This window comes from Prionailurus bengalensis, chromosome A2 (genome assembly GCF_016509475.1).
Source record: "Prionailurus bengalensis isolate Pbe53 chromosome A2, Fcat_Pben_1.1_paternal_pri, whole genome shotgun sequence".
Lineage (NCBI taxonomy): Eukaryota > Metazoa > Chordata > Mammalia > Carnivora > Felidae > Prionailurus > Prionailurus bengalensis.
In genome coordinates this window covers 104,814,525-104,936,420 of record NC_057348.1, presented here as the reverse complement: position 1 = coordinate 104,936,420, position 121,896 = coordinate 104,814,525, and the positions used below count along the sequence as shown (strand labels likewise).

At 35.5% G+C, this 121,896-nt stretch overlaps 1 protein-coding gene across 1 annotated transcript; it reads left to right on the top strand.

Moving 5' to 3' along the window:
* Positions 1–18,859: 18,859 nt before the first annotated feature.
* Positions 18,860–96,181, top strand: VWDE (von Willebrand factor D and EGF domains). Its single transcript, XM_043588986.1, has 31 exons — positions 18,860–19,131; positions 28,230–28,414; positions 31,052–31,283; positions 40,782–40,847; positions 44,613–44,860; positions 45,417–45,506; positions 47,236–47,380; positions 49,968–50,185; positions 50,476–50,549; positions 51,976–52,246; positions 52,757–52,965; positions 53,413–54,374; positions 56,617–56,753; positions 60,330–60,485; positions 60,610–60,714; positions 62,540–62,654; positions 69,023–69,273; positions 70,345–70,564; positions 72,140–72,277; positions 76,183–76,323; positions 78,597–79,166; positions 80,542–80,637; positions 80,719–80,814; positions 81,812–81,907; positions 82,699–82,794; positions 84,039–84,134; positions 87,521–87,616; positions 87,721–87,816; positions 89,263–89,358; positions 91,653–91,756; positions 95,883–96,181. The coding sequence occupies exons 1-31, from the start codon at positions 19,065–19,067 to the stop codon at positions 95,895–95,897; spliced, it is 5,487 nt and encodes a 1,828-aa protein (XP_043444921.1). The 5' UTR covers positions 18,860–19,064; the 3' UTR covers positions 95,898–96,181.
* The last annotated feature ends 25,715 nt before the right edge of the window (positions 96,182–121,896 follow it).

Below are 121,896 nucleotides of genomic sequence, written 5' to 3'. Positions count from 1 at the left end.
GACACATATTTCTATGATTTCATCAGTTGCAGATTTTTTTTTTTTAGGTAGGTACATTTTCAAGTCAGAATAATACAGTGCATTCCAGAGGAGTTATTTGTGATTTCTAGGTTACTGTCTTAGAGGATTTTTTTTTACTTCTTCTTCCTTCCATTGGCATATAGCCAAAAATATTGACTGTATTATTGCTGATAAGTTACAAATACAAGCTATTATTTAAAAAGATGCCCTATTGTAATAATAGAGTGGAACAAATAATGTCCTATTCTGCCATCATTGAAAATGGTGGATTCCAAGTAAAGTGTATTTCATCTGTATCAGTGGACTTGAAAACATTTTATCTTTTTCAAAGTTGTTTATTATTTAAACTATCTTTTATCATTTTAGACATATTAAGGAAAGCAGATGTCTGTCTTTCTTTTCTAATTTTTGTAGCTGGTTTTATTTGTCATAGTCACTTACGTGGTAGTTCTGTTATTTTAACACACAGCTAATCTTTTACCCAGGAGAGAGGAAAATCTGTATTTAAGCCAGATTAAAAAATAACAATGTATTCTTTATTTTGTCCGAAAAAGAGAGAGAGAGAGAGAGAGAGAGAGAGAGAGAGAGAGAGAGACAGGAAGCAAGGAAGGAAGGAAGGGAAGGAAAGAAAAAAAAAGAAAAGAGAACGTTTTATCTCTAGGATAACCTATAAAGTAATAGTAAAAGAATATATAACTATAAACAAAGGAGATGTCATATTGAAAAATAACTTCATTATTCCAAAAGAAAGAAAAGGAGGGAAAAAAGGGACAACAAAGAGATGAGGAAAACCATAAAACAAATAGTAATTTGGGATATTTAAACAAAAAGATAAGAAATTTCATTCAGTGTAAATGACATAATACTTTAATTAAGCAAAGATTGTGAGAAACAACCCAAATTCCAGTCATCGGAAGAATTCTAATTAAGTTGTGGTTTATTCACACATGGATTTCTAATCTAATGAACTTCTGTCAATACATTGGTAAATCTCACCAATATGATGTTAAATGAGAGTAGCAAGACTGAAGAGAGTACGTCCTGAATGATTCCATTTGAATAAAATTCAAAACAGGCCAAAACTAACCTATATTTAGAGAAATCAGAATAGTACTTTATTTTGGCAGGGTAGTGATTGAGAGGAGGCATGAGGGAGGCTCCTGGGATATGATAATGTTTTACATTTGAAACTTAGTGGTAGTTACACGGGCATGTTTTATTTGTAAAAGTTTATCAAACTGTACATTTAAGATTTATACACTTTAATATATGTATAAATCAACAAAAATATGGAAATATAAATTAGTAGTCTAGGGTATTCTTTGTGAGTTGTTTTACCCACTTTGTCTATTTTCTCTCCGAAACCTCCTTTTTCCCTCATAGAGTATAAATGGAGTTGACTGCATATCCTGGACTAAATGAACTACCTACAAGGTGTAAATGAAGTACACTCAGAAAGGTAGTAATATTTTCCACCATAATAGCCTGAATTGTGTCAGTCTTTGTGTCCCCTGATGTTTAAAGTTTTAGTATTCAAAGAACAAATGAGAGAAGGAAAGAAAAAAATTGCCTCATATGTGGAAAATTGAAGGACAATACAAAAAAATTGAATATCAGTAATATTCCTATAGGTATTAAAATTGATAAGAAAAGACAACGCATTATAAAAAAGAGTTAACATTAAAGAAATAATAGATGAATAAATCTAAATGATGCATAAATATGAAAAGATGCTCATCTTCTCCATTGATTGAGAATGTACAAATTTAAGCAACAATGGGATATTATCATTAATTGATAATGTAAAAGTTAAAAAGTTGACAAAAGTTAAAAAGTATACTATCTGATGCTTCCATGAATGTGAAGAAGGGCAACTCTCATGCATTGTTTGAAGTACAAATTATTATTGCTTTCTGAGAAATTCACTGACAAAATGAGACAAAAATTGTAAATATACCCTTGAGTGAGCACTTCCTCATTTAAATATAAATTCCAGAGATATAAAAAGTCCACATTAAGTGTATCTGGAAGAGATTTTTATGGCAGCATTTTGGGTAGGGAGCATCAAAATGCTGAAATCAACTTGATTATTCATGGAAAGAGGAATGTTGAATATACTGTGATGTGTTCACCATGTGGCTATTAAAATTAGAGTTAGATCTATACATATGGACATGGAGGAATGCACAGCATATGTTTTCAGGAAGAACACAAGTTGCATAGCTGAAACAGCATAACCTCAGTTTGTAAAAACAAAACTAGTAACCCCCAAGCCTCCCTTGTGCCTATAAATGTGTGTGTATGTGTGTGTGTGTGTGTCTGTGTATGTGTGATTTTAAGTGTATGTGAGTATATAGAATGACATATAAAACATGGTAAAATTGGTTTACCTAAGAAAGAAAGCAAAGGTAAAATCTTGTGGAACTTTTGGTTGTGATTTTTTTTTAATTTTTAATGTTTATTTATTTTTGAGACAGAGGGAAAGACAGTGCAAGGGGAAAGGACCAGAGAGAAAGGGAGACAGAGAATCCGAAGCAGGCTCCAGGCTGTGACAAAAAATTTTCTTATTTGGGAAATAATAATTCTGAGGACTAGAAAAAATTTCTTTTAACCATGTAGGAAGATTTTTACAAAAACAGGTATTTTCAGTAAGCCTTGATAAACTGGAAAACCCAGATAAAATGTGAATGCCATATTATTTGATAACTTTAGTAATAAACAATTTTGGTTTTTAATGATTTCGTACTATAACATTTCATTTAATAAGCCACTTGCTACTTTAAGGTCATAGCTAAATAAATAATGTTTATTCCTATAAATTAGATCTAGGGAGAAATTGTGTTTGCATTAAAATAATTATATCAGCATGAAAAAAAGTCAACTTTTCACATCTAATGCTGTGTATCCTTGTTATACATTACCCACAGAATGTGATTTTTTTTAAAAAGAGGGATTTGAGCTGTCTGTACTGAACTTTTATTTTTCCTTAACCGTTGTGGGGAAAGACCATCACATGGTCTGGGTAAAACTAGCACAAAGTTTATATGAAAATGAAAAGGCTGGAAAATGTAGGACAATGAAATGTTGTAGGTAACCCTAGGTATCTTGACTATTTAAGACAGAAAAACTTCACTTCAAAGAGCTCCCACTTTAATAGATTGTCTTCTTTTCTCCTTGCTTACAATTTGCGGCAAATGTAAGTTTATACAGTTACTATTTTATATATAAAATAGACTTAAATTATATATATAAAATCTTAAATATAATTATAGTTATATGTATGTAATATATGTAAATATAATTTAAAAGTCGTTATATAATTAAGTCTTAGGGTAGACTTAATTTTTAGTTTAAAAATTATAAATTTAATCTTTGTGCTCAATTGTACCTAAAGCCCATTTACATCTTTTGTTTCCTTAGTTTTATGAGTAGAGTAGAGTATTATACCACCTATGGATAGAATAGAGTATTACACTTTTCCTTTAGGATACCCCAGTAAACTTCCAGTAGGCAGTGGAGCTGTGAATTCAGATGTAGGTTTGAAATAGATAAATTTTAGTTGGTCCTATTCAATTCGACAATGTTTTTATCATAAGTATTAAATACTAAGTTAGGCATTGGGATTTCAAAGGTGAATAATAAGGCTTTGCTCCTCAAGGAGCGTAGAGCTTAGTGGGTGGTGAGTTAAAACTCGAAACGGGTAAAGTCTCAATGCCACTAGATAAAAACAAATGTACTTCAGATTAGAACAGAGTTCAGTTTTACTGAACCAGGTGTCAAAGTGAGAAGCAAGAAGTATGAGGAGCTGAGGCTGAGGAGTTAGTTACACACAGTCCAGACCATGACGAATGCATACATTATAAATGAGCTAAGTCTTGGTCATGTTGGAGGCAGATTCTGATTATATGAAACCGAAGCTCAGGCAAAAAGTCAGGACTAGAGAAACACATTTGTAATTCAGTGCACAAGAAAAATAGATAAACCATGAGAATTGATGGATAATGCAAAAATACTACCAACACACAGAAAGTAAGAACAATGGGCCAAGGAAGGAAGTTAACAACATCATCAAATAAGAATCAGCATAGCAAGATACCTTTCAGGAAAGAGTTAGATAAAGAACAGGAGGGCACTTTGAGACTTTCTTGCTGTACTCTATTTTAGACTCTTGTAAAAAAATTTTGATAAAATATAAGGTTCCTGGGGCGCCTGGCTGGCTCAGTTGGAAGAGTTTGTGACTCTTGATCTCAGGGTTGTGAGTTCAAGCCCACATTGGGTGTAGAGATTACTTAAAAATAAAATCTAAAATAAAACCCCCCAAAACAAAAGGTTCCTTTCCAGAAAGTCTTCATGTAAAATTCAGCATACAAAATAGATCATACATTGTATTTTTTATGTATTTGATGATAATTTTCAAAAATTAATATGAAATAATGTACTATAATGGAACATGGAACATTCAATTAATATGAACTAATAGTACTTAATATAATAAATAAAAACTAACACTAGTTAATATAAGACATATAGTCAGCCTATGTATTAGTGCCTTTATGGAGTTCTGGGAGTTTTCTTTGGTAGTTAAAGGGGAAGACAGAGGTCTATTCAAATGCTTCATTTCATTGAAAATCTATAATTAAAGCCCTGTTCAATGATACTATTTATAATAAGTACCATGTTTCCTCAATATTTTTTTAATACTCTTGTAGAGTATTACATTCATTTGCTTGCTCATTTTGAACTGCAGTTTCCTCTTGCTCTGCATTAAACAGGTGTTGAATAGGAAGAGTGAAGCTGAGACATTCAGTATGTCATTTGTTACCTGCTAGATGGGTTCTCACGTATGACTTTGGTGTACTTGAATGTTCAATGTTATCTGTGTGGTGAACTGTAGTCTCATCCCATCTCTTTTTATTTTTTTTATTTATTTTTATTTATTTTTATGAAATTTATTGACAAATTGGTTTCCATACAACACCCAGTGCTCATCCCAAAAGGTGCCCTCCTCAATACCCATCACCCACCCTCTCCTCCCTCCCACCCCCCATCAACCCTCAGTTTGTTCTCAGTTTTTAACAGTCTCTTATGCTTTGGCTCTCTCCCATTCTAACCTCTTTTTTTTTTTTCCTTCCCCTCCCCCATGGGTTCCTGTTAAGTTTCTCAGGATCCACATAAGAGTGAAACCATATGGTATCTGTCTTTCTCTGTATGGCTTATTTCACTTAGCATCACACTCTCCAGTTCCATCCACGTTGCTACAAAAGGCCATATTTCATTTTTTCTCATTGCCACGTAATATTCCATTGTGTATATAAACCACAATTTCTTTATCCATTCATCAGTTGATGGACATTTAGGCTCTTTCCATAATTTGGCTATTGTTGAGAGTGCTGCTATGAACATTGGGGTACAAGTGGCCCTATGCATCAGTACTCCTGTATCCCTTGGATAAATTCCTAGCAGTGCTATTGCTGGGTCATAGGGTAGGTCTATTTTTAATTTTCTGAGGAACCTCCACACTGCTTTCCAGAGTGGCTGCACCAATTTGCATTCCCACCAACAGTGCAAGAGGGTTCCCGTTTCTCCACATCCTCTCCAGCATCTATAGTCTCCTGATTTGTTCATTTTGGCCACTCTGACTGGCGTGAGGTGATATCTGAGTGTGGTTTTGATTTGTATTTCCCTGATAAGGAGCGACGCTGAACATCTTTTCATGTGCCTGTTGGCCATCCGGATGTCTTCTTTAGAAAAGTGTCTATTCATGTTTTCTGCCCATTTCTTCACTGGGTTATTTGTTTTTCGGGTGTGGAGTTTGGTGAGCTCTTTATAGATTTTGGATACTAGCCCTTTGTCCAATATGTCATTTGAGAATATCTTTTCCCATTCCGTTGGTTGCCTTTTAGTTTTGTTGGTTGTTTCCTTTGCTGTGCAGAAGCTTTTTATCTTCATAAGGTCCCAGTAATTCACTTTTGCTTTTAATTCCCTTGCCTTTGGGGATGTGTCGAGTAAGAGATTGCTACGGCTGAGGTCAGAGAGGTCTTTTCCTGCTTTCTCCTCTAAGGTTTTGATGGTTTCCTGTCTCACATTCAGGTCCTTTATCCATTGAGTTTATTTTTGTGAATGGTGTGAGAAAGTGGTCTAGTTTCAACCTTCTGCATGTTGCTGTCCAGTTCTCCCAGCACCATTTGTTAAAGAGGCTGTCTTTTTTCCATTGGATGTTCTTTCCTGCTTTGTCAAAGATGAGTTGGCCATACGTTTGTGGGTCTAGTTCTGGGGTTTCTATTCTATTCCATTGGTCTATGTGTCTGTTTTTGTGCCAATCCCATCTCTTTTTAGAAAGATCCACATAAACCTATGGGTAGGTGTTTGTTTTATTGCAAAAGAATACATGATCATATATTTCTGATCTATGCAGTAAGTTCTGGAGAAATGTATCCTTTAGACCCAAGGGAAAAACAGGTATATTTCTGTTCATGCTTACCCAGTGAAGCTGATTAGATCTGTAGTTTCTCTTTTCTCACTGACTCACACTCAATTTTTTATTTCTATCTAGAATTTAGTAATAGCTCAGTTTATCAAGTGACTACTGTATACAGGGGTGGGGATAATGCTCTCCACTTACTATCCCATTTCGTCGTCACCACAGGCCTGTGAAGTACGCATTTATAAATATTATGTTAGAAATAGGCAAACTGAGGCACAATAGAATCCAGAGCTGGAATTGGGGAAAGTTCTGTCCAGTTACAAAATCCATGCTCTTAACTGCTGCAGGATTAGTTCAAACCTCTTCTCATAAAAAATAATGTGTTCTTGAACTATCATTTGGATCCTGAGGTCATAGGACTATATGCCAGACTTACTCAAGTCAAGAAGATTTATCTTTTTTTAATGTTTGTTTGTTTATTTATTTAGAGACTGAGAGTGAGTGAATTGGGAAGAGGCAGAGAGGAGGGAGGAGAGAGAGAGAGAGGGAGACAGAAAAAAAATCCCAAGCAGGCTCCATGCTGTCAGCACAGAGCCTGATGCAGAGCTCAGTGTCATGAACCGCGAGATCATGACCTGAGCTGAGATCAAGAGTCAGACACTCAACCAACTGAGCCGCCCAGGGGCCCCAAGTCATGAAGATTTCTGACTCTCCATTCTGTTATCTATACCCTCTTGAGTACAAATTGCTAACTGGCAGCTGACTCAAAAGCTGTTCTTTGTTGTGTCTAATTTTTAAAATTAAATGCAGGTCAAAAATTAAAATACTATAAATAACAAAAAGAAAAGAGTAAAAAGAAAATATTTTTAGTTTTTCTTAAAAAAACAAGCCATCTTGCAAAATAGGACCACATTCCCTCAGTGCAACAGCCGGTTGGGATCCGCTGCTCCCTTTAAATTGGTAATGCACTTTTGACTTCCTAATTCCTACCACTTTTCATTACCTTGCACTGAACAGAAGTCACCCATTTACATTTCGTTCACTGCCTGTGTCGACATCTGAGTATCTATCCTGCCCTTATGTCATGTTTTCCAAACTGCTCTCTGCATAGGTAGTGGGTAGGACTCCAGAACTCCCACACCTCCTTCAACCATAGTCATTGTCACAAGCAATTAACCTTGAATAAATTACTCTTCATCTTAAATAAGCTTAAAAACTATTTCCCCAAATATTTGAAATGTCCTACTTCTTGGTTCTCAAATTCTCTTATGTATTTAATATTATTTCTCCTTTGTTTTTAAGATTATTACTTCATAATATATTTATAAGTAATTCTGTATAATTACATAACACAAGTTCATGAGTAGAGTCACTCTCCATTCTTTTGAAGAATTTCCCTTATTAAAATTTTAGTATATTTAACTATCCAGAACACATTTTTAGGTTATTTTAGACGGCTGACTTTAAAAAATGTTGCTTCATATCCACAAAGAAGATCATAGTTTTATATACACTTAAATCATTTTTCATATATTCATGTGCAGTCTAGCTCTAATTAAACTCTCTAGAATTAGACATTCCAAGTGTTATATTTTAATTTAATTTATTGATTTGCCACTTACTTAAACTATAATTGAAATTTTACATGACTAGGTAGTCAGTAAAAAAAAAAAATCTGTATTCTGAATGGCCTCATGCTCAGAAAGTGTGGTTTGGAAGTGACTATACTGTAACTTAAAAAGAATAACAGATTCTTGAAAATATATTCAATTATTGAATATTTTCTAGGCCTAACAGGGCCTAGCGACAATGCCAGTTTGCAAAGATCACATACATAAATGAAGATTTTCTATTAAGTATTTGAAGGGGACAACTTAACTGAGAAGACAAAGCAAGTTTAGTGTGTATGTAGGTAGGTAGTCACGCATCTGAAGCCAGACCTCTCAACCTCTCAACAGGCTGCTCTGAGCACTGGAGCCCAGGTTTGAGCCTTATTCTGAATTTTCCTCATGAGCCTGCTGTATAATTTTGTCCACTAAGAATCTTGACCTTCCATTCCACATCAATACAATTAATAGTTTTGCTAGAACTAATTTAATTAGGCGTGTTTGTATTGCCTATGATGTCTCAGGCACTGAGCCAACCCTGGGGAAAACATCATGTCTCAAAAACAGTTTTACCTTCAAAGGACCTCCCAAACAGCTTTTCTGTAGCAGTGCTTAATTCTGGTGCCCCATCTTCAGTTTCTTGAGTGTTTTAGGGGCATTATAGTGAGCCTAGTGGTCAGAGTTCCATTTTCCATTTGTCAACATTTTGGCTATTTGGAGGAGTGTTTGTGCTCCTTTGTTTAGAAGGCAATGGGTCCTTAAAGTTGGTATTTCCAAGGTATCCTTTTGATTACTCACATTTCTGACAATGGCAGAGGTACAAGCCACCTTATCAGGGCAGATCTTTGTGCTGCCAGATTCCTGGGACCCAGACTAGAGTCTTTTTCTCAGCCTTTGAAATGATTTCAGGAGCATCCAGTTCCTCCATTAAATCCTTCCTTACTTAACAACATCACAGTGTCATTTGTTTCCAGACCTGCTACTTGATGGGCACAGCTTTATCACTCTTTTTAAGTGGCCCAGGTATTATTCATATCCGTTTCTGCTACAGTACCCAAGAAATCACAGCCAATGTAAGAATTTATTTAAATGAAAAATGTAATAAATAGTACTATTTTGATTTCTTAGGAATTTTTCATACAGCTAGATTATAAAACACAACTGTGCTGTTGGTTTGATACTTACTCTGTTCTATTGTTTCGAGTGATTATCATTACGAATAGGTCATGATAATTTATTTAAGCGAGCTGATCACTGTTTAAATAATTAGGTTTAAAGAGTACCATAAAAAGAGAATGTTCTGCCAAGGACTCCTGGGGGTCTTCTTGTTTTATATCCTGCTTCTAATGGTGAGCTATATACTTGATTTTAGGAAATGAAACACGAACATGGTGATTTGTTTTTTGAAACCTTTATTTAATTCAGATAATGTCCTCTATCATCTACAAAATCCTTTTATTACAGTGCTTTGGTGGTATATGCCTTTTTCATTACTGCCTGAAGTTGGAATTGCCATTCAATAAAAACAGCTTGTAGCTCTAAGAAATAACAAACAGGAAATTCAGTTCCCTGAAGCAAGACTGGGGATTTTCTTTGGTAGTTAAAGGGGAAGAAAGAGGTCTTTTCAAAGGCATTTATTTTATTGGAAGTCTCTCATTAAAACCATTGTTCAACATGACATAATTTACAAGAAGCCATATGTTCCCTCAACATGACAGTTCTTTTCAGTTTCCTTTTGTGGTGAAATATAGTCATGTGTCTGCTTATTTTGAGGTGTAGTCCCTTTCTCATCTAGATTAAGCATTACAACATTAAACATGAAACTGAGATACTTCATTTTTCACTGACACTTGACAGATAAGTTCCCCTGAACCACTTTGGTTGCACGTGAACTGTCAATGTTACATATGTGGAGGACTGGAGTCTCTTTCCATCCACCTTTGGGAACTTCCAAAAGCACTCACCTTGTTGTAGTTGCTTTCTTTATTAAAAACTAATGTAGCTAGGGGAGCCTGGGTGGCTCAGTCAGTTAAGTGTCCAAATTCGGTTCAGGTCATGATCTCGTGGTTCATAGGGTCAAGCCCTACATCCAGCTCTGTGCTGACAGCTCAGAGACTGGAACCTGCTTCAGAATCTGTGTCTCCCTCTCTCTCTTCCCCTCACCCACTCATGCTCTGTCTCTTTCTTTCTCAAAAATAAAAAAAAACATTAAAAACTTTTAATGCGAGAAGCTTTAAAAAAAAGAAAATTAACATAACTAAGCAATTCTGATTGTGTAATAATTTTTAGAGACATTTAGTCTATTGACTCAGAAAGATAAAAATGCGTATATGGGAATAGTTTCACTTAACCAATGAATTAGACCTATATTTTCACACTAACTCATCAAAAATTTCACTACCTTCTAAATTTTAATACTAGCACCGTTAATCAAGTGCTTCCTGTATGCCAGAAATGGGACTCCGTGCTTTGTACTCACTATCCCATTTAACCCTCACTATGACCCTGGGAAATATGCACTTATCCCTTTATGTTACAAATGAAGAATGAGATATCATAGGATCCAGAGCTGGGCTTTCTAGAACAAATCTGCCCAGCTGCAAAGTCTGCTCTTACCCACTACATGATCAGCCCAGTTCTCTTCCCAAATCACAAAGTGTTAGTGAAAAATGCATTTGGACACTGAAGTCAAAGAATATATGCCAGTTTTACCTGAGTCATGATTTCAGATCTTCCATATTCTTACCCATAAAATGAGAACCTTGATCCTGAGCAAAAAAAAATTTGACTTTTTAGAAAAAAGAGTTTATCCAGCAAAACAGATCCAAATTCTGTTAGTACAACAATCAGCTGGTGTTAGCAGCTGTTGCTTCTATAATCAATGCATACTTCATGCCCTACTCCTGCCTCCCCCACTTGTCTTGCACTGAACCACTGTCACGTATTTATCTCTCCTGCTCTGCCTCTGTGGAATTCTGGGTGTGTACCCAGACTTCAAGCCATGTTTCCCAAACTGTCCTTGGAGAGCTTCTGGGTAGGGCTTCAAGACTTCCATTCCATCTTTAATCAAAGCCTTTGATACATACTTTTTTTTTGACAAATTGTCTTAAAATAAGCTTAAAAATCATTGATCTTGATGACTTTTCCAGTTCTAAAATAGGTAACTTTTATTCAGATATAACTAGAATATCTTTTTTTTTTTTTTACTATTTTTATTAGTATAAAGTAAGAAAATATAGAAATTCTAAGGTAGGCTTAAAATGCTCCAAGAAAACAAAAAGCAAGATCATATATTTAAAAATTAAGGAAGAAAGAAATTCACTATGTGCAAGGTGAGTAGATAACAATACATACAATCTTCTAACTGTGAGCGATCTGTGAACTATCTGCAATCAGCTCAAATCTGATTGCAGTGTGTTTTGGGGGATAAAGTTTTACTGTAACACAGCCATACCCGACAATTTACGTATCACCTATGACTGTTCTCACTCTACAGTGATGGGAAAGTAGTGTCAACAGAGACCATATTGTCTGAAAATATTTACTATCTGTCCCTTTACAGAAAAAATGTGCCAAATCTAGGCAAAATCTGGGCAGCACCCGTAGAGCAGAGTGGTTCCAGGTCAATTGGGACTAAGTCATTACAAAAGTTTGCTAACATTAAGTGATGGCCAAGACAGTGTCCCTCTCCACTTAGATTTCATATTCCAATTGGTACATTTACTCCATCACAAAATACTGAATAGGATATTTCAGTAATCATGCTTATAAATAACCTAGAAATATACACAGAGTAGCTCTGTCAATTATTTAGTATTTGACAGGAATTATGCTAAATATTATATGTAAATATATACTTGCAATTTATTTAATATTTATACCATCACAGTGATAAACACAACAATATTATTTCCATTTTCCAGATAGTTTAAGTAACACGCTTAACGTCACATTTAAATCCAGGCATCACTGTAACAAAGTAGTCACAGGAGCATATGGTAGGAAAGGGACTCTTGCCCAACCTTCAAGCTCAGAAAAATTTACTAGAGGTTTTGTCTCGACTAAATTATAAAAATGTAGCATAGGAGCAAAATCGGATGGAGAGAGTGAGGATTTATGAAGGCCATAGGCAGTCTCTAAGTTCCCTGACAATTTCCTGTAATTTTATCTTCTTCAGGCTGCAGTGACTAGATGTGCTAAGGTAATGGGGTTGCATTGATAGACTACATGAGAAATGACAATATTAACAATAACAAGAGCCTCAGCCATTTGTAGAGCATGTTCAATACCCCTTATGTGCTAACATTCCTCATATATTGTTTGGTTTAATCCACAGAATAACTTTATTAGGCAAATACTCTTATTATTGAGTCCATTTTATAGATAAAGAAACAGAGGAAAAGATAAGTATCTTATCCAGACTTGCCTAGATGGGAATTGGCAAGACAGTTTTCCAAATGAGGCATTCTCATCCCAGAATCTGAGGTCTTCACCATGCCTCACCTTGTTCTGCCTTCTCAGTACAATGCACTAGCTCTCTGAGCAATGGAGTCCTGGTAGCTGACTTCTCATGTCGAGAATTTCAGTTCTCTAAAGGTGTGGACATGATGGGTTCAGAGAATTGGCAGTGACATGGAGATTTTCACTGGACAGACTTGTGATGCCAGGTCCCTTAAGCAGGGATCACTGGTCCAATCAGCTGCAACCAAGTCACCAAATGCAAAACATTAGGAAGTTGTGGGGCAAATGTAGCCGTCAGTTAGAAATTATTGGAGCCCTCTCTGTCTAGGAAGTCTTGGGGTTATGAGCCTCACTTCACAAATCAAGAAATACATTTTATGAGCTATCAAAAAACTTGCCCAAAGCCCTACAGCTTTTAAAGTATCAGATCGTGGGGCACCTGGGTGGCTCAGTCTGTTAAGTATCTGACTTTTGGTTTCAGCTCAGGTCATGATCTCACTGTTCGTGGGTTTGAGCCCCATGTCAGGCTCCATGCTCACAGTGCAGGGCCTGCTTCAGATTTTTCTCTCTCTCCCTCTCTTTTTGCCCCTCTCTCATGCTTTCTCTCTCTCTCTCTCTCAATAATAAATTTTAGAAAAATTAAAAAAAGAAAGTATCAGATCCCAATTTTGAATCAAATTTGGTCTAATATAATAACATTTGTTCTTTTTTCCCATGTCATGAGAATTCATATGTATGCATAAGATTTAATTTCCCAGTACCTAAAATGTCAGGAAATCCAGAAACTTAATTTTTTTCTTCTAACATTTTCAGCATTCTAATTGAAATTAAAATCTAAATTTCAGTCTAATTGAAATCTCAAAGGGTTGCTGATAAACAAATCACTCATGAAAAAAACTGCTAAAAATTTTAGAAATATTGGCAATATAAGAACCTGAGAACCTTTCGGAGATTGACTTCAAAACTTGTCATCCCAATTTTATATGAATAAATCTTTACGAGGTTTTACTTTACCCCATCTAATATCAAATAAAATGCTTTGACATTTTTTTAAGTAATTGGTTTTGTTTTTTAAATCATGACTTAAGGTATTATAACAATTTTACCAGTAAAGTTTCAAAACTAAGTTATGTAAAAAGCCAAGAGACTTAATTTTTTGATCAATCTCTGAGGGATTTTTATTTTGGAGAAAAACATATAAGCTGAGAACACACATGTGATTACAAATTTGCTTTCACTCTTAAAACAAGCTTGTCTGGAGAACAATATGGAAATTTCTTTAAAATGAAACATAGATTCATCATATGACCCAGCAATTCCATTCCTACAACTCCACCTAAAATAGTGAGCACATAGGTACCCACACAGACTTACACTCAAATGTTCATGGCAGCATTATTTGCAATGACCAAAAAGTGGAAACAACCCAAAATGTCAATTGATGGCTACCCAAAATAGACTGTATCCATACAATGGAATATCATTTGTCAATAAAAAGGAATAAAGTGCTGATAAAACTACAACAAAGATAATCTCAAAAAGTGAAAGAACCCAGTTACAAAAGTACACATATTCTCCATTTTTATAGAATGTCCCAAAAAAAGGCAAATGTATAGAAACAGAAAGGAGATTTGTTGTTGCTTAAAATTTGAGGTTTGAATGGAGAACAACCACAAGTTGAGATGAGGTCTATCTTTAGAGCTATGGAAATGTTCAGAAATTAGACTGTGGTGATGTTGTGCGGTTATGTTTTATACAGTAAAAACAGGTGAATATTATGTAAAGTACATCTCAATAGAGCTATGGTAAAAAAAATCATTTTGTATTTTATAAAATTCTGGCTTATTTCAGATTGGATTAGGGTCAGTGGGACAGTTGGGCAAAAACTAAATTTACTGACATTTATTAGATTTTGTTCATAAATCAAACTATCCATTTCCTAAATAATGAAATTCCTTCTCCAATATTATCAAATTTTTCCTCTGTAGTTACAGAATTTAATTACATGTTACAAGTTATAATTGTGAGGCTCAAAATGCTTCATGATTTAGAAAGGGATGGTAATCATAAATCATATAAACAAAAATAGAAATGTTACATAGCTTGCCCACCTGCTACAACGTTTTATTTAAGTCTTATAGAAGAATCTAAATAACATTCAAGTATAATCATGACGTTTACTAGGCAGACATTTCGGTTATAAAGGCATTTTATAATATATACTTCTGATCCAAACTATTACTTATGTATATGAATGGCTATTGAAAGGGATAATATACACCTTTTCCAACTCCCTTCAAAGGAACTTTAGTATTCCAATTTCATTTTGTAAATCACATTATGGAACATATTATGTTGAAACAAGTTAATTTCTTTATTAAAATAGCTATTCATAAAAGTTGCTTTCATTTCATAAAAATGAAAGAAATCTTTGAAAAGTAATTTCTCTGAATTCTGTTTTCTGATCAACAAGATAGGAAAACTGCTTAGCTGGTAAATCTTAAGCTACCATGTCTCAATTTATGTGGTTTTGCATGACTGATTGACGTGTAATCAATTTGTTAACCTCTGTGAGTTTATGTTCTGTAAACTTAATCACAGGTTAAGCCATTTCTACTCTACGGAACATTTCAAGAAATGTCCTTGGAGCTGGTAATGTTGAGATCTGTTTAAATAAAGGGCTTGCTTTCTGGCTGATGGGTGAAAGATTCATTCATTTTATTTAATTTTCCCTATTGTGGCAAAATATATATAACATAAAGTTGTCATTTTAACTATTTTTAAATATACAGTTCAGTAGCATAAGTACATTCACAGTATTGTGCAACAGGTATAACCGTCCATCTCTAGAAGTTTATCTTTCCAAATTGAAACTCTGTAATCATTAAATAATAACTCCCCATTGCCCCCGCCTCCGCCCCCAGCCCTTGGGAACCACCATTCTGTTTTCTGTCTCTATGAACTTCACTGCTCTGGGTACTTCACATATGTGGAATCATACAGTATTTATCCTTTTAACTGGTTTATTTCTCTTAGCATAATGTCTTCAGAGTTCATCCATGTTTATATTGTATCAGAATTTCTTTCCTTTTTAAAAGTGAATAATATTCCATTGTATTCATATTCCATACATTGCTTACCATTCATCCATCAGTGGATACTTGGATTTCATCCATGTTTTAGCTATTATGAGTAATGCTGCTTCAAATATAGACGTGAAAAGATTGATTTCTTATAACCAGCATTCATGCCAGGCAGTCAGCTCCCCTCTTCCAGCCTTTCCACCTTATTCCCTAGAGGCGTGCCATAATAAACATTATAAAATTCACAGTTAATGGATGTTCTCAATAAATTTTCTTTACTGTTTCAAGTCTCTAGTTCATTCCTCATTAAGAAAGGATTTGCTGTTGCTGGGAGCAAAATGTCTGTTCCATTTGGTGTGTCTGTTTGGGAGCAATAACTTCCTGAATATAAACTGAGAGCCAAAGCCAAGATACTAATTTATGAAGCTCAAGTATTGATTTGGAGATGCCATTATCTCCCCCTGATGCTATTTCCTGTTAACCCTCTCCCTGGCTAAATAGATAGATAGATAGATAGATAGATAGATAGATAGATAGATAGATAGATGTATCTGGGAAAGAGCCAGACTCTTTTATTTAGTAAAATACATACTGGCCAAGGAATTCATACGAGCTATAAATGTGTATTTTCAGTAAGTTTACTCCAAATTATCCTGTACACTGGTATAAGGTAACACTGAGAAACTATGCACCTTTATATAATAACAAGATATAAGAAAAAGTATAATGATGTGGTATTGCACCTTTGTTTTATTAACCATAAATTATAATGTACATTCATTTTAGTTACTCTGTGCCAGAATCTAAGTGCTTTCTCTTCAGACTCATCCTCCAGACCATTCCTCACACATATATACACTTTAGTTTCTTAAACTCTGTGGAGTAGGTATTATTATCATCATTCCCATTGTACAGAAAAATGAGGTTAAAAGAGGTTAAGTGTGATGTCCAAGTTACACAGCCAGTAAATAGGTAGCAGATCTAGGGTTACAATCCAGGTGTCCTGACCCTAAGGTTTGTGCACTTAATAGCTGTGTCTTTCTGCCCCCTCAATTTGGGGGGTTTTACCCAGACAAGCCCATCATCATTTTGCAAAAGAACCTGACAAGAGCAGAGTTATTTTCTTTAAAAAAAAAATCATCATTTGAAAGTTTCTGTTGGTGGGCTTTTTTCTTCATTCTGGTTATATTGTACTTATTAACCCTTGGCTTCATTTCATCTTTCCTCAGACATTCTGTATTATTTCTGTCTCTTGGTGATATCTATTGCATTTTACTAGCGCCATCGATATTTACAGTAAGGGTACCATATATCCATTGTTTTTTTTCTCCTTTTCAAAAATAAAGAAAAGTTAAAAATATTTGAATCTTATACCAATTTTGATGTACTTCGCCAGATACATATGAAAACATTATTTTTATTACTTTTTAGTTTTTTCCACAATCTTATAACTAATTTTTATTTGGTATATTTTTCCAGAACCACACCAGTTCAAGTAAATCCCATTGAGATTTGAAAAACAATTTAAGAGCACTTTTCTTCCCATTTTAATTCACAGACATCAAGGAAAATGGTTCTTTGTTAACAAGTCTATTGTAAACTCATCAAATAGTATTCATAAGTCAAAACCTGAAGGGAAAAATAGGACCCACTGTACTTTAAATTGTATAATCAGGGTTTGTTGGAAATTAGGTAAGTAATGTCCTCCAATAAAGTATAAAAGTTGATTGTATTTCTACACATATTGCTTGACAAAAATAAATTATAAAAAGCCTATTGTAATTAAATCTTGATTATAGCCTTTACTTTATTCCTGGTTATTTCACAAATAGTCTGAGACAGTTGATGTTTACTTTTCTGTTTCAGTTTTATTAGGGCTTTATAAGCTGAAGCAAAAAGACATACGTTAAAAGTATCTCAGGGTTTTCATTCTGCTCACCTTATTCTTCCATAATTAGGCCCAAAGATGAAAATCATCTGTCCAACCCCACCAAAAAGTTGTATTTCATTTTTGTTTTACATTGGATGCCTTCATTGCATGTAAAAGGGGGCTACACGTTGCATAACAAAGATCTTTTTTCTCCCAAAATGAGTTAATACTTACACTTTTGGAAACAAAGTTAAAAATTTTTAATTGTAATTTCTCTTTCAAATAAAAAAATATAAACTATTTTTAAAATAACTTCTTTATGCATTTGGACATCTTCTGCCTTTACCACCATGCCTCATCCAAGCCTCAGTCCTCCAGATCTATAGGTGGAACTGTGGCCTGAATCCTGGAGCCCATCAGGACCTTGGAACTACCTTCTGTTATCCAGTGTCTTCTTTCCTCTCAAATACCAGCTCTGAAGACAAAGTGCCAGGTGATAGATAAGGTTCTTGAGAGAAAGGAGACTTCCAAAGAAAACCTAGGAAAGTGAGGTTTCATTTAATGACATAGAAGGATGCAGAATCAGGGTGCCTGAGTATCTCAGTCATTTAAGTGTCCAGTTGATCTCAGCTGGGGTCTTGAGCTCAGCATTGTGAGTACTGCGTGTGGAGCCTACCTAAAAATATCAGTTGTTCCTTTTTTTAAAGGTGGGGGCCTGCTCCCTCTGCAGAACCAACCAGGCATGTGAAGATAACTTCACATTGGACACCATCCACAAGGCAACCTTGGGAATCATGGGACCATATGTTGACCATATCCTGAGTCACTGGGTCACCACTGAGCACCTGAAAAAAATTTGGGGATCACCAGCAATTACAATGGCTAACTCCACATGTTTGAAAGTCTCCATGTCCTCCCTCCCACTTCTCAAAACTGTCTTAAAAGCAGAGGAAGAGAGCTACCAGTGTTGTGCCATTAATCTCCACTCCCTCCTCCCATCCTTCATCAATGAGGCCTGAGGTGACAGGAGCAATTTCTGAGAAGCATATGCTCCTCTGGGGGCAAACCAGCACCCGCAATTGCGAGGTTAAGAATCCATCTACAGGGATAACCACGGGCACTGCCCCTTCCAACAGAACCTCACAAAGCTGCTTTTATTGGAGATCCATCTGAACAATTTCTAGGATTATCAGTTTTTCTTAAAGCGTTGTTAAGACAGTGAGACTCGAGGTACCAAGCTATATCCCGTGAGCTTGCCCTGGATGTACGACTGCCTTTGAGATCCAAGGTGGTGGGTGTACTACAGCCTGGACCCTGCAGGACCTGGTCTCCCCGGGAAAAGGTGGGCGTGGCTTTCCGATGGACGGGCGGGGCTTCTGTGGGAGGAGAGTCTCCGCCGAGGGGCTGCGCAGAAGACTCTCGCTTGTGTCCCAGGAAAGGACAGCTGATTCCCCCGAGCGGGGACATGCAGCGTCCCTGAAGACTGAGCAGGAACGGATTGAGAAAGTCCTGTGATAGGAGGGCTGAGGTGTCCGCAGCCTGCTTACACCCACGGCCCGGGCCCTGCGACGCCTGGGACCCCAAGTGCGGCGGCAGCGATGCTTGGCCGAGTCTGGGCTCTGGCGCTGGCGCTTATGCTCCTGGCCCCGGGACAAGGTTGGCGAGGTAGGGTTCAGGCGGAAGGGAGCGCTGGGGCGCCACTCGGACCTTAGGGAGAAGGGGGCTGACTTCCTGGATGACACTGGAGCGTCCTTGTGCATCCTATGGCCGCATCTGATACTTGACCCTCACCGACCTCTGCCCTGCCCTTCTGCCCTCTTTGGTCAGTTTGCAGCCCTTCGGCTCTGCGTGATTTCTTCGTGCTCAGGAGTTTGTCGCCTCCTCTTCTCCCGCTCTAGGACCCTCAGTCCTGTTAGTGTTCCTCGGTTCTGTTTCCTGCTGATATCCTGCTCTTTAAGGTCTCTAATTTACTCTAAGAAACTTTTGCTGGATTTGCCAGCATCCTAGTGGCAAGTGGAGCCGAATTACCCGCAAAGAGTTAAGTTCCAAACTGCTGGACATCTACTGCACTCCCACCCCACCGCTGGAAATAAGTAATTGATGAACATTTTATCTCTACAATAAATCAATACGTTAAGTTCTGTGTATGATATTTTAGTATATCTGTTACAATCCCTCTTGCTGCTGTAGAAGAGATCTCTACGAAGAAAATAGCACCACTCCTGCATCTTTAATCCATTAAAAAGAGGACAGTTTAGAATACAGGGAAGTTAAAACATTAGTTAGCTCTTCCTGATTGCTTTTTGTGGGCGGATAGTTGGGAATATTAAATGAAAGTGACTTATTATATTGTAAATTTCCTTATATGTTTTCAGAAATAAATCTGATCTGTGTATATCTGCCCCTTGAAAAAAAAATACATTTATAATTGCTTAGGGTATAATTTAGTCTTATCATCTTGTTGATCTCAATGTATGTTACTAAGGTGAATTTGCTTTGTAAAAAGAGGAGGTGGGAGAGAAAGCACTTTCCCATGTAAAATTTTAAAAAGAATATTAAAACCCAATATATTATTTCCTGAAATGATACTTTAACAAGGTGTCATTAGTCTGTACCTTCTTTCGTTTGCTTTCAGATTCACTAGATTTTCATGAAGAACTGTTAAACATAAAAAGCATTAAATATGCATTTATTATAGTTAGATAAAATATTTCCAGAAAAATGACTAATATTTATAGAGAGTATCTGCTTCAATGTTTGCCATACAGCACAAAACCCCTTGTTGCCTTTATATAATAGCTTTATAATTTCCCTACTGAGGGCAAATATTAACCCTTACCAAGTTCTAAGTTCATATGTTGGTAAAGTTGGTAAGTTTTTTATATCTAATAAAGATGGAAGGAGAGAGGAATAGAAAATATTATTTTTTTCAAACAGCTTTATTGAAATACAGTTTATTGTACCATATAAGTCACTCATTTACAGTGTGCAGCAGTTACTGCAGTATGCAGTGGTCTGTTTTTTAGTATATTCACAGATATGTGCAACCACTGCCGTCAGTTATAGGACATTTTTATCATCTGAAAAAGAAATACTGTACTCCAGCTTTCTGTCCCCTCTTCCCTCCATTACCGTCTCACCTTTGCAACCATAGGCAATCTCTGATTTACTTTCTGTTCTATGGATTTGCCTATTCTGGACATTTTAATAAGTGGAATCATATAGCAGCCTGCCTTTTGTGACTGACTGTTTTCACCTAGCTTTATGTTTTCAAGGTTCATTCATATTGTACTGTATTTAGTACTTCATCTCTTTTCATGGTGGAGTAATTTTCCACTCTAAGTATTTACATTGTACATTCATCAGTTGATGAACATTTGGGGTGTTTACACCTTTGGGCCACGTTTTTAAGTTTTTATTTATTTATTTTGTGGAGGGGAGCAGAGAGAGAGAGAGAGGGAGAGAGAGAATCCCAAGCAGGCTCTGCATCATCAGCATAGAGCCTGACTAGGGGGACTCAAACTCTCGAACTGTGAGATCGTGACCTGAGCCAAAATCGAGAGTCAGTGGCTTAACTGACTGAGCCACCTGGGCACCCCCACCTTTGGGCCATTATATGTAATGCTACTGTGAACATCCTGGTACAAGCTTTTGGGTGAACACCTGTTTTCATTTCTCTTAGGCATGGATATACCTAGAAGCATATTTATTACTGGAATTACTGGATCATGGAGTAATTCTGTTTAACCTTTTGAGGAACAGCTAGTTCCAAAGTGGCTGCATGTTTTATAGTCTCATAGAAGTGTGTGAGGGTTCTAATGCATCCACATCCCGGTTGACATTGAGATTTTGATTTTAGCCACCTTATTTCGTATGAAGTGACATTTATTTGTGGTTTGATTTGTGTTTTCCTGGTGGCTAATGATGGCAAGCATTTTTTCATGTGTTTATTGGTACCAGTATATCTTCTTTGAAGAAATACTACTCAGATGCTTTGCCGGTGAGTTGTATGAGTTACTTATGTATTATAAATATAATTATCTTACTAGATATGTGATTTGCAATTTTTCCCCATTCTCTGACTTGTCTTTTCACTTTCTTGATGATGTCTTTGAAGCATGGGAGTTTTTAATTTTAATGAAATCCAATTTATCTATCATTTCTTCTGTTGCTTGTTTTTTGTTGTTATTTCTTGGAATCTATTGCCAAATCTAAAGTCATGGAGATTTACCCCAATGTTTTTTCTAAGAGTTTTATAGGTTTATATCTTGTATTTTGGTCTTTGATTATACATTTTGAGTTAATTTTTATATATGGCACAACATAAGGGTCCAAGTTTATTATTTTACATGTGAATATCCAATTTTCCCAGCACCATTTGTTGAAAAAGACTGTTCTTTCCCATGAAATGACCTTAGCACCTAGGCTGAAAATCAGTTGAAAACCATAGATACATACATGGGTTTATTTCTGGACTCTCGATATTATTCACTGATCTGTGCTTATCCTTTTTTTTTTTAATGTTTATTTTTGAGAGAGAGAGAGTCAGAGCATGAGCAGGGGAGGAACAGAGAGAGAGGGAGACACAGAATCCGGTGCAGGCTCCAGGTTCTGAGCTGTCAGCACAGAGCCTGACGGGGCTTGAACCCACAGAACGTGAGGTCATGACCTGAGCTGAGGTCAGATGATCAATGGACTGGGCCACCCAGGCGCCTGATCTATATTTATCCTTATTCACCATGATGCTATTTTGATTGCTGATGTTTTGTAGTAAATTATAAAATAGGAAAATATAATTCCTCCTATTTTGTCTTTCTTTTTTAAGAAATGGTTTAGCTATTCTGGGTCCCTTGGAATTCCAAATGAATTTCTAATTAGTTTGCCAATTTCTACAAAGGAGTCACATGGTATTCTGATAGGGATTCTGATAGGATGAACCTTCTTGTTAATTTGCGGCAGATTGCAATCTTAACAACATTAAATCTTATGATCTAGGAATGTGGATGTATTTCCATTTACATAGATTTCTAATTTATTTCAACAATGTTTTGTGATATTTAAATTTACACTTTTTTATTAAATTTATCCCTAAGTAATTTGTTCTTTTGAAGCTATGTAAGTGAAATCATTATTTTAAAGTTTATTTATTTTGAGAGAATGAGAACATGCATGCACGTGAGAGGGGAAGGGACAGATAGAGAGGGAGAGAGAGAATTCCAAGCAGGCTCCACACTGTCAGCACAGAGCCCAAAGTGGGGCTCAATGTAGGGCTCAATCTCGCAAACTGTAAGATCATGACCTGAGCCAAAATCAGGAGTCAGATGCTTAACTGACTGAGCCACCCAGGCACCCTCAAATCATTTTTTAAATTGCATTTTCAGTCTATTCTTTGTACATGTGTAGGAGTATAATTAAATTTTGTATCTTGATTTTGTATCCTGAAATCTTTCTAAATGTGTTCATTATAATTTTTGTATGTGTGGGTTAGGAATTTTTACATAAAAAATCATGTCATATGTGAATAGAGATAGTTTTACTTCTTCTTTTTCAATCTGGATACCTTTTGTTTATTTATCTTTCCTAGTTGTCAGAGTTAGAACCTGAAATACCATGTTGAATAGAAGCAGTGAGAGCAGGCATTCCTGATCTTATGAGAAAGCATCCAGTATTTCTTCAAGTATGATGTAACCTGTAGGGTTTTTTGTAGATTCTCTTTATCAGGTGAAGAAGTTACATTCTACTCCTAGTCTTTTTATGTATGTGTGTATACACACACACACACACACACACACACACACACATAAAGAGTGTTAGATTTATCTCAAATGAGTTTTTCTGGATATTGAAAATCACTTATGGATTTTTATTTTTTTATTATATCAATATGGAATATTATGTTGATTAGTTTTTGGATGTTAAATCAACCTTGCACACCTGGTTGAAATTCCACTTGGTCATGGTTTATAATTCTTTGTCTAATTTCTAGATTCATGTTGCCAATATTTTGCTGGGGACATTTGCATCCATATTCAAAAGATACATAGGTCTGTAGTCTTCTTTTCTTGTGATACCTTTTTTCTGGTTTTGGTGTCAGTAATACTGGGCTCTAAAATGAGTCTGGAAATGTTCCATCCTTTTAATTTTTTTTAATTTTTTAAACTTTATTTATTATATATAAGAGATAGAGAGAGTGCAAGCAGGGGAGAGAGGCGGAGGGTGAGAGGGAGAGAGAGAGAGAGAGAGAGAGAGAGAGAGAGAGAATCCTAAGCAGGCTCCCCACTCAGCATGGAACAGGATTCGGGACTCGGTCCCACGACCCTGTGATCATGACTTGAGCCGAAATCAAGACTTGGATGCTCAACTGACTGAGCCACCCAGGTGCCCCTAGTATTCCATCCTTATATATTATTTAGAAGTGTTTCTGAAGAAATGGTTTATTCCTTAAATGTTTGGTAGAATGCAGCATTGATGCCATCTGCATCTGGTCTTTATTGTGTGTGTTGTGTTGTATTTTTTTTTTTTTACTCAGTATTTTACATGATACAAATCTATTTGGATTGCTTATTTCTCTTGAGTAAATTGTGGTGTTTGTGTCTTTTTAGGAACTTTCCAATCTCATCTAAGTTCCCTAATTTATTGACATATACCTGTCTGTAATAATATTCCTTAATAAGATCTGTAGTGCTGTCTCTTATTTCATTTCAGATTCTGGTAACTGAGTCTTTTTGTTCTCAGTCTAGTTAGAGATATGCCAGTTGTGTTGATTTTTTTCCAGAGAACCAGCTTTTGATATCATTGACTTTCTCCATTGTTTTTCTATTCTCAATTTCATTAATTTCCTCTCTAATCTTTAAAATTTCCTTCATTCTGCTTCCTTTAAATGTAGTATGCTCTTCTTTTTCCAGTGTTTTAAGGTACATGGTTAGTTTATTACATTGAGATGTTATTCTTATCTAATGTAAGGATATATGTCTATAAATTTCCCTCTAAGTACTACTTTGACAGCATCTCATAAATATACTGTATCTGTTTTAATCTTTTCAGTGTATTTTGTCATTTCCTTCTTAATTTCTTTTTTGAGTCATCAATTATCTGGGTTGTTTAATTTACACGTATTTGTAAGCTAATTAAATTTATTTTTGCTGTTTCACAATTTCATTCCATTATGGTCAGAGAACATATTTTGCGTGACTTATGTGGTTTTTTTTAATTTATTGAGGTTTATCTTGTGGTGTAGTTTATTGTCCATCCAGGACAATGTTCCATATGCACTTCAGAAGAACTTATATTTGCTGGTTTTGACAGGTATGTCCTATAGATGTCTTTTAGGTCAAGTTGGTTTATAGTACAGCTCTAGCTCTATTTCTTTGTTATCTTCTGCCCAGTTTTGTATTCATATTGAAAGCGGAATATTGAAGTCCCCAACTACTACTGTTGAAGTATGTATTTTTTCCCATTTCTATCAGGTTTAACTTGATATATTTTCATGCTCTCTTATTAGGGGTGTGTGTGTGTGTGTGTGTGTGTGTGTGTGTATTCGTAATTGAATATCTTCCACATGGATTGAACCTTTCATCATTACAAAATGCCCCTCCTTATTTCTGGTAATATTTTTAAAGATTTTTTTTGTCTGATATTAATACAGACAATCTAGTTTTCTTGTGGTTGCTGTTTGCATGATATTGCCCATACTTTTACTTTCAATCTATTTGTATTCTTTACAAGAAGCATTCAGTTTGCCTGTTGACATACAAAGCAGGGCAAGGTAAAGAGATTTAGCAAACTAGACACTCTCTGACCTTGTTTTTCAGCCTTTTATGTTGTTGCAGAACTCACAGTTCTATTTTGAGTATCAGAAGCTTTAGGGAAGCTAGCAGATTTTCAAAAATTTACAAATATTTGAAATTCCCATAGGGCAATATACCAAAGGTTTTTTAATTATAAACTCAAATATTATGAAGTCCCTGTTTTCAGGCATTAAGCCTATTCATCTCTTAAAAATACAGTGATTTATCTAGTTTCTTAACAAATTTTTTGTCTACCAATTATGAATCTTAAAGAATCCTGGCCATTGTGTTAAACTAGAAAACAATCTAGTACAGGTTACCTTTTATGTACAAATAAAACTAGAAAAGTTTTTTTATACTGTATCATTATGTATCCTTTATAACTTGACACATTCTCCTACAGTATTTGAAATCCAGGTATTATATCCTATTAAATCCTATTATATGCTGTCTCACTTATTTGAATCCTATTGGGATTCAAATAAATGGATATGTAAATTTAAGTGAATATTTTATATGTACTTTTTTATGAGGGAAAAGTTATGTTGGAAGTTTGCTAGAAAGCTTAGCACATCATTCACGTCATGAATAAGTGAGATGGGCTTGTAGAACTGTTAGTATTTGAGGAGCTGAGTCCCCACATTTCCAAATGAAAACCAAAACTATCCTTATAATTCTCACTTTGTTAATTGTGTACTGCATTCTAAAGTTAAGGCTGTCATGAGATTTTTAAGAGTGTGGCTTGTTCATTACTAATAAGATTTAAAAATTTTCTACAGAGACCGTGAACATTTTTAAAAAGACAAGTAGATTTTTTAGAAAAAACTGAAATGATCAATATAAAAAATATGGGCTGTTATTATTTATATGATTTAAGAATTTTCCTCTAAAATAAATATTAAATAAAAATAAATACAGGTCTAACAATTTCTGTGTAGATATTGTATAGTTCTTTGGTATTGCTGATGTTACACTGTGATTGTTACTGTATTTATTACATCTTCAGCTTTGGACTAGAAAACAGTTATTGAGAGTGTAAAATTAGAGAAAATGTGAGAGCTACAGAAGCACTTAGGAAGAAGAAATACCACACAGAATAAAGATGGACTTAGTGACTTTTTTGAACACAAAATTCTACTGCAGGAAAGAGAACAGAGAAAACATCTCAATAATTCATGCAAACCTCACTAGGAATCTCTTTTTAAATATTTCCTTAGTTTCTAACCAGGTACAGTGTTCTGGTATTGATAGGACCTTAGAGTTATTTCAAAATTAGATGAAATGATAGCACATCCTCTGAGTTCCATCCATACACATTTTATGAAATATTTATCCAGTGTTGACAGATTGAGATCATTAAAGTCAATAGAGCTTTTTGGATTACATTCTTCTTGGGAAATTTAAAACTGGTATAGCAAGAGATAAAAGGAAGAGGAAACTTTTGTGCTTATTCCTAAATTTTTTTACTCTAAAAATTCTTTAAGAACACTACATTTTGTGCAATTTAATTATAATATCTACAAACGACAAAATGAACAGCAAAAAATCATAATAAAAAATTGTATATGCTACATTTATGATATCTACTTGCAAATTAGTATTTCTAGTTTATGCCCTTAAGTTCAGAAATTGATTTTGATTGAAAAACACCTCTGTAACCTAAAATTATGTATATATGTTTGAAAGTTTTGTTCAGTTAGATAAATTTGTCCCACAGTGAGGTACCTTAGTAATGACTGGATTTTTCTTTCCCGTTTCAATTTCATGGATATTATCTTTATTATAGTGCTTTCCGTCAGTGTATGTAATAGCTAATATTTGGAGATTTTCTACCTACTGTGTCAACAAGAAACTCTGGTACCCAAATAAGGGCAGTTCTCTGCTCCCTATCATGCGAGAGTACAGGAAGCTCAAACAAGAGTCATATTTCTAGGACGTCTCTTCTTCTGACATCTGCTTCTCTCTTTTTTTTATTAAAAAAAATTAGCTTTTATTTATTTTTGAGACAGAGAGAGACAGAGCATGAACGGGGGAGTGTCAGAGAGAGAGGGAGACACAGAATCTGAAACAAGCTCCAGGCTCTGAGCTGTCAGCACAGAGTCCGACATGGGGCCCGAACTCACGGACCGCGAGATCACGACCTGAGCCAAAGTCGGCCGCTTAACCGACTGAGCCACCCAGGCGCCCTGCTTCTCTCTTCTTGATGGGAAGAGGAGCCTGATGTTCTGCCTCTGTGGGTTTCACAGAAGTATCTCCCAGGCCAAGTGCTGCTAAGACAACTTCCCCAAAAAACACAGAACTCTTCTTTTTCTGCTTCAAAACTGTACCCCTGAACCCCATTCCTTTTCCTGTGTTTGGTAGTAAAAAGGTATTCCAATACTTTATCTTAAAAAAAAAAAAAGAAAGAAAAAAGCTTGACAACTTTATATTCTTTCCTGTACTGAAGAATGCAGGAAGCTTCAGTAGGAGGGCATTTTGCAAAAATTAGATTAGCATTAAAAGCTTAATTTACTTTGTTGCCTTTCAGGACTTAGTAGAGATGGATATTGGGGGACCTATAGTTACTGGGAAGGAAAGCAGGTCATGGAGGGTCAGTAATGGCATTCAAACCTGGAAGGCCATCCTCAAGAGGAGGCTTATAGGGGCTGTAACTTCAGACGGAAAGAATGAAACAAAAACAAAAACAAAAACCTATGTCAACAGTGATAACAATATCGACTGTCCAAATTAAATGGAAATAAAAGTCTTGAAGCTCAAGTACCTCAAAAGCACATCCTACAGTTTGCTGACTGGATTATTGCCTTTATGAAAAGTGGGAGTCATCTTTGACTTACTAAGAGACCCTAACATTTCTGATGGTCCTTATGTGCAGTTGTGGATTATTTGTTTAATTTGGGGAAAGAATCAATTTTAATTGAGGACTAACCCATGTTAATGAAGGAAACGCGTACTTAAGATACTGTCTTTCCCTCCTAGCTCAGGAGTGCTCTCCTGGGGGGCACCAGATTCTTCAGAGCCCTTACCGAAGTGTGCATTTTGACTCATTGCAACTCCAGCATTCTCCCTTTCAAAACCTGGTGTGTGACCGTTCCCTGTCTCCCGGATGGTATCGGTTTCTCATCTTTGACAGACCTGCTGAGATGCCAACCAAATGTGTTGAGGTATTTCAACTCACTAAGAACTACATGTGCTTTTCCTTATGTATGTTTTCATGAGGGTCGAATCTTGTTACAACCAGTTTATTTCTCACTGTAAAATATTTTTTTGCTTGTGTATCAAGATTGAGTTAATCCAAAGAGGTATTTCCATGTTCCCTGTTCTCATGGTAATAGTAATAGCAATGGTTAATGTTATGCTCATGCAGTCCACCAAGGGTTTTTACCTACAATATCTTTATGTAGTTTTTACAATGGCTCTACAATGTAACCTGTCATCATTATTTCCATCATATAGCACAGGAAACATAGATTCTTAGGCGAAACACTCCTACTAGAGTTACCCAGCTACCCAAACACCCAAGTTTTGATCCCAGACCACCAGTCCCCGGAGCTCATGTCCTGAACCACACACAAGTAACCTGCTAACAGTAAAATAATGTGTATTCCAAGTACTTCATTTCTTGTCAGTCTTAAATAGAAGGTTCATTCCCCTTATTGTTACTCACCTTTTGTGAATTATGCGGAAACAGGAATTATTTTCCCTTTTAAACACACAATGTAAAAAAACTCAGTAAAAATATCCAAATTTTAACAATATTTAATTTTAAGTGGTGACATTGTGGCTATCTTATTTTTTCCTTTTTGTTTACTTGCTTGTCACTTTTGTGGCATTTTGTTTGTGATAAACAAAAAAATCAGAATTTAAAAGTAAAATTTGCAGAAATTACAGGAAATTCACTACATCCTTAAATATTTGCGTTCTTTTTCTTTGGCTGAACTAACTATAGTTGAATCTAGAACCTGACACAAATGTAAAGGTGAGATGATTCCGCTGGGTCTGTGCCCCCATGAGGAAGTGTTCTCTGCCCCCACTCTTTCATCTCCTACTTGAACCAAGGCTTTGCAGCATCGAACTGGAGAAGTGATCTTTTTTTTTTTTTAACTCTACAGGATAATACATGTCTGTGTAAATAAATGTCTATTATAATGTTTAAAGTAATTTATGTGCACTACAGAAAACTTAGAAAATAAGAGACATTTTATAGAGTAACATTCATGCATTCATCATCCACCCACACAGTCATACCTCCATTCACATTTTTCTGTCATTCCCTCTTTTCATATTGTTCTTTAAGGTTCATGCTACATGTTAAATTGCATAACATGCTTTTTTCAAGTACCGTTAAAGCATTAACATTTTTCTATGCTGTTGAATATTCTTTAAAATTAATTTTGAACATAATATTCTATCACTAGTGTATTTAGTAAGATTATTTTTATAAGTAAAATTAGTGGAGGTTAGTATCTTTTTGATACATATAATTGTTTTTAGAAAATATAATGCTAATATTTCATTTCAGTAGCAGTAGATAAAAGTACCTTTTCTAATAATATTTATTTGTTTTGAGAGAGAGGAGAGAGAAGGAGACCGCAGAGGAGGGGGAGAGAGAGAGGGAGAGAATCCCAAGCAGGCTCAGTGCTGTCAGTGCAAAGCCTGACATGGGGCTTAGTTTCATGAACTGCAAGATCATGAACTGAGCCAAAACCAAGAATCAAATGCTTGACCTACTGAGCCACCCAGGTGCCCTTGTGATCTTAGTTTTTAAGTGGGTAATAATATATCATTATTAAATAAGTATAATAATGTGACAATATAATCCTATTAAATAATATTTCCTATTAAATTCTTATTTGTCTTATATTTTTAAAATAATTATTTAAACACAATTATTTCCTTTTTTATTTTCCTTTATTCCTCTATTCCTCTATTTCCTTTATTCCTATATTCCTCTAAAGTCTTTTCCTTTATTATTTCTTTTGCTATTAAGCATGGGGATAATAATAATACTGAGTGCTATAATCTGGCTAATAATTACTGAGTCATTGCTATGTAGAAATTATGTTGTGTACATAATTATGTTTATAGCTCACCATAGTACAGTGTGGTACATTCTGCAATCCACCTAGAACAAAAGGAAAAGATGGATGTTGAGTTCCTGTCCCAAGGTCATGCATTTAGCAAGTGCCTGGGTCCTTCCCAAGTCATATATAGTTTCTTCTATTTTTCCTGGATTAGTTTTCTGTTTAATTCCATTTTCCATCTGGAAGCGATTTTGCTAATTGGCTTCAAGTGAGGCTTTAACTTCCTTTCTTTCCCCAAATCGCCAACCAGTTGTTTCATCACCAAATTGTGAACAGTCCTTTCCTTCTCCCCTGATTTTTGATACCTCTTGAACCATGCATTAACTTCTTACATATACTATATTTAGTAATTTCAGAAGAAATCTCCAAGGTGAGTTTATCTTTTTGCTCTGTATTAAGATAACTTCAGATTCACCTATCTTACCTTAAAATATATTGCTATGATAGTAAGTTATCTGATACTGAATTTCTCTTGTTCATAATACAAAAATAACACAGAATAAATTTAAATTGAGTAAGGTTATATTAATTATGAGCAATCTACCTTAAATTTAATATTCCATAAAGTTACTTTTATAGTACAGGTATAAGTTATTAGATTTTTTAAATGATAACTTAATATTTTAAAGGTGGTTCAGAAAAAAATGCAAAGTTGATTTATCTATCACATGTGAAAATAACTTGGATTTTCTACTTTTGTTTTCTCTATTGCAAAAGATGAATCACTGTGGAACACAGGCCCCCATCTGGCTATCCCTGAGAGATTCAGAGACACTGCCTTCACCTGGAGAGATCAAGCAACTGACAGCTTGTGCCACATGGCATTTTTTGTTTAACGCTACAAAAGACTGCTGTCTTTTTCAAATCCCAGTGTCTGTAAGAAACTGTGGAAAATTTTTTGTGTACTTACTACAGCCCACTCAAGGATGTATGGGATATTGTGCAGAAGGTAAGAAAACATGAGTAATATCCATGAACTACTAGTCACAGAACTGTGTGTGTTGCTCTGTTTGGGCCATTCTCTGGATAGGTTGTGTTGAGATAATACAAATCTCACTGAGTCTTGGTCTGCCACTACTGCTAGAGTGAAGCTAAATTTCTGGTTTAAATTGGCCAAATCTGTTTAGGATTTTTTACCAAGATCTTAAGTGAGCCAATATCAGCAATATTTGCTGATGTGAAAGTATCAAAGCAGATTTCTTGCCATTCCTCCCATTGAACATAATGATTGAGTTTGTTAAAACTTCTTTGGTTTCCTCATGCCCTTTCACCCTTTTTAATTAAAGGATGAGGATGGTGAGTGAAAGATGTCGTAGACTCTGGGTCTGGAGTTCTCTCTTGTCCAGCAAGAGAGCAGACGCAGGATTGAAATGCGAGAGAGGCTAATGTCGAGGAAGAGACGAGACACGAGTAAGGGTCCTTGCTCGTTTTTATTAGGATCAGAAGGCTTACAAGCTTGATGGACATGCACAAAGAGACCATGAAACCATGAACATTAACTCATGGGTGTGAGGGAAAGGGGCTTTTGAATATATGTGGCATTAGGGGTTTGGGTCAATACAAAACAAAGTCCTGGTGCCAGGCAGATGGTTGTTTACGGCAGGCATGAGTCTGTTTATCTTAGCTAGCCTAGGGAATAAGACAGAAAGAGCGTGCTACCATCAGGGTCAACAAGGCACCTTTCTTTTGCTAATTTGCTCCACTCTGGGCAACTTTGCCCTGCTGCCATCCATAGCCCTCTTTACCTGTTTACCTATTTTGGTCCTTCCTTCCTGTGAAAGCAGCTTTCTGCTATTGTACTATGTTGGGGGCTGCTTCCACCCTGAATACCTAATCTTGTTTACCTCATCTTGGATGTTTTCATCCTGAAATTTCCTATTCCTATACCTTTGTCATATACTGGGGGCCTTTTCCCTGTTTACCTAATCTTTGATGCTTTCATTCTGTGGCTTCCTATTACTTTATGCCTTGTTAACCCATGCGTGCAAGCTCAGGGAATTCCTAAGCTTATTCCACACAAAAAGATATCATGCAAATGTGTTTTAAGTTATTTCGTCTTTCATTCATTAATAGTGATTGAATGTTTATCCTTTGCCAGAAATTATTTTAGGCCTTAGGGTTATAGTAATGAACAAGACAAATGAGATATCTTCCTTCATGGAACTCACATTCTAGTGGAGTGCCTCAGACATAGAAAAATAAACTGGATATGACTCAAAGAATAAAATAAATATCCACGAGTCCCTACTACATCAAGACATGATTAGAGAAATAAATTGATGGAAGAAAGGAGACAACCCTTCCTTAAAGAAGAATTGCAAATATTTGTAGTTAGTATCCCACATAGAATATGGGGCCTAATTCCTTTCATTTTGATTGTGAGCAGTATTTAGTGACTTGTTCCCAAATAATAGTGTATAGAAAGGAAAATACAGTGATATTATAAGGGAGAAACGTAGTAGACACTGTATTAACCAAGTGATCAAGGTTAATATCATGAGTGATAATGTATGTTGATATCAGTTACCTGCTGATAACATGCAATAAGATGTACTTCTCCTTTGTGGTATTCTTCCCTAAAAGCCATAACCCCAGTATAATCATGAGAAAATTCATACAAATCCAAAGTGAGAAATATTATACAAAACACCTGTGAAAAATACTCTTCAAAAGTGTCAGAATCATGGAGAGTCATGAGAGAGTGAAAAAACTGTCACAGATTGGAAAAGATTAGGGAAACATGATGAATAATGCAATATGATGATATCCTGGATTGAATACTGGAACAGAAAAGAATGTTAGCAGAAACTGGTAAAATCCAAATAGACTTTTCAGTTTATTTAAGAATAGAGTCCTAACTGGGACACCTAGGTGGCTCAGTCGGTTAAGCATCCAACTCTTGATCTCAGCTCAGGTCATGATCACACGGTTGTGAGTTTGAGCCCCACATTGGGCTCTGTGCTGACAGCACAGCGCCTACTTAGGGTTCTCTCTCTCTCTCTCTCTCTCTCTCTCTCTACCTCTCTACCTCTCTCTCTCTCTCTCTCTCCCCTTGCCCCGCCAAAATAAATAAATTAAATAAACTTAAAAAAAAAAAAAGAATAGAGTCCTAAGATCAATTTCTTAGTTTTAACAAATGTATCATGGTTTTGTAATATGTTAACATTAGTGAAAGGGTATTATTACCAGGAAAGCTCCATATTATTTTTGCAACTTTTATGTGCATTTAAAATTACTTTTAAATAAAATGTTTATCACAAACTGAAAATAAAACAAAAAAATTGTTTTTGGAAGCAAAATGTGTTATAAATTAGAGAAAACTGGTCAGTGCAATAATGATTGACTGGCACAAGGATGCTGTCTCACCTAGAGTACCTGAAGAAGGTCTCTCTGACAGTTGATGAACTTGAGCTGAGCTCTGAATGAGGAGAATGAACCATCCATGAAGACGTATGGGGAAAGAGCATTCTAGGTAGAAAGAACAACAAATGCCAGTGTCCTTAGACAGGTATGAAGATGGCTGTTCAGTGAACTGAAGGAGGAACAACATGGCAGGAAGACTGAATGGATGAGACTTCAGAGATGAGATCAGAGAAGTAGGAAGGGGACAGAATCTGTAGGGTATGTTGACCGTGGTAAGAACTTAGATAGTCATAACTGCAGTTTAAAGCCTTAATGGGATTTAAAATAGGTGAATATGATCTATGTATTGTATTTAAAAAACTCCATTGAAGAGGCTGTGGAAAGACAGTGGTGGCTCAAAGGTTGGAGAAGGAGGAAATGGTTTAGACTAGTGGCAAAGAAAAGAGGTTATTGAGTTGGGATGTCTTTTGGAGGCAGAGCTCATGCATTAGATATGAGAGAAGGTGGAAAGAAAGGAACCAAGGACAAGGCCTAGGTTTTTTGCTTGAGCAGCTGAGATAGGAAAGCAACACATTAGTTGGGGAGAGAAAGGAATGGACAGTTCTGTTTTGGCTTGTTATCTAAGAGAGGACATGAGATATACAGACATAAAATGCACAGCAATTCATGAGCCTGCCACTGACCATGTTGTTGACTAAGGATGTTGGAGAAGAGGGTAGTTCCCATAATACACCATCATGGAGCTCACAATAGATAATTGAACTTAATGAGTTTTTTGGGTTTTTTTTCTCTGTGCTCAATTATGACTGTGAACTCTTTGAAGACAATATACCCTTTATATCAAGGTCTCATGACCTCATGCACAGTACCAAGTAAGGACACAACAAATGCACATTAATAGAAGTGTTTAATAGAACTAGTGACCCAACTCCTCAGATACAAGGAGCTCAAAATGGAAAGAAGCTACATAATGGTGATTTTTTACTTGGACTGCTTAGACAGGAATGAAGCTGATAATTGAGGGATTTATTCTTGGTTGGGGATGGAGAAAGTTTGCTGATATGTGACCAAATTATGGGAGGAAACCAATATCCCTCTACTATGTTATCTGGATTCCTCCATATGTAGGAGACTGAAAATGCTAGGAGATACTGTTCTGGATTAGTGCTCTTAAACTAGGCCAAACACTTGATTTAGCAAACAGTGACAATCGTGTTAGTAATAGCTATGAATATTTTCATCTTGAGGTTGTTAGATTATCCAAAAACAAAAAACAAAAAAAAAAAACTACAAATAATAGATATGGCAAAACAATGGCTAGGAATATACATGGAACCACAAATTGCAATGAGTGGTGTGAATGAGAAGATTAAAAGTCGCTGTAGGTGTGCCTGGGAGGCTCAGTGGGTTGAGTGTCCAATTCTTGGTCTTGACCCAGATCATGGTCCCACGACCATGGGATCAAGCCCCACATTGGGCTCTGTGCTGAGTGTGGATCCTGCTTGGGATTCTCTCTCTCTCTCTCTCTCTCTCTCTCTCTCTCTCTCTCTCTCTCTCTCTTCCCTCCCTCCCTCCCTCCCTCTCTCCCCTTCTGCTCCTCTCCCCCACTCATGTTTTCTCTCTCTAAGATGAAAATTAGAAAAAAAAGTTGCTGTAGATGAGAATACCAAAGGTGAAGGAGGGTGAAATTTATAATGAGGAACCACAGGAGAAAGCCTCTTCTGAGAAAAGGGCATTGACATTGAGAGTTTGAGGGTAAACAGTCCTGGGTGAGATAAAAAAATGTGGGGAACAACATCCCAGACAACAACAACAACAGCACGTAAAAGGCCTTAAGGCAGTAAGTGTGGTGTTGCTCCCAAGAGTGAAAGTAGCGCAGAGATGTTGGATCGCAAAGAGTGAGCAGAGTATTACAAGACATGGGTTGGAAAGGCAGCAGGGTCTGCTAGTTAGGGAACTCTTCATTTTATTCTGTGCTTTGAGAAGTCTTAAGAGAATTATCCTGAGAGCTTTAGCCAGTAAGTCTTCACATTTCTACACAGCTGCTAGCCAGCTAAACCTGGTTGATAGCAGTATGTTCAGGAAGGACAGCAACTGCTCAGTTAATAGAGCTAATGTTATCCATTAGGAAGGAGAGAATCCAGAGAAATGCATCTTGAGTGGCCAAGGTGAGAGATTTGAAAAATGTCTTTTTAGTATTTTTCAATATTCTTGTCATCAAAATAGTTAATTTTTACAAAATCTCTAATAATATTACCAAGTATTTGTGGAAAATTGCATAGGTATTTCAATGGGAAAAAAACCAACAACATATCTACATTATTTTTTAAGAAATATTGATTACTATTAAAAATGAAAACAGAACTTTTATACCACGGAACATCATAAAAGCAATCACTTAGACAAAAATATTGTTTAGAGGGGCGCCTGGGTGGCGCAGTCGGTTGAGCGTCCGACTTCAGCCAGGTCACGATCTCGTGGTCCGTGAGTTCGAGCCCCGCGTCAGGCTCTGGGCTGATGGCTCAGAGCCTGGAGCCTGTTTCCGATTCTGTGTCTCCCTCTCTCTCTGCCCCTCCCCCGTTCATGCTCTGTCTCTCTCTGTCCCAAAAATAAATAAAAAACGTTGAAAAAAATTTAAAAAAAAATATTGTTTACATTGAATTTAAAAACTCAATACATATAATTTGCATTTTTTGACATGCTGTTAATACTTAAAAAAATATGTCCTGTTAATGTCATTCCCGCCCATTCATTTTCTCAAGTTTGAATATTCAAAAGTATTTCTTTTATTCTTCATATTCATGTCCTCCTACTGGTTTTAAGTAAAGAGAATTTCTGGGAGAAGATTGTTATTTTTTACTTTTTGTATATAAGTTATTAATCGATATACACATGAATTATCTTCTCTGATGTGCCAATAAAAGCTTACCTTGAAATACTATTTAAACTTGAATTAGAATTCCTGGATAGCAAACAGAAATGAATCACATAATCCTCTTAAGTGTCTTTTTCTCTTGCTTACCAAGAATCTGAAGCAGATGTTCCGGGCTGATGATGACTTGGCCATTTACAATGTCAGGCTGAGGTCTCTGTGAGTCTCTAGGCTTTTTCTTCACAGTGATGAGATGAAGGTCCAGTTTTTGCTCTTTATGTACATTTTAGACAGGATAAAAGGGGAAGCCCAAAGGATAAAAAGAGAGCTTGTGCTAACTGGAACTTACCTCCCCTTAAGGAGCTTATTTGGAAGAAGTTTTATCACAACTACTTCAGAAGAATTCTTTGGCTTATCTCTGTCTTCAGAGGCAATCTGTGAAATCTCCTTTTTTACTTGGACATATTTCTGTCACCAGCTAATAGGCTATTGGATAAGCAACAATCCATCAGGTATATTTAGCTTAAAAATCATCAAAACAGGGGTGCCTGGGTGGCTCAGTTGGTTAAGCGTCCACCTTTGGCTCAGGTCATGATCTCACAGTTCATGAGTTCTTACAGCCCTGTGTTGGGCTCTGTGCTGACAGCTCGGAGCCTGGATCCTACATCAGATTCTGTGTGTGTGTGTGTCTTTCTCACTGCCCCTCCCCTGCTAATGCTCTGTGTGTGTCTCTCTCTCTGTCAAAAATAAACAAATATTTAAAAAAATTTTTGAACATTATCAAAACAGCACAAATTAAAGAAAATTGCCACCATTTTAATAATATATTCCTATGACTTTTGTTTTTTATAACTTACATATAATTTTCATACAATTTATATACAATTTCTATAAGGCAAAGAAAACAAGAAACGTTAATTCAAGATTATAATCAATGCCATTCAAGCAAAAAGATTTATATATGTTATTTACTGAGAAAAGTTCATTAGAAAATGTTTTTTCATATTTTCCATGTTTGTACTTAACAAGGTGGTTATTAGGTCCTTATGCTATACAAAGAGGCATCATATCAATTGGAAGTAGGCCATGAGAAGTTGAGGACATATACTATATACCCTACAGCACCCACTAAAATATGTGTGTGTATCTAATAGCCAATAAAATAGATAAGATACACAAAATACACCTTTTAGAGATACAGAAACAGGTGAAAAGTGCCAAAAGGACAAATAGAAAATAGCAACATGATAGATTTAAACCCTAGAATATCAATAATTATATTAAATATATGTGATCTAAACACCCCAATTGAAAGTCAGAAATTTTCAGATTGGATAATAAAAGCAACACCCAACTATAACTATAGGCTGCCCAGAGAAGCCCATGTTAAACATAAAGAAAAATGAGGTTATAAATATGAGGAAAGAAAAGGATTGACTTAGGTACCACAAATGACAAGAAATCTAGAGTGGCATTGTACATATCAGACAAAGTAAATTATTGAACAAAGAATATCACCTAGAAGACAAAGTGTCATTTCCTAAAGATAAAAGGATCAATTGAACAACAGGATAAAACGGTTCTAAATACTTATGTACCTAATAACAGAATTCAAAATACAGGAAGCAAAACTTACAGATCTTTAAGAAGAAATAGACAAATTTATGGTTCATGTTGGAGATTAACACTCATCAGTCAATAATTGAGCACATAGAAACAAAAACAAAAAAAATGGAGGAGAGTGGAAAGGTTCTATCAATCAACTTGATCTAAATGACATTTAGAGAAGATTCCACAGATGACAGAACAACCCACATTCTTTATAAGTGCACCATAAACATTTACCAAGATAGATTACATGCTAGGCCCTAGAGTAAGGAAATTAGAATATAAAAAAAAGTTTGATGTTAGTAAAAAAAAAAAAAACCCACTAAATATACTGTGAAAACAAGAGAGTTTACAGATCTGTGGGATCTGTAAGAAAAAAAAACAAACTCAGTTTATATGTTAAGAAACTAGAAGCAGCACAAATGAGACCCAAAGTAAGCAGAAAGGAAATAACGATCAGAGTGAAAATCAATGGAATAATACACAAAATGAAAAAAGTAAAGGCAGAAGTTTCCAATATCAGGAATAAGAGAGGTGATAAAATACAGACTCTCCAGATATTAAAAGAATTATAAGAATAAAGAATTATTATGAATAACTGCCAATACATTTGACAACTTAAATGAAGTAGACAAATTTCTTGAAATACACGGATACTAGAGCTCATTCAAAAGAAAAAATAATTTCAATGGCCCTATAATTGTTAAACAAATTGTATTTTTAGTTAAAATCCATTCCACAGATAAAATAAAACAAACAAGAACCCTGGCCCAGATGGTTTGGGAATTCTTCCAAATAATAAAGGAGGAAATAATACCAATTTTACATAACTTTTCCAGAAAAATGAATAGTAGGGACCTAAAAACTTCTGTAGAGCCAACAATACTCTCAAAGTAAAAGCAAGACACAGACATTCAAGAAAACTATATCCCTCATACATATAAATGCAGATGGTATGATCATCTATTTAGAAAATCCAGTGGAATCTACAAAATAGCTATTGGAGCTAGTAAGAAGTAATACTGAAAGAAAAAGATCAACATATAAAAATCATTTGTATTTCTTTACATATGTAATAACAGGAATTTTATCTAAAAATACTAATTATAGTACCAACTATATGAAATACTTAGGAATAAATATGGAAAAAGATGCACAAGACCTATAAAGTGAAAACAGTAAAACTTTGCTGAGAAAAATTGGAAAATTTAAAATAATGGAGAGATAAACCATGTTTATGGAACAAAGATCAATGTTAAGAAACCAATTCTCAAGGTAATTTATAGCTCTAAAACAGTCCTAATCAATATCTCAGCAAGCTTTTTTTTTTTTGGAGATTGACAAATTTTCCTAAAATTTATATGGAAATTCAAAATATCTGCAATACCCCAAACTACCTTGATCAGGAAAAGAGTTGGGCAATTTATAGTGACTTTCAGATTTATCCTAAAGTTAATCTGTAAAGTGTTATGTTTGCATCAAGATAGATCAGTGGATAAGAACAGAGCCCAGAAATAAATCAACACACATATAATCAACTGATTTTCAACACTAAATATAGTCAATTCTTTAGAAAAAGGACAGTAGTTTCAACAAATCGTTTATACACAAATTTTAAAAAATGAACTGTGATCAAAATGCGTATAAAAATATAACTCACAAAAGGGGTGCCTGTGTGGCTCAGTTGGTTAAGTGTCGGACTTCAGCTCAGGTTAGGATCTCACGGTTTGTGAGTTCAAGCCCTGTGTCAGGCTCTTTGCTAACAGCTCAGAGCCTGGAGCCTGCTTCTGATTCTCTGTCTCCTCCTCTCTCCCTGTCCCTCCCATGCTCATGCTCTGTCTCTGTCTCTCAATAATAAATAAACATTAAAAAAAAATTTAAAAAGGTATAACTCACAATGAATCATTAGTTTGAGTTACAAATAACAGAAAACAAGTTGAAATAATGTTTAAAAATCATGAACTCTAAGGATTTTAGGATGTGTCATTCAATCTGAGAAAGAGTTAAATAAGAAGGCCTCAGAAGATATGAGCATTAGAGCACCTCCCATGAGGTTAGCAACAAGAGTCTATACACATTCCTGTAGAACTTCATCATTGACTTGACTGTGCTCTCAAGTCCTTATCTCTCAGGTTAAATTCTAAATTCTTCCAAGAAGCAATCTGATGAGCCTGTCTTTGTTCGAGTAGTTACCTTTGTTCCAATGAACCTAGTTTGGCATTGGGTTATAGTTATTACCATGACAGCTGTCAACTCATTTCTGTAACCCTGCACATGATTATAGGGGAAACAAGTTCCACAGAAGTGGTTCAAACCAATTGTTGTATAAATTTATGTAAATTTTAGTTTCATTACTTAATAGTGTAGACTAAAATTTAGGAAACAAGACATGAAAGCTTTAGTTGTTTTAAAATATGATTCCAAATTATCTCTATTTGATCTCATCCTGAAAAGGGAAAATTTTATTATAAATAAAAATGAGAATAAGTAAGTCTTAGTCTATTGAAACATACTTCTCCAAGGAATTGTCATTTCAGATATTTATGTATGTATTTATATCTTTATGCTCAATTGAATAAATATATAAACCTTAACCTTTTGCAGCTATTTCTGATGCAAAATTACACCCATGTGACCCTGATGAAATTGAAATTAGTGGTGACTGTGTTCGTAAGTATCAAATTTTATTTTTTTAACAATTTATAAACTTACAATTTCAAAGTTGTTTTGTTTATTCATTTCTCTTGAGAGAGAGAGAGAGAGAGAGAGAGAGAGAGAGCGAGCGAGCATGAGCAGGGGGAGGGGCAGAGAGAAAGAGGGAGAGAGAGAATCCCAAGCAAGCTCCGTGCTGTCAGCCGAGAACCTGATTCAGGGCTCAGTCTCACAAACTGTGAGATCATGACCTGAGGTGAAATCAAGAGTTGGACACTTAACTGACTGAGCCACCCAGGTGCCCCCATTTCAATGGGTTTTTATGTTCTATAACTTACTTAGATGTTAGTTATGCTATTTGACTTCACCTCAGTCTCGTGACTATCAAAAATAAAAATCACTTTATCCTGCCTGTAAGGAATAGTCCTGGAATTAGCAAATATATGGAGTTGGGCATGTCATACCCTACAGATATTGGTAGAATTCTTATACGGGGAAATATTTGGCAGTATATCGCAACAATATTAAAAACGCACATATATTTGTCCTCAACAATTCCATTTTCAAAAGTCTAGCTTATAGAAATATTTAAAGAAGCATGTAAGTACTCTCTTTAAAACAGCATTTTTCTAATAATATGAAAAACTAAATTGCAAATATACAATAACTGCTGATGATTCAATATTTTTGGTGTACCCATGATAAAATATTCTATAAACAATATTAAAATTCAGCAATACATTCTTTGATATTAGTAAATATTAATAGCATACTGTAGTTAAGAAATCAAAATATGTAGCACAATCTCATTTTTATTTTCTGAAAGCGATTGCATTTGTACCAAATAACTCTTGAAAGATAAACACCAAAAATGTTAATGGTACTCGTAATTTTTCTCCTCCTTCAAATCTGTATTTTTTGTATTTTCTAAATTAAATTTTTAGAAGTTGTTTACACACTAAAAAAATCCTATGTCAGTATTTCTTAAAATAACTCTAAATAGATCGTCTAATAAATTTATGATATCTACTTAAAGGATGAGAAGATATTAAAATTATTATTGAAACCTTAGCGTTTTTGTGGGATATATTGGTCAAGTATATTGATGATGATATGAGAATATAATAAATGAATATGGGATTGTTGACATATAATTAACTAAGGTGTTTGATAAAATAAACCATAATGGCAAAAAACAAATCAGGATAGATTATATAATATTTAGATACCAGTTCTAAAAATTAATATGTTTTGCCTTTGAAAACTACCCTTATAATAATGCTCAAAATAAGGGGTGCCTGGGTGGCTCTGTCAGTTAAGGATTTGACTCTTGATTTTGGCTCAGATCATGATCTCACAGTTGGGAGGTCAAACCCCAACATGGGCTCTATGCTGGGCGTGGAAGCTGCTTAATAGTCTTCTTCCCCCTTGCTCTCTGCCCCTTCCTCACTTGCACTCTCTCTCAAAAAACAAAATAATAGCACTCAAAGTAAATCCCTCTGAGTTGTTTTTCTATGTTCTATTCCAATTGTAAATGGATTTTCCAGCTCCTTTTTCTACTGTTCTTTAAACAAGTTATTATTTTATCTGGAAGTCTCAGTTTAATTAAACACTGTGATTTAAGTTCTTAAGAGAACAAAACAATATCCCTAATAATAGTAATATTAAACATAAAGTATATTTGTTATACTTTATATATAACCTGCATAATAGGTTTGGATTATCTTTCTCATATACATATATTATAGTGAAATCGCTTTTCTTTTCTGAATAAGCAATAAATTTAAGCTATGTATATATGTTGTACAGAAGGCTTATGCAATTATTGGAAAAAAATGCTATACAAAATCATACACAATCTGGGGAGATAACCCTTGAATGGAAATATTGAATCAAAAGTCAACAGCTTCAGGATAAAGTAGAGAATATGTTAACATATCCAGCAACTGTTAATATCAGAATTTACAAAAAGGTACAAGCAGAAATAATTTATCTCTTGTTTTTGCAAACTTTTCTTTTAAATATATGTTGACAAAGTTTCTTTCATCTACATTGTTGTGAGCAATGATCTGTTTTTTCACCCAGATAGTTGATGCCATTTAAAATAGTGATTCAAAGTTTTAATTTTCATGAATTATTTTCTTTTCAGTTATCTGTCATCTCTTACTCTAAATAATCATTTCCATAGATAGTTCTTCCCTGTTTGGAAATAAGTTGAACTTCTTTTTCCTAATTTATGTAAGAGAAAATTTTCCCTCATATATAATTTTTTTAAAAACCAATGTACTAAAGAGTAGTCTATTATTTCTTTCAAATGTGAACATAATGATTTGACCTCATGTTTAAGATGTTTGGCAAGGTATTTGTTACTTAAATTAGGAGTGCCTGGGTGGCTCAGTTAATCATCCAACTCTTGATTTTGGCTCAGGTCATGGCCTCATAGTTTGTGAAATCAAGCCCCGAGTTAGGCTCTGTACTGACAACACGGACCCTGCTTGGTACTCTCTCTGCCCCTTCCCTGCTTGCGTGTTCTCTCTCTCTCTCTTTCTCTTTCTCTCTCTCTCAAAAAAAAAAAAACAAAAAACAAAAAACAAACAATATTTATTACTCAGATTAATTCGAAAAAAATTCATTTGCTACTCGGATTTTGTAATTGAATATCTAACAAAATAGCAAGTTAAAATATCTTAAAATACACAAGGTTATTTTTTCCCTTATATTTAGGTTAGAATCCCTCAGAGTTTTCAAAAATCTATGAGAGGACTAAAAAAATTACTTTTGCAACTATTGTAAAATGACCATGTATATCCTAAAAAAATTTGTACATTTTAGCACATGTTTTAAATCTTGTAAAATTTATCACTTAGATATTTTTCTCTTTTCTAAAACAAAGGAAATTTTAAAAACTCATTTAGAAACATTTTAGATCCCTAAATTTAATCTTACGAATGACCAGAGATGAAAATTGCAAAATCTTCCCAAGTTCCTAGAGAAAATTTCAAACATTTTTAACATCAGAAAAATGAAAAGAGTAAGACTGTTGTTTAACACCTGATGTATTTCACTCAACAGTTTAATCAGTCCCGTAATGAGCTGCTCTTTCAACCCAGAGTAATGATGGGTTGAGTTATAAGAGGAAAATAATAAGCCTTTTGAGTTTACATTATAATGACTTTTTTTTTTTAATGTTTATTTTTGAGAGAGAGAGAGGAAGCAGGGAAGGGGCAGAGAGAGACGAAGATAGAATCCGAAGCAGGCTCCAGGCTCTGAGCTGTCAGCACAGAGCCCAATGCAGGGCTGGGACTCACAAACCGCAAGATCATGACCTGAGCAGAACAAAGCTGGACATTCAACCGACTGAGCCACCCAGGCACCCCTATAAATGACTACTTTTTAAGCAAGAAATTATAATGTAAAAAACCTTAATTTTATTTCTTTGTTCAATCTTTTAGAAAGAGAAATCTTTCATAAATCACTTCGAAGGAGGTGAATTACTTTTATGCTCAAGAGCTAGACTTTTTTCAAGGGTAGACACACCCAAAGTACATTAATATAAGCTTGATGAGCTGATAAGTTTCTCTGCTATCAATATTTCTGTGATTATTGGGTCAAAAATAAAAATGTGCTGCTTTGCTGATTGCTAGATAATAGTTGTCTTTCTGAATGTATTTTACTTTTCTTAATATAAATCCCTGAGCCGCAGTCTCCATGAGCTTTCTGCTTGTCATTATCCATTCTTTAAGATGCCTGATTGATGACAGATTATGCATTTTTTCCCCTCAGGTCAGCGGTTTGTCTCAGTGCCACCACCGCCCCCAGGAAGGCCAGAAGTTGTGGTGGAGCTGATTGAATCCAGGCTTTTCTGTAGGTGTGCTTTTGATGTTTCCCCTACAAGCACTTCGGTGGGATTTCTCATAACTTGGTCTAGGCTTTCTTCTCAAGAAATCAAAGAGGAGCTGAAGCAAGAGACCACAGTTCAGGCATTCTCTCTTTTAGAGCTGGATGGAATAAATCTCAGACTCGGAGATAGGGTATGTTCACATTTTTTTTTCTTTTTGTGAATGTATTGATTTTAAAAAATGAGTTTTTTAACATATCCTAAAAATACCTTCATCCCCAGAATACCAAGCACTAATGTTTTTCTTTTTCTTTCTTCCTTGGCAATTGTGCCAACTCAAATGATATTGGATGAGTCAGTATCTTAATGACTACGTATGAATATCTGCTGTTACCATTTGCTGAATTATCAATGAACTCTTATAACTTGATGCCTCTTTCTGGTTTTAAAATGATATGTTTTTATTCTTGAAAAATATTTTTATTTTTTTAATGATGATGTCACTTATCCACTTTTAAATATATCTTAAATACAAAGTCTACAACACTTTGATTTATGTTGAGGTTTGAATAGGTAATATTTTTAAATTGTGGAATTCTTCTCGATTTTCAAGCAAGTTTTCAAATTGTTTAGCTTCTTATTATCTTTTATGCACAATCTACTATAAGTTAAGTACTTAATTACAATAGTTTACACATATTTTCTCCATAATTGCATTGCTAAATGATTATTCATAACTGTGTTCATAGATATTCTGTAGTGCTTCCATCTTTTTGTTGGAGAATCCACATGTACAAAGCTTAGCCATCGAAAGCCAAGAATTTTTTGCAGGCATTAAGGTATGTAGCCACGGAGATGGATCAGAAAGATTACTTCTCTATCACTGTGTTTTCTATACTGTGATCTGTGGATGCTGGTTCCAAGACCTCATCACAGACTGAACACTGAGATCCGAGAGTCTATATTTTTGAAAAATTACCCAAATAATTCTAATGCACAACACTGTTCGAGGGCCCGTTAATCAACTAAAATTGGAATATACTTGCATATTTTTTGAGAAATAGCTCAAATTAGAATAAAAGTGGGGCACTTGGGTAGCTCGTCAGTTAAATATCTGACTTTGGCTCAGGTCATGATCTTACACTTCATGAACTGGAGCCCCACATCGGGCTCTCCACTGACATTGTAGAGCCTGCTTAGAATTCTCTCTCCCTCTCTTTCTCTCTGTCCCTCCCGAATTTGTGCTCTTTCTCTCTCTCTGTCAAAATAATTAACTTAAAAAAATTAAAAATGAAAGCTTTATTCCCATAATTCATTCTATCACATGTCTAAAAGTTAGATTATTGATATTTAGTTAGCATGCAGGTCGGAAGACAAGTACCAGGTCAGGTACTGGAGCCTCTGACTAGAGTAAAATTGACCCAGAAATCTGGGCTCTATGAACTGTGAAGATGGAGGTAACTACACAAGGCAATGTCTGTGGTCACTGCTGGTATCATGGGAGGTCCAAGCACAGGATCTGCTGCTATTACAGCAGATGAGCAGTCATCCAGGGAATCCAGAAGTGGTGGAATGAATGGGGCAATATCATGAGGTCTAGGCAGACAGGCACTGTACACCCCCTGTGGTCTCAGCCACAGGACTGGAGTTTGACCTGGACTCATCTCTAGTTCAAGGACAAGATGAGACAATCAATAGATTGTGTGAATAGGACTCATAATAGATTGTGAGAGCCAAGACAAAAACTGGTCTGGAGAAAGTCCATTTATACACAGTAGGAACCAAGGAAGGAGTGAGAAGAGTAACCATGTTGTCAGAAGAGTATAATCACAGTAGGAGGAGAGAAGAGTTCATACCTCGGGGAGGCAGAACCTTTGGATCTCCATTGGTGAACACTCAGCAAAAAACATCCGGTTCATTGGTCAGCCCCCAGGGGATGTTTCTAATTAGGCTAGTAGGGAGCTAGCCAAGAATTCAGACGGAGTAAAAACTTCCTGCCTCAAAAAAGGATTGGCCCATGAACTGGGATGGGACCAGTCCTAGACTTCAGTAGTTAGTAATCCAACTAAGGAAGACAGCGGCTGCAACATAAGCTTGAGATATTTGAGGTGACAATGATATTTTGATTTATATATGCAAAAATACTTAGATTTCTAACTTATGTTAAGGGTGATATTAATCTCTCAGAATAAACACACTCATTTGTGAGTCAGTAAATGTTAACAAACAAATGAAAGAATATAGGCTTCTCTCTGTCTGTGCCCATTCCCCAGTGCCCATCCCAGAACCAGAATCATCAAGGCAGACTCCTACCAGACTGCCTACCATGTTGGGGAACCAAATTATCCCTCAGCTCAGGGCAGTACAGTGACTCCGTGTACTCTGCTATGTGCTAATGTTTTTAAAGATTTGGTTTTAATTGATCTTATTAAATTGAAATTTTCAGGGCTTAAGTTATTACTCCCAGCTTATTTAGCAAAATAGGAGCTGTTAAGAAGAATGCTCTTGTAAAATTTTATCTTAGGAATAAATTCTATTTTGATATGACTACATATTTTCTTATACCAGTTACACCCTGAATTAAGCACTATATCAGAAGATGGGAAAGAATATCGCCTGAAGATAGAGAGCACAGTACCTGTCATTTGTTCTGAATTCAGTGAGCTTGACCAGGAATGCAAAATCTCATTAAAACTGAAAACTGTTGATCAAGGTAATACACTAAATTCACTTAATTTTATTACTGGATTTCAAATAATAATTAATGCTTTTTTTTTCTTCTAGAAAAAGTCACTGGAGAGTATGCATATAATGAATTATGTTGTGTGTTTACACCAAATTATAGCTCAGCCATATTAATGATATGGGTCCATATTATTGACTGTCAAAACAGTCTATGTTGTAATTCACATTTATCCCTCCTGGGCTCATAGCATGTATTAAAAAAAAAAAAACAGTGATGAACAACTCCTCATCATCATCCTTTTCTTCCTCCTTTTCATTCTCGTCCTCCCACTCACTTTTTTTCTTTGCTTTGTTTTCAGAGATGGAGAGACAAACTGCTGTTTAAGATTTTCCAAATATCCCTAACTAGGGAGGTATGATATGTTATATTAACATAAATTCAAGCTTATGCAACATGGGTCTCCTAATACAGTCTTTATACTTCTCTCCTTAATGTAAGCTTGTGTTTGAGACCTTTTGTTATAAAATTCTATTTAAATTACAAATTACATAGATTGTGTGATGCATGGCTGCACATATGTCACTGTCACAGCCATATAGGGAGAGATGAAATTCTCCCAAAGGACACGATAGATTATGAGAGGACAAAGCATGGATGGCGGTGATTGGGTTTAGTTGAATTCTGTTTCTCCCCCTAAGACTCTGAGGTAGAAACCAAAGCACATAAGAGATAAATAAATTAGAATGTGACTTTTAAGAGAGATTCTGTTTACATACCTTTTCACCATAGGACATAAAATTTTATGTAATAAATACACCAAATACGATGTGTCTAGGTCTTCAGGTCTCTATTATACCTAATTAAATCAGAGAAGCAAAGGATAAAAATGTTTGAAGAGAGAGTCCCATGGGAATGATACACCCAGAAAAGAGATGGACGTACAAATAGAGAGAATCATTGGGAGATGCTGTCTCAAGACAGGTGACAGTAAACAGGCTTAGGTAATAAATGCCCAGCCACTCATTCAGATTTCAGGAGCATTGTGAGCAACACTGTGTTTTGAAATTCAGCACAGAAATATGCAATTAAACCCTCTCTCTCAGACTGTTTGACATAATTTTACTTCAAACTACGTGTGAAAAGTATATTTGGTAAATTTTACTACAGCTTATGGGGGAAAATAGGAAGAGGATGATGTTAATATGACCCTTTTCAAACTTGTGTCAGGCAGAGATTTTCTTCAGCTGCAAGTATACTTTAAACTATATTTGTGTGCTCTCAATTCTTGCAGCAAGAAAGGCATTTTTATAATAATACAAAAGCAATATATATCTACATTTTAGGAGTTTGCATGTCCCTGCTATTTGTCGGTTAAAAATAATTTCCCTTTTTTTCTGGAGGAGAATTTCTGGATTTCATTCTGGGTTTGCTTCATCTTATCTTTTTTAAGTGTATTTTCATTACATATCTACTTCCACAGAGCTCAAGTGGGTATCTCTTAGTGTATTTCCACAACTACTATGCTGCTTTTTCACAGGCTTACAGAGAGCAATACTTGGCCCTCATACCATGGACCAGGGGAAATGATGTCAGGGGTTATATACAAGCCAGATATATTCCACAGTGACTTTAGGGACTCAGCTAAAAATTTGGATGTTTCTGTTATTTTTTATGTGCATAATAACAGTATGCATTTCCATGGGAAAAAATGCATAAAGAGGAACTTTTTTTTCAGTAATTTTGAATCTAGTGCAGTGTCCTACATTAGACCAATATAATTTTACACCTGAAAATCATGTGTGGAAGAAAAGACGATACAAAGTTTTCAACAACAGCTACTTTTTTCTAGATCTCAGAAGGATTTTGTAATTACTAATGAGATATGATAGCAGACTTCCCTTGTTACCGGTTTTTGAAATAATCTATCCTTTTTGTTTACTTACACAAATTCCTGAAGTTCCTTTCTCTCTTCTGTTACTATTTTTTTTCTAAATTATTGTTTTCTGTCCTTTTTTCCATAGGAAAGGAAGCTTCTCAAGGTTCTGAATATATTGAGACATTTGGGAGATAAAAAGCAATAGAGAGTTTATTACTTGTGTGGAATTACTTAATTTATTTTAATTTTTCTATTTTTAAGTTGATGATCCAATAATCATCTGTACTAATAACCATTGCTATCACTCAACGATGGATAGAACATGAGTACAAACCCTATGAAATATTACAGATATATCTGGACCCAAGGCACAATTGTTAGGCAGAAAGACATCAAACTTTGCTTTTTGGTGGTGAAATTATGATTTTTTTGCACAAACCATAAATTTTATATATTGCTTTGAATTTTATGAAGGTGCATATGGATTTATAACCTTATTGAAAATAGTACTATGTATACATATATATGTAAGTTGATTAATTACTTATAAAAATCAAATAGAGTTCAATACCTTTAGACAAAATTTACACATTCAGACAAAATTACAACCATATTTTTTAAATAAGAGAAAATGAGAATAATATCTCGATTCAATTTTCCATGTTAATCAAGTTATTACATGCTTTTGTTGGTATATTTCCTTACAAAAATTCTCAATGTATTTTTTTCACAAAATAGGTACAGAACAGCTGGGTTTAAACTTGGCACTGTCTTCCTGTCACGTGGACCTTCACCAGACATCATCCTGTGCTAATGGATCCTGTAACCATGCTTTTGTGTCCTACACTGCTGTAACAGATTTTTCTCGAGACGGAGATAGAATCACAAACATTGTAGTGGAACCTATAGTTAATGAGGATTTCCTGTGGAACAGCTACATTCCAGACAGCATCCAGGTTGACAAATTTTTGTAATTTGAAGCTTTAAAAAAGCTTTATTGAAGCTTTAAATGATTGAAGCTTCACAATTGAAGCTTTAAAAAAGATATATTTATTTGAGCAATACATCTCATAAACGTTTCATTTCAAAAGTACTTAATAAGTTTTTTCCATTTTAAATGATTCAGTTTTCTATAACTATGATAAAAGCAATTATTTGAAAATTCATTGAGATTGCTAAGCTATTTATTGTATGTCACTAAATACAATTAATGATAATATTTACCAAAAATATCTTTGCTTTTAAGATCAAAGTAAAGGATGTCCCAACTGCTTACTGCTATTCATTTACTGACCCACATATAATTACATTTGATGGCAGGTAATTTCCTGAAAGTTTTTTTCTTTTAATAGTTTTTGCTTCTTTTGGAATTTGCTGTTGTTTTGTTTCTAGTCCTATTCACTGAAAGATTAGAAAGGAAGGCATGTATAGATAACACTGGCTTGTTTCAAAATACTGATTTATTTGTGTGAAATGTTTTTGCCTTAAACTTTAGCCTTTGGTAAATATACAGATTTGTAGTGAGTCTGTATTTGTAAAAATGAAGATTCTTACAAATATGAATAGTCATTTTAATATGATCATTCAGTTATTTTTAATAATGATTAAAATATTTGCTCTAGAGATATTTACTATATTGCATTTCTGCAAGATACTGAAATAATCTTTTTGGTTTAGGCAAGATGATTAAACTAACACATAATTATTTAAAAAGCTAAACACTTCTAAAAAACTAAACACTTCTAATTCATGACAATGATACTCAGGGGGGAAACTATTGTGGCTATCATAAATACCTAAATATCTGCTTCTAGAATGCAAATAAAATGGGCTAAATGGCCAAAAAGTAATCTAAGCTATATTGCTATTAATATCTGCCTATAAGGATTTAAACTCAGTTTATACTCTTCTGGGGAATATGTGATTTTAAGATGTCCCTAAGAAAATTTTAAGAACACCTCTTTGGTGAGTCAAAATTTTCTTCATGATATAAGGTAATTTATTCTTTTTAAGGTATTTTTCTTTTTAATTGTTTTTGGGGGAGGGTATTTATTTTTGAGAGAGAGAGACACACAGAGTGTGAATGTGGAGGGGCAGAGAGAGTGGAAGACACAGAATCTGAAGCGGGCTCCAGGCTCTGACCTGTCAGCACGGAGCCCAATGTGGGCCTCGAACTCATAAACGGTGCATTCAGACCTGAGCTGCAGTCAGACGCTTAACTGACTGAGCCACCGAGGCACCCTTCTTTTTAAGATATTTTTAATGTCATCATTGTCCGTAAAATTATTCAATATGAACAAATAGAGATAGAAATCCTCCATAGCAAGTGATACTCCAAAAGTTTGAACAAGTATTAAAAAGTTGTAGAAATTGATCCCACCTTCAAGAATCTTTTATGGTTATGATGAAAACTTAAAACTTTTAGTGGAAAAACCTCCAAGAATAGTGGGATTGATTTAATCAGCTATAATTCAACAAGATTAATTGTGCAAGGAGTGACAATCCCTGTTCTAAATGCTGGGAGTGTGGCAGGGCATAAAACAAACGTGCCCTCTCTCATGCAGCTTACTTCTATAAAGCAAAAGAGAGATATGCATGATTAATAAGTAAAATGCATAGTGTATCTGAGTAAACTTATAATAAGTAAGTAAACTTATAAATAAGTTTAACACACATTGTTTGTGCTTAAGTATTATTGTGGTATTTTATACCAATTCTTAATGCAGTTGATTTTTATTAATGCCAGGGTATATGACAATTTCAAGACTGGAACATTTGTGCTTTATAAGAGTATGTCACGTGATTTTGAAGTCCATGTACGCCAGTGGGACTGTGGAAGCCTTCACTATCCTGTGTCCTGTAACTGCGGGTTTGTTGCCAAAGAAGAAGGTGATATAGTTACTTTTGATATGTGCAGTGGCCAGCTACATGAATCACAGCCATATTTATCTGTAAAGAGCCAAGATGCAACCAGCAATATCAAGATAAGTGAATCTTACTTAGGAAGAAAAGTCACAGTATGTATGATTCTTCACGGTTGAAAGTATTTTTCCTTTTTTTTCCTACAGATTTTGGATTGATTTCTGAACTTGTTTTCATATCTATTAAATTAAGAGTTATCTTTTTTTTTTTTTGCATTAGGGTTTTTTTTCCCCCTAAATAAAGCTTTAGGGGAAGGATCTAAGAAGGAATAATACCTTTTTTCAATTTTCCATACACATTTAGACACAACATAATTAAGTCTTTGTCAAATCTAAGCAGCCTTATTTTAAGATTTCAATATGCTAACTTGGTAAGTTATTCCTAAAAAATATTTTTCACAGTGCCTAATAAATCATATATTAGGGATTAAATATATAGTTCAGAATAAATATTCAGGAATAGTTTTAGAATATAGAGTTTTCATTCTTGCATCAAGATATATTGAACATATATAAATAAATTCAACACACTGTTTTCTATTTAATGTATTTAATGTGTTATTTTATACCAACTCTTAATGCAGTTGATTTATTTCTGTATTGCAGATCTGGTTTTCTTCTGGAGCATTTATCCGTGCTGATCTTAGTGAGTGGGGCATGAGTTTAACAATCCGAGCCCCTAGCTTAGACTATAGAAACACTTTGGGACTTTGTGGCACCTTTGATGAAAACCCAGAAAATGATTTCCATAATAAAAATGGAGCCAAAATTAGTTCAACTTTTAATGATTGTGTTGCTTTTATTAATGAATGGAGGTAAGAAAGAAAATTATTTTCATTTGTTATTGTATTCATGTTAGAGTTTAAGTGAGGGTGACATGGGGGCGCCTGGGTGGCTCAGTCACTAAAGCATCTGATTTCATCTCAGGTCATGATCTCGCGTTTTGTGAGTTCTAGCCCCTCATTGGGCTCTGTGCTGACAGCTCGGAGCCTGGAGCCTGCTTTGGATTCTGTGTCTCCCCCTCTCTGTGCCCCTCCCATGCTCATGCTCTGTTTCTCTCTGTCTCTCAATAAGAAATAAACATTAAAAAATAAGTAAGTAAGTAAGTAAGTAAGTAAATAAATAAATAAATAAATAAATAAATAATGACACAGTATTCTGCGGGTTTTTGTTTTTGTTTTTGTTTGTTTGTTTTCAACACATTACTGAGAAAAAAATGTTCTTGTCCAAATTACTATTCTTTTCTCTTTTGCACTTGGAAGGATTTTGCCAGGGAAAAGCATGTTTGACACAATGCCAATTTCTCCGCCATCACCTGGAAAACAATCCTATTGTAGCTGCTCACTGGCTAATTCATTATATCCTTCTGATCACCTGGACAGTGTTTCTCAACCAGAGATTGTTTCAGGTTGCAGAGATCTCAAACAGGTCAAATTCTCTTTCCTGATACCAGAACTAGATGTCACCTCTGAATATATTAATTCAGAAGCTCTTACCAGAGGGATAAATGAGTATGCATTTGAAGAAAGTAATTTGAATTTCTTTCCTCAAGAAAAAAAGCACGTGAACCTAACCAAACTGGATTTAGATTTACAAACACATCCTGGAAATGAAAAACAAGAGACACCAAACACTTCGGACAATGGGAAACAGACCCAGGACCAGGGTAGCCGCAGCCAAGAGATGAGGTGGAATCCACAAAACAGATGGAAACGGCAAAACATAAATTATGAGTTTCTTCCTATGTTTGCTTTACGAAGTCTCAGCCAAAGTGACCTAGAAGAATTCACTTATTTCTTCCCTGAGGACCATTCTGAGGATGTCCACCAAGAGTTTGTCCCTACGTGGCCCACACCCTCTGGACTCACTGAATACAGCACCTTGGCACTGTGCCAGCAGACTCTTGGTAACTCCAGCATAGGAAGACACTGTCTTGCCTTTCTGGGCAAGAGCCTAGACAGCGCTATAGATATGTGCATTAAGGATGTTCTCCTAAAAGATGATCTTAGCTGGACAGAAGCAGCTGTGGCTCTTTTAGAAAATGAATGTGAAAGGAGAATTTTGGAAGAGGGGAAATACAACACAGAAGAATATGGCAAGTCAATTGAAGACGTTCTCTCAGTGCTAAAATGCCCCAATTTATGCAGTGGCAATGGGCAGTGTATGGAATGGGGATGTGTATGTTCCCCGGGCTTTAGTTCCTATGATTGCAGTGATTCCCATGGTGAGTAAGTACCCTCCAACTTTGATACTGTGTATGTTATTTGATTATGAAAACTTATTTGTTCTCTTTTACCTTCTGTATTTTGACAGGGTTCCTTCAGATCATGTTGGGAAAAGAATGTAAATTATATTAAGCAATACTATTAGTAATAATTCTTCCAAAGTGTCTCATCTTACTTATAGTGAAAGCTGGGGTACTGATAATAGCCTATAAAGCACAATATGTTCAGGCACACCATATATCTTCAAACTCATCCCCTACAACTAAAACCCTCACTTATTTTACTCCACCCACTTTGGTTTCTGTAACACTAGGTTCTCTTGACCTCAGGGCCTTTGCATACAGTTCATCCCTCTACTAGTAGAGAATCATTATTTCTCTAGAACTCACATTCAGTGTATTTTGAGTACTGTGTTTATAATATTTTACTAATTATACCAATTTGCTTAATATTTTCTCTAACCCATCTACGTGGCACAAACTATTTTGTATCTCAGTATATAAGAGAAAGAAATTTCTAAAAGTCAATTGGATTTCATTAGCTATTAAACCAGTAACTCCCGATTTTCCTTCTACCCCCACCATCCTGCCCTTTTCCATCTCAGTAAATGTAAACTTCACTCCTCTGATTGTTCATGTTAAAAACTTGTAGTCATTTTGGCTTCTCATTTTTTTTTCATGCCTCGTGTTTTAGTAGCAAATCCAGCTCTAGATGTGAAGAATTTCATCTCTTTCCCTGCAGTAACTTAGTCCAAGCTACTATTATATCTCACCTGCATTATTATAGATTCTCTCAAAGTTTATTTTGCATATAACAGCCAAAGAGATCCCTTTGAAATAATAGTGAGATCACAGAACTCTTGCTTAAATGCCTCTAATGGCTCTCTCTCTCTCCTTCCGAGTAAAATCCACATTCCCTACCATGGTCTAGAAGACCCTATGCAGTCTGAGCCTCCTCTCTCACTGAACTCACCTACCATTCTCTCCGTAGTTCACTGCTCCCTAGTGTGCTTAAGTGGTTGCTTTGCTGTTTGTCAAAGAGGCCAAGCCTGCTCCCACCTCAGGACCTTTGAATTTACTTTCCCTTTCACGGGAGCATTCTTCCAATTCATAGATTCCTGATCAACTTCCTTCTCTTCTCTGTTCAAATATCATATTATTTCAGACTTCTCCCAAAGTCTTTCAAAATAAAGTAGTTTTCTTCACACAATCACATAGTCTTTATCTCACTTAATATAGTTAGTGCATATGTTTTCTCCATAGTCTTGAAAACATTTGTGTGATACACTTTATTTTTCATTTTTTTTTGTCCTCCCATATTTGAATGTAAATTATATGAAGGCAGGAACTTGTTCTTTTTACATAGAGAAACCTAGTATTCAGTACCTAGAATAACATCTGGAAAAGTAGAAATTCTTCAGTAAACATTTGTTGAATATGAAAGAATAAACAAATGTTTTTTTTTAATTTCCATAAGCATTTTTAGTGTTCTGAGTATACAATTTATGATTTTATATTCTCCTGCTAGTAAAGTTATATTCACTTACATTTTGCCAGTACTTAGAGGACTCAGTTACTTTCATATGCTGCATTTATCTATTTTGACAACCAGATCTTGCTGGTACAGATGATGTGTGATCTTACCAAGACCAGAACCAAAGATATAACTATGTGAAAATCAGTTAACTCTGACTACTAGGAGATTTTTTTTCTCCTGTGATTGAAAGTACACTTAAGATTATCATGGCATGTAAGATAGCAATAATACATAAAAACATTAATAACATTTTCATTTTCATAAAATTTTTATAATTCTTCTGTTTAAATTAAGATTTTTAAAAAATATTAATACATTACATTGCTAATTACACTATTTTATTGCAGAAGTATTTTTCTATAACCCACCTCTATGGCACAAACCAAAATGGCAAAAACAATGGCCATTGTAGTAGTAATTTGCTAATACTTGTAAATAATTGGTATTAAACATTATTAAAACATCAATTAAATCTGTGTATTTGGGCACTGGTAGTATCTTTAATGCTGTTGTTATTGGCTTGATGGTAAGTGACACTTTTTTAAATACCAGGTTACTCTTAATATTTAATAGTTTAATTAAGGTACTTATATTTGGTTAGACTTCAAAATATTATTTTCCATATGCTTTTAATTTGGACCTTGCAAATAATTAGTTTATTTTTATGGATTTTTGTCCATTTTGTTTTATCATTTTTGTCCAAAGACAAGGCTCCTGAAATTATAGGACTTGGGAATGCTGGATTCTGTAATATTCGAAAATATAATTGTATGACAGTGAGAGTGTTTGGTCAAGGCTTCAAAGAATTACCTTCAACTAAATGTGAAGTTACTAAACTGCAGGTATGTTAATTGTAGTGTTGAAGAACAATTAAGTTTTTGAGTTATTCAGATTAATTTTTTCTTGGATTAATTTGGTCTATCAGTTAACAACATAATCCCAAAGGATGTCAAATCCACAGAGAGCTCAATAAGAATATGGTTACATTGCTTTACCTTAAGGTTTCTTTCCTATTCATTAACCATATTAAAATATTTTCTATAATTTTTATTGCAGTATTGGCTCATATTCCAGTCATAATAAGAAATTAATATTAAGCTTGATATGTAAGCTTCTGCATTTATTAAAATGTAAAACCACAACAAATAGAGATCATTTTTGCCCAAGACAAATCTGTATGACTTAGGGGATGTAGAAATATGAACAATTCCCTTTACCAAACAAAAAGTGAAGATTAATTGCGCTCATCCTTTATATTTCCCTTACTATGGATTTCAAAATAAAAATAGTGTTTTTCTTTCTTCGGGCTACAAACGACAGACGTAATCACTCAGTTTGAACATTGGTATATCAAGCTATATCTTATTTTGATGATTATTTATCATCAATCATTGGTCTTCCTTTTCTTTATTCAAGTGGATTTTTGTTTTAAGGAAATCCCTTTGAAAATACTGGGGTAAGCTGAAAACTTAAAACAGAAAATCACATTTTAGCATTATACGTTTTCTCTAAATTGCTAAAGCTAAATGTGATCCTGGGATTGAGAATTGAGTAGAGCTTTTCTAAATGAGCCATGAAATATTTTAATCCCAATGAAAAAATAAGACACACAATGGAAAATGGAATATATGCATAATTTTATTCACTTCAGTATTCCTCAAGAGACTAGACATTATACTGTTTGTGGCAGAATAAATCAAATGACATCACAGTACAATTAAGTTATTTGCCAAAAAGTTTTATAGGTTTGTATTCTCTTGGAAAGTACATTTTGTACTTACTTTCAGATGTATTATTTGCTGTGATATTTATTCTCATACGATTTTTTTCTAAATATCTGACAAATAAAGAGCACACTATAAAATTCTCTAACACACTATGCAGAACTAGAGAAAGAAAATATATATGTTCACTAGCCAGCGCCAAACTTACTTATATTTTTGCACCCTGTTCAGGATGTTTATTTCATTTGTAATACCATTCAGTTTATTTTTGAATATTTGTATTCCGCTTTAAATTTCCTCCACAGTTTAGTTGATTTTAGTTATTTATTTATTTGGAAAGTAAGCAAAAAAATAATGGTTCTGAGAGTTGGTGCCGTACAGAAGATACACACAGAAAAATATCACTGTCTTTTCGTCTATACTGCTCTGTCCATTACCCTTTCTTTCCATTCCATTCCCATCTATCCCTGGAGGTATCCACTCTCATTATTTTCTGGTTTGTCCTTACTGCATTTCTTTTGCACAAAGGAACAGATGAATCCCTTCTTTTATTACATGAAAGGTAGCATATTATGGCTGCTCTTTTCTACTTTTGCAATAATTTTACACATTTTTATCTGGAGATCCAAGCACCCAATCCTTTCTTTCACTCTCTGCCTTTCCGAAAAGCAGCCAGAACTTTACAGAATCCAGTTTTTAAATACTTGTAAGATTAAATTCAAGTAGCTTTCCTAGAAATGAATGGTCCTTTGTGATCCAGCTCCTGTCTATTTTTGTAACCTTGAACCGCCTGCATACACTATACTAAAATCTCATGCTGTCTCATGCATCCCTCCCTTTTCACTTGCTACTCCCTCCAGCCTCACTGAAGTGTAGTCTCTCCAGTTCTGCTCCAGGTGTCCAAACGGCAGTCTCCTCTTCTACTTTCAGGGAGAAAAGCCTCCCTTGACCGTGATAGACACAATGGATTCTTTCTCTTTCACTGAACTTAACTTGAATCTTGGTTATAGCAGTATTAAAATTGTTTTGTCTGTCCTTTCCTCTGTGATCTTTCTTCTTCAGGAAATTCTCAGCACATGTAGGTACTCTCAAAATATTGATGAATGGAAACTAAATATAACTCCGTTTATTCCTTATTTGGGGTTGGCTTCTCCAAACAGGAGGGGAAATGATTTCTGGACTTGGCTAGAATCTTGTTTCAATACACAAAACCCTGTATCCATCTAAGTGTCCTTATCATGACTGCTCTGAGACACTGTTGTCAGTCACCCTCCGCTAGAGGGAAACCACTGATCTGTTTGGCCAGACTATACATACCCCCCTCAAACATGGAGATTTGTACTGTGGCCTACTCCTTCAATCTTCAGATCTTAAGATACTTCCCGCTAGCCACAGATGAGCATGTTCTTACCTTCCTTTCCTTCTCCTGCAGACTCACAATATTGAAGCATCAACATGGTCCTTGACCATTTCTGAGCAATTGAAAACATTATACAGTTATAAACTTAAAAGAAAAATCTAAGTCAAAATATTGGCAATAAAATATATCCTTTTAGCTTTCTATGTAGTTACCAGTACCTAGAAAATTCTTCTGGCTTTTCCTCTTTAGATCATTTTAATACTAAATACATTTTAATACTAAATGTATTTAGTACATTTAGTAATTTAATACATTTAATACCAATACATTTTAATACTAAAAAAATTATACTTTAAGTGTAGATTAAATATGATACGCCACTGAGTTATTAAATAGAGTAAACCAGTTAGAATTTAGTTTCAAGTTATATAGATTCATTTGAATTACCTTAATCAAAAATAGGATTTATTATTAAGGTAGTGTGTTTTTCACAAAATCAGGGTAAGAATGTAATTGCTGAATTCTCAGGAACAACTTGAATTTGGGACTTGAACACCACGACGACTCAGTATATCTGAATTTGTGTGTGTGTGTGTGTGTGTGTGTGTGTGTGTGTATCTGTCTGTCTCAGTTCTGCTTTTCTCTGTGGGCTTCATTTTTCCCTTTTACTATATACTAGCCTCCTACACATAGTGAAAAATACAGCCACCCACATCTCCATTACTTTTTATCTTGCACGTGAAGCTACCAGAAGCATACTGGCCCAGTATCCCCTCTGGTATAAAGTTGAAACATTCAAATAATCAAAGCATTGACTCAGCTTAGATACACCCCCAGAGCAATCAAGCATAGCCAGGAAGATGGGTCATGTAAAAACATGAGAAGGTCCTGGGAACCATATGGATGGAGGACCGAAAGAGCAATTTCAAGTAAAAGTAGAAGTTTAAGAACTTTTGCAGAAGAAATGAGAGAGTTTCTGGGCAGAAAATCAAATCACTGTGTGTCAGCTACATAGTCAAATGTGTTTCCTCTTGCTACAAAACTCATTACTTGGCAATTCATTATACATGACCAATATTGATAACTTCTTTGATTTACACCTATAAGAAATGCATGAGGTATTAGAACCAGTTTACGTCTAATTAAGGTATATGTGGTTTTCATTATTCTGGATAAAATTCACTATTGATGTCAGTTTTATTACTTCATTCATTATATATTCCATTATACCAGCCATGCATTTTTTAAGATTTATATTTTGATTATATGTAGTTTATTAGCAAGGAATTTCCATAATTAAACAGAAGTTAATTGCTTTCTTATTATGCCTTTAGTATAATAGCAGTAAATGGGTCCTTGGAAAAGCTGTCTACACGCATATTGTTTTTCAAAATAGCAGAACTATTGATTGTCAGCTGCCCCCTGATGTTCAGCAGTCTGATACCTTAGATCTGATGGGTGAGAAGCCAATTGCGAAGTGGCAGTTAAAGGTAAAAAAGAAAAGATAGTCTCATATTTATTAATAAAGTAAATATTTATGTATTAAAATTTCATAATGAATTTATGAAGCCACATTTAGAACAAATTATCTTATTATAAAACTACATCTTACAGGTATCTAATGATGGTTACAGGTTCAGTAATCCCAAAATAATGATCATCTATGATGGGGCTTGTCAACTTTGCGGTCTCTATGGAAAAGACTCATGTACTATAAAGGTAAGCAGTTTTTCACTTATTTTCACATTTACATGGTAAGTATTTCATTTCCCATGCTATTGGCATATTAAAGGCATATTAGTTTTTTTCACCTTCATATCAGAAATACTAATAGAGAAAAGCCTTCCTCAAGTTTATATGAGGTTAACTGAAATTGTTACTCTGCCAGTAACTCTTGGTGTAATGGCAAGGAGATTTCTACCTCTAATGTTTTCAAGTGGCTGGTTATTTATTTCTTAAAAAAAAATTAAAAGGGGAGGTTCAGATTGAATTTTAACTCCTACTACATTCCTTTTAAAAAGTAATAAAGATTTTCCAGTTAGATGTCTCTCTGCTCGCGCCTAATCTTCTTTGTGGCAAATGACATGCATTTTGATGGAGCTTGTAAACTGTGTAAGGCTACCACTTTTATAGGGAGTTTGTGTGTGTGTGTGTGTGTGTGTGTGTGTGTGTGTGTGTGTCAAATAAATTCATTGAACCATGCAATTATCTACTTAAGAGATTACAGAACACCCCAGCCTGAGCTGCATCCTCACAGCCACACCCTCTTAATCTATGTGCAGTCTGTTGGGTTTATCACCATATCTTTCTCATATGCCAGTTGCTGATTTAATACATACCATGGCAATAATATTACTTGGCTATTCAAAATCGAGAAGCATATCAAATAATATTTATGTAGATAAAAATGAAAAGTATCATTATTTTGAATTTTAAATCTTTTTTTTTTCCCTTGAGATTAGCAATTAGATCATGTCAGTAAAAAGTTTCTGGGGTTTTTAAATTATTTTTTTTAATTTTTTTAATGTTTTATTTAGTTTTTGAGGGAGAGAGAGACAGAGAGAGAGACAGAGCACAAGCAGGGGAGGGACAGAAAGAGATGGAGACACAGAATCTGAAGCAGGCTCCAGGATCTGAGCTGCTAGCACAAAGCCCAGTGCGGGATTCGAACTCAAACCACAAAATGACCTGAGCTGAATTCAGATGCTCAACAGACTGAGCCACCCAAGTGCCCCAGAAGTTTCTGTTTTTACAAAGTTGTTTGATTTTTATTTTCCCCTAAATATTCTGTTTCCACATGTCTTACAGTAAGTACTTGTAAAACTTTGTAATTCAAAATTGTTTTACATTGTTGCGACTGTTCTGTTCTTATTTTTGTGCAGTGTTCCAAGTGACATCAAAGGAGATTACATTAAATGGGCAAAGCTTATATATGCTGAACAAAATTTGGTCTTCTTCCCAGGTTGAAAATTATTGCTACATTTAAAATTATTTTTTTGCAGATCAGCCTCTCTTTCCACTATTTTGTATAAGGATATCCATTGTCAAGTGTGGATCATTATGCCAGGGTTCTGGTTCACTTTTGCTCTGTTCAGAGGACATAGTGGGATCCTAGAGGAAGGGAAAATAGCTATAAACAAATGTGTTTCTGTAAGATGAGCCAGGGGAAAAATTGTTTCATTTCTTTATAAATAGACACTTCCAGCCTGACTTAGCAGTAAGAAAGACCAGAAGAAAAGACAGATTGTCTCCCATGTTATTTATAAGCTAAAATTCTACACAGAGATACAGCTATATGTATTTTCTTATTCCTTCCCTATTGATCAGTTCCACGTGCAATTACACAAAAAGGAAATGATTTGTTTTCTAACACACATTTATGATTAGGACACATGAAAAAATGTTTCCTAATCAAAACAGACTTATAACATGCTTACCCTGGAATGATCAACATATATGATGCTATCTTTCTATGTACATTTTTTCCTAAACACTAACTATAATGATATCCTAATTGCTTTCCTCTTTTTAAAACTTCCATTAGGAAAATGTTTGCATTATCGATGGGCTCTGCTACATTGAAGGAGATAAAAATCCTACCAGCCCTTGTTTGATTTGCAGACCAAAAATTTCAAAATTTACTTGGTCATTTTTAGAAAGTAAGTTTTTCTTTATTAATACAAATATTTCCTCTACAAGATAATTTTTAAGTGATTTTTAAGACACGAGTTACGTAAATGTGTTTAAGATGAACACTGTGCTTTATTTAGCATCTTTCCTAACTGCATGATTTACTTTGCTTGAACGTAATATAAGATGACATGTTATTTTATGTAATTTCCGTGATTATACTATAATAGGGTATGGAATTTTCCTTTCAGTATTTGATCCTGAAAGCAAATGTGAATTATTAATGGAAGAAATTAGAATGATTAATTCAGCTATACACAGTTTGTACAAGTCATACAGCTACCAACAGAATTGCCACTATGTAAACACATAAAACGTCCATCAGTGAAGGTTGGCGGGTTTAGTGGAAAGAAGACATTACTTTGAGACCAAGAGCAAAGCTCTATATCCTGCTCTTAGCCTTCTTTTCTGTTTTGTGACAAGGCATTTCGCTATTTAAATTCCAAAGGCTATGCATTCATCACCTGTTAAATGAGATAATCTGGATTCAATAATCTATTAAGTGCCTTCCAGCCCTACCATTCTGGGACCTCATTAGTATAATAGTGGGTACAGATAATGTCTGGATACTTTGTTCCACCCCCAAAAAAACACCCCAAATCATAGTTATGTGTCGTATAACGTCTTCACTTTCTTTTTTTTTCAATATATGAAGTTTATTGTCAAATTGGTTTCCATACAACACCCAGTGCTCATCCCAAAAGGTGCCCTCCTCAATACCCATCACCCACCCACCCCTCCCTTCCACCCCCCATCAACCCTCAGTTTGTTCTCAGTTTTTAAGAGTCTCTTATGCTTTGGCTCTCTCCCACTCTAACCTCCTTTTTTTTTTTTCCCTTCCCCTCCCCCATGGGTTTCTGTTAAGTTTCTCAGGATCCACCTAAGAGTGAAACCATATGGTATCTGTCTTTCTCTGTATGGCTTATTTCACTTAGCATCACACTCTCCAGTTCCATCCACGTTGCTACAAAAGGTCATATTTCATTCTTTCTCATTGCCACGTAGTACTCCATTGTGTATATAAACCACAATTTCTTTATCCATTCATCAGTTGATGGACATTTAGGCTCTTTCCATAATTTGGCTATTGTTGAGAGTGCTGCTATAAACATTGGGCTACAAGTGCCCCTATGCATCAGTACTCCTGTATCCCTTGGGTAAATTCCTAGCAGTGCTATTGCTGGGTCATAGGGTAGGTCTATTTTTAATTTTTTGAGGAACCTCCACACTGTTTTCAAGAGTGGCTGCACCAGTTTGCATTCCCACCAACAGTGCAAGAGGGTTCCCGTTTCTCCACATCCTCTCCAGCATCTATAGTCTCCTGATTTGTTCATTTTGGCCACTCTGACTGGCGTGAGGTGATACCTGAGTGTGGTTTTGATTTGTATTTCCCTGATGAGAGCGACGTTGAGCATCTTTTCATGTGCCTGTTGGTCATCCGGATGTCTTCTTTAGAGAAGTGTCTATTCATGTTTTCTGCCCATTTCTTCACTGGGTTATTTGTTTTTTGGGTGTGGAGTTTGGTGAGCTCTCTATAGATTTTGGATACTAGCCCTTTGTCCAATATGTCATTTGCAAATATATTTTCCCATTCTGTTGATTGCCTTTTAGTTTTGTTCGTTGTTTCCTTTGCTGTGCAGAAGGTTTTTATCTTCATAAGGTCCCAGTAGTTCATTTTTGCTTTTAATTCCCTTGCCTTTGGGGATGTGTCAAGTAAAAAATTGCTACAGCTGAGGTCAGAGATGTCTTTTCCTGCTTTCTCCTCTAGGGTTTTGGTGGTTTCCTGTCTCACATTCAGGTCCTTTATCCATTTTGAGTTTATTTTTATGAATGGTGTGAGAAAGTGGTCTAGTTTCAATCTTCTGCATGTTGCTGTCCAGTTCTCCCAGCACCATTTGTTAAAGAGACTGTCCTTTTTTCCATTGGATATTCTTTCCTGCTTTGTCAAAGGTGAGTTGGCCATACTTTTGTGGGTCTAGTTGTTGGGTTTCTATTCTATTCCATTGGTCTATGTGTCTGTTTTTGTGCCAATACCATGCTGTCTTGATGATGACAGCTTTGTAGTAGAGGCTAAAGTCTGGGATTGTGATGCCTCCTGCTTTGGTCTTCTTCTTCAAAATTACTTTGGCTATTCGGGGACTCTTGTGGTTCCATATGAATTTTAGGATTGCTTGTTCTAGTTTCAAGAAGAATGCTGGTGCAATTTTGATTGGGATTGCATTGAATGTATAGATAGCTTTGGGTAGTATTGACATTTTGACAATATTTATTCTTCCAATCCATGAGCACGGAATGTTTTTCCATTTCTTTGTATCTTCTTCAATTTCCTTCATAAGCTTTCTATAGTTTTCAGCATACAGATCTTTAACATCTTCGGTTAGGTTTATTCGTAGGTATTTTATGCTTCTTGGTGCAGTTGTGAATGGGATCAGTTTCTTTATTTGTCTTTCTGTTGCTTCATTATTAGTGTATAAGAATGCAACTGATTTCTGTACACTGATTTTATATCCTGCAACTTTGCTAAATTCATGTATCAGTTCTAGCAGAGTTCTGGTGGATTCTATTGTATTTTCCATGTATAATATCATGTCATCTGCAAAAAGTGAAAGCTTAACTTCATTTTTGCCAATTTTGATGCCTTTGATTTCCTTTTGTTGTCTGATTGCTGACGCTAGAACTTCCAACACTATGTTAAACAACAGCAGTGAGAGTGGACATCCCTGTCGTGTTCCTGATCTCAGGGAAAAAGCTCTCAGTTTTTCCCCATTGAGGATGATGTTAGCTATGGGCTTTTCATAAATGGCTTTTATGATGTTTAAGTATGTTCCTTCTATCCCGACTTTATCAAGGGTTTTTATTAAGAAAGTTTGCTGAATTTTGTCAAAGGCCTTTTCTGCATCGATTGACAGGATCATATGGTTCTTATCTTTTCTTTTATTAATGTGCTATATCACATTGATTGATTTGCAAATGTTGAACCAGCCCTGCATCCCAGGAATGAATCCCGCTTGATCATGGTGAATAATTCTTTTTATATGCTGTTGAATTCGATTTCCTAGTATCTTATTGAGAACTTTTGCATCCATATTCATCAGGGATATTGGCCTGTAGTTCTCTTTTTTTACTGGGTCTCTGGTTTAGGAATCAAAGTAATACTGGCTTCATAGAATGGGTCTGGAAGTTTTCCTTCCATTTCTATTTTTTGGAACAGCTTGAGAAGTAGGTATTATCTCTGCTTTAAACATCTGGTAGAACTCCCCTGGGAAGCCATCTGGTCCTGGACTCTTATTTGTTGGGAGATTTTTGATGACTGATTCAATTTCTTCGCTGGTTATGGGTCTGTTCAAGCTTTCTATTTCCTCCTGATTGAGTTTTAGAAGCATGTGGGTGTTTAGGAATTTGTCCATTTCTTCCAGGTTGTCCAGTTTGTTGGCATATAATTTTTCATAGTATTCCCTGATAATTGCTTGTATCTCTGAGGGATTGGTTGTAATAATTCCATTTTCATTCATGATTTTATCTATTTGGGTCATCTCCCTTTTCTTTTTGAGAAGCCTGGCTAGAGGTTTATCAATTTTGTTTATTTTTTCAAAAAACCAACTCTTGGTTTCATTGATCTGCTCTACAGTTTTTTTTTAGATTCTATATTGTTTATTTCTGCTCTGATCTTTATTATTTCTCTTCTTCTGCTGGGTTTAGGCTGCTTTTGCTGTTCTGCTTCTATTTCCTTTAGGTGTGCTGTTAGATTTTGTATTTAGGATTTTTCTTTTTTCTTGAGATAGGCCTGGATTGCAATGTATTTTCCTCTCAGGACTGCCTTTGCTGCGTCCCAAAGCGTTTGGATTGTTGTATTTTCATTTTCATTTGTTTCCATATATTTTTTTAATTTCTTCTCTAATTGCCTGGTTGACCCATTCATTCTTTAGTAGGGTGTTCTTTAACCTCCATGCTTTTGGAGGTTTTCCAGACTTTTTCCTGTGGTTGATTTCAAGCTTCATAGCATTGTGGTCTGAAAGTATGCACGGTGTGATTTCAATTCTTGTATACTTATGAAGGGCTGTTTTGTGACCCAGTATGTGATCTATCTTGAAGAATGTTCCATGTGCACTCGAGAAGAAAGTATATTCTGTTGCTTTGGGATGCAGAGTTCTAAATAGGTCTGTCAAGTCCATCTGATCCAATGTCTCATTCAGGGCCCTTGTTTCTTTATTGATCCTGTGTCTAGATGATCTATCCATTTCTGTAAGTGGAGTGTTAAAGTCCCCTGAAATTACCACATTCTTATCAATAAGGTTGCTTATGTTTGTGAGTAATTGTTTTATATATTTGGGGGCTCCTGTATTCGGTGCATAGACATTTATAATTGTTAGCTCTTCCTGATGGATAGACCCTGTGATTATTATATAATGCCCTTCTTCATCTCTTGTTACAGCCTTTAATTTAAAGTCTAGTTTGTCTGATATAAGTATGGCTACTCCAGCTTTCTTTTGACTTCCAGTGGCATCATAAATAGTTTTCCATCCCCTCACTCTCAATCTGAAGGTGTTCTCAGGTCTAAAATGAGTCTCTTGTAGACAGCAAATAGATGGGTCTTGTTTTTTTATCCATTCTGATACCCTTTGTCTTTTGGTTGGCGCATTTAGTCCATTTACATTCAGTGTTATTATAGAAAGATATGGGTTTAGAGTCATTGTGATGTCTGTAGGTTTTATGCTTGTAGCAATGTCTCTGGTACTTTGTCTCACAGGATCCCCCTCAGGATCTCTTGTAGGGCTGGTTTAGTGGTGACGAATTCCTTCAGTTTTTGTTTGTTTGGGAAGACCTTTATCTCTCCTTCTATTCTAAATGACAGACTTGCTGGATAAAGGATTCTCGACTGCATGTTTTTTCTGTCCATCACTTTGAAGATCTCCTGCCGTTCCTTTCTGGCCTGTAATGTCTTCACTTTCTTAACTACAGCTATACATAATTCCATATAATTGTTTCTTCATTCTCTTTCCTCATCCCAAAGACCAAGCAGGCATTATAAAATACAAGATATAATTACTCCCTCCTCCTATCCCCATGTAATTTTAGCTAAGGAATCATAAAACCTTGTATTTATACAGTGCTTTGTAACATCACTATTTATATTATTGTGTATACAAATTTCATTACTGTATTAGACCATTTTTCAGATAATTTATTGTTCAGGTGCAAGACTCATGGGGTGTTATGGGAAGACAATACAAATTTGGAGAAGAATTAAGTGCAAAAGATAAGGGAAACACAATATAACTTCTGAATTGCTGTCTATGTTTTTAATGGCTTGAGTATGACTGACTCATAATAGATTTGCAATGTTCAAGGATTTAAGGAGGCTGGAAAAATCATCTATCCCAATTTCTCATATTGAGGGGTGAGGAAATTAAAACCAGTAAATTGTATAAAGATATATGATGGCAGAATGGGAGCCAGAACCACATTCTCTTGGCATCAGTGCTTTGTCGATGCAAGCAGAAAGTGTTTGTGCCCAGTGTGATGAAAAAGCCTCTACCTTCCATGTGTTAAGCCAAGGAAGGGGGACATTTTTTAATATGACAATATAAAAAAAGTGTTTTAAAGCATTACTTGAGTGCAAAGGGAGCTTTCTCTGTCCTCTGAAATAACCACCGTTCCATTATGTGAGCTTGGCAGTGGGAAATGCCTCTGAGGAGCAGAGGATGGCTGTGACTTATATGGCTTCCAGTTCCTACTGGAGAGGCAGGTACAGTGAGGAAAATAAGGTCGGGTGGGGAGGGGGGGTTAAATGAACAATCCAGTCATGGAGAGTGAAGGGGAAATAAAAGGAGGTGTTGAGGGGAAAGTAAAGCTGAAAAGGGTAGAGGATGAAGAAGAGAGAGTGAGAGAGCAAGCAATGAGTTGGTCAACACCAAGAAATAATTTCAGACAGAAAAGGAGATGCATCCAGTCTGGGAAATGCAGATATGTTTATGTATTTTATGCTGTGTTCAAAGTGCTGTTACACCCTTGTAGCAAAGTTTGAAGTCTTGCACCTGTCAGTTACTTTTACATTTTCTAAGAATGCAATTGAATTTATTCAGAATATAAAAAGAAAAGAGAAAAGAAAAGAAAAGAAAAGAAAAGAAAAGAAAAGAAAAGAAAAGAAAAGAAAAGAAAAGAAAAGAAAAGAAAAAAGAAAAGAAAAAAGAAAAAGAGCCAGCATAGGTAATGGAAGTTTTAGGGGAGTTTGAAATTCATCAAAATGTTTCAGTCTGAGGGCTTTGCATCATACTTTACTTTTCCTTTTCCTTTTTCTTTATACACAAGTACAAAGTAATTGTTTTCTCTTTGACAGACAACCAACCCCCACTGATTCAAATGCCACAAGACAAATTAGAGACATTTTTCGGGGAGAACTTTGTGTTCCAGTTCACAGCTGTCGATCCTGAAGGCTCTGACATCCATTTTGCCTTGGACTCGGGTCCCGAGGGAGCAAATGTTTCTTCTACGGGACTTCTTATGTGGAAAGCAGAGTCCCAAACTCCACAGCAATTCACTCTGCTTTTTACCGATGACTGCAATGCTGAAACTAGGCTCACGATTATGGTAATATTTATAATTACGTAAATGCCACTGAATTAATTAACAGTATCAGTAACTATTTGAAACTTAAAATAGAATTCTTCATGAAGAGGAACTAAATTATTCAACATTTTGTGGAAAATTAAACTGCCAAAATGCTATTTTTGTCAGAATTTAAAATCTTTGGTAGAGTCTCAAGTCCAGAGCACGGATCTATGTGACGAATTCCTAGACCATTTGCTCCTGTACTTAAGTTTACTTAAGTAAAGAATGCATTCATGTCTACCTGTCTGAAATATCTATGATAAACCTAAGATTGAGAATTATACCCTTTCCTTCAAGTGAAGTCATTTTTTTATTGGCTATTCTTTTGATATTATCAGTCACGAGCTATTAATACTGTTTTTGTGCCCTGTATTCACTTGAAATTTGAGACACACTCCCAGAGAAGTAATGGTATGAAGGGCAATTGTGTATTATGTCATGCTAACCAGATAATTCAAATGACTGTTTACTCCCTGTAGTCTGGGATAAGTCATGTGACTAACTGCTTTGCCTCTTAAGGATTTTTTTCCAGTTGTTCCAATTGCATCATAGAAATTGATTATCTTGTAACATTTTACGTTTTTTTAAATGTTTTATTTATTTTTGAGAGAGAGGGAGACAGAGTATGAGCAGGGGAGGGGCAGAGAGAGAGGGAGACAGAATCCACGAAGCAGGCTCCGGGCTCTGAGCTGTCAGCACAGAGCCTGACACAGGGCCCAAACCCATGAACCACGAGATCATGACCTGAGCTGAAGTTGGACACTTACCGGACCGAGCCACCCAGGCACCTGTATCTTGTAACATTTTAAAAAATTATCCATAGCATTTATATTTTGACTGTGCTCTTGAAAATTGGCAAGGTTACCTTATTAAACTATATTTTAAAATACTCTTTTACATTAAATATATATATACATATTTTTTTCTTTTCAAAACTTGTGATCTGGTCCTACTTCCACCTAAATGTACATGCCTAACACAATTTCTAAGGCATAAACTGAAGATTATTTTACTGAAGAATAAAGCATTTACTTTTTGTTTCTTTTGGAGGTGACTGTGAAGTCTTGTGATTGCTTGAATGGTGGATCATGTGTGTCAGATATTAAATTTCCTCCAGGAAGTGGAGTGCACCTGTGTGTCTGCTTGCCTGGCTTTCAGGGCAGTCTTTGTGAAGTGGACGTCACCGAGTGCCAATCAAACCCCTGTGGCCTTGGCAGATGTATTAGTGATTTTCACAGTTATTCTTGCTTGTGTCCACCTGAACTCAAAGGTAAGTTTTGGTTCTTCATGAACGAAATTAGTATGTGAACAAATTAGAAAGGAAAGTTCCTTGGCTTTCCAAGTAATATACAGGTTATTCAAGCATGTGTATCGTCCTAAAGATTTTAATATATGTTTTAAAATCTAGTAAAAGTCATCACAAATACATTTGCTACTCATATCCTTCTATTGTTGTATACTGCTTACATATACTCTTACAATTTTGCCAATTTTTTATAATTTTAATGGCAGTATTCTATGTCTGTATTGTACTTTGCAGGTTCTTAAACATTTCTGTCTATATTTGCTAGGTAGAAATATATTTAAATGTATTACTATTGAAATATAATATGGAAAAATCAAGAGATTTGCCATGAGAAATATAAACATTATCATTTAAGAAAACTTGATAATTCATTAACTTAAAAAGATCATGGTACAATGTTAAAGTGAAATCAAAGGAAATATTAGCATGTTTGCTAACTTGTTAATTATCCTGAAAAATTTTATTCTAGAAACCTCAAATAAGTATATGAATGACTTATAATTTCCCAAGGCTTTTTAAGAGTCATACCAATATTTCCTCTAATTTAAACAGATATAAATGTTAAATAAATATGCAGTTACTGAGCTTATATTTTACTTGAAGGCATCTACTTTAACATTATAATTGAACTAAGCAAGACATTATTTTCTTCAGCATTTTAAAATAAAAATTTTATCAGTTGGGACTGTTGTGCTACAGACTTCATTTGAAACAATTCGTGTTGAGTGCTTCATGGATCTTACTGTAATGGGAGCAACCATCATAAATGACTGAATATATTCATTCAACTAAGTTTTTAAACATTTCAAAGAACACTTCATCTCAAAAAACTTTATTGAGGACATACTGACTTTCCTCACATGGTGTAAAATTTTCATGGGTTTTCACAGCTAATGCAGTCACCGCACTGAATAAGCTGTCCTTAAGCTAATTAAGCAATCATTCTACTAACTTTTTTTTTAAAAAATCATTGAGTTTTTTTTAACAAAGTGAGAATTGCTGCTATGATATGGTAATTTTTTGCCTTACAGTACCAAGGGCCTTCTGTCGTCTTTTTTATAAGGAAAATCTTATGCACTTGAAGCGTCTTATTTAATGTTAAATAGAATCTAATTAATGACTGAAAAAAATTTTTTAACGTTTTATTTTATGTTTGAGAGAGACAGACAGAGTGTGAGAGGGGGGAGGAACAGAGAGAGAGGGAGACAAAGAATCGAGAGCAGGCTCTGTGCTCTGAGCTGTCAGCACAGAACCCGATGTAGGGCTTGAACTCACAAACCGCGAGATCATGACGTGAGCCAAAGTTGGATGCTCAACTGACTGAGCCACCCAAGTGTCCCTCTAATTGGTGACTTTATACATGCATTCCTCTTAATGTATGACAGTTTTTCTGGAGTTTATGTAAAAGAAGTAAATATACTTTAAGTAAAGTAGAAGTAAAGTACTTTAAGTAAAAGAAATAAAATAAGGAACACTTGATGGGATATACAGTGTTTTTCAAAATAAATAAATTGAACTCTCAATCTGTATTTTGTTTAGGTAAAAATTGCCAGGAAGATGTTGATGAGTGTCAATCCAGACCTTGCTTTCCAGGAGCAGAGTGCTTCAATACCTTTGGCTCCTATCATTGTGGTTCATGTCCAAAAGGATTTTATGGTGATGGAAAGATATGTCATGGTAAAAGTCCCTATTTTCTGACATTAAATATTTGTTGCTACATTTACTTAATCAAAATCACTCAGTTCTATCACCTCTTTTACTCATGTGTTCATTCAGTATGTATTCACTAAGTGTCATGCATTAAACTGGATGCAGAGGATGCAAAAATAGGTAAAACATGTCCTCTGACCCTAATAGGTTTGAGTGTAATACCAGTATGACATGTAATCACATAGTTTCATATGGTGTTCTGTGTCTTTCGTGAGAAGTGTCTGTAGAGAATAATAGGAATACTACACAGAGAATCGTGTCTACCTAGAGGGATAATGAAAAGTTTTAAAAAGCGAGTATCATTACAGCTAAATCTGATGTATCCAGTCAAGAGAAAGAAAGGCTTTCTAGGCAGAAGAAACATTATGAACAAAGGTGGAGAGATATGTAACATCACAGCACACTTGGCCACTATAAATAATTCAATTTGCTTAAAATATAGAGGGTAAGAGGAACTGCTATAAGAAATGAAGCTAGAGAACTAGACAGTGGCCAGATCACTGAGAAACTATGAGAAATTTAATAAGATTTATATCGGAGAAGTCTACTCGAGCATAATGGTGGATGGACCACTTATGGGTAAGAAACTATGCAAGCCTGAAGGTGGGAAGAAAAGCTAAGAGAATATTACGAATAAATAGGAAAGATGTAGGGCACCTGGGTGGCTCAGTCAATTGAGCATCTGACTCTTGATTTTGCCTTGGATCACAATCCCGGAGTCCTGGGATCATGCCCCACATCGGGCTCTGCGCTGAGTGTGGAGACTGCTTGGGATTCTTAATCTCTGTCTATCTATCTATCTATCTGTCTCTCTCTCTCTCTCTCTCTCTCTCTCTCTCTCTCTCTCTCTCTCTCTCTCTTTCTCTCTCTCTCTGCTCCTCTTCCCCCCCACCAAAAGAAAAAGAAAAAAATAGGAAAGATGGGAAGATACTCTGACTTTGGGTGAGGAGGTCATGGTTGAAAGAAACACCAAAGAAGCAAGCTGATTGTCCACGGTCAATGATTGGGATTAGCATGGCGAGGTAAAGAGTTACTAAATTCCAAAAGCTCAGTTTACATGAATGAGTGTGTAGAATTGGCATTCACTTTGCTATGCGCTGAATTGTGTGGCCTCAGAATTCATAGGTTGTGTTCCAAACCCCCACTGTGGCTGTATTTGGAGTAAGGAATTAATTGATGTCATAATGAGGTCATAAGGGAGGATTAGGATCCGATAGCATTAGTATCCTCATAAGAGGAGACACCAGAGAGCTTATTCTCTCTCTCTCTCTCTCTCTCTCTCTCTCTCTCTCTCTCTCTCTGCCCTATGAGGACACAGGGAAAAAGTGACTGTCTGGGAGCCAGGAAGAGAGCTCTCACCAAGAACTGAATGCCCTTCACCTTGATCTTGAACTTGCTACCTGCAGAATAGTAAGAAAATAAATTCCTGTTGTTTAGGACATCCAGTCTATGATATTTTGTAATGGCAGCCTCAGCTGAGTTAAGACACACACATGAAGAAGAAGTGATTTGCAAGGGGAAAGATAATGAGTTCAGTATGGATACATAGAGATCAAGAAGACTATGGAATATCCAAGTGGAGTTTAGGAAGGAGGATTAAGTTAAAGATACAGGTCTTAGGGTCATCAGTCATGGATGAAATTGCCCAAAGATAACACTAAGATAAAGAAGGACAAAAAATTGGTGGATATCAACATTTTAAAAGCTTAAAAGAGAAAAACAAATTATAGAAGACAGTATGAAAGAACTATATTTTGGTATCATTAAGTGAAGAAGACGCCGTTTTTTTCCACATAATTTTTTCTTTATTTTCTTTATTTTCTCTTTTTTTCAAAATTTTATTTAAATTCTAATTAGTTAACATACAGTGCAATATTCATTTCAGGAGTAGAATTCAGTGATGCATCACTTAACATACAACACCCAGTACTCATCATAACAAATGCCTTCCTTATACCCATCACCCATCTAGCCCATACTCCACCCACATCCCTCCATCCACCCTCAGTTTGTTCTCTATCTTTAAGGTCTCTTATGGTTTGTTTCCCTCTCTCTTTATTCTTTTCTTCCCCACTCGCATATTTTCATCTGTTTTTTTCTTAAATTCCATTTATGAGTGAAATCATATGGTATTTATCTTTCTCTGAGTTATTTCGCTTAGCATAACATACTCTAGCTCCATCCATGTTGTTGCAAATGGCAATATTTTATTCGTTTTGATGGCTGTGTAATATTCCAGTGTGTGTGTGTGTGTGTGTGTGTGTGTGTGTGTGTGTTTATACACCACATCTTCTTTATCCATTCATCAGTTGATGGACATTTGGGCTCTTTCCATAGTTTGGCTATTGTTGACAATGCTTCTGTGAACCTTGGGGTGCATGTACCCCCTTTGAATCTGTATGTTTGTATCATTTGGGTAAATACCTAGTAATACAATTGCTGGATCATAGGGTAGTTCTGCTTTTAACTTTTTTACTAACCTCCACTCTGTTTTCTAGAGTGGCTGCACCAGTGAATAAGACCCCATTTTGATGAAAAACATATATTAGTGATATAATGTTACTTTGTGCTTCAGATGGAGGGGGGACTATCTAGCCCTAGAGCTAACAGACTTGAGGAGCATAGTGCTGGATGGTGAGGGGAATTCATTAGTAGCTCAGCCACTCACATTTCCCCCTCAATATCCAGTTCCAAATACTCAACCATATCACACCCTTCACTCCATACACTAAAGTGATCTACCATCTGCCTTTTGCAAACAAAGGCTCATTCCCTGAATAAAACCTGTATCAAGTGGAATTTAAGAGGAAAGCAAGTTGAACCAAATTCCATTACACATGAGTGACTAGTAAGTTTCTTAACTCTATCAGAAGCATTTGTGTATTTTAGGAAGATGCTTGTTAATACAAAATATTTCTTTTATTGTTGGTATTGTTTACTTAGTTTTATAGCAGGCAAAAGAGTCACTGACCATTAAAGTAAATGCAGCACAGTTCTTATTGAGGTTGCTAACGAGAAGGGGAAGGAGACACATAAAAATCAATAGCGTGAAGGACAAAGCTCTGTGGGAGAACACAGATAGATGAAGTTGGGTGGTTGGGTGAGTGCAGTACTATAGGAACATCTGTTAGTCAGATTGGCCATAACAGAATAACACAGGCAGGGTGACATCAACAACAGAAATTTGTTTCCTCAGTGTTCTGGAGGCTGGAAATTCAAGATCAGGTTGGTTCTTCTCTCCTTGTGACTCAAGATCAGGTTGGTGACTTCTCTCCTTGGCTGAGATATGGACACCTTCTCACTGTGTCCTCACATGTGCAATGCCCCTTGTGGCTCCTGCTCTTCTTAAAAGGACACCAGTCCTAGTGGATTAGGGCCCCATTCATGACTTCATTTAAGCTTAATTACCTCCTTTAAGGTAATATAGTCACATTTAGAGTTAGGGCTTTAACATAAATAAATTTGGGGGTACACAATTCAATCCATAACCCAAGGATTTGCTGAAGAGATGAAATTTAAGCTAGTTCTGTAATCTAATTTGCTAAGAGTTCAGTCCAGGTGACTTTTTTGTTTGTTTTTTTTGAGAGAGAGACAGAGAAAGAGGGAGAGCTCAAAGAAGGGAGGGGGCAGACGAAGAGAGAGAGAGAGAGGGAGAGAGAGAGAGAGAGAGAGAATCTTAAGCAGGCCCCACACTCAACACAGAGCCTTATGCGGGACTTCGGATAATGACCTGAGCGGAAATCAAGAGTTGGATGTTCAACCAACTGAACTACCCAGGTGCTCCCCCCAAGTGACATTTTTATCGTATGTTCTCATTCACAGTGTTTTGGTTTTACAATAGTTTGATCTGTTTTTCACGCATACATTTACAGTTGAAACACAGCTTTTACACAAATCTACGACACATACTGTGGTTCTTACAAGTTCTGATGAAAGTGAAACTAAGGAAGAGAATGATAAAAATGCCGTGCAGAGAGAGAGGCGTGTTAAGTCAACAAGCAGAAATGCCTCTAGTAAGTAATGGTCTTAGTTAAAAGCTAATGACAAGTAACACCTCCCATCATTTTCCAGAACACTAACATTATTTATTTCAGGAATTTTTTTTTATAAAGATCACCTAAGATTATATAATGTGGTTTACAAATTATTCTTTTTCTTGCTAATCCATTGACTTCTTTGGTTTATATTCTAGAAAAATGATTCATGTTGTATAATGAACAAATGATATTTAAGGTGATCTCAGAGAAGCTTATGGTTGGAAGTGACCATTTTAAAGTTATATTTTATAACTCCCTGGTCGTCCAACATCTACTCAAACTCTAAAAATAATAAGAAGCTCATTATTTCATACAGCCTTTCCTTTTCCATTCTGCTGTCTTTATAAGTCTTGTTTTGTTTGATTAATATTCTGATTGTCTTTATAAAGGACTTACAGATTTTACATTAGCTTTCTTTATGCCTTTGCCTTATGTAACATTAGCTATTCATCTTGCGAGATGCACTTGTTTGTTTTGCAGAATATCATTGTAGATTACTGCAACATAGGAAAGCTGTCTTGATTTTAATTTATTCGTACATCCAATTGCCTTACTAAACACTCATATTACGCTATTTTTATAGTTGGGTCTCTTTATTGGTTTTATAAATAGACAATACTGCTTGCTAATTTGTCTCTTCCTCTTACTTTCTCATTATAATAGTATTTACAAGTTAGCCTGTATTTACAACATATCAGCTCTAGACAAATATTATTTATATATTATTCAGTCCTTTCAATAGCTATAGACAGTAACTGTTCTTATTTCCATTTTGCGGAAGTTTCTAATCTGTACAGAGCCATAGATGGGTTATCTGTTCAGGCTGATAGACATTGTAAAAGGAGAGAGATTTGAACCTGAGCAGTCTGACTATAGAGTCTCAGTTCTCAAACTTGGGTCCTCATTGTAATGGCTGGGACCTCCAGTGCAGAGTGTTTAGGCAGGGAATTATTTCTTAATGGTTTTAATGGAAATTCTTTCCATGTTTCACCATTAAGTATGATACCACAGTAGATTTCTGCTAGAAATCCTTCATCCAGTTGAAGAATTTTCCTTTTATTTTTTGATTTCTCAGAATTCTCTTTAGTTTTAAATTAGAAGTAGTTTTTAAATTTTATCAGTTTTTCAGCATTTATTACTTGCTGCAGTTTCTGTTAATGTTTCCTTAGGCTAACTTTTTTAGAATGTTTTCAACAGAAAATGGGATCAGATCATTTTTTAACATTATTTTACACTGCATCCTTTATTATGTAATGTAATTGTATAATTATGTAATATAATTCAATTAGTAGAGATATAAGTTTATTTATTCTGATGTAGTAATCTGTAACCACACTGCTGCATTTGATTTGCTAGTATTTCATTAAATGCTTATGTATTTTAATAAATAATATTGACTCGACGATTATGCCACTTCATCAAATGTTTTTAAAACTTTCATCTCTTTCTCTGCATTGCAAAAGTTTTGTAAAACAGTCTTTCCTTGATTATTTGGTAATTTTTTTCCATTAGATCATCCTTCCTGGCATCATTTTTGGGGGCGACTTTGGATTATTTTTTTTTCCTTTCATGGTAATTGTTCTATCAACTCCTCTATTTTTTCTTCCACCAGTTTAATCATTTATATTTTGCAAAAAAAAATGTGTTTATCTCATCAAAATCTCAGACTTCTTAGTTTAAAATTATACATAGTATGTTTGTGTAAGTTAAATTTTTCTGGGGCACCTGAGTGGCTCAGTTAGTTAAGCATCTAACTCTTGATCTCAGCTCAGGTCTTAATCTCAGGGTCGTGAGTTCAAGCCCCACATTGGACTCCATGCTGGGCATGAAGCCCACTAACATAAAATAAATAAGTAAAATATAATAAAAATTTTCTTCAGATTATGATTATGAGTTGCTCACATGTCCATTATTGACAACACTATGCTTTCTTTGCTGTGAGCCTCAGTGTATGAAGTGGTCAATAATGTTTGTTGGCTATTTCTAACTCTTAAATAAAATTATTATTTATTGTTCTTTAACTTTTATAATGTTTAATATTCTATGTTCCTTGTGTATCCAAAAAGATTACAAATCCCTCGAAGGCAGGGACTGTGTGATGACTTCTTATTACCACATTGCTCCTAGTGTAATGGTATACATGCACCAGACATTATGTGAAGGAATGAATTACTTAATGGTAAATATAGTGGGAAGGGCAGAACATTAATAAATGTTACTAACATTTCCTTTTCTTTTTTGGTTGTTAGGTATAAAATTTCCGCCACCATCAACAGATCATTCACTGATTGGTGTGAACTTTACCCACGGTCCTGCTACTGTCAAAAATTTCTTGGACACAACCAGTGACATCTCACGCTTCTCATTAAAAGCAGTTACCTCTCAGATAAATAATTCAGAGAAAGTTATTTCCCATCAGATATCAGGTTTTGAACATGCGGATCATACTGTCACTACAAATCTCAGTCTGGAGGAACTGGTAGTTTCTGTGAAACATCCAAGTTCCTTAAGCATTAACCCAAACAGTTCCCATGGTAAAGCAAAGGATGTTATACAGAGTACCATCCAAACAGAGGCAGGAGGGCATAATTCTCAAATCAACAGGTCTGCCCAAGGTTACATGCAATTTAAGGATGAGTTTACATCATCAGTTACTAGAGCCATCACTGTTTTGCCGGAAAAGCCTGGATGGACCAAAATATCAACTTGTGCTGCATCGCCTTGTTTTCTTGGTGTTTCCTGTGCGCCAACCGCAGATGGTCATTTCCGATGTGGACGATGCCCCTTTGGATATTACGGAGATGGTATCAATTGCAGAGGTAGTATGAAAATTCTTTAGAAGATAGAAAGAAAACTAATTAGTTCACATTTAAGTAATTAAGAAGAGATTCTTTTTTATTTATTAATTTCTATTTACTCCATTTATTTCTCCAATTTCTATTTATTTGTTTATTGTTTGTGTATCCCCTCTTCACATTTCAAAAAAATTAACATGGGTGTTCCTGCATTATTTTTAGAAAGAACGTTTCTATTATATAGTACTATAAACTATATAATATAGTATAAATGTGTTTTGGGGTATCTACTGTGTTCCAAGGTCTATAGAAACATTCTGTATCAATTATGTCATATAATCCATAAAGACTCCATGTACTGAGTGTTATTTTTCGCATCATCCAGATGAGAATACAGGGCCTTAGAGGGCTAACTGACTTTCCTAGCATTAAGCAGATGAAGAGATAAAATAAGGATGTGAATAACATTGTTGTCTGGGTTCTTTTCATCTCACAGTGGGCATTTAGCACTTTAAATTACCAATTCTGGCATATTTGCTTATTTGCATAAACTATGTTTCTCTGTATTTCTTCCAGCTCTTGAGGAAAAAACAAGTTGGGCATCACTTTAATTTTGAAAGGAGCGTTTACTTCTTTTCATAATTATCAGTATTGTTTTCCTAGATGCAACTCAAATTTTTAGCTTTAACACTGTTGAAGCTATTTTGTGTTGTTATTTTGTTATTACTGTTTTGTGTTGCTTGTGTTTTGATTTGTTTGAGACCAACTTAAGCAGTAGAGCTGTTGGGATATTCTCTTGTTGTCGGTATTACTGAGAGGTACGTTGTTTGTTTGTTTGTTTGTTTGTAGGAATAGTGATAATAATGACTTTCAGGACTTATATGTTCATAATATAAAACTCCATATTAACAACCACATACTTTTTGGTCACCTCAGAAAAACATTAAATGCCTAATAGTTAGAATATATCAAGCACTTCAAGAAGCTTAAGGAATACAAACCTGTAAACTTAAGATGTGGTCCTAGTATCTTGCTCTTTGAAATTCTGATTATTTCTTACATTTACCAGCATTTATCTGATCAGTATCTGGAACTTTATTGACCTCTGTGAAAAGACTGGAATCCCATTTCTGGTTAGCAGCCATCTTCAACATCAGGCCTCACAAAGGGAATAATTACCACCTATGACACTTATTTCTGACCATATTAATCATGTTCTTCAGTCATTCTAATAGTAAAACAAATATAAGGGGGAAAATAACTTTATGGATAAATGCAATGGTTATTGCTTAAATAAGCAGCGTCAAAATTTTCAAATTTCAAAGATTTTTACTTTTCTTACACGTAAGTCTATGGAACATGTATCAACAATTCATCCTTTTTCCTTTGATTTTTGCAGCCATTTGTAGACACCCATGTGGGAAAAGCAGGGAGTGTGTTGCCCCAAACATATGCAAATGTAAACCTGGTTATGCTGGCTCTAACTGCCAAACTGGTAGGTATAAAACTTGTTAGTTTGCATAATGAATTTAATTGATAATTGATATTTCTAAAACCTGAGCTTTATTTTATACAGCTCTATGTCATCCTGATTGCAAAAACCATGGAAAATGTATTAAGCCTAACATTTGTGAATGTCCCCCAGGGCATGCTGGAGCAACCTGTGATGAAGGTGATAATTCAAATTAAAAATCAAATAATAGAGCCAAGATAAAACACTTTTTTAAAGCTTTTTTAAAAAGATAATTCTGTTTTACTGTGTCTTTACTGATATATATTCATTAATGTTGGAGAGGATGTCTAAGCTTTTTAATGTTTTCCAAAAATAATTTATTTGAAGATTTTAAAAACTTCAATTTCATTAGAAATCCAAAGAGTAATAGCTTATTTGTCCTTGGTAAAATTGTCTTCGGAAATATCTTGGATATTTGGTTTTAAGGTGCCATATCCCTACATATATTTTAGCTTCAAGTAAAGGACACCTGATTATTGAATGACTTGTCAAACATCTCTCCAAGAAAGTGCTAAATACCAAATAATTAGAAGATATTAAGTAGTAAAAAGAATCCTAAAAAGTGATTTTTAAAAACATGTCTATAGGCACATAATTTTATTACTTTGGTTGAAATCTTAAGAGGGGAGTTTATTAAATGACATTTTTTAAATATTTTAAAGAAGCACATTTGTTATTTTTAATATTTTAAAGAATATACTTTGATAGACAGTACAAATAATTATTAATAATCTAAGAACCACACTAAATACTTCCATGGCAAGGCAAGGTACAAAATAACAAATTAAAGTAAATCCAGAGTGAACTAATAGAAACACATATTATCGATGACATAGGAAAATAATTATGGAAATATAGAAGTATTCTATTTTTAGGGGAGGAGTGTGTGTCTCACTTTGCAGAAGAAACCTAACATGGTATATTTCCATTCAGTTAACCAACAGTTTTATAAACCAAAACATGATGATGATTTGTTGGTGTTTTGAGAGTATCAACTTGTATAGTCAATCCCACAGAACTGAATTTCATACTAAAAGCAAGCCGAGTTTATTATAAATTGCTTTTACAACACAGTTTATTGTGGCTATGATTCATAAATATAAACATACATATTCTTAATTAGGATCTGACTTAATAACATAATTTTTGTCTGTAGAACATTGTAGTCCACCTTGTCGACATGGTGGCACCTGCTTGGCTGGAAATCTCTGCACTTGTCCTTATGGTTTTGTAGGACCAAGGTGTGAAACAAGTAAGCAAAACTCTCTTGCAGCCTAATGTAATGAAACTACTCCTTTTAATAGTTAATGCCTTTAATACTAAGATAAACCCAAACACTAAAAAATATACATTCCTGGGGCACCTGGGTGGCTCAGTTGATTAAGCATTCGACTTCGGCTCAGGTCATGATCTTGTAGTTCATGAGTTCGAGCCTCGTGTCAGGCTCTGTGCTGACAGCTCAGAGCTTGGAGCCTGCTTTGGATTCTGTGTCTCCCTCTTTCTCTGCCCCTCCACCACTCACGTTCTGTCTCTCTCTCAAAAATAAATAAACATTAAAAAACGAACAAACATGCATTCATGATTTATTATGACAGTTGTTATTCTGTATGCCACTGGGAACACTGGATTCCAGTACTAAGATAAAGAAGTTTGTTCTTGTAAACAACTCTCTCCTTACGTATCCATGACCATTTCTTTGAGATAATAAGAATTCCAATTTGTTGATTTGCCTATAAGTTTATCTTGTTTATTTATATCTAAAACTATTTTCATTAGTAACTAATAATTTTCTTAAATAGCCAACTCTTATTTACCATTCAGCTCAATGATTTTCTTCTTTCCCCAACTCTGTTACCAAAAAGTAGCTGAATGTGACAATTGGAGACCATTTAAAGCCAAAGAATAGGTTATTTTTATTTTTCTCTCTGAATTTATTCATTAGAGGATATGATTGGCAGTTATGAGCTACCTAGATAATACCCAATAACATGACCAATTCCAAGCCTAATTTAGCTTGCTTTTATTTTTATTCTGTGATCTTAGTGATTTGTAACAGGCACTGTGAAAATGGAGGTGAATGTCTTACACCAGATATTTGCCAGTGCAAGCCTGGCTGGTCGGGATCTACTTGTGGTACAGGTAAAATCAGGATTTTTTTCAATGAATAAGTCAGTTAAAAAAAAATGTTAAATGCACCAGTGTCCTAAACCAGCACCCAAAAGCATTAAACTAATCTGACAAGATTAGTATGAAGTTTTAATAAAAGTATCTTTTATTTTTATTCTTTTTCTTCCTGTATCAGGCCATAGAGTATATTTCAGCTTTAGTGTTATCTAGCCCAACCAGTACTTCTTTTTTTGTTTTTTATGCCTTTATATTCTCATCATACACTTGTCTTATAATGGAGAGAAACAAATATGTGTTACATCTCAATCTTCAATCTCTTTCAAGTTTTTTTTTATCACAACACAGACATTCTGTTTCAAGAAACATTCAAGCAGTTGAGTTAAACGACACCATCACTCTATTCCATTTCTTTATCAGAGTATCAGGCTTAATTTTTTGCCAGCAATGTTTGCAGTTTTCTGTGTTTAATTTAATCCATTGTGATCTAATGACTTTTCTCAACATAAGTTTAACTTAATGTTTATAGCTTGTGAACTATGTGTGAAGCATGATCCAAGGGGAAACAAAGAACAATTTGATTTTTGCTTTGACTTCAAGTAGCATGTCATTAGTGAAGAAGACACAGGATACAATAATTTTAAATGACTGTGGTACAAGTTGGATTATAATAAGTAATGTAATTAATGCACAGTTCCTTGGAAGCAGAGAAGACAGAAATTCATTCTGGCAAGTGCAGTTTGGAAGAAAATAGTGTTGAGGTAGACTTTGGAGAATGGGTAAAGTCTGAGTTGGAAAATGGAATTAGGGGTGCCTCTCAAAGGGGAACTAAGGTAAAGAAGCTAAGCAGAATGCTTTTGAGTATGCTAGGACTTGAGCACAGTGTTCCTATTTGAATTGAGATGGAGGCCTAAAGAAGTGTATTTGAGTGGATTACAGACTGTCCAGTTAGTGCTGCTGAAATGTCTTCTAATTTCCCATCATTGTTTTCAGCTTGCAGAGGGCATTCTGAATTCTAATCATAACCTCCATATTCTTAGCTTGGTATTGTTTGTAAACTTAATGAACAGACTTTCAAAGCTATTATCCACTTATTTTATTCCTCTTATGTTTGGCAAAGTCAAATTAATTATAGGTTATGGCTTTTCCTTGCAGTAAAAATAAAATATTTCATTAGGCACCATTTTGTACTTCAGTGCAGCTTTCATTTTTTAAATAATAAAACTTTTATGGTCTCTCTTCCCCCTGCTGTTCATTAGCTTTGTGTGACCCTGTTTGCCTCAATGGTGGTTCCTGTGATAAGCCAAACACTTGCTTCTGTCCAAATGGATTCTTTGGTGCGCAGTGTCAGAATGGTAATTATTCTTTCTTTATGAATACAAAGAGAAAGGCATAAACAGAACTCTGAGTAAACACAAGACAAGTCTCAAAGGGGACAGTGCTATTTTTTTCTCTCTTTCTTGTGATGTTACAGTTGTGGCTGCTTAATGACCAGATCCTGAAAATGTATGAGTTATTATATAAAATATTTATATTTTGGGTGCCTGGGTGTCTCAGTCAGTTGAGCGTCCGACTTCAGCTCAGGTCATGACCTCACAGCTTGTGAGTTCAAGCCCCGCCTCAGGCTCTGTGCTGACAGCTCAGAGCCTGGAGCCTGCTTCAGAATCTGTGCCTCCCTCTCCCTCTGCCCCAACCCACTCGCATTCTGTCTCTGTCTCTTTCAAAAATAAATAAACATTAAAAAAATTTTAAATAAAATACTTACATTTATTCACTATACATTAGGCTCTCAATTTTGGCACTTGTCCATGCAGGTTTATAGGATCAAGGTGTGAACCAAATAAGCAAAATTCTCTTGGAGTCTATTGCATGCAATGGTGTCAATTTTTCTGCCCTCATAGCAAAAATGTTTGATTTATGGTCCACTAATGCCCACTATTACCTCATGATCTCTCAACATCAGTTTTATTAAACACTTGTGAAAAGTTAGCTATACACAGCATTGGGCAAGGTGATATCAGGTCATACAGATGCATCGTTCCCCCCTCTTCGTGGCCTGCTATTTCAATACTTTCGCTGATATAGAAATGTGATGGATTTTTTCAGAATAATGAGCATGTCCTGAGGATAACAGTGTAGGTATGAGTTAATGTCAATAAATTAAATTTAAAATGTATTTTCCACATCTTCGTATCTTTGAACTTTTGCAAAATGCAGAATAGATTTTTTAGTAAAACGTGTCAGAGGCTGTCCTAATTTAATTCCTAAAACGTATTCTTTTTTGGGCGTGTTATACTTTGAAGTGATTTAATTTCTTTTATTTGGAGGTTGACTGGGATTCTTATGTTGCAGGTGAGGTAGAGAACAAACTACCACTGAAGTACAGGCATAGCAAATGAGTTCCTCTAGTTAAGATTTCCTTCAAGGAACCACTTTGTGAAATGGGAAGATGTAAAAACCACGTTAAAGCAAACCTTGAAAACCAAGTGACTATGTCTAACCCCATATTTCTGAGTTCTAGGTATAGTTTTGACTCAGAATTTAAGAGGGATATAAAAGCTGATATCTCTCATGCTCCTTGCAGTATATGTAAGATATAGTGAGAAAATGTCTCTAAAACTTATGTGCCAGCAGTATTACTGAGAAAGGAGGAAATCTCTAAATTATTAAGTATTGAACTAAAAAGTATCTGTTGAACATATGTTAAAAGGTTTTGGAATTAGCTAGCCTCTAAAACCTCCTAGCTGGCATGGATTTTGAAATCAAAGTCTCCAGCATCAGACTTCCTGACTTTTTAGATTTGAACCACACAGTTGCCATAAGGAGCGAGACGTACATACTGTAAGTGCATGGCTGGCTACCATGAATAATAGTACAATTGTTTTTAAGAAATGCTACAGGAGATGCAGAAGAAATAAAAAATATTAGCTTTATTCTTATCAGATCACATCCTCTCATGAGCCTCTGTGACCCCAAATGGTGGGAAGGGAAAATGGTATACACATTCAAAGTCACTGAATAAAAATAGGCAGAAAATGGATAAAATATTTATCCACACAAGATATTGTGTGTTCTATAGGATTTCAAATGAGGAAGGTAAAAATTGAACTAGAGACATAACGAAAGAGTGAAACTACTCCATTCATAATCAAGGCTTATAATGTGTCACTGGAGAGTTGTTTAAATACATTTTATATCCTTCAAATCCTTGAATGTCATGAGTCCATTCCACATGGTAGGTGAGACTGGATAACTTAGCTCCCTTTGGAGTCTCATGGAATATCTGTGTGAGGCCTAGAGAATATATAGGTATATATGTAGGTGGATTTTCTCCTAAACTTCCTTTTCCTAAAATGGGACTAGATGTGGAGAAGATCAAACCTTTATATTAATATATAATCTCTTTATATTACTTTATTTACATATGTTTTGTTGTGTAAATGTAGTATTTATCTCTACACTCAAGTTTTGTGGTATGGATGAGTATTGATTATAGCAAGGTTACCCATTATATATTGTTTTTTTATTTTTGTTTTAGTTTTAAATTTCTAACCATAAGTATTTCCTACTGTGTTTTTGCAATAGAACAAATACATTTTTTTTCTAATACTAGAAATGATCATAAGTTGTATTAAGACTAGGAAGCAGAAAATGTACTTTTTATAAAAAGTACCAAATAAACACCAAAGAAAGTAGACTGAAGCATTAATCAGAAAAGGTTCAAACTAAAAGAGTGGAAATTATCCATTTGCTAAAATCATTCAGTTATTTTGTTTTTATACATAAAGTACTAAATTATTTTCAGTTTTGAATCCATTTGAAATTAGTTGATTTCTTTTCTTAGACTGGAAATAAAGTAGCTATTAAAGATGGATCTAATTCAAAACTGGGAATTAGTCTACGATAGCCTTGTTACCAAAATCAGTTAATTTGACATTTGTTTTTAAAATACAAACTAAAATCCATTTAATTATCATTTAGAGAAAAAAATAAATTTCTATTTAGGCGGGTTTGCCTATGTATTGTTTTTTTAAATAAAGGCATTTATTGTCATATCTGCAAGAAACATGAAGCAATGTAAATCTTCTCATAAAAGATGATAAATATTAACTTCTGAATTCCATGAAGCAGAAGCATATACATAGAAGATACTAGTACGATGTAGTCAAGGTTATCTGATAAATATTCCTAACAAAGCCAGGGATTTATTGTTAAAAGGATTTTTCACTAAGTTTTTTAGGAGTAAGTCACATACTAAGCTCTGCCTTTATGACCTCAGTTAGGTATTCAAAAGTCAACTAAAAATTATTTTCTAAAAATCATATGATATATTGTTGGGATTTTTCTATTTTCCACAGGAATAGGTGCATTTCTTATTTTGAGCTAGGTTATGACTCACTTTCTTGGTTCTGCCTGGATCATTTTACTCTTTACTTCTAAGAAAGGTGAATCATAAGATAAGGTTTGTGATTTAAGCACTATAATATCAAAGATGCCATTTGTTATGAATACTTCATCAATACCTTTCAAATTGTGCTAATCCACTAGCTGCTTAAAGCTATAAGCATTGGATTTTATGATTTAGAAAGGATAGTGTTAATGACTTGCAGATGTGATCTTTTATTTTAATAGCACATTTCTCTGCCTTATGGCCCCATAGATAACAAGCACATGATGCAATATGTAATATATAATAATTGAATATGGAGTATTCTCAGATTGCTGCCATGTGTTCTTTTAGCTATCTGTCACCCTCCCTGTAAGAATGGTGGCCGCTGCATGAGAAATAATGTGTGCACCTGTCGTGAAGGATACACTGGTAGGAGATGCCAAAAAAGTAAGATACCACTAAATGTGTTTTTTAACTACAGGTAAAGCAAACACATTAAATAGCTAAACTATTGCCATTTGAGGGCTGATATTTCATGCTTTTACCTTAAGGTATCTGTGATCCCATGTGCATGAATGGAGGAAAATGTGTAGGACCAAACATTTGCTCTTGTCCTTCTGGTTGGAGAGGGAAACAATGCAACACACGTAAGAATACTCTTAAAAAAATTTTTTTATGTTTATTTGCTTTGAACGTTAAAGAGAGAGACAGAGTATAAGTGGGGAGAGGTGCAGAGAGAGAGGGAGACATAGAATCTGAAGTAGGCTCCAGGCTCTGAGCTGTCAACACAGACCCCAAAGCGGAACCCAAACTTCACGAACCCGTGAGATCATGACCTGAGCCGAAGTCGGACACTTAACCATCTGAGCCACCCAGGAGCCCCAAGAGGAATACTCTTAAATGCTACATCCACATGAGAACATCAAGCAGAATTTACTACACAGGGCATTTTCTTTGTTTTGTTTTGTTTTGTTTTTATTTTTGATTCTTTGTTCCTACTTTAGGGGATTTTTTTGTGAACTGGAGTGAAATGCCAACTGCTCTGAATTCTTTTCTTCAGGCTAGCAGAGAAAGAGTATATGCTGTATTTTCCAGTCTGTCCACTGTGATTGCCACGATAAATGACAAGTTCTTTAAGTCCTGTCTCCCTCTCTAAGGAAGGGTCAGGGGAAGGTGTAAAAAATTCCTGATTCCGGGGCACCTGGGTGGCTGGGTTGAGCGTCCAGCTTTGACTGAGGTCATGATCTCACGGTTTGTGAGTTCGAGCCCTACCTCAGGCTTTCCACTGTCAGCACAGAGCCCACTTCAGATCTTCTGTTCCCCTCTCTCTCTCTGCCCCTACCCCACTCACGTGCGCTCTCTCTTAAAAATAAAAATAATTCGTGGGGGCGCCTGGGTGGCACAGTCGGTTAAGCGTCTGACTTCAGCCAGGTCACGATCTCGCGGTCCGTGAGTTCGAGCCCCGCGTCAGGCTCTGGGCTGATGGCTCAGAGCCTGGAGCCTGTTTCCGATTCTGTGTGTCCCTCTCTCTCTGCCCCTCCCCCGTTCATGCTCTGTCTCTCTCTGTCCCAAAAATAAATAAATGTTGAAAAAAATTTTTTTTTAATAAAAATAATTCATTAAAAAAAAATTACAGATTCCATGACTGCATCTCAGACCAACCAATTCAGAACCTTCCAAGGTGGGTCACACTACTTTCAACTCTGGCTAGTTTTAGAGTTGATAACAGCTCTCCTCATTCAAACGTTTCATTTTTTCCCCTTTTTATAAATTACTCTATAAAATTAGCAGCTACTATAATGTGCTGGTCAAGGTGAAAAATAAGACGTAACACCAATGTCCCACAAATTGAGGAAAAGTTAAATCACGATGCATTCGATCAGTGGAACATTATACAACCATTAAAATCACCTTATTCAAGAATCAGCAGTAACATTGGAAAATGTTCTTGATAAAATGTTAAGGGAAAAGCTCCTTTAAGTCATTAACTTTTCACTGTTTCTCTTTTTTTTCTTCAGTGAAATTTTTTGTGGTTTATGTGAGTACTTGACTGGCAAATTAAACTGTTAACTTGTTTGTATTTCTATTTGCAGCTATCTGCTTTCAGAAATGTAAAAATGGTGGTGAATGTATAGCTCCCAGTATATGCCACTGTCCTACCGCATGGGAAGGAGTGCAGTGTCAAATCCGTAAGCCTACAAAATGTGTTTTTTACTCTATGTTCTGAACCTGAATCTGTTACAGTTATTAAACAAAGTGTAATGTGAGGAGAAATCATAGAGAAAAAAAATCCCATAATGCTTATACATTAAAAAAAAAGGGTTTTCGAAATAAAAGGAAATCTTCATTCATTGTTATATCCATTTAAGAGAAGAAAATTTGGTAAAATATGTTAATATTTTGTGTGACACAGATAACTCCAAATTATGGTCTCTGGGCTGCCTTGGAAGTTCTCTCAGGTGTGAAGAAGGTTTTTAGCATAAACTTTAAATATTTTTTCAGATTATGAGAAAGATACATACCACTCATGAAAATCATGGAAAATATGAAAAAGTTCCAAAAACTAAATTGTCCCACATTCTACCATCCAAAAGAAATTCCTGTTGTGATTTTAGTATTTTAATATATTTCCCTTTTGTTTTAGTTAAAAATTTTACATTCATGGGGCCTCAGGGTATTGAGGAAGATCAATGATCTAATATTGAAATTTATGAAAACTTGAAATAACGTGTTAAAATATTAACAAAGATTAGCTTCATGAGAAAAACTAGAAGTCTCTCCCTCCAAATATTTTCAATTGATCAATAATTATATCATCTTAAAACTGGTGATCCAAGTGTATTGTAAACTGAAATTATACAGTTGCAAAATGACCATGTGTTTTTACAAAAAATGCCTGCCCTGCTTTTTGATGTCTTATGAACCACACTTGTTTCCATATATCACAGATTTCACATATAATTTTCATGACTTTTAGAGTGTATTTTATTAGTAAGTGCTATTACAATTTATACATTTTTCATCTTAGGAAAATATTATCAAAGAATTCACTTCTAGTACTTCCTTAAGAAATATGTGCTCAAAAATCACTAATTCTCATTGCGAGTTATATGTGCTAAAATGGTAGAAAAAAGAGCCATCACCCTTAATTTGGGCTGCTTATTCTGGAGAGAGGTCTTTGTGGACCATGAAAGAGAACGATGAGATATTAGAAGCACGTTAATGTGGAAACGTGCTCCAGTAAGTGTGGATTGAGGTACTCTGAGTACAGCCTGAAGATGTGCACTTTATTTTTGCACCTTGCAGCACTTCTGTGTGAATTTTTCAAAGTCCCTTTCCTCAAAATACTTAATTTCCAACTTCCAGAAACTCTATATATTGACATTATTTGACCAAGATGTCTGACTGCCGTCTGCTGGAGAGCTAGTGTAACAAATATGCAAATCTATGATGTCTGTGGTGTGAAAAGTACTCCCTCAGCTGTGGGGCTTTGTGTATTGCACGGCCTGCCCAGCTACACATGGCATCACTGATAAAAATGTAATCTTTTAATGCTGCACTTCCACCAAAGAGAATATTGTTCTTGAATTTTGCAAGCTTTCAATATGAACTCTGGAAGCAGATACCTCTCTCATGAAAAATAACTGTATTGTATGTAATTTTATATTATACGTATTTTCACTTACTATGACTTAAAAGCATTTTCTGTGTCCTTCAACACATAACTTTGAACGAAATATTATATAATCTATGCCACTGTATGTATATCTATTCTATATATATAATATACAGATAGATATATAATTCACTTGACTTTTTCCCTCATGTTGAACATTGTAGTCATTTACAAGTTATTACTATAATAAGCATTTTCTTTCTATAAGTAGGTAGGTAGATAGATGGTAACATAGGTGGATACATTAGTTAGATGATAGATAACTAGACTGATATTGAATTATATTGAGATAGATATAGGTATTTTTAAATTTCATGAGGAGAGATTCTGAGGAAGAAATTGCTGGTGTAAAAATCTTTAGGAAGTTTCTAATACAGTTGTTTCACATTAAACTTCCAATGATAGCATATTAAATTGTCAGTTTTCTATACACTGGCCAGTACTGCATTGTGTCTTTTAAATCTTTGCTAAATTATTAAGCAAATTATGAATGCTTATATTACTGATTTGAATCTCCTCTGTAAAGAAAACAAAAACATATAGCCACTGTTTAAAAGGTAGCCAATGAAAATTTTGTTTGCTTTAATAATATCTTTATAGAATTGTGAAACTGTTGTGTTGAGTTTTGGGTGTTTTGTTTTTTGATGTGTGTGAGTATGTGTGTCTGTGTGTTTTGGCTGCACAAGAATGGGAGTACCATTGGTCATTCATAAAATCTTAATGAACATGCTTCAGACCACCAGAAGAGAATATGTCACAAGCATTTGTGTCAAAGAATGGTCATTGTAATTTTTTTTTATATTCCAGCAATTTGCAAACAAAAGTGTCTTTATGGAGGCAGATGTGTATTTCCTAATGTGTGTTCTTGTCGCAATGGATATTCTGGACCCAAATGTGAAAAGAAAGTACAGGTATTTTAAATTTTAAATGGAAAATAAATATTAGATATTGCTATCTGCTATCTACTCAGATATTTTGCTTAGCAATTGACATCTATGTGTTATTGTTTGATTTTCATTGATTTCCAAATAAAAAACATGCAGAGATTTACTATTTGCCTCTGAAACTAAAAACAGTATCGTTTTTGTGTCATTGTAGAGTTACCTTATTATTCAAAATTCTGATGTTCACTTAAAGGATTTCAATGTGTAGATATGACTTTCAAGTGTAATACTATTCTATTTTATGGCACTGGAACTGAAAGAGAATAATATTCCTCAAAATGGACTTAAGACACCACAAATATTTTTTTATATATAATTTATTGTCAAATTGGTTCCATACAACACCCAGTGCTCATCCGAACAGGTGCCCTCCTCAATGCCCATCACCCACTTTTCCCACCCCCCCACCCCCATCAACCCTCAGTTTGTTCTCAGTATTTAAGAGTCTTTTATGGTTTGCCTCCTTCCCTCTCTGTAACTTGTTTTTTTTCCCCCTTTCCTTCCCCCCTGATCTTCTGTTAAGTTTCTCAGGATCTACATATGAGTGAAAACATATGGTATCTGTCTTTCTCTGTGTGACTTATTTCACTTAGCATAACACTCTCCGGCTCCATCCACGTTGCTACAAAGGGCCATATTTCATTCTTTCTCATTGCCAAGTAGCATTCCATTGTATATATAAACCATATCTTCTTTCTCCATTCGTCAGTTGGTGGACATTTAGGCTCTTAATTTGGCTATTGTTGAAAGTGCTGCTATAAACATTGGGGTACAAGTGCCCCTATGCATCAGCACTCCTGTATCCCTTGGGTAAATTCCTAGCAGTGCTATTGCTGGGTCATAGGGTAGATCTATTTTTAATTTTTGAGGAACCTCCACACTGCTTTCCAGAGCGACTGCACCAGTTTGCATTCCCACCAACAGTGCAAGAGGATTCCCGTTTCTCCACATCCTCTCCAGCATCTATAGTCTCCTGATTTGTTCATTTTGGCCACTCTGACTGGCGTGAGGTGATATCTGAGTGTGGTTTTGATTTGTATCTCCCTGATGAGGAGTGATATTGAGCATTTTTCATGTGCCTGTTGGCCATCTGGATGTCTTCTTTAGGAAAGAAGACACCACAAATATTTGACACCACAGTATTTGACACCACAAATTTTGGTCAAATACTAGATAAAAAGACTACCCTCACCCCTCCCTCCAGTTTATTTAAATCCACCACTTTTAAATCCACTGCTTCACTGATTTGAGGATGTGTGTGCCAAAAAAGCCTTATCTGTCCTCACTCTTTTCCTAGATAGGAGTTCTTGCTCTTTATTTGCTCCCTGTTAAAATCTGTTTCAGGGAAAGCAATAAAAAACTCTTCATATCATTAGGATTAGGATTTATTTTTACTTAAGAAATCAAGAAAGCAAAGGAAAAATAGACACTTTCTTAGAGTTCCTGAAATTGCCCCACACTTCCTTAGAAAGCTAGTGCTATATAAACATCTTTTTTAAAAGTTTCTGTGATCAAATCTGTGCTAAGATTAAACTGTATTTTATTTTGTCTCCAATCTTAAATTTCTAAATATCAACAGCCAAGGAATTTTTCAGTCCTAATTCCTACATGTACAAGGGTAGTGCTAATCTCTCTCTCTCTCTCTCTCTCTCTCTCTCTCTCTCTCTCACACACACACACACACACATACACACAAATGCAGCAGAGCTCTCAAAAATCTCTTAATTTTAATCTGTATTAGGTTTTTGTTTAATGTTTATTTATTTATTTTGAGAAAAGAGAGGCAGAGAGAGAGAGGGAAAGAGAGAATCCTAAGCAGTCTCCATGCTGTCAGCACAGTCCCGACATGGGGCCAAAATCCAGAGCCAGATGCTTAACCGACTGAGCCACCCAGGCGCCCCTAATCTGTATTGGTTTTAATTTTAAAAGCAATTATATGCTATTTAGCACTTCAGAAAGCCCAAGGGTTGTGAGTATCAAAGTATCCTGGAGTACTGTAATTTGAAAAATGATAAGGAATTTTCTTTTTGAAGCGTGATACTGGATCAGTCTAGCTTAGAGGCAAAGTGGACGTGCACATGTGTTTCTCCTTGCACTGGTATCCATCCTGGTTGGATATGGCCTCCATTTTGAAAACACAAACAAAAACAAGTTCATAACAGTACTGTGGTTTGAAAACCAGAAAACAAAAGCTATTGAGTGCCTGTTTGATCAGCTGTTGTTGAGAACAATAAAAACAATAAAAATGTGAATTCCCTGGTTCAAAGGCAGCTTTTACACATGTATTATTTCATTTTTTTTTTTTTTTTTTTTTTTTCAACGTTTATTTATTTTTGGGACAGAGAGAGACAGAGCATGAATGGGGGAGGGGCAGAGAGAGAGGGAGACACAGAATCGGAAACAGGCTCCAGCCTCTGAGCCATCAGCCCAGAGCCCGACGCGGGGCTCGAACTCACAGACAGCGAGATCGTGACCTGGCTGAAGTCGGACGCTTAACCGACTGCGCCACCCAGGCGCCCCTGTATTATTTCATTTTATTTGAGATTTTTATGACACAGAAGGTTCCATGAGCTCAAAAGCTTTCAACTCCACTTTGACATACTAAATTAGGTGATTTCTCTGTAATCTATTTTTATCTATTTCTTTACTACCTGAATCCTTCCTCAGATAATCTTCATCTCCTCTAATGGGGATGCTTCTCAGACTGCACCTGGAGCCATTTTAAGGAAGGAAAGAACAGGGAGTCATGGAGAAGGAATAGGAAAACAAAATGAGACTAGCTCAGGGACCACATGTCCTGAATACTATAACCTGTTCGTCCAAATTCTTGACTTCAATTCTCACTTGAGCTTTATTCAGTTGTTCATTGGTGTCATTGCTTTTATTTATTTATTTACTTACTTACTTACTTATTTATTTTTCCTTGGGCTCCAAAACATAGGGTAAAAAACAAATTTTTAGGCAGGAAAAAAATAATAAAACAACTACCATTTTGGGTATTCAGAACCCTCCCTGGCTCCTCCCAGCTCCCTTCAGGCCTACCTTCCTGGCCCTTCTTCAAGCATCCTGAGGTAGTGAGGGGAAAAAAGAAATGGAAGATAGTGATTAGGTTGGGTTGCTAGAATTTCAATGAAAACAACAGCAGAGAATTACTAGCCAGAAACAAAGAATACAAAGAAAGGAGAAATGGGCAAAAGAGGTGCTAAAGAGGGGCAAAAGAGGTGCTAAAGAGGGGTAGGTGGCTTTGACAGGCCTCAGAACTTGCTGCCCAGCTGCTAATTACATTTAGCATTGGACCTGCCACTTGTTCACTCTGTGACCGTCAGCAAGATCTTGAACCCCTCTAAGTCTCAGCTTCTTCATCTGTCATATGGTGCTAATAACACCTAATCATAGGGTTATTAAAGGACTAACTATGTTCACATATGTGCCTGGTGTGTAGAAAACACTATGTCAGTTTGTTACTGGTTATTACATTGAATAGAGGAATAGAGAGCCATGGAGAAGGAAAAGGATGAGGAAAAAGACTGGAGAGAAATGTTGCAACGCTTTGAAAACAGTCTTTTCCTGAAGGGTATCAGGAAAAAATGTGCTTGGTTTTATTGAGCAGGGATGTTTCTTGAATGTAATTTTTCTTCAAGGTGGAGTCATGTAATATCCAAGCTCCAATTAGTCACAACTATTTTGATACTTAAATATAATCTGGGCGCATGTGGGTGGCTCAGTCGGTTAAGTGTCCAACTTCAGCTCAGGTCATAATCTCACGGTTCGTGGGTTTGAGCCCTGTGTCAGGCTCTGTGCTGACAGCTCAGAGCTTGGAGCCTCCTCTGGATTGTGTGTCTCCCTCTCTGCCCCTCCCCTGCTTGTGTTCTTTCTCTTTCTCAAAAATAAATAAACATGAAAAGAATTAAATAAATAAGTAAGATCTGGATTAGACCTCAGTTTTATGAAAGCAGTATTTGGTCTCTAGTAGCAAATGTAGAACCAAAAGCTTTATGTATCACGTCAGAGAGGAAGAGGTAGCAAACAATGAATAAGGGTCAAGTGGTTTTCCTGTATTCATTGAAACTTGGTTTCCCACTTCTTACTACAGACAAAACGCCATTAATATCAAGTATATCACAAGCCTGTCTTAAGAATGGAAATTTTATTCAGAAAAAGTTGAAGATAACTACTTGAAGTTTATTTGAACATCATTTTTAAAATTATTTTGAAGACTGAAGAAACTAACCAAATGTAGAATGCTGTTATCTGGTCATTGTTAGAGAAAAGCAAAGAAGAAATCCAGGTCATTTGAATTGACTTTGAAATGTGATTTGATATTTACATATTGAGATGATGCATCCGATATTCAAGACATTCACATTATCTAATAAACTGAATATCTCCCAATTCTTACCGTGATGGTTGGTGTCTTTATCATTAGGGATCAGTCAGCATAACAGAAACCATGTGATGTACCCAGATATAAAGTATTTAAAGCAGAATTAGGAAATCTCAAGATTGTTGGAAGGGTTGGGGGTAAGGGTGGGGACAGGAGGAGGTAGAGGTCGGGAAAGCAACTGCTGAAGGTCAGAGAGGTTGTTCTTGAAGATGTTAGCCTAAAGCACCAAGCAGATTTCAGCTTTCTTGGAGCTGCTGCAATACTTGACAATCTTCAGAAACTCCACTGACTGTCTCAAGCTGTCATTACAGAAAATTTGCTGGGAAGCCACTGTGAATCTTTTATCTATCCAAATATCTAGTTGCAAACACCTCTGAAAAAAATGACTTCCCACTTCCATCTTCTCTCTCTCTCTGGAAAGCTTTTCTCACTGGCAAACCCTAACCCAGAAACACACAGAGAAGGGCGTTCTGGAAAATGTAGTCCTAGCCTTAGAAGTAACTGACAGTAGTACCAGGGAGGCAACAGTGAGCTAACAAAAGATATACCCTGCATCTTGTGGCTTTGGACCATATTCCAGAGATCAAGCCATCATTTTTCTGTGATAAAAACACCATATTTAGTTTTGCCTATTTTCCCCCTCCAGTCTTTCTACTTCTCTGACCTGTACCATTTCTGGACAAGTTGAAAGGAATAATGAAATTCTGGTTTTAGAAGATTTACTTGCTCATTGTGTTTAGATGTAAAAAGGACATGAAGATGTCTGTTTCACTTTCCATTCTTTTGGTACCATGATCTATTTGGGTGTAGAAGCAAGAGACAAAAGATCACAAAATCAAGTCTTTCTATAAATAATGAAAGAGGGGTCCCTGGGTGGCTCAGTCAATTAAGCCTCCAACTTCAGCTCAGATCATGATCTCACGGTTCATGGGTTCGAGCCCTACACCAGTCTCTGTGCTGACAGCTCAGAGCCTGGAGCCTGGTTCAGATTCTGTGTCTCTCCCTCTCTCTGCCCCTCCCATGCTCATGCTCTGTCTCTCTCTCTGTCTCTCAATAATAAATAAATGTTAAAAAAAATTAAAAAAAAAAAGAAGTGAATCCTTGATGAAAGCAAAATTTAATGGCATTAACTGTTGGGGAAGTGGGTAAAGTCAACAAGGTATATACATATAATTGAAACATTTGTCTTTGAGATAAAAATAATTATAGGTTATATACAGTTATAAATCTTTCCTATCTCAGATTTGACCTCAAACTATCTTTTTAAAAAATACTTTTATTTTACTTTGAACATATTTATTTTAAATCATACAAGTTTACAGAACTCATTTTGTTATTTTAAGTGGAAATACTGAGCATTCCTAAGCCATGTTTAAACTATAAGACTAAGTAAGACATTATTAGAATAAAATTATGCTAATGTTGAGAAGAACCTTTTAAGTAATAGCATCCAATGTCAGAATTAAAGAGATTTTAATTTATTTCATATTTGCTGAAAGGTAGTTTAAAGAATTATTGAAGAAAACAATGTTTTACTATATTTTATTTCATTACTAAAAATACAGATTATTATAAATGCAAAATAAACCTTTGACACTTAGTGTGTATTTACATGTTTACACTCTTACGAAAATGTAAGTACTAGAAGGGGTCCTGGGTGGCTCAGTCGGTTAAGCATCTAACTTCCACTCAGGTCATGATCTCAGAGTTTGTGAGTTTGAGCCCGGCATCGGGCTTTGTGCTGACAGCTCAGAGCCTAGAGACTGCTTCAGATTCTGTTTCTCTCTGCCCCTCCCCCGCCCATGCTGTCTCTCTCTCTCTCTCTCTCTCTCTCTCTCAAAAGAAACATTAAATATATATATATATACATATATATATATATACATATATATAAAGAAAAATGCACTCTAGATAAAAATACTTTTTAAAATTTAATAATTAGAATTGAAATTCCTACAAAAATAGATGTAATAAAAATAGATATAATTTTAATATTTGTCTCTTTGTCACCTTTGCTCTGTAACAGCATAGCAACTTTATCAATAGCCTTATTAAATTAAATTTCAGTGTATACTTTTTAAGGCTAGAAGTTATAATCACTCAAGGATCTATTCTGAAATGTCTAAACTAACACTTTTAAATCTTTCATAAATATTTTCTAGATCCACACCAAGAACCCCATGCTACAATTACAATATTAATCAGTAGACTATCCATTTATAATAGATTTAATGGGCCTGTACATGCTAATAATGAAGAAATGTTATGGTTTACAGATTTTATATAAGAGCACTTCTTATGAAAGCTAATGACTCATGCAAATGAAAGTAATGTTTTAGAAATATAATCTGAGTTTAGAAAAGCAAGTAATTTGATAAATTTATGGAGAAGACATTTAATTTTTCCTTACTTTTTGTTGATATTTTCACATTTATTAACTTTAAAGTGTTAAATCCATTTGGATAATACTTTGAAGATAATGACTGTTAGACAATTTAAGCAAAAGTACTTTAAAATGTGCACCTTTCAATTTTTGCCTTATAAATCATTCTCCAAAAAGAATTCAGATTGTAGAACTTATTTAATATGCTTGGCTTTTTTGTGTTTTGTTCATGTTAACATTTAAATGAAATTTTTGAGTTGTCCAGTATTCTTATCCTTTCTTTGGTCCAGTATTTAAAATATGAATTTCTCTGTCTAAATTTTAAAATATGTCTACCAGCCCTTTATTCTAAAATATTAAAGTATCATAACCTTTTTGGTAGAATTTTAAATACATCTTATTTTTCACATTCACAAATTATAAAATTTATCCAAATTGCAGCATACATAATAAAATTTTAGATTTCAAGGACAAACTATTTGGAAATATTTGGAGCCTATAATGGAACATATATATATTACACACATTTTACAAATATCATTGAAACTATGTAATTGTTTTTAAAGTATTTATGTGTTAGAGTTTAAACCAGGTATATTTATATTAATTAAATGAATGTAATAATTTGCTTTTCTTTGTGCAACTTTAATAATTCATTCCTTAGGGTATGTATGCCAGTTATTTCTAAAATGAGATCGAGTGACCTAAATTAATAAACATGTTAAATAGGGAAAAAAACAATAAATACAAAAAACTTAAAAAAGAAACACTGTATTGTATCTACAATGTTATAAACTATAAATAAGAAGTAAATACTAGGCAGTTATAAGATTGTATTTAAAAAAAAAGAGGAATAGCCATCTCTTCCTCTTAGTAGATGACCTCCGTGGAATGTGTTAATTAATTCTTCTGTAATTGACTTGAATAGCCCTGTAGCTGATATTTCTCAGTCGCTGTTTGCCAATGATACAGAAAACATCAAGTCAATTCTTCTTTTTAGAAAAAGAAAAGCCTGACAGTCTTAACATTGCATAAATCCTCAACACTTTTATTCATCTGATGAAGTGGATGAAATGGTATATTTGTAAACAGCAGCAAAATAGAGTTGTGCCGCAGCCACTAATATTTAATACTGAATAAGAAACGTGGGACGCCTGGGTGGCTCAATCGGTTAAGCATCTGACTTCGGCTCAGGTCATGATCTCACGGTTCATGGGTTCAAGCCCCTCATTGGCTCTGTCCTGACAGCTCAGAGCCTGGAGCTTGATTCAGATTCTGTATCTTCCTCTCTCCCTGCCCTGCCCCGCTCTCACTCTCTCTCTCTCAAAAATAAATAAACATTACCAAAAAATGTAAGAAGAAAAGAAACATAAAGCCTTTTCCTAAATACCTTCCATTTTTCATAAAACTCAGCCCTTTAATCCTGAAAATGGTCTGTAAGAACTGACCCTGTTGATTACTTTGTCAGTTTTTTCCCCTAGCTTTCAATTTGCCTCCCAAGGACCTCCTCATATAACTCTTTCTTGATGTTGAAAACAATGGACAGCATCATTGTCACTGCGTCTTCTCATCATCTGTTCACAATGGCCTGGAATGCTCTGGAGTTTGCTGTGGACAAGTATGCTGGACTGCCACCCACCCCTGGTGTTGAAAATTGGACAACTGCTTTCAGTTTCCTTCATTTTCTATCTTGTCTCAGTTTGGTGAAAACTGCCTCTCCTCTCTCAGGTACGAATCATCAAGTTGAGGTTTAAGTTTGATTGAACTCAATGAAAATGGTGACTTAGTAAAAGGATATAGAGAAATCTCACAGAGCTTTCTGTGAGGCAAGACATGAAGTTGGATTTAATGGGAACCAGAAAGCAATTAAGAAAAGAGACCCACTCTTTTACTGAAGCTGTATAGATTATCTCCTCTTGGCTTTTTTGTCAACCTCTACTTCTCTCTACCCATTGCTGTCTGTCCCTTATTGATCCACCTCAGGATCCAACATGGCCACCAAATCTACATGACAATCTTTCAGTTCCCATAGCAGCCACCCATTGGTTAGAAACCATGTTGTTTAGTTCAAAAATCTTGAGTGAGAAAGACCTCAGAAAGTAATGAACAGTCAGAGGGCTTGAGCCAGTGTCCATCCCTGGGCAAACAGGCATGATTACAGCCAGAAAAGTCATATTGTGGGTGGAGCTGCCTGTGTTTAGCCTATGAGGAAGTTCATGTTCTGAGGTGGACATATAACTTCTGAGTACAGGAAGATCCCAGTATGCCAGAGTTTTCAGAATTTGATCTTTGTGATGCTGAAATTAATTGAGGTAAATAGGACAGAATAGGCCCCTATTCTCGAGAAGTTATGGTAATTTTAGGCAAAAAATTGTTGTCAAGGAAGATTTCTTATATTTGTTTCTGTTTTTTTTTCATGTATTTAAGGCAGGTAAACTAAAGCCCGTGTGAACAAATATATCTGCTAAAGGACAGTGCTATGTATGATATTATCTCCAGTCAACATCCACTTTATTTTTGTAAATTATTCAGTAGCACACTATGAGAATTAGAAGTGTTTTCTTGATTTGAAGTAGATCAATTATGTGATTATCAAATTCTCAGGCAAATTGAGAGAAAAAAACCTAAAATGTATTGAACACATCAATTTTAACGTGTTTTTAAAGGGATTTTAACCCATATTAATTATTTAGACCTCACAAAGCTTTTGAGATAGGGAGATTCTTCCCATTTTACAGATGAAGATCCTAAAGACCAGAATAGTCCATGATCTTGCTGCTCACATATTGCAGTGATTTTATTCGAATGCATATCTATCCGAAACCTAGGCCTATTATTTAACTTCATAGTACCACTTATTTAAAAAACAACAACAACAACAAGATTTTTCAATGGCTTCTAATGGCTCAAGACCACCTGATAATTTCAATAAAGGAGTCTATTTGGGCGTCTCTTTCCCTGTATCTTTTCAATTCACAGTATGGTCTGATAACAGAAAACTATGCATGTTAAAATAAGACGTTTTCATTTATTCACTTACCCACCAAAAATAGGTATATATATTTTTTAATGGTTATTTATTTTTGAGGGAGAGAGTGCATGAGAGGGGGAGGGGCAGAGAGAGAAGGGGACAGAGGATCTGAAATGGGCTCTGTGGCTTTGTACTGACAGTAGGGAGCCTGATGTGGGGCTCAAACCCACAAACTGTGAGATCATGACCTGAGCCAAAGTTGGACACTCAACCAACTGAGCCACCCAGGTGCCCCATCTAGCAAAAATATTTTTGAAAGGAACATATTTCAAGAAGACTTTCTAAATTAGCAGCGTGTTTTATTTTAGCTGTGGAATATGCATCCTTATCTAGAAAGGTGTCTGATAAGAAAGAGCTCTTTGCAGAGATAAGACTAAAGGCAGAGAAGCCACAGGACATTGAGCTGAGACTTTAGAATTGGGGGAGACTGACTTTAAATTCAGCCCCAAATCCTCACTCCACCTCTCCCCAGTGATATGGACTTGCGCAGAGCCTCACCTCCTTCTATATTTAATTCTTTCATTTATAAGAGGTAAATAATATTTATTTCATGGGATTTTAAATCAAAAGTGAAATTTTTAGAAGTGATTTTTCACAATGACTCTCATCTAATAAATGGCAAATATATGGGTTTTATTATTTTTATTTATATTTCTTCTATTCATATTTCTTATTTATTATTTTTGTTGCTAAAAATAAATCAGAACCAGCTGAGAAAAGGACGATAGGTAGACTCCATTATTTAGGTTTTTGGTTTTCTAGGGATTACCGTATATTAGTGTTTCTTGTTCCCTCATTAAAGAATTTACTTTAAAAAAAAAAAAGCATTGATGAAACAGTATGTGTGTTGCACACAAGATACAATAAGAGCCTGTGAATTTTTAAATCAAGTCTGGCATACAATTAGTAAGAACCAGACTAAAAAGTTTTTAAAATCAGGCTCATAATGACTAAAATTTGTGAGCCATGTGTGAGCCAGGCTCTGTTCCAAGTGGTGGACAAGGGTTCAGTTGATTGCTCCTGCTGGCTCATCTGTGAGCAGTTACTCCTCACTCAACAGTTCTGCAGCCCTGAGCAACAGTCTTCCAGGGAAACCTCTGTGGGCCCTAAGCCCTTATGTCTTCCCGGCCCCTTCCTCCACTTAAATATGTTTAAAATGATATTCTACAGGTGGGTTCTAAAAAGGCCAATATATTAATTTTATTTTTTAAAACATTTTCTTTGACCTAGAAGTTTATTTTTTCTTCTGATTTTAAAAGAAATTAAAACATTTTCTTGAGCCTTTAAAAGTACTGTGAACGCTAGTCGCTGTGCCTCTTGTGGCCCTGCCTGCCACGGTGTGGTCGCCTGTGGCATACCAAGTCTGAGACCAGAGTACTTCTTAAATAACCACTGTGGATGCTCTGGGCGAATAAAAGAAAAGGAAGACAAACGATGGAATTTTCACTTTACATTTTTACTGTAAGGACCGCCTTCTTCATTGGAGAAACACTTTGAGCCTCAGTTGGAAGGCTTTTGTAAAACTTTGGTAGATTTTTGCCTGCAGGTGGTGCCAGATCCTCAGTTCCCAGGAAACACACCAGACATGCAGAAGGACCACTTCAGTAAGAGAGCATATTAAATATTTAATGTAAACATGACATTCTCCAAAATGGAAATTCTTTAGTAACACAACATCAGCCTTTCATGTGAGCCTTGAAGTCTTCATTACACCTGGTGGGTAATCAATAATAATAGCCCCTTGCCTGAGTGCAGTTAACAATTCATTCAAAGACTTGGTGGTTTACCCAATCTATACTAGAATTAAAATGGTTGTGAGTAGTATTAGTGTAAGAAGAGAACCTTTTATTTTCATATATACATTGAAGTTGGAAAATCCTAGCAATTCAGATTTCAACTATTTAAAAATTATCCCTTTTTCCCCTTGTCATTAACAAAGAATCATAAGTCAATATATAGCACACCCTGAGAGAAAAAAAATAATCTTTGTAAAGCATGCTTTGCCGAAAAGGCTCCTACTTGGCATCATCATTTTGCCGGAATTAAGTAGGGTCCCCACAGCCATGTGTCTTGTACATGACAACACCTGAAGAATCTTTGAGCTGACATACTATGAATCTGAGAAAAGTAATAAGCCTTACTGGATGCAAATATTGTAGTGAGAATAATCCCAATTTATTTTTCAGTTCCCTCAGATATATACTCAAAATATATAGAGTGGCTTCGGATATCAGACTTCAATCTTCCTCAGCATGGAATTGGTGGTAATCCTTGTTAATGTGGCCAAGAAATACTGTTATTATCTAATTTCAATTCTCATTCTAGGTTCCCGCGATCGTAATCTGTGTTTCCTTGACTGCTTTGGCTCAGTGCTACCTAAACTGAGATGTTCCTTTTTTGGTTGAGGGCTCTGATTACAAACCAAAGGAGATTCATAGGGTTTGCATATTCTGTGGCCCCAAGTTGTATTTTTAGCTATCAAGACCTGTCACTCATTTCTAGAGAAGGCCTTGAGGCTGCCTTGATGTTGGTTAATAGAGTTGGCAGCTGAAGGATGCCTCATCCCTCTACGCTGACTGCTTTTTGTCATGTCCGTGTTCAGTGCTGATGCATTCTTACTGTTGATTGACAATTTCTGAGCACCGTAAAAGTGGACAGGATTTTATTTCAAATCCCTTCTTGTGGTAATTGTCAACTCTTTCTTTGGAGTTGACTTATCTCTCCATATCAGAGTGAAGCCATTTCCAGTGTAATGTCACAAATGCATCCTGCTGCAGCGTTACAAGTGAAATGAATAAAGCATTAATGATGATATATTTAGTCTGACCACTTCATTTCCTACACAGTGGCCTACATAGAAGAATAGAATGGTTCAATCCAGGGGGAAAAAAAAGTCACAAGACAGCAGCAGAGCTTGGTGGAAAATGTGGGCACCTTTATAGAGAAAATCCATCATGTGTCACATGAGTCACAGAGAAGTATTTTGAAAGAATATTTTAGTTTCATCTGTCTCCCCATAAAAGAAGAAATAGCTATAGGAAATGGAAATTTGCATTACCAGAACATAAAGCCTGAATTGCTCATTTTGAGGGTTGGCATATGGCTGTGTGCCTGGCTCTGCCGAGCAAGAGTGGGATTTTTCTAGAGCCATATGGTTGAATCAAGAAGGGCAGCGGGCTAGAGCAGACAGAAGGCAGTTTACAGTTAACGATAAGGTCCTGATGCATAATGTATTCTAAAAAGCTTCCAACGTCAGATTCACATTAAAAAGGGGGAGCCTGCCAAGGAATATGTTGGTGTTTTCTCCACCTGAATTGAGAAAACAAAGATCCCAAACAGAACATTACCTGTGAGCTTTGTTTAGATGACCTAACCTTCCTATCACTGTTAAACCAAGCAATTAGGAGAAAATTCCTATTTCTAATTGTTTTGAACACCATTATATTCTTCCAAGTGAATAAATATTGAATTTCCACTAAAACTGACAAATCCTTTACCAACACATGCAGGCAGGCAGATTACAGGCTTGGTCAGTCCCCATTACTAAGCGCCAGTGATACAACTTGCTAGAAAGAGCAAATTGGTAGGCTCCCCACCCCTTAGGGAATATTAAGAAGACAAGAGTGGTTGAAACTAAAATGAATTATCAGCTTGTAACTTCTGATAGAATACTCATGCCGGAAATAATACATGAGAGATTTTAACTAATGAGGCTCCAAGCTTTTTGTAAAAGCCGCATTGCAATTAATTAAGATGATTGCTACTCATTATTTTTTTAAAAAGCAAAGTAAGTTCTTTATTATAGGCATAAAACTGTCAGAAAAGAGCAAACAATCTTATACTACCATATGATAGTTCTTATGTGAAAGCAGATAAAATATTTAAGACTAGCTTTATTATTGTTAAGCTGTGCATGTAGTTGAAATTGGCATGCTATCATGGATACCTTAGCTAATGTATAATAACAATTAACAAATGAAAATTAAAATCAAGATGTGAACTTTTCGTTGAGAATCAAATTTAAGGATTATCACATCTATTTTAAGAGTAGTCCTATGAAATGGGGAACAGTCAGTGAAAATTTTGAGAAATATGGCCATTTAAGAAACTTCATGGAGGTTTAAAATAATACCCTTTGATATTTTACTCTTCTGATAATTTATTTTAATTATTAGCATAATTCTACTGCCAAATGTTTATTGTGGGACAGTTCCCAATATGAAAAAATAAAAATTAATAAATATTATTTTAAGTGACTATCAATATGAAAAGTTAAATTATTACACACTCATCTATACAATTTCTATACACCCAATGAAACTGATTCATGAAGAACTGTATCTTGTATTTTGTGGCTATGTTATATCAAGTGAAAAAGGTGATGAGGCAAATTTCCAGGCAGTAATTATAGTACATTCTTATTTAAGATGCATATATGTTTGCATCTGTGTAAACACACATGTATATTTTTAATAACAAAATTTCTAAAAAGACAAATATTAAATGTTTAAAATTGGCTGCCTCTTAGGTGGGATTAGAAGCTGGAGGGTGAGATTTTACTTACTATTTCATATATATTTATACTGCTCCAAATTTTTATCTTATTTGTGATCTTATTAAATAAGTGATCTTATTTTTGTAATTTATATTTTTGTAGAATCTCCAGTTAGCCCCAAACAATGCAGCTTTCTTGAAATAGGAATTGAAAATCAAAGAACCAATATATAGTTTTCTTCAACTGAAAAGGGTAAATAAAAATTAATTAAAAATGTAATGTTTTTTGTATAATTTTAGCCATAGTACTTATACTCTTTTCAGAGAAAAGATTTTGCTAATTCATTATTGCGTATGTATTTAACTTGGAAACCATTGTATTTAAATTAGGGAGAATGGTTTACACTCCCAGGAGTCTTATCATAAGATTAAAATTAATTGCTCAGAATTTTCATATGAGGCCAAACTGGACAGGTAATCAGTCACAGGCTAATGTTATTAGCTTGATTCATGTATCAAACTGTATTTCTAATACTATCAGGCAAGGGGTAGGCAGGAGAGAAATATACTACATATCAAAATGATGAAACCAAGTTCTTTTGTTTGCATTAGTTCTAATATTTAGAGGTCACATTTACAGCTAAGAGTTGAGCTTATTACCTGAATAATGCAGCCAAAGAGCTCCCATTTGCCTAAGTTTATGGGAGCAAATACACCACAAAATAATGTTTTATACCTATAAGTTGTAGAGTGCCTATCATGTAAAAATTTTAGAACCTTCAAAGGAGTGACTTAACGATACTTTAAAATGAATTAATGAACATTTTGCTTTACAGGTAGAATTAAAATGCTCTTTTATTTTATATATATAGTATGAGGCAGGCAGAGATGGAGCAACCTTCCCAAAGACTGATAAATCAAATGAAACACAATAGTTACTTTTCAGTAGAAACTAAAGTTGTCAGAGGTCAGTCTATAAGCTAGGCAGAGATTTGTTTTGTTTCAAAAGATGACCAGTACCTTTCTTTTTGAAAAAAATATGTTATATTTCATGCATGCAAAAGAAAACAGTATTATATGTCTAAAGTTATAAAATGTTCCAAAATGGACACCTACAACTCAATCATCCAGTCCAGAAATATGCAACGTCAATATGATTGCAACTACTTCTATGCTCCTCTTGTGACCCTGCTTCCTCCCCACCCCAAACTACTGCCCTGAATTTCATTTGTTATCTGTACCAGGCAGCCTGTAAGATGCCTGCCAGTAGCTACCACTTTCTCGTATTCATACCCTCATGTAATCCCCTTCTTTTGAGGGTGGGCTACACTTAATGATTCACTTTTTTACAAACACAATATGAGAGAAGTAATGGCTGTCACTTCTTAGGTTATAGAATAACTATAGCTTCTCTTCTCTCCCTACCTCCTTTTCTCTCCCCTTTCCCCCTCTCCTCTCGCCCACCCCACCCCCCTTGTTCTGTGGCTTGCTCTGAGGAAAGCCAATTGCCATGCGGTCAGTTTACCTATGAAAAGGTAGTAAAGAATGAGAAAGGCCAGGCAGCACCGAGTCCTTCAGTCCAACAACCCAGACAATGACCTGTGATTTTGAAGTGGATCATCCCCAAGTCAAGCCTTGAGATGAGACTACAGCCCCAGGCATCACCCTGATTGCAACCTCAGAGAGACCCGGAGACACAGGCACTCAGGTAAACCAAACTCAAATTCCTGACCCACAGGAAAGAAAATATAATAAATGTGTGCTATTTTGAGATACTATGCTTTAGAGTGATTTGTTAGTCAGCAGTAAAGAAACCGTATATTATTCTTGCCTTGTATAAAGTTTTAATAAAGAGCACAAAGTATATTAATTTCTGCTCAAGCAAACTCTTAATTTGTGTTGTTCAGGTCTTCACCTTACAAGTTTTTTAGCTGCTTAATTTTCTAATTTAGAAAAGTACTGAAATTTCTTTTTATCATTTTTGTAGTTGTCTCTTTCTCCCTGTAACTTTATCAATTCGACTTTATATTCTCGAAGCCATTAAATTAGATGCTTAGAAGTTTCTAGTATAGTAAGCCTTTGATCAGGCAGCATGTTATGGTGGTAAGTGCATGGACTCTGGAGACATACTGCCCTCTGGATTTGAATCCTAACCTTACTTCTTATTAGCTGAGTGACCTTGAACAAATGACTTAACCTGTATCCCTTAATTTCCTCACTTGAAAAATGGAAATAGAAATAATGCCTACATGGCAGGATTGAAATGAGGTTTAAAAAAGTGAATACTTACAAGCCCATATCAGAAGTTGACACACAGCTATTGATAAACCAGTAAATGTTCTGACTTCTTTATTCCTAATAATGCTTTTTGCTTAATGGTTATTAAAGGTTACTTATATGTTATTTTGATAGCTACTCTATCTTTTTTTAAAAGAAGGATGTTCCTGGGGGGGGGGGGGGGCGGAAATCCTCCTGATTAATCTTTTTCTACTATATTTTCAACCTTTCTTTCTCCTTAGCTTTTATGCCTAATTGAATTCAATGTGTAGATGGATTTCTTTTTTAAAATACAGTTAGTCTTTCAACTGGAAAGAAGTACTCTGACATTTCTATCATTTTGTTTTTTGCTAGTTGTCCCATTTTTACTATCACCCCCCTTTCTTTTTTTATTTTAAATTGACTGAGATATTATATTTATTTGATTCTTGGTTCATCTTTTCCCTTCAACTGGCTTGGGAGTAATATATGTTATATTTTAATCCTTTTGATTATTGCCTTTGAAATTCTCAATTGATGAACAAAATAAAAATCACTCTTCACTCTCATTTCAAAAAACATAAGAGACTTTTTCTTATTCCAAGTTACATGTTATTGTTGTATTTTAATTTTATCCTCTTTTATATCCTAAATTAGAAGTTATTACTGTTACTTTATAAAGACAGTTATTTGCTTAAATTTAGTTAAATGTTTATCAATTTACTCACTATTCTGTCTTGCCTCGTAACCTTCTTTTTGCAATCAATTTTCTTCCTCCTGAAGTACATTCATTTTGAAGCTCTTTTAGTGACAGTCTTGATGGTAAACATTGTGTTTTTATCTCAAAGTACTATTGTGATTCCCTCATACTTGAAAATATTTTTTCTGGATACTTTATTCTACGTTCATAGTTATTTTCTTTCTATACATTGAACTAGGATTCCAATGTTCTTAAAATTTGTTATTAATCTAATTGTTGTTACTTTATTTTATTGTGGCTTTTTTCCCTTTTTTTCTCTTTTTAGTTGGTATTCAGTAGTCTGACTACAAGGTGTCAGAATGTCAGCTTATTTTTTATTTATACTGATTGATAATATTGTTTCCCCTGTCTACGGATTCATGCTGTACCTACTCAGAAGATTGTTACAATGATTAAATTAGTTAACAAATGAATGCCAAATGCCCAGCACAGAGAAAATGCTATATATGTGTTTTCTATTAGTACTGGAAAATGACTACTTTTATTATCATCTCCTTTAATATTGTCTCCCCCCATTATTTGTATTCTTTCCTCTAGAATACCCATTAGAAATATAAGACATTTGTCTATTACATTCCTCATGTCAGTTACCTAATATTTCTTATTTTCCAAATCCTTGTCTCTCTGTGCTAGCAGATAATTCTACCAACCTATCACTAAATCACTACTTATCTTTTAAATTTTATCTAATCTGACTTTTAACCCATCTGTTCTGGTGCTTAGTCATTATCTGCCTGACTGTGTGCCCTGTTATTGATCTTTAGATTGCCTCACCTTGGCTCCCTGCCCTGTAGCTTCTGATGGGGCCAGGACAGTCGAAGTTGGAAGCAGTACGTCTAACATTAGGAGGAAAGAGACCTCAGGGTACTCAGTCTCCGCAACCCGCCCCCCCCCAGCCCCCCGTGTTATCATAGCACTCACATTTTAATGGGGTTTATATTTTACTTCTTTCTGAAGCTGGGATTTATTCTTTGATATATGAAAGACACAAAAATGCAAAGGCTGTTTTTCCTCAAACAAGAGTGAATTGAATTCTTCAGAATCATGACCGACTCCCAAATAAACCAGGAAAAACAAAACATTTTTGCTTCACCTGAATATTGCCATGCCCGTCATCACTGGGTGTTTTATGTGAGATTACTTCTTTAACAATGTTAAAGATAAATAAGCAGATCCTTTTCCACTCCAAATTAGAGACGCAGAGCAATTCTCTTTAGATGTAGCACATCTGGTAACAGAATAGGCATTGTTGAATGAAGACAGGGAATATGATTAAAAAAAAAAAAACATTTAAATGCTTAGAGATTTGGCATAATGGATCCAAAAGGTTTAGGAAAGGAACAAATAAAGACTGCTGAAAAGTGAATTTCTAAGCTGAAATGTTTTTTTCCTTGCTGACATAAAAAGCAGATGCTAATGATAAAAATACTTTGCTACTTTTCTATATAGTTCTATGACTTATTTGCAGGCAGTTACTGCAATATTAAGGACACATGTAAGGTAGAAAGACTGTAAGTTAACTTTTAGATTTAAGAAACAACAGAATTTTAAAAATTGAAGAAACTAATTATATACTGTAAAGGAAAACTGCTGCATCAGCACAAAACTTCATCCCCCATATCTATTTTACAAACTTTCCCTGACCATCTAAATTTAATAAGTGTGAGAACAGGCATGGCCATAGTCCAGGCTCATTTTTAGTTTCCCTACCAAACTCAGTAAAACTGAAGCATGCGTACATTGTCTCCAGAACTTCTTTACTCTCTCCATACTCCTAGTTTGAGTTAGTAGCTGGAAAGCTTAACCAACTCCCCCCTCCTGCCCAATGATCATCTTACAAATCCTTACCTGTAATAATGTCGCCAAAGTCCTTGAGACCAGAAATAACCAATTCAGTTTGTCCAAAGCCCCTCTAACCAGCCCTTCATCCTTGAACTTTCCTTTTGACCTACCTGTGCTTTTAACCACCATACAATGACAGAAGTAACATAGTAATGAAATCTAGTGTGACAGCTGTTGACCTTGATATGCATGTTTTTAGTTGTTAGGTCAAAGATGTCTTATTACTTACATAAAGAAAATTACCTGTAATATTTCAGCACATATATGACATTCAACATATAATAACAGTTCAATTATTAAATTATAAAACATTTAAATCAGGACAGAAAAAAATCTATTGAGATATGCTCCATGACAAAGAAGTTTAGAAAGTACTAGTATTCTTGTTTTAGAGTTGGCAAATTAAGCTTGTTTCAGAAATGCTAGATTTATCTAAACAGAAACCTTAAATGCAGAGTATTATTGACTAATGCAACAGTGTACTACTTTTGATAAGATGACACTTAAATGGAGATTTGCTTCAAATCAAGGAAGGCATACAATGGGTGTTTTGAAAGAGCTGAGGACAGTGCAAGTATGAATATTTCTAAAGCCAAACCTAGAATTTATTCTAATTTTAAACAAATTGACTAGAGAATGACATCAAGGAAGAAATGTGAAACAGCACTCTGTGTTGCTTCAAGTTAGATGGGGAAAAATATGAAAAAATGTACCTGTCTTGAAAAATATATAACTGAACTCTGCAAACTCAGTACTGTTTATCAATTATTAAGGATACATATAAAAGGAGTTATTCAGCATACGTTTCTTCTCCCCTCTGCCATATAGTTTTAAAGGTTCTTTGTTCCTTCTGATTTATTGTCCTCTTTGTGCATTCCAGCCCCAAAGTCATAGTTAAGGGGACAGCTAAAATTAAGGGACTAAGGAATAGTCTGCCAATCTTTGCCCTTTGGTTAGAAGGCTGCCATAAAGCAAATGAAAAATGAAGCATCATTAAGAATAAATTGTAGGTTTTGAATATGTTTCCTTTATTCTCAAAATGGTTTTTCTTTTTTGAGAATCATCTCTTTCCATTTGAATTGGCTTGTATTATAAGCTGATTGTGGCATTCTGTTTTCATCTGAGTCTGCCCAGATGTTCCTTCCATTTACAGGAAAAATTTCTACTTCACAATCAAAATTCTGTATTTATAAGCCCTATCTGATGAGTTAGGTTTCAAAGCCCTAATAAGTTTCAGAAACTTTTTTTTCTTTGACTCTACATTTTGTTTTCTAATTTAAAAAGAAATTTTGTTGGTTTTTTTGTTGTTGTATTGAGCTTTGAAAGTTTTATCACATTTTATCAATCAGTATAGTTCGACATTTCAAAACAGCATCTTTATGTTAAAAACTGTAACCTGAATATTCAGCTTTAAGATGTGTTAATAGGAGGGCGCCTGGGTGGTTCAGGGTTGAGTGTCCAACTCTTGATTTCAGTTCAGGTCATGATCCTAGGGTCATGGGATCAGGATCAAGCCCCACATTGGGCTCTGTGCTGAGTACGGAGCCTGCTTAAGATTCTTTCTCTCCGAGGCGCCTGGGTGGCTCAGTCAGTTAAGCGTCCAGCTTCAGGTCATGATTTCACACTCTGTGAGTTAGAGCCCCGCGTTGGGCTATGTGCTGACAGCTCGGAGCCTGGAGCCTGCTTCAGATTGTGTCTCCCCTTCTCTCTGCCCCTCCCCTGCTCATGCTCTGTCTCTCTGTCTCAAAGATAAATAAAAACATTAAAAAAATTTTTTTTTTAATTCTCTCTTTCTCCTCTGCCCATCTCCCCTGCTCACACTTTCTCTCTCTCAATTAAAAGAAAAAAATGTAAATGTGTTAATAGTTTTATTTTTACTTTTTGTTTCCATTGATTATTACTATGGTTGGAAGTTTTAGTAATTTCTTTCTAATTATATTCAATTAATAAATACAAAAAACCATATATAAATATGAATTAAATATCACAGTGAGCTGAGTAAATGATGAATATACATGTATAATTATGCATGTAAGTCAGGAGGAAAAAATAAAACCTAATCTTTCAACATCATTATTAAAAGCAATTTTAATCAGTGGCACCTGGGTGGCTCAGTTGGCAAGCGGCCGTCTCTTGATTTAGGCTCAGGTCATGATTTCACTGTTCTGAGTTCAAGCCTGATGTTCGGGCTCTGTGCTGACAGTGCATAGCCTGCTTGGTATTCTCTGTCTCCCTTTCTCTCTGCCCCTCCCTTGCTTGCTTGTGTGTGCTCTCTCTCTCTCTCTCAAAAACAAATAAACATTTTTTAAAAAGGCAATTTTCATCAAAATTTCGCTAAATAATTCCAAGCTAAATCAAAAACAGTGTAAAGTATATATTTAATAAGGACCTCAAAATAAAATAAAACTAAAAGGAACATTCTATCTCCCACGCATGATATATTTTTGACCTATTTTTATGTTGATCGTAAGAAAAAAGCAATTTTGCCAATATCATTTAGTCTCCTAATTTCTGGATGTTCCTTGTTTCTTGAAAGGCAATATGTAAGAACTTCTCAAACAGGCAAAGCAATTTGTCAAAAAATACTCTTAGGCTTATACCAAAAATCTCAAAAATTTGGTATAAAGCTAAGTTCACAGATTAAGAAACATTAATGAACTAAATTTAGAAAAAACTTTTCCAAGATCCTTTATGTTATCTCAAAATGGGCTTTTAGAATTTAAATAAATACAAGTCTTAAACTGATGTATCAATAAACTGCTTTATTGTGGTGATTATTTTGTAACATGTATATAAATATGGAGTCATTATGTTGTACCTCTGAAACTAATATGTCAATTATATCTCAATAAAAAATTAAATAAAGAGATATACTACTTTGATCATTGGAATTACAGTTATACTGAGGAACAGAAATAAGGGATTTCTTGATTGAACTAAACACAGATTAATAAAGGTAAATATAGTCAATATTATATGTACCTTATGTAGTGCATAGTAAATATTTAATGTTATCATATATATGTACACTATATATAAAATAAATGTAAAAGATAAATAGGAAAAAGGTGAATAAAGATAACAAATTCAGAATAATTTTTTTATACATGATACATATCTAATATGACAGGATCTCATTTTCTATGAATGCACCCAGATTCAAAATTATTTAAAACTTGTCTCAATTTGGATATTTAATAGTAGACCCAGGAGCACTTCTAGTCACAGATAAAGAATGAGGTATCCCAAACAAAGAATGAGGTTTTTACATAGCAAATTTATCGGGTGAAATAAATACTGGCACAGCAAAGATTATGAAATATTTACTACTCTTTAATTATAGTATTATTTTTATTATAATATGATTTTTCTCTACAAACCTTAGAAAGATCTTCAGAGTTACATGAAATTATGTAAGAAAAAAAGTTCATTAGCGCCCAAAGCTAAATAATAAATGTTGGTACATCTAACACTAGAACTAATCATTGTTCAAACACCAAAATGTGCACTAAATTAAGGTAACAACCAAAATTTATTACTCACAACAATCTAAGGGACACAATACAAAATTAACACTTATTTACCTTTTATTTTTAAACATTTATTAAACATGAATTTAATACATTATATTTAAAAAGATATTAAATGTTAGTATTCTGTAAGAATTAGCATGAAATATTCTTTAACTTAGGGAACACAGAAAATTCAGTTTCAAAGCAAATGTCATCATAACTCTGTATAAGCTCTAGGTCAGTTAGTGTGTCTCAGTTCCTTGAGATGCACATATCAATTCAAACCAATGTCATATAATCTGGGCAAAATCCTGGAGGAAGAGTGGAATTGTTGTTGCTCTGGTACAGGTCATTCCTTCCTGTACACATGGCATTTACCCAATAATTGCACTATTTTCTCTCTCCCTCTCCAACTAAACCAATAATGCAAGATTTGCAAGGAACAGAAATTTTGCTCAACAATGACAGTGCATATAGTAAATAAGAACCTTTAATTGGACATACTTGTTCTTGGACATTTCTAGAGCCACCCATACCACTAAGGGTTGTTTATTCATCAATGTGTACACTATACAGAATTCAGTCTTCCACGCTCTCACTGCCACCTTTTGTTCTAGTCTTTGGCCTTTCCTTCTGTTTTTGTTTTTGTTTTTGTTTTTGTTTTACTTGCAAGCATAGGGGAAAAAATGTCCTCTCTTTGTCTTACGCAGAGTAGTGAGCCTTCTCTTTGTGTTGACTTGGCCCCTACTGAATATCCCTTTCTACCCTAAATAGCTCAACAAGGTCTTTTCCTTGATGGTGGCAGTTCCTTCCTACTAAGGATTCAATTGGCAACTGTTGGGATCCAATGTTCTCCCTAATGTGCATACATTTGTAATTACATGACCCAGAGTTACTCACAAATCCATCGTTTCATTTGAGGAAAACAAAAATATTGGCAAACTATGGTAGAAAAGAAACCAGGTCTTGTCCACAAGTAGCCTACAAAATAGGATGGTAGAAAAGAATTTCTCAGACCAGTTATAGGATCACTGGGATCAAAGTCAGGACTTTACAGAAGCCATACCTCCCATGTCTTAATATCCAAATATGGAGGAAAGGAAAACGTCTTCAGGTATTCCCTAGAAGTTGATAGGCTAATGTCTGGACTCTTGCACTGGCAGGAAGGACTGTCCAGGGTACATCAGCAAGTACAAGAGAATAATGAAGACTCTCCCATTGCACAACCACCCTGCCACAGTGTGCCATCCTCCAGGATCTTGTCCTAGTAGTCGGTGCCCTCCTTACCCTCCAGGCTCTTTCCTCCTTCCCGCATGACAAGAGGCTGAACTACTTGGCAGTTGAACTGCTTTAAAATCACAGACCAATTTTTGTTAACCCTTTTAGTCCCAGCTCACGTTTTATTTCCTTAATAGTTATTTACTGGCTTGTGTATCTCCATTCCTAGAACCTTGTGCACATTTTAGCTGTCTCTGCTTTCATACTTTATTATAAACTCTGAACACCAATCATCATTCCTTGCGTATAGGAGATGATCAGAAATGCCTGGTGGATTCATGAAGGAGTCAACAGAGCATTTTAGTTCTATTTAAACATACATTGACACAAGATTTTAAGAATTAAATTAGCATGTGGTTAATAAACACTTGGTTACTATGATAAATTGATACTCTCTTAAGGAGATCATGTTCTTTTTTAGAAAACATTTTAAAACTTATAAAAATGAGCTGTGATTTTTATAAGTGATTCCAATATTAGCTTTTATTTGATTGAAATGCTGTTATACAATTTAAAAAGAGGCCTGGGGCGCCTGGGTGGCGCAGTCGGTTAAGCGTCCGACTTCAGCCAGGTCATGATCTCGCAGTCCGTGAGTTCGAGCCCCGCGTCGGGCTCTGGGCTGATGGCTCAGAGCCTGGAGCCTGTTTCCGATTCTGTGTCTCCCTCTCTCTCTGCCCCTCCCCCGTTCATGCTCTGTCTCTCTCTGTCCCAAATATAAATAAACGTTGAAAAACAAAAATTAAAAAAAAATAAAAAATAAAAAATAAAAAGAGGCCTAATCCTCAGTTACCCAGTGCAAATGGTCAGGCCATCAGTTTTCACCATACTGAAATTTAATAAGAGTGTAGAATTGTTGTTCTGAAGAGGCTCTAAAGTCAAATTACAAGTCATTTTACAAGAACTGTATTCTCACTGTGATTGAAAATATTTGTTAGAGGGGCACCTGGGTGGCTCAGTCGGTTAAGTGTCCGACTTCGGCTCAGGTCATGATTTCATGGTTTGTGGGTTCAAGCCCCGCATCGGGCTCTGTGCTGACAGCTCGGAGCCTGGAGCCTGTTTCAGATTCTGTGTCTCCCGCTCTCTCTGCCCCTCCCCTGTTCACACTCTGTCTCCGTCTCAAAAATAAATAAACATTAAAACAAAATTTTTTTTTAAAGAAAAAAAAAAGAAAATATTTCTTAGAAGAAACGTAGCTTAAATTTGAACAACTTTTTAGCTACAAAGTGTTACTTTTCAATTAAAGGAAACTGAATGTTGTTTTTAGGCTCTGAGTGACCCAGGAGTGGACAAGTGCAATGAGAAACTACAAAGATTTTTGTGTATGCAAAGTTTAGTCTATATTTGAAGAGAAACTGATTATTTTCTATCTTCATAATAGAGGGTAAAGAATTAAGAGTGTTATTCCAGCCGTATTTATTGACACATGATTTTTTTCCTTCAAATTACTCTGGTTTGTGCATGTAACCACCATAACTTTTACGTTTTATTGTGGTTTTCCATTGGCAGTTTTTAAAGCTTTTCCAGTGCCAAGAGGGAAAGAGACGGCAACATTCTGGATTTACAGGGGTTGAAGGCTTCTTTAAATACTTTTGGGCTTCTTCAGTATGGACTGATTTAAGAATTGGATGTTGTAAGGCCATGATTTTCTTCTTTCCATACCTTAATGGCAATTATCATCAGCCAACCAATGACACAATCCTTGTATCATATCCCATATCTCTCAAGTGCCAGTGATATTATATAAGCCCACACATCACTTTCCACCTTATGTCACCCCAGTTCATATAGGTGAAGATCTCACTGATACTACAACATCCCAGGGACAGTCACATCCTATTTGCCACCAGCAATGGAACCCTGTTGGCATTTACATGGTGAGTGATCCAATCCCACTATTGTGTCCCAAGGATTTACTTTTGGTACTGTATTAATGTCACTTCTCCCCACCCCAAGTATAGCCTAAAACAAGGATTTGAGTTCAAGTAGTTTATTGGAAGGTAGATTCTAGGTAGCATTTGTAGGGTCGTGGAAAAATGAGACTAAGAAGGAAAGAAAGTTGACTAAGAGATTTATTATTGTGGTCAGCTGAACCTGGTTTCACACAGAGTGATAGCCTCACGTTTCACACTCGTTCAACGAAACTCTGAGGTGGCAGTAGTATTTACCTACAAATTTGTAGATAACAGCTGTTAGTGTCAGGCGTTGTGTGGGGCAAAGACAGGAGTTAGAGTCAAAAAGAATTTTTGCAGTTTAAGGGTTTATTGGGAACTAAGGTTCCGGGCGAGGTTCCGTGACTCAAGGAGGGAGTCAGGGAAGTCGTACCCGAGTATGGTGGGGTAGGGTTTTTAAGCTGTAGCAGTTCTGGTTTTAGGCTCGGGTGGGTCTTTCTCTCGTCCCACGTTGTGCTGTTGCTCAGTAATTGGTTGACCTTCAGTTGTTCTGGAGAGCCGCTCGGGGGCTTTCCGCTGGGTTGTGCTGGTGCTCGGTGATTGGTTGCCCTTCAGTGTCTTCCTGAGCGCTGGCGAGAGGGCAGTCCCCTTCCAGGGACATCCTAACGCCAGCCATTGTTTGAAAGATGTTAAGGGAGACTAGAAGGCAGATATAAGTTATGCGCTATTGCAGTTGGCATGGGCAAAGTGGAGCAGCTAGAAAAATTCCTCTGGCTAAGAAATACACATGTTGACTATTAGAAGTGTTACATATCATAGTTATTCTAGGCGCAAGACTGAGGAGCAACCAACAAAATCACTTCTCACTTTATATAACCCCAAAATATCAAGAGCAGATGAGGAGGAGGCTACTACAATGGAAAAATCATTGATCTGTTACCCCGTTTCTAAATGTAAGCCATTTCTCATTCCCAGTTCAAAGGGAGGTTGGATGCTGTTAAGGAAGGACCCTATAACACCATAGCAGGCTTAGTAGGTATTCCTAATCTGTCCCCAGAGGGATCCGTGATGTGTCCATATCCATATACATATATGCAAGGAAGAAGAATACTGAAATTCTTCAAGACTGTTGGATACAGAGTTGAGTTGTGACTGATACTGATGGCTCATTTTATGGCATAGGAGGTACAATAGACAGCATATGACCATGGACCCCACTGATTTTACTATATAACTTACCACCCAAAAGATGCCAGGCTGATAAAATTTTGGAATGGCCTCTTAAATGCCCAGCTGAGGCTTCATTCTGAGGATGATACCTTGAGTGGTTGGGGGGTTGGGATACTGTTCTTTAAGATGCAGTGTGTGTGTGTGTGTGTGTGCGCGCACGCGTGTATTTTAAGTTTATTTGAGAGAGAGAGGAGGGGAGGGGCAGATAGGCGGGGGTGGGGGGCTGGGAAATCGTAAGCAGGCTCCACACCCAGGATGGAGTCCAAGGCGGGGCTTAATCTCACTAAGGTGAGATCATGACCTAAGCTGAAATCAAGAGTCAGACACTTAACTGACTGAGCCACCCAGGCACCCAAGATGCAATATATATTTTAAACCAAAAGCCATTATATGGTGATAGTTTCTCAAAAATCAGAACGCATGAGGGGCACCTGGGTGGCTCAGTCAGTTGGGCATCCGACTTTAGCTCAGGTCATGATCTCATGGTCCATGAGTTCGAGCCCCACCTCATGCTCTGTGCTAACAGCTCCAAGCCTGGAGCCTGCTTCAGATTCTGTGTCTCCTTCTCTCTCTTTCTCTCTCTCTCTCTCTCTCTCTCTCAAACATAAATAAACGTTAAAAAAAATGTAAAAAAAAAAAAAATTCAGAATACAAGAGGCTGAGTCTCAGGCATGGGAGCACAGGTAGGCTCTCTTATCATTACTCCTACTGGCCCATTTAAGGAATGTGTGCTTAACTCTGCCACAACTTTAGTAGGCCCTGTGGCATTAGAGGTAGTGGTTTAGGGAGGAGTATAGAATGGAATGCTTCTATCAGGAGACAAGGCAAGGTTTTGCTACTAAACCTATAGCTGTGGGTGCCACCTGGATATTTTGGATTCCTGATACCAAAAGACAAGTGAGCAAATAGTTACTATAGTGGGAGGGGTCATGGGAACTGATTATAATGAAGGGATAAAGTTGTAGCTAGTAATCAAGGCAGGAAAGAGTAAGTCTGAAGTTGAAATGGTTCTCTTGAATGTCCCTTGCTGCTTTGTCATCCCCAGCGATAACCATGAATAGACAATTATCCGTACACAACCAGTTATCACACTGGTGAGGAGAAAACAACATTTTGATGCCAGATTGATATAAAGAATGTCAAGATACTGAGGAAAAAAAATCTCTAAATTCAATTGAAATTGAAAAAAACTTAATTGTTATCATTATTTTTCAGTATCCCTTATCCTTATAGAATAATTTTTTTTAATTAGAAAATGAGTTATGGATAATGTACAATAAAAAGAGATGATGTGGTATATACAAAATCTAATTTAATACCAGAGCTTGTTTGAAAAGCTACAGTGTAATAAGACTTCAACTGAGAACTGAGGAGGTTAAGCCGTTTGACAGAGAACATCTATTTCTAATTTCAAAGATTATTAAAATCAATGGAGAAACTCTGTTTTGCCTCCATCTTCTTATTCCACTTCATAGCACTCGTATTGACCCCATGGGGCTGGCACAGTCACAGCAAGCCAGCTATTGTGCAGCAAAATTTAAAGCTTATCATGTAGTCATTAAGAACATTAATTTTTTTTTCTAAAGTAATTTTCATATTTCTGATTAAACCTTTACATGGATTTATTTAAAAAGTTGTGGGACACATCAGAGATGTATGATACAGTAAACGGAGCCCAAGTTGAAACCTTGTTTAAATCACTCTCTGATATTTTAACATGTTTAACCAATTTGCTTCTTGTGAGGGAGTAATTTTTTTGAGCTTCTCATTTTTTGTTTTGTTTCCACTGCTGTGCTGACTACCTGCCAGCATCCCCGATACCTTCTCCATCTTTTCCCACCCTGTTTTGTGCCTCGGGATGCTGAATTCAGCAGGCATCAGTGATTCCCTTGCTCACAGGCTTTGGCTTCAGCCAATGGGACAAAGTCGGGAGATTGGAAAGAGTGAGGAAAGTAATGTCAAGATATGCATTCTTTCATATCCTGAACCTGGCTGGCTGTGGTCTGCTGACAGGCCACCTTCTCTACAGAGCTTTCATCTCTGGGATCTGATCAATGCTACCTCCCCCATCCTGTTTCGGCCTAAGGTTGGTAAAGGTCCCCTGTTGTTAGTTACATAGTCTCAGTGCATCTCCTCGTTGCTTTTTCTAAACTATGCTTTCACCACTGTAAAGTCCTTTTACTGAAAACTCTTCTTCATGACCAAACCTGAGTGCACATGTGTTTCTTACTTCTGATTGATATAATTACTCTATATTTTTCTTCACTACAATAAAAAGCCAGAAAAGTTATAACAGGCAATAATTACTTTAGAATTCATGACTTATACCTGCAATACTTCATTTCCTTAGACACACACTCCTGAGCTTGTAAACCCAATCTGGATGCCTTAAGTTCTTCCTTTACAGACAGAACACCTTTCTTCCTATTTTCTCAAATCAGTTTTATGATCAGTTTACCTTCAGCTCCTTTCTTGTGCTTCTCTCCTCCTATTCTCAGCTTCCTCCTAGTGAACCAAAGATCTATACTACATTTTTCCATTACATCAGCCTCCTCTCCAACCAAAGCCTAGAATAACTCTCTCACTTTGGAAACATCTTAAGCAGTTTTCAAGTTCTACCTTTAACCAATGTCCAAATGAATACAATCAGTTATCTACTGGACATTTCTACCAAGTTATCTAGTATCTCTGACTTAATATGCTCAAATATTGTCTTGATTTTCCACCTGGTTTGCTATTTTTCTTGTATAATAAATGGTAGCATCATCCTTACCAAGCTATAAACTGTGTTGTTCATCCTCAACTTTTCATTTTTTCTTTCTTTCTCTGACATCAAGTAATAATGGTTATTATATTGATAGCACCAAGCATGAATTAATTACCCTATATGTCCAAGCTCTAAAATGAGTACTTCACATAAATAATTTTATGTAACATTTACAATAATAGCTAATATTTATTAGGAAATTACATTTTTCAGATATCATGCTGAGTTTAATTTGTATTCGCTCAATCTTCATAACATTACTTTGAAGTTAAATATTATCT

Bases quoted from the DNA above. Each gene is read 5' to 3' on its own strand.
- VWDE (XM_043588986.1), top strand. From the start codon at position 19,065: ATGCTTGGCCGAGTCTGGGCTCTGGCGCTGGCGCTTATGCTCCTGGCC. The intron at 50,550-51,975 runs GTAATTTCCTGA...TATTAATGCCAG, and splicing joins ATAATTACATTTGATGGCAG to GGTATATGACAATTTCAAGA. The intron at 84,135-87,520 runs GTAATTATTCTT...GTGTTCTTTTAG, and splicing joins TGGTGCGCAGTGTCAGAATG to CTATCTGTCACCCTCCCTGT.